Source organism: Moschus berezovskii, chromosome 5 (genome assembly GCF_049115385.1).
Source record: "Moschus berezovskii isolate FMDL1 chromosome 5, NW_MosBer_1.0, whole genome shotgun sequence".
Classification (NCBI taxonomy): Eukaryota; Metazoa; Chordata; class Mammalia; order Artiodactyla; family Moschidae; genus Moschus; species Moschus berezovskii.
The window spans coordinates 81614392-81758570 of NC_142464.1; the positions used below are offsets into that span (position 1 = coordinate 81614392).

General features: G+C 40.4%; 1 protein-coding gene, 1 long non-coding RNA gene and 3 pseudogenes across 8 annotated transcripts; 2 read left to right on the forward strand and 3 right to left on the reverse strand.

Annotated features, from left to right (window-relative positions):
* Positions 1-6649: 6649 nt before the first annotated feature.
* LOC148777864 (HIG1 domain family member 1A, mitochondrial pseudogene) lies at positions 6650-7080 on the reverse strand (annotated as a pseudogene).
* A 9353-nt stretch (positions 7081-16433) lies between these two features.
* Positions 16434-42699, forward strand: REST (RE1 silencing transcription factor). Of its 4 annotated transcripts, none has more exons than XM_055434248.2 (4): positions 16434-16766; positions 22608-23511; positions 28538-28621; positions 37148-42699. In XM_055434248.2, the coding sequence occupies exons 2-4, from the start codon at positions 22617-22619 to the stop codon at positions 39142-39144; spliced, it is 2976 nt and encodes a 991-aa protein (XP_055290223.2). In that variant the 5' UTR covers positions 16434-16766; positions 22608-22616; the 3' UTR covers positions 39145-42699. The 4 variants fall into 4 exon arrangements, with proteins under 4 accessions (XP_055290223.2, XP_055290222.2, XP_088692489.1 ...); XM_055434247.2 differs by lacking the exon at positions 16434-16766 and adding an exon at positions 17290-17789; XM_088836363.1 differs by lacking the exon at positions 16434-16766 and having other exon boundaries at positions 22602-23511; positions 37148-38178; positions 38251-42699.
* Positions 42700-52236: 9537 nt separating this feature from the next.
* LOC129561575 (nitric oxide-associated protein 1 pseudogene) lies at positions 52237-60247 on the reverse strand (annotated as a pseudogene). The gene is made up of 3 exons (XR_016037454.1): positions 59092-60247; positions 55264-55384; positions 52237-54145 (listed from the first exon to the last, which is right to left on the reverse strand). The product of XR_016037454.1 is annotated as a nitric oxide-associated protein 1 pseudogene (transcript).
* Positions 60248-60578: 331 nt separating this feature from the next.
* LOC129561840 (uncharacterized) lies at positions 60579-75357 on the forward strand. Of its 3 annotated transcripts, none has more exons than XR_008687059.2 (5): positions 60579-61578; positions 68402-68514; positions 71533-71644; positions 72661-74192; positions 74910-75357. It is a non-coding gene; the product is annotated as an uncharacterized LOC129561840 (long non-coding RNA). The 3 variants fall into 3 exon arrangements; XR_016037455.1 differs by having other exon boundaries at positions 72661-72773; positions 74102-75352; XR_008687058.2 differs by having other exon boundaries at positions 72661-75353.
* Positions 75358-94836: 19479 nt separating this feature from the next.
* On the reverse strand, positions 94837-97593 carry LOC129561839 (FMR1-interacting protein NUFIP2 pseudogene; annotated as a pseudogene).
* Positions 97594-144179: the final 46586 nt, after the last annotated feature.

Consider the following 144179-nt stretch of genomic DNA (forward strand, 5'->3'; position numbering starts at 1 on the left):
CATTTCCACTATATAATTGCCAGGGATTTGATTTAGGTCATACTTGACTGGTCTGGAGAAAGCAAGAGAGTTCCAGAAAAACATCTATTTCTGCTTCATTGACTATGCCAAAGCCTTTGACTATGTGGATCACAATAAACTGTGGAACATTCTGAAAGAGATGGGAATACCAGACCACCTGACCTGCCTCTTGAGAAACCTGTATGCAGGTCATGAAGCAACAGTCAGAACTGTGCATGGAACAACAGACTGGTTCCAGATAGGAAAAGGAGTACGTCAAGGCTGTATATTGTCACCTTGCTTATTTAACTTATATGCAGAGTACATCATGAGGAACGCTGGGCTGGAAGAAGCACAAGCTGGAATCAAGATTGCTGGGAGAAATATTAATAACCTCAGATATGCAGATGACACTACCCTTATGGCAGAAAGTGAAGAGGAACTCAAAAGCCTCTTGATGAAAGTGAAAGAGGAGAGTGAAAATGTTGGCTTGAAGCTCAACATTCAGAAAACAAAGATCATGGCATCTGGTCCCATCATTTCATGGGAAATAGATGGAAAAACAGTGGAAACAATGTCAGACTTTATTTTTGGGGGCTCCAAAATCACTGCAGATGCTGATTGCAGCCATGAAATTAAAAGACGCTTACTCCTTGGAAGGAAAGTTATGACCAACCTTGATAGTATATTAAAAAGCAGAGACATCACTTTGCCAACCAAGGTCCGTCTAGTCAAGGCTATGGTTTTTCCCGTGGTCATGTATGGATGTGAGAGTTGGACTGTGAAGAAAGCTGATCGCCGAAGAATCGATGCTTTTGAACTGTGGTGTTGGAGAAGACTCTTGAGAGTCCCTTGGACTGCAAGGAGATCCAACCAGTCCATTCTAAAGGAGATCAGTCCTGGGTGTTCATTGGAAGGACTGATGGCTAAAGCTGAAAATGCAATACTTTGGCCACCTCATGCGACGAGTTGACTCACTGGAAAAGACTCTCATGCTGGGAAAGGTTGGGGGCAGGAGGAGAAGGGGACGACAGAGAATGAGATGGCTGGATGGCATCACCGACTCTGTGGACATGAGTTTGAGTGAACTCTGGGGGTTGGTGATGGACAGGCAGGCCTGGCGTGCTGTGATTCATGGGGTCGCGGAGAGTCGGACAGGACTGAGCGACTGAACTGAACTGAACTGAACCGACTGGTCTAGTGGTTTTCCCTACTTTCTTCAATTTAAGTCTGAATTTGGCAATAAGGAGTTCATGGTCTGTGCCACAGTCAGCTCCTAGTCTTATTTTTGCTGACTGTATAGAACTTCTCCATCTTTGGCTGCAAAGAACCTATAATCAGTCTGATTTCAGTGTTGACCATCTGGTGATGTCCATGTGTAGAGTCTTCTCTTGTGTTGTTGAAAGAGTGTGTTTGCTAGGACCAATGTTTCCTTTTGGCAAAACTCTATTAGACTTTGCCCTGCTTCATTCTGTACTCCAATGCCAAATTTGTCTGTTACTCCAGGTGTTTCTTGACTTCCTACTTTTGCATTCCAGCCCCCTATAATGAAAAGGACATCTTTTTTGGGTGTTAGCTTTATAGCCTTTCCCAAAATGCTGTATGAATGGAATCATAAGGAAAGTGACCTTTTGTATCTGGCTTCTTTCACTTAGCATAATGCTTTTGAGATTCATCTATGTAGTTGCCTGTATTAGTAGCTAGTTCCTTTTCATCGTTATTAAAAATTATTTTTAGCAGAAGACATTTGAATTCCTGAAATTACTCATCTTCCTAAAAGCAGAAGTATGAAGAATTCAACGATCACAAATCCCTTCCCCTAGAGGCCATCTGTGGGATCCATCAAGGATGACTGAGGCTTATCATGGGAAATGAGAAGTCTCCACACTACATGTAAACATACTTTGTCCCAGAACTATCATATCTCCCATCTATTCTTCTCAGGTCCAAATATCTTTCCAAAAAGTCAATTTGTTTCTCCTTTCTTCCTCCCTTTCCCTCATTGAGAACTCACTTGTTTCCCCTTAAGTATCTGTCTTTCCCTCCCCTTCCCCTATTAAGATGATATAAAGAAAGTGTTAGTTGCTCAGTCATGTTCTACTCTTTGTGACCCCATGGACTATAGGCCCCCAGGCTCTTCTGTCCAAGGAATTCTCCAGGCAAGAATACTGGAGTGGGTAGCCTTTCCCTGCTCCTGGGGATCTTCCCTACTTGGGCACTGAACCCGGGTCTCTGACATTGCAGGCAGATTCTTTACTGCCTGAGCCACCAGGGAAACCCATTAAGATGGCATATAAACCCCAAGTTCTAATTGCCTCTTGAGTCACACATTTCTCTGCAGCCATACCTTAACAAAAATATGGCGATTAAATGTTATCTTTTGCTAATATGTCTTCTATCAGTTGAATTTGAAAGATCCCAGTCACTGAAGGGGGCTTCCTTGGTGTCTCAGTTGGTAAAGAATCTGCCTGCAATGTGGGAGCCCTGGGTTCAGTCCCTGGGTTGGGAAGATCCCCTGGAGAAGGGAAAGGCTACCCACTCCAATATTCTGGCCTGGAGAATTCCATTGACTGTATAGTCTATGGGGTTGCAAAGAGTCTGACAAGACTGAGCAACTTTCACTTTCAATCACTAAAGCAAGTACGGGAAAAGTTTTAATTTCCTGACACTTTATTTCATTGTATGGATGTATTAACATTGTTTATCTATTCACCAGTTGGACATTTGGGCTGATCCCTGTTTTTGGACACTTCCCTACCAGTTCTTTGCATAACATAAAATTTCAGTTCTGTTCTGGAACAGGATATCCAGATTATATACTTCAAGTCTCTATAGGAAACTTCAAGACTGTTTTCCAAAATGGTTGTATGGCCAGTTTGCATTGCCATCATTAATATATGAAGCTCCAGTGGCTCAGTATTTTCATCAGCACTTTATATTGCCCGCTGTTTTACTTTAAGCCATTCTGGAAGGTTAAGTGTTAATTTGAAGACAAATGAGGAAAACATACAGATTACTCATCAAAGAAATACTTATTGATAAAACTAGTGCCTGGTTTTAGCTTCAGCTGAGTTCAACATTTTGTCAGATGTTTCATTTCGTTGATTGTCAGGAGTAAGATCATGTGAAGAACATATGACACAGTACCTTATCTCACAGTCCTCAGGGTCAGGTCAAAGGAACATACAAAAGAAAAGCACGCGCCCAAGAAAATTTGCTATGGCACATCAGGAGCACACAGTAGAAGCTTTCTACCTCTTTCTCAAAGGAAGAGAAAGCCTTCAAGAAGTTTCAGTTCAGTTCAGTTCAGTCGCTCAGTCGTGTCCGACTCTCCGCGACCCCATGAATCACAGCACGCCAGGCCTCCCTGTCCATCACCAACTCCCGGAGTTCACTCAAACTCATGTCCACAGAGTCGGTGATGCCATCCAGCCATCTCATTCTCCGTCGTCCCCTTCTCCTCCCGCCCCCAACCTTTCCCAGCATCAGAGTCTTTTCCAGTGAGTCAACTCATCGCATGAGGTGGCCAAAGTATTGCAGTTTCAGCTTTAGCATCAGTCCCTCCAATGAACATCCAGGATTGATCTCCTCTAGAATGGACTGGTTGGATCTCCTTGCAGTATAAGGGACTTATTTGAGTTAAATCCCCTTTCCCCTAAACTAATGATGAGCCTTGTACTTTAAAATATCAATCCTGTATCTTCAGTATTTTAAAAGCTATAGAAGTCAACAAAGCCTCTCCTAGCCAAAAGACAAATAATTTTAGCATAAAAGTATACTGAAGAGTTAAGGAAAGGTGGTTTGAAGAGACTTACCTCAAATACCCTGTCTGTGGGGCCATTGAACAAAGTAGCTCATCAGGCCCAGAGGAATTTTTAGAAAAGGATGGTCCTGGGGCTAGGAACAAACAGAGGAAGACTGGAGAGTTTGAGACAGAAAGATTAGTGGACCAGTTGAAAATCTGTGTCCTTTGATCTCAGTTCCAGCTGTGCTCCAACTAGGTGAGCAAACGTAGGCAAGCCAAATGCTTGCAGGCCTGTCTTTCCATCTATAAAACAGAGCTTAGACCCCTGAGATCTCTTTTAGCTGTGACATTTTGTGGTTTGCATATCACATGGAGGGAGAATTCTCAAAAAAAGGACAATGGGGAGGGCCAGGGCAGAGAAATGAAATAAGGGGAGGGGTAGGGCTATGCAGGGAGAGAGGTGTGGCTTGTATCTAAACAGAGGCGAGTGGAGTCACCCCTAAGGCTCAAACAGACTCTTAAATTCCACTAAGGCAAGGTGTGGAACTAGGAGTATGCTGGGAATACAATATGCAAAAGAGCAAGAGTTGTTGTGTTTTCATTGTCATTTGTTTCTAGAAGTTTTTTGATTTCCCTTTTGATTTCTTCAGTAACCTGTGGATTATTTAGAAATGTGTTGTTTAATCTCCATGTGTTTGTGTTTCTTACACTTTTTTCCTTGTAATTGATATCTGGTCTCATAGCATTGTGGTTGAAGAATATGCTTGATACAATTTCAATTTTCTTAAATTTATTGAGGTTTGATTTGTGGCCCAAGATGTGGTCTATCCTGGAGAATGTTCCATGTGCACTTGAGAAGAAGGTGTACTCTTCTGCATTTGGATGGAATGTCTTGAAGATATCAATGAGATCCATCTCATCCAATGTATCATTTAAGACTTGTGTTTCCTTATTAATTTTCTGTTATGATGATTTGTCCATCAATGTGAGTGGGGTGTTAAAGTCGCCTACTATTATTGTGTTCATGTCAATTTCTCCTTTTATGTCTGTAAGTGTTTGTCTTATGTATTGAGGTGCTTCTACATTGGGTGCATGCTTCCCTGGTGGCTCAGATGGTAAAGTGTCTGCCTGCAATGCGGGAGACCCAGATTCAATCCCTGGGTCAGGAAGATCCCCTGGAGAAGGAGATGGCAATCTATTCCAGTACTCTTGTCTGGAAATTTCCATGGATGGAGGAACCTGGTGGGTTACAGTCCATGGGGTCACAAAGAGCCGGACATGACTGAGCAACTTCACTTTCTATGTTGGATGCATAGATATTTACAATTATTATGTCTTCCTCTTGGACTGATCCCTTGATCATTATGTAGTGTCCTTCCTGATTTATTGTAATCTTCTTTATTTTAAGGTCTATTTTGTCTGATATGAGATTGTTAATCCAACTTTCTTTTGCTTCCCATTTGCATGGAATGTATTTTTCCATCTTCTACTTTCAGTCTATATGTGTTTTGAGGTCTGAAGTGGGTTTCTTGTAGACACCACATATATGGGTCTTGTTTTTGTATCCATTTAGCCAATTTGTGTCTTTTGGTTGGAGCATTTAATCCATTTACCTTTAAAGTAATTATTGATATATATGTTACTATTGCCATTTCTTAATTGTTTGGGGTTGATTTTGTAGATCTTTTTTCTTCTGTTGTATTTCTTGACTATATAAGTCCCTTCAACATTTGTTGTAAAGCGGGTTTGGTGGTACTGAATTCTCTTAACTTTTGCTTGTCTGAAAAGCTTTTTATTTCTCCATCAATTGTGAATAAGATTTTTGTTGGATACAGCAAACTTGGCTGTAGATTTTTCCCTTTCAGTACTTTAAAGATATCCTGTCATTCCCTTCTGGCCTACAGAGTTTCTCCTGAAAGTTCAGCTGTTAAGCATATGGGCTTTCCCTTGTATGTTACTTGTTGCTTCTCCCTTGCAGCTTTTAATATTCTTTCTTTGTGTTTAGTCTTTGTTAGCTTGATTCGTGTGTGTCTTGGTGTGTTTCTCCTTGGGTTTATCCTGTATGGGACTCTTTGTTTCTCTTGGATTTCGTTGACTATTTCCTTTTCCATGTTGGGGAAATTTTCAACTATAATCTCTTTAAAAATTTTCTCATACCTTTTCCTTTTCTCTTCTTCTGGGACCCCTATAATTTGAATGTTGGTGCATTTGATATGGTGCCAGAGATCTGACTGTCCTCAGCTCTTTTCATTCTTTTTACTTTATTCTGCTCTTCAGAAGTTATTTCCATCATTTTGTCTTCCAGTTCACTGATTCATTCTTCTGCTTCAGATATTCTGCTATTGATTCCTTCTAGAGTATTTTTAATTTCAGTAATTGTGTTGCTTGTCTCTGTATGCTTATCCTTTAATTCTTCTAGGTCTTTGTTAATTGATTCTTGCATTTTCTCCATTTTGTTTTTTTTTCAAGGTTTTTGATCATCTTCACTATTATTATTCTGAATTCTTTTTCAGGTAGTCTACCTATTTCCTCTTCATTTATTTGGACTTCTGTGTTTTTAGTTTGTTCCTTCATTTGTGCAGTATTTCTCTGCCTTTTCATTATTATTTTTTTAAGTTATTGTGTTTGAGGTCTCCTTTCCCAGGCTTCAAGGAAAGTTGAATTCTTTCCTTGAAGAAGGTTGAATTCTTTCTTCCTTTTGATTTCTGCCCTCCCAAGATTAGCACAGTGGTTTGTGTGAGCTTCCTATAAGGTGAGATTTGTGCTGAGTTTTTGCTTGTTTGTTTTTCTTCTGTTGGCAAGGCTGAGTGAGGTCATAATCCTGTCTGCTGATGATTTGGTTTGTATTTTTGCTATGTTGTTTATTTATTTATTTATTTATTATTATTTTTTTACCATGTTCTTGTCTGACCCAAACAATTTATTTTCACCATAAACATATAACCTCAATATGAGATGTCTAACTAAAGCAAGCACCACCAACACGACCAAGACAGCATCTCCTCTTCTAATGTTTAGGTCTTCCCCAGAATTCTTGATAGAGGGAATAGCCCATACCAAGAGTCATTGTTCCCACAACAAAGCCTTGGGCTGCCACACGCATGTGGATCAGGTGAACAGACATTTTAGTATTTCCCCTGCTCTTCAATCTATATAACCCATAGGCAACAATTGCTGCAAAACCTGCCATTCCAATGGGGACAAATGGTGCCTCTCTAGCTTTTCGGATAAGTTTAGATCCCTGATCTTCATCATATGAAGAAAGAGAAATATCTGTGTCGCTTGACATAGTGATTGAATAATCTTCAACTTCAAGACGTTTCAGGTTCCTACCAGATTCTCTGCTATGTTGTTTAGATGAGGTGTCCTGCACAGGGTGCTACTGGTGGTTAGGTGATGCAGGGTCTTGTATTCAAGTGGTTTCCTTTGTGTGAGTTCTCATTATTTGATACTCCTTAGGGTTAGTTCTCTGGTAGTCTAGGGTCTTGGAGTCAGTGCTCCTACTCCAAAGGCCCAGGGCTTGATCTCATTTTTTAGGCTTTGATAATGGTTTGTACTTGATGCATTTTACACTCCATTCAAGAACTTCTTTACAACACTGACATACTCCATCATGAAGTTTTGCATTAATTTTTCACATGACTCCTCACAGAGGTCAAAGGACATCCTCAGGCCCCTCAGTGCCAGCAAGGCTCTTTTAAAGAGGCCAAGTCTCGATCCTTTCCCCTTCACGAAGCCTCTCAAACCCGGCACAAAAAAAAAAAAATTTTTTTTTTAGCTAACAGAATTCAGCAACACATCAAAAAGCTCATAAACTATGATCAAGTTTGGTTTATTCCAGGAATGCAAGGACTCTTCAACATACGGAAATCAATCAATGTGATACACCAATATTAACAAACTGAAAGATAAAAATCACATGATAATATCAATCAGTTCAGTTCAGTTCAGTCGCTCAGTCGTGTCCAACTCTCCGCGACCCCATGAATCACAGCGCACCAGGCCTCCCTGTCCATCACCAACTCCCGGAATCCACTCAAACTCATGTCCACAGAGTCGGTGATGCCATCCAGCCATCTCATTCTGTCGTCCCCTTCTCCTCCCACGCCCAACCTTTCCCAGCATCACAGTCTTTTCCAGTGAGTCAACTCGTCGCATGAGGTGGCCAAAGTATTGCAGCTTCAGCTTTAGCATCAGTCCTTCCAATGAACACCCAGGATTGATCTCCTCTAGAATGGACTGGTTGGATCTCCTTGCAGTCCAAGGGACTCTCAAGAGTCTTCTCCAACACCACAGTTCAAAAGCATCAATTCTTCGGCGATCAGCTTTCTTCACAGTCCAACTCTCACATCCATACATGACCACGGGAAAAACCATTGCCTTGACTAGACGGACCTTGGTTGGCAAAGTAATGTCTCTGCTTTTTAATATACTATCAAGGTTGGTCATAACTTTCCTTCCAAGGAGCAAGCGTCTTTTAATTTCATGGCTGCAATCAGCAATAGATGCAGAAAAAGCCTCTGACAAAATTCAGCACCCATTTATGATTAAAACTCTTCAAAAAATGGGCATAGAAGGAACCTACCTCAACATAGTAAAGGCCATGTGTGATAAGCCTACAGCAAACATTATTCTCAATGGTGAAAAACTGAAAGCATTCCTCCTAAGATCAGGAACAAGAAAATGGTGTCCATTTCACCACTATTAGTCAACATAGTTCTGGAAGTTCTAGTTTCAGCAATCAGAGAAGAAAAAGAAATAAAAGGAATCCAGATCAAAAAAGAAGAAGTAAAGCTCTCATTGTTTGCAGATGACATGATACTGTACATAGAAAACCCTAAAGATAGTTTCAGAAAATTACTAGAACTAATCAAATGAATTTAGCAGTTTCAGGATACAAAATCAATACACAGAAATCACTTGCATTTCTATATACTAAGAATGAAAAATCAGAAAGAGAAATTAAGGAATCAATCCCATTCACCATTGCAACAAAAACAATTAAATGTCTAGGAATAAACCTACTTAAGGAGACAAAAGAACTGTACACGGAAAAATTACAAGACACTAGTGAAAGAAATCAAAGATGACATAAACAGATAGAGAGAGATTCCATGTTCCTGGGTAAGAAGAATCAATATTGTGAAAATGACTATAGTACCAAATTCAATCTACAGATTTAATGTGATCCTTATCAAATTACCATTTGATAGGCATTTTTCACAGAACTGGAACAAAAAATTTCACAATTCATATGGAAACACAAAAGACCCAGAATACCCAAAGCAGTTTTTGAGAAAGAAGAATGGAGCTGGAGGGATCAACCTTCCTGACTTCAGATCATACTGCAAAGCTATAGTCATCAAGACAGTATGGTACTGGCACAAAAACAGAAATATAGACCAATGGAACAAGATAGAAAGCCCAGAAATAAACCCATGCACCTATGGGTACCTTATTTTTGACAAAGGAAGCAAGAATATACAATGGGGCAAAGACAGCCTCTTCAATAAATGGTCTGGGAAAACTGGACACGTGCATGTAGAAGAATGAGCCCACTTCCTAACACCATACACAAAGGTAAACTTAAAATGGATGAAAGACCTAAATGTAAGACCAGAAACTGTAAACTCTTAGAGGAAAACACAGGCAGAACACTCGATGACATAAATCAAAGCAAGATCCTCTATGACCCATATCTTAGAGTAATGGAAATAAAAACAAAAGTAAACAAGTGGGACCTGATTAATCTTAAAATTTTGCACAGCAAAGGAAACGTTAAGCAAGGTGAAAAGACAACCCTCAGAATGGGAAAAAATAATAGCAAATGAAACAACTGACAACGGATTAATTTCTAAAATATACAAGCAGCTCATACAACTCAATGCCAGAGAAACAACCCAGTCAAAAAGTGGGAAAAAGACCTAAACAGACATTTCTCCAAAGAAGACATACAGATGGCTAATGAACACATGAAAAGATGCTCAACATTGCTCATTATTCAGTTCAGTTCAGTTCAGTCGCTCAGTCATGTCCGACTCTTTGTGACCCCATGAATCACAGCATGCCAGGCCTCCCTGTCCATCACCAACTCCCGGAGTTCACTCAAACTCATGTCCATCAAGTTGGTGATGCCATCCAGCCATCTCATTCTCTGCCGTCCCCTTCTCCTCCTGCCCCCAATCCCTCCCAGCATCAGAGTCTTTTCCAGTGAGTCAACTCTTCTCATGAGGTGGCCAAAGTATTGCAGTTTCAGCTTTAGCATCAGTCCTTCCAATGAACAAGAAATGCAAATCAAAACTACAATGAGATATCCCCTCAAACCGGTCAGAATGGCCCTCATCAAAAAGTCTACAAACAATAAATGCTGGAGAGGATGTGGAGAAAAGGGAATGCTCTTTCACTGTTGGTGGGAATGTAAATTGATACAGCTACTATGGAAAACAGTATGGAGATTCCTTTAAAAACTAGGAATAAAACCACTATGTGACCCAGCAATCCCACTCTTAGGCATATACCCTGAGGAAACCAAAGCTTAAAGAGACACATGTATCCCATTGTTCATTGCACCAGCACTATTTACAACAGCTAGAACATGGAAGCAACCTAGATGCCCATTGACAGATGAATGGATAAAGAAGTTGTGGTACATATACACAATGGAATATTACTCAGCCATAAAAAGGAAAGCATTTGAGTCAGTTCTAATGAGGGGGAGGAACCTAGAATCTATTATACAGAGTGAAGTGAGTTAGAAAGAGAAAAACAAATACCATATTCTAACATATATATCCCCTGGAGAAGGAAATGGCAACCCACTCCAGTACTCTTGCCTGGAGAATCCCACGGAGGGAGGAGCCTGGTAGGCTATAGTCCATGGGGTCGCAAAGAGTTGGACATGACTGAGCAACTTAAAAAAAGAAAAAAACACACACATACATATACGGAATCTAGAAAAACGATACTGAAGAATTTATTTACAGGGCAACAATGGAGAAACAGACATAGAAAATAGACTTATGGACACGGGGAGAGGGGAGGAGAGGGTGAGATGTATGGAAAGAGTAACATGGAAACTTACATTACCATATGTAAAATAGATAGCCAACGGGAATTTGCTGTATGGCTCAGGAAACTCAAACAGGGACTCTGTATCAACCTAGAGGGGTGGGATGGGGAGGGAGATGAGAGGGAGTTAAAAAAATTTTTTTTTCTCTGCTCTTCTGGACTTTGGTCCTAGTAAGGAAAGATAAACAATAAAATGGTAAATAAAATTTAAAAATAACATACAAGGTCTGTTTGTTAGTGATAAATGCTAATAGCAGAGAAGGACAATAGGATTGGGTGCAAAGGGGAGGGGCTGTAATTCTAAAGAGTGCAGCCACTGAGAAGATGTCATCTGACTCAGGAGTAGAAGGAGTGAGCTTGCATGGACAGAGAGGTACTGGACAGTCTTTCAGAAAAAGAACAGCAATTTCAAGTAGCCAGGATTCAAGGAAGCCAGGGATTTGAGTGGAAGAGGAACAGGGAAGAGTAATGCAAAATGGGATCTGGGCTCCCTGAGGAGCAGGAGGAGCTCGGCTCCTTCTGGAGCTCCCTGGCTCACCTCCTTCCCTCTCTCAGCATTTAGGGAATACCTCTGTGACTGCAGATACTATCATGGATGAGACCCTGTGTTCTGGTTACCAGAACCAGAATAAGACGTTAGGGCCCAACTGGCAACAAGGGTACATGAAGGTACTGTTAACAATACTTGAGCAGGACTTAAATCTCTGTCTTCAGTTCTGAAGGCCTAATGGTGGGTCTCCTTACAGAGGACAAGTGAATCTACAGAGAAGAAACTAGGGTATATTGAACTAAAAAAAAAATATATATATATAGTTTTTCTAGAAAATACCTGCAGGAGATTCAAAATTTAGCAAAATAAAAAGCACCTTAGATTTCTAAATTGTGAGAATTTTAGATACCACCAGTGCAACTTCTTCCTTTTATGGACAAAACTCAAGAGAAATGATTTCTTTTTTAAAAAATGTTATTGAAGTATAGTTGATTTACAATTTCTACTGAACAACACTGACTCATTTACACATATATATGTATTCTTTTTCATGTTCTTTTATATTATATTATTTATCTCAGATATTGAATATAGCTGCCTGTGCTATACAGTAGGACTTTACTGATTATCCATCCTAAGAGAAGTGATTTCTCAAAGTAACAGAGGGAAGGAGAAACAGTTCTCTAGACTATTTGGCCAGTGCAGTGTTTAATTTATCACAACTTTTTTTTAAACCTTCACCAAAGTTTCAGAATAAGGTTGTAGAGAACAAAAAAAAATTTTTTTAATGATTTTATTTATTTTATTTTGGCTGTGCTGGGTCTTTGTTGCTGTGCGGGCTGTTCTCTAATTGCGATGAGCAGGGGCTACTCCGCAGTTGTGGTGTGCAGGCTTCTCATTGCACTGGCTAGTCTTGTTGAGGAACATAGGCTCTAGGCACACGGGGATTACTTGTGGAATCTTCCGCATACAACCAGCACATGGAATCTTCCCGAACCAGGGATCTAACCCGTGTCTCCTGCATTGGTAGGCATGTTATTTACCACTGACCCACCAGGGAAGCCCTAGAGCAATATTTTAAGTTATGTTGTAAGTTCACTGTGAACTAAATGAGAAATAGAAATTGTGCTGACTCAGAGAGAAAAATTTCAGTGTCAGAGTTTTGATCCCTACAGGATCAGTTATATCAGGAGGAGATTCCTGGAGGTGCAAGCAGTGACAGGTACTATTGGAAATGTAGGGAAAATGGGAGAAAAAACCCCCAAACAAAATTCCCTGACAGACCAAAGCCATCTCTTTGGCTGTCTCTTTGGCTGGTGACATCAAGAATAGACTTGAAACCCAGTAATATCAGGATGGAGATGTTACACCCAAATTTTTAAACAATGACAACTTTAAGTAAAATGCACATTTAAAACAGATTATTGTAACTGTGTAACATTAAATGTAAGTTCAGTCAAATTAATCTCTTTTCTAAAGTAAAAAATGAAACATGGTTAGGAATAAAAAGCACATGGAAACTAAAAAACAATATTAAATCAAGCTTGTGAAATAAATCTCTAGAGAAAAACATTACTCAGAACATAGAATCTTTGTAAAGCAACTATACTCTAATTGAAATTAATTTTTAAAAGACAATGATAATTAAAATTTTTAAAAGATGAATTAAATATATGGTAAAGAATCCATAGTCTCAAAATGAGAAAACCAGAACTCATTCACCTTTCAAGTTCTTTATTTTGCAAAAGATCTTAAATTTTGGCTGCAGCAAAGTAAAATACAGCCTCTTGGAAAAGAATTCCAGTTCACAGCACAGTTTCTCCTAAGGAGAGTTCCTATTGATTTGTAACTTGGCCTTGAATTTGACCTGTGGCCTTCATGTCATGATGATTTGGGTCACTCTGATTATGACATCTATGGAACAAGGGCCTCTGCTAATTTTAAATGAGTGCAGCTGTTGATTGCCATTCATTTATTTGCATCACAATATATGGGAATAATTTGCAATTAAAAAACATTTCCAGCAAGCAGTCAGATTGAGGAAATGAAGGACATTTATCTAGTAAGTTTAAAAAGAGAGGTTTCATTTTTGCCCTTTTGGACATGAAAAAAGGAAAGAAAGTTTATGTCTTTGAAGTGTTGATTGAGGCCAGATTTAGTCCCTGGGCTACAGCATCAAAAAAAGCCATGCAGTCCAAGTTAGATTTTAGTTTAAATAAGAAAAAAGAATAAATGTTGAAAATTTCATACCACGCTTACGAAAGTTTTTCTTCCCTTTTTCCTCCTTCTTTGCTTCCTTTCTTCCTCTCTGTCTTTAATTTTTCTTTCTCTTTTTCTATTCTTTCCACATTTCTTTCTTTTTTCTCTTTGAGTCAATGAAAATGAATACTTCTTAAGTCTGATTTATAGAGAGGGTTTGTATTTAATATTAAAAATCAAAACCTTTGATAATCACATTAGAGCTTTCATGCCATCTTACATCTGACACTGCAAAAATAATAACATATTGTCCAGATTTAGGGAAACAGGTCTATGAGGAGAAGACCAGGAGAGAAAGGAGTCTGGAGGCTTTCTCATAAGCTAGACAAGTGAAGGGACTTGAAAGAGAAGGAATTGAGGGAGCTCTACAAAGACTTAGGAGGCCTCAATATATAGGTTTTGAGGCTTGCTGTTTTCACTGTGTATAATGTTCCTTCCATTATCTTCCACTTGTTGAAATTCTAATTCTCCAAAACGCAACTGTATAATCACCTACTGTGAGAAGTTCTAGATATTCTTGACTGTGTGGATAACAACAAACTGTGGAAAATTCTTAAAGACATGGGAGTACCAGACCACCTTACTTATCTCCTGAGAAACCTGAATGTGAGTCAAGAAGCAACAGTTAGAATTGGACTAGAGCAACTGACTGGGTCCAAATTGGGAAAGGAGTACAACAAGGCTGCATATTGTCACCTTGCTTATTTAACTTATATACAGAGTATATCATGTGAAATGCTGGCCTGAATGACTCACAAGCTGGAATCAAAATTGTTGGGAGAAATATCAATAACTTCAGATATGCAGATGATGCCACTCTGATGGCAGAAAGTGGAGAGGAACTAAAGAATCTCTTCATGAGGGTGAAAGAGGAGAGTGAAAAAGCTGACTTGAAACTCAATATTCAAAAAACTAACCTCATGGCAACTGGTCCCACACTTCATGGTAAATAGAGTGGGGAAAAGTGGAAGTAGTCACCGACTTTGTTTTCTTGGGCTCCAAAATCACTGTGGATGGTGACTGCAGCCATGAAATTAAAAGATGCTTGCTTCTTAGAAGGAAAGCTATGACAAAGCTAGACATGAACTTCCCTGTAGTTCATACAATAAAGAATCTGCTTGCAATTCAGGAGACCCAAGTTCGATCCCTGGGTTGGAAAGATTCTCTGGAGAAGGGAATGACAACCCAACTCCAGTATTCTTGCCTGGAGAATCCGATGGACAGAGGAGCCTGGCTGACTACAGTTCATGGGTTTGCAAAGAGCTAGACATGACTGAGTGACTAAGCACACACACAGACAGCATATTAAAAAGCAGAGACATCACTTTGCCAACAAAGGTCCATATAGTCCAGACTATGATTTTTCCAGTAGTCATGTATGGATGTGAGAGCTGGACCATAAAGAAGGCTGAGCACTGAAGAACTGATTCTTTCGAATTGTGGTCCTAGAGAAGACTCGTCATAGTCCCTTAGACTGCAAGGGGATCAAACCCGTCAAGCCTAAAAGAGATCAACCCTGAATATTCAGAATGGACTGTTGCTGAAGTTGAAGCTCTGATACTTTGGCCACCTGATGTGAAGAGCCAACTCATTGGAAAAGACTCCGATGCTGGGAAAGATTGAAGGCAAAAAGAGAAGGCGGTGGTAGAGAATAAGATGGTTAGATAGCATTACTTACTCAGTGAACAGGAATTTGAGCAAACTATGGGAGATAGTGGAGGACAGAGGAGTCTGGTGTGCTCCAGTCCATGGGGTTGCAAAGAATCATATAGGACTCAGTGACTGAACGACTACTCTGAAGCTTCGGAGCACTTACTGCTCTCTTCATTGTAATACTCGTGATAGTCCAACTTACCTAGATCTGGTTAAGTGTTAGTGTTAGTCGCTCAGTCATGCCCGACTCTTTGCGACCCCATGGACTGCAGCCCACCAGGCTCCTCTGTCCATGAGATTTTCCAGGCAAGGATACTGGAGTGGGTTGCCATTTCCTTCTCCATGATCTGGTTAACCAGGGCCTTAAATTCCATATTAAAGGGCTTAAAGAGGGCCACCTAGGTTTCAAGGCAAACTAATAAGGCATTTCTGGTGAAAACAAAAAAGAAGGGGGTGCAGGAACTGTTCTCTTTCTCTAGCATATTGCTATGTGTCAGGTATCATGCATGGCTACCCTAGTTTAAAGAAGTGGAAGCAGGTTACTCTCCAGAACTTGCTAAGCAGCCTCCACATCCTCACCACCTTCTCTACCCTCTGTAATGTTATACCGAAATAGTACTTTGAAGGTTCAGCAATGACCTGCTAACTTTCCATTTCTAGGGATTTGTCCCCACTGTCCTCATTCTCATAATTTAAGTCTATGATCTTTCAGAAACATTTTCTTCTTACAACTCACTAACAGATCGAGGTTTTTGTGTGTTTTTTTTTCTGTTTATATATATATGTAATTATTTTCCCCCAAAGAAGCTTAATACGAAGCTTAATTGGTTAAGGGAGGCTATGGGTGGAGTCTTCAAGAAATTCTGAAAGGTAATTTTGAGCGTTTTAGACTTGAAAGGGCGGGTGACAATGCTTCTAAAGTGAAGGGTCAAAGTCTGTAGACTTTTAACAGCGCTCCAGGGCTGGGAGATAACTTTCTGTTGTTTATGAAGGAAATCAACAAATGAAGAGGGGCTAGCGTCTTTTTTTAACCTAAGAGCCCAAGTGAGAGACTGGGAGAACTAGGCGCGGTTAACCCTGGGCGCGCCCTCAGCGAAGCCGGGGCTCACAACCTCCTTCGCCCAGGGGCGGGGCGCGCCGGGCGGCTACGCGCCAGGGCAGCGGAGGGGGCGTGCCCGGCGGGCGCGCGCGGGCGGTGAGGGGGCGTGTCCCGGGAGTGGCGGCGGCGGCGCGGGTCGGGTGCGCGGCGCAGCCTCCTGTGCTGGAATGTGCGGCTCCCGCGAGCTCAGGGCGCAGGAGCAGAGGAAGCGCCGCCGAGGCCTGGGGCCCCAGAGCCCGCTGTGGGTGGCGGCGGCGGCCGGGACCGCAGGGCGAGGGCCGGCGGCCTGAACACTCTCTGCAGCCCCACTGGGTCTTCGCGGGCCTCGACGGGCTCAGCGTCCAACTTTTGCACCGTCTCCCTCCCCTCCCCCGAAACTCCTGCAACAAAGAAAAGTAGTCCGTGAAGGAGCGGCGACGCGGGTCGTCGGCCCTCCTCGCCCAGGAAGGCCGGTAAGCGCGGCGCGGTCTGAGACGCGGTCGGGCGGGGGCGGCGGGCCGGCAGGGCGGCCGTGGCCGCGGGAAGGGGAGGGCGCGGAAGGACGCGGAGCGAGGCGCTGTCCAGGGCTGATTTGCAGATACTGTGGCTCGGGCGGCGGCGGCGACCGCCGCGTCGGGCGGGGGCGGGCGGCCGGGCGGGATCGGGTTACATGGTCGCTGCCGGGGGGCTGGGCCGGGGGCGTCGGTGAGGGGCGGCGCGGCGCCGGGACCCCCTCCCCAGTCGAGGCCGGGCCGCCGCGTCCGCGCGGGCGCAGGCGCCGGGGATGTCTTGTCCAGAGGCCAGGAGCGGAGCTGCTTGGGGCCCTAGTCCTGAAACGAACTTCCTCCCGTGTTCCTCCTGCCCCGGGTCCCGCCGCAGCCCCTCGCCTGCCGGCGGCCCTCGCGCCCTCCTCCCTCCCCGGCCTCTCCCTTTCGCCGGAAGGCGCCGTTGAGTGTGGCCGGGCGGGTTGAGTCAGCCCGGGACCCGGGCGGTTCCGCCAATGGGGCTGGACAGCGATTTCTGCGCTCGGGCCGCCGGGCCGCCGCGGCCCTGCGTGCGGGGTCGTCTGGCCGCGGGAGTCGGCGGGGCCGGGGCGCGCGTCCCGCGGGGCGCCGTGGGGGAGTGAGCCGCAGACTTCCGGGGCGCAGGGGGCCCCCTCAGGCGCTCGGGGCCCGGCGCCTCGGGAGGGCGCCCGCGGAGGCTCCCGGCCCCTGCGAGCAGGCGAGCGCTGGGCGGGCGAGGAGCCGGGACGACGACGACGCGGCAACTTTCCTCCCTCTTCCCGGACTGGGGCGCGCGGGCCGGGAGGGGGCGGCTTGGACTGGGAAGACTCGGTCTGGCCCAACGGCGCCCAGAGTTTGCCCGTCTCGCCGTCTTCAGAGGTGGGGAGCCCAGGAAGCGCTTCAGGACGACTTGGTGTGTCGGTGGTGCAGGGAGCGGGCCGAGGCGAGGGGAAGCGAGGGCGCCGGAGTTTGCGAAGAGCTGCTTTGTGTTTGGTACGTATTTTGAGAAAATGGCCGAATGCCTATTTCAGTCAGGAATGCCGCGGCCGAGGCCGGCGCTGGTGAAGGCAGCACGTAGGATCCGAGCGGCACGTTGGGCTTTCGGGCTGTGTGCGCGCGGACGGCCTTCCTGAGTTTTGTGGAAATGCCTGTGGGGATGGTAGTTAGGGTTTGTGGAGGCTTAGGAATTACGAGTCGCCTGGGCTGTTTCGTTAAGGCCTTGGACAGGCTTTGCTTTGTGTGATGGCATTTGGTTCCAACTTTCGTTGGTACCTATGACTCAACGAGTTCGTGTTTATGCACTTGGGTGAAACGGATTACTGTTTGTATTTTGGGTTTAGCATTCTTTATTTTTAGTCTTGGCCACCTGTTTTGCTTTTTCTGATTTGTAAGAGAACACCTGATTCGTGAATAACACCTTTTAGATTGGAAACTAAAGTGTGAAGATGGTGTATAAAAACCCCAAGGTTTCAAGGTGATCTTGTAATGGCTCCGCTTTGCAAGTGGGCCAAGTCAAGCACAGTGCAAGAAAGTTGCTGATTGTGAAGATGAGTTACTTTATTTTATATGGGAATTTGAAAGTTTCTTAACTTTGATTTGTGGAGTCTTAAATACACCAAACATCTCACAGGAGAGAAGGTGATTATTTTTTTTGTTTGTTTTTACTTTTTAACAGGTCAAATAATCAAAAAAAGAACTAAGTAATACTTTTTCACAATATAGTTGATCCTTGAATAATACATGTTTGAATTGTGGGGGTCCACTTATATATGGATTTTTTTTCCCAAGGAATAAATTGTAAAGTTTTTGAGCTTTGCAGTATTTTGAAAAAAATTAACAAATCAACCATGCAGCCTAGTAATATCAAAAATTTAGGGAAAAGATGTTATGAAAATGTAAAATGTATGTAAATACTAGTCTGCTATTATTTACTACTGACAAATCTAATAGAAGGTTGATACTTATCAAGACTTCTGCACTCAACCGCATAAGCCACCGCACTACTGCCATTCATAGAAATGTAAATTGAGATCCATTGTTTAATCAAAATTGTGTAAAAGTAACTCTAGTACATACAGTACTAATGTAATAATTTCGTGGCCACCTCTTTTTAATTTTGTTGAGCTCGAGTGTTGCAAGTGTCTGCTGAAAATGCTAGATGAGGCTAATCAGCACCCTGTCCAGTAAATTGTGTTTTCAGTAAAAAGTCACCACTTGCAGTTCTAGCATATTTTTCATCCTGTTTATTGCAATACCAGAAACCTTGAAAGACGTCATGGACCCATACATAGTACCACTTGTGATACTGGAAGTGCTCCCCAGAAGCAAAGTTGTTACAAGAAAAAATTGAATTGCTTGATGTGTACTGGTGTAGATTGGTGTAGATTGATGTCTGCGCTTGACGTTGTCTACCATCTCAAAATAAATGAATCCATACTAATTTTTTTTAATTAAAGAAAAAGGAAATTCGTGAAATCATTACTGCAGCTACACCAGCAGGCCTGAAAACCTTGTATGTTATGGGAAATACCTTTTTATATCAAATTGAAAATTCACTTGAAAATTGTTTACTTATTTATTTTTGGCTGTGCTGGGTCTTTGTTGCTGTGAGGGCTTTTCTCTAGTTGTAGAGAGCAGGGGCTGTTGTCACTAAGTCTTGTCCTACTCTTTTGTGACCCTGTGGACTGTAGCCCGCCAGCTACGTGAGATTTCCCAGGCAAGAATACTGGAGTGCTCTTTAGTGTTGCTGTGGACAGTGCTCCTGGCCACCCAGAACCCCACAAATTCAACATTAATTATGCTGAAGTGGTCTACTTTATCCCTGAGAAAGAATCATCTCTAATTCTGCCTCTAGATCAGGGAGTCTTTAAGCTTATTAGGTATGATACTGTATGAAAAAGATGGGAAAGGTGGTCAATCCTATAGGAGGAGAACCCTGATAGAACATCATGAAAGTCTGAAAGGATTACACCATTGAAGATGCTGTTTTTATAGGAAAAGCTGTGAAGACCATCAAGCACCAGACAGTAAATTCCTGTTGGAGAAAACTGTCCAGATGTTGTGCATGACTTCACAGGATTTACAACAGAGCCAATCAAGGAAATTATGAAAGATTCTGGATCTCACAGCAAAAAAAAAAAAAAAAAAAGTAGGATGAAGAGTTTTAAGACAGGGGTCTTGGAGAAATTCAAATCAGAAGAATTAAGATAATTTGATGGAGATGAATGCTTTTTTACAACATGGAGCATTCTATGATACAGACTGAAACTAAAGCAAACCGTGTAAGGATTGATACCATATAGGAACATTTTGGGAGAAATGAAAAAGGAAAAAAGTCAAACAAAATTTGGGATGCATTTCCATCAAGCTGCATGAGTCTGACTCTCCCGCCTTCTCTAACTCCTCCTCTACCTCTTTCACTCCTTAGCGAGACCAACCCTTCGTCCTCTCAGACTGCTCAGTGTGAATGAAGACTAATAGGTTGAAAACCTTTGTGATGCTCCACTTCCACTTAATGAACAGTAAATAATCATCATGTTGTACAGTTAATAAACTTATCAGTTATGTGTGTCTTGTGAAAAATCTAGTAACTTTATGGCAAGAGTCCTGAGACGTTACTGTGTCATCATCTTTATCACCTAAGTGTTCATTCTGTAGGACATAGTGTGCCAGACTCGTATTGAAGTGGATAGCCTACCCTTACATTAATATAAGGTGATTGATATTTAATATAAAATTAACTGTTTTCCTGCTGTTTTTTTAACTGTGCTTTCAAAAAATTACACCACCATATAGTATGCCTTTCTCCTAATTTTTAAAACTGTGTATCGGCCTGTTGTCACAGGTAAGTAGTTTTTTTTTTTTTTTTTAAATTTCCAAAACTGTGGAACAAATATGACTGTATGCCATGACATTTTTATAAAGATTCATTCATTTGCACGTGTGCTAGACTATCAGAATGCAGTCATATTGATCACATTAAGTTATAAAGCAGTCATATTGTTGCTTCTTTGTTATCAGTGCATACATGTTATACCCATAAATAAGTATGAATTTCTTTTTCATACTGTTTTCATTTTTGATGTCTAGCATTAGTAATGTTTAGCAAGAACATTTTTAATTGTATAAGACAATATTGGTATCTTACATACGTGTACATAAACATGGTATCAGTAAACACATTACTGTAAATATTTTTTCTTACAATTTCCCTTTTTTTGATGCTGGAAAATTTTTACTGTCATCTCACAAAACATCTTTTGTTGACGTTCTACAAGTGATAACATTCAATAATATCCCAAGAAAGTATCTTTTTGATTTCTGTAATATTTGTTATTTCAAGGAGATTTTTTTAGAGAAACTTGATGACTTTCTGTCTGAGATATTACATCTTCCTGGTTTATATGTTTTTTCCCTCTTTGATAAAAGCAGTTAGAATTGAAGTGTCATTTGCTGTGATAACAAAATTTTTCAAGGCCTGTAAAATACTGTTATTTGGGGAAAGATTGAAAATAATTTCAGTAGGTAAAGTTCTTATCTTCATTTTTCCCATTTTGGAGAGGTGAACGGCTTTGTTTGCAGCCACAAGTATCTGAAATGGATTGACAGTCACTGTAGTGTTTATTAACTAGCCATCAGTGGCACCTTCGAGGGCCTTTTTTCCTCAAGTCTCTAGCACTTTTTACATATGTAAATAACAGAAGGGTCATACTGTATTCGGGGAAATAGATCCTGCTGAGGTGTTAACTGCATTTCATAGATAAGCAGGATTCAGTACTCCCAGAACCTCAGGACTAGCTCCCTTTCTTGCCAGCTCCTTTGTCACAATTTTGGTGAGTTGGGGCTTACCAGGATGATGTATAGCCACTAGACTGTCAGCCTACAAAGGCAGAGACTGAGCTGATCATTGCGGGGCTGCATCCCAAGGCCAGGAAGGTGCTCCATAAATGAAGGTGGAGAGAATCTCAAGCATCACCTGGAAGATCACGATCATAGGTATCGGGGTTGGGTCTCCTGTTCTTGCCCAGCCCCACCTGGCCTGGCCCTCCTTATGATTTTATTAACATCTTTTCTCTAGCTTACTAAATTGTAATAATACAGTATGTAATATATATAACATACTAAGTATACGTTAATCAACTGTCATCAGTAGGCTTCTGGTCAACATTAGGCCATTGGTAAAGTTTTTGTGAAGTCAGAAATTTCACTCAGATTTTAGATTCCACCAGGGTGTTAGTGCTTCTAGCCCCTTGTTGTTCAAGGGCCAGTGGTAGTTTATTCTTTTGAAGATAGTTGAGTTCATATGAGATTTAATTCTCGGACCAACTATTACAGGCTTCTACTTTGCAGACCATACTTTAATCTATGCACAGTTGGCTTTTGGATTTTTTTCCCCTTTCTGATTTAGACCAGTAAACTGTTGAAGGGGGAGTCAAGAGGATAGCAGTTGACTATTCATGTGTAGGATTTAAAATATAATTTTAAGTAGCTCTAAAAATGAAGGTTACTTAATTTTTCCACCAGAAAGTAAAAGTGCTTGAGGGAAGACATGCCATGTGTCAAACACTTGATAGAATTTCCTGTAAGGGTCATAGAAATTTTTTTGATGACTGCAATAAAGAGAATTTGGAATTACAAAGCTATTTTAAGGGCTTATTTTCAATAGCTAATGAAGCTGATTGAGTTTAAAGATTATGTGGGGAAATGTATTTTTTTAAGTTACAAAGAATTACAGTGATATTTTGTTTTAGACCAGTCAAAGTTGTACTTAAAATGGTGCTTTTCTGTTTTTTTGTTTTGTTTTGAATGCAGAGCACAGATATGGCCACCCAGGTAATGGGTCAGTCTTCCGGAGGCGGAGGGCTGTTCACCAGCAGTGGCACCATGGGCATGGCCTTGCCAAATGACATGTATGACTTGCCTGATCTCTCTCGAGCTGAACTGGCTGCGCCTCAGCTCATCATGTTGGCAAATGTGGCCTTAACTGGGGAGGTAAATGGCGGCTGCTGTGATTATGTGGTTGGCGAAGAAAGACAGATGGCAGAATTGATGCCTGTTGGAGATAGCAACTTCTCAGATAGTGACGGAGAAGGACTTGAGGAGTCTGCTGAGGTGAAAGGCGAACCCAATGGGCTGGAGAACATGGAACTGGAAAGTTTGGAACTCAATGTTGTCCAGCCACGGCCTGTGTTTGAGGTATCAGCTGCCTCAGAAACATACAGCTCAAATAAAGACCTTCCTGAGGAAACACCCGTAGCAGAGGACAAGAGCAAGAACTTGAAGACCAAACCCTTCCGCTGTAAACCATGCCAGTATGAAGCAGAATCTGAAGAGCAGTTTGTGCATCACATCCGAGTTCATAGCGCCAAGAAATTTTTTGTGGAAGAAAGTGCAGAGAAGCAAGCAAAAGCCAGGGAATCTGGCTCTTCTCCTGGGGAAGAGGGCGATTTCTCCAAGGGCCCCATCCGCTGTGACCGCTGTGGCTACAATACCAATCGCTATGATCACTATACTGCTCACCTGAAACATCACTCCCGAGCCGGGGACAATGAGCGAGTCTACAAGTGTATCATATGCACGTACACCACAGTGAGTGAATATCACTGGAGAAAACACCTGAGAAACCATTTTCCAAGGAAAGTTTACACATGTGGAAAATGCAACTATTTTTCAGACAGAAAAAACAATTATGTTCAGCATGTTCGAACTCATACAGGTAAGAGGACCTTTCTCACTTATTAAGTGTACTGTATCCCCAAAATGGAAAATGTGAAAAATTTCAAACATCTCAGAAATAAAGAGAATGCCTCATTGCACCCACAGGTACCCATCACCTATACACAACAGTTAGAAATTATTATTTTATTACATTTGGCAATCATACCTCATATATCAACTCATACCTCAAATAACAGCTTTATTGAGATGTACTCCACTTCGATGCAATTCATCCATTTACTGTTAAAACGCATTGGCTTTATATGTTCACAGAATTGTGCAGCCAACACCACAATCAGTTTTAGCACATCTTCACCCCAAAAGGAAGCCCTTCTCAGTGGTTGCTGGCCATTTCTCCCCAATACCCCTTATGTATTCACTTTTAAATTGACTTTCAAATCTGTGTAATTAAGGGGTCTTATTTTTTAAAAGCAATGTTTGTAACTGTTGATAATTGCATTATATTTTCTTGGTGTGAATTGGTACCTTTGAGGACTGATTACTGGTCTGAACAACATAGACAAGGTAACCTAGTACTCTGCTCCTCCCATCAACAGAGAAAAGGGCTGTGGGATGCTGTTTGCATCAGATCCCATTTGCAGTAGTTATCACTCTGTAGGACTGAACCCCGTGCTAAAAGTGAGTCTTAGTGAGGAGAGGAATTGATGTTGAAGTGGTAGGCATAAACAAGAAAGCTTGCAGATGAAATTCCATTACAAGAAATACATTTGCAGCAAGATTTCTAAGCTCCAACAGATGGCTTCTGTGTAATTTAAAGCTTTAAAATCTGGTCAAGTAAAATACTTTGCAGTCTCCTTGGAATTTGTTTTAACCTGTAATTAATTGTCTCCAGGCTTCTAAACCATTTTGTTTCAAAAGTAAAAAAAAAAAGTACAAACATTTCAAAATTACATGGCATAGGAAAGGAGAGTTTCTTGGGAATCCTACACCATTAATCACTTAACTGTTTTTAATTAAACTATTAGACTAAACTAACCTCACCAACAGTATCATAAAACAAGTTCCAGATATCAAATATACTTATGCCATAAATACTTCATGTTCCTTTAATAGTTTTGTGAAACCTTGGGGCCTAATTTAGGATTGGCTTTAATCTGTAGAGCTTTCAGGTAGTAACTGACATATGGTAAAATGCATGAGTTTTATATGTACACATTTATGAATTTTTTTAAAAAGGTATTATTGACAGTGGTGAATATTTACAAATCTATACTCATAACCAGGCTTCCCAGGTGGTGCTAGTGGTAAAGAACCCACCTGCCAGCACAGGAGACATAAGAGACCCAGGTTCAATCCCTGAGTCAGGAAGATCCTTTGGAGGAGGGTGTGGTAACCCACTCCAACATTCTTGACTGGAGAATCCTATGGACAGAGTAAAGTGATTTAGTACTTACATAACTACCATACAAGTCATCATAAAGAATATTACCAGTGTCTTTGTCGTACTAAATTTTGATTTTATTAGTGTCAGTTATATTTTAATACTTTCAAAATTGTTGAGTCACTGAACAATTGAAAAAATTTCCCCCAAATCTAAAAATGTTTTCAGTGATAAATCTAAGTTGGTTGATAACACTTATAAATGTTCTTAACATTTAAAAAATGAGAAAGATGCAGAGATCTGGAAAAATTTTACTTTTAGTATGAATTTCCAATTTTTTATGTGAATTTTTGAGACTTAAAAAATATATTTATTTCATTTATTTTTAGCTGCATTGGGTTCTTGCTGTGCTGGAGCTTTCTCTAGTTGCGGAGAGTAGGGGCTACTCTATAGTTGCAAATTTCTCATAGTAGTGGCTTCTCTGTTGGCAGAGCACAGGCTCTTGGTTCATGGGCTTCAGTGGTTGTGGTGCGGGGGCTTAATTGCCTCGTGATATGTGGAATCTTCCAAACCAGGGATCAGACCTGTGTCCCCTGCGTTGACAGGTGGCTTCTTAACCACTGGACCACCAGAAGAGTTCAAACCTTTTTTGTTACAGTGGTTTTTTTGTCATTTAATTATAGTCTAGGTGCCTAATTTTTTTTAATGTTTTGAAATTTTATTTTTATTGAGTTGTAATTAGCATACAGCATTAGTTTCAGGTATACAGCATAGTGATTTAACATTGTTGCATATCATGAAATGATTAGGTGACTAATTTTAATGGCTGAATTTTATATACTTCATCATCTATTGAATAACTTTCCCTCACCTTAAGGTAAGGTTGATATTTCCACAATAATATTATGACTTCCATAGGTACACATCTCATTTTGCATTTTTAGTGTTAAACTTAGTGTGTCTTAATACTTTGAAAAAGCTTCCTTCCCCACCACCCCCCATTGTGTTTATTTGTGGTGTTTAAAAAAAAATTCAAAATAATTTATTGGTGTATAAATAGAAGGGTACTGTTTTGATTATGTAAATTCTGAGAGTACCTTTAAATGCATGCATGAAAATCATATTTATGGAAAAATTAATTTATCTAGTGCTGATGAGCAGAAATATAGAAATGATCCATAAGAATCACTTGTTTCTTACTCCTCACTTAGGGAACCTTTTCAGGTTCACTTAGTGGGTCTCTTAAGTTCCTTTACTGAGTGCTAAGGGTTAGGTGCTTTTACTCTGCTAATCTTCAGAAGAATTTGCTGAGGAAGCAGGGTGTTTATTTACCAAAGGCCTGAAGTGATATTCCCAGGGTCACATGCAGCTAAGATTCAAAGTTTTGAATCTCTTTTTATAGGTAATTATCATGGTAAGTGGTTGAGGATTTTTATTTGAATCTTCATTCAAAAGATTTTTCATTTTGTGGGTTTGATATTTAGCTAGTTCACAAATTCTACTTTTTTAAAAATTAATTTTTATTGAAGTACACAAATTCAGCTTTAAAAGATTACATTTTTGCCTTTTGTATGACTGAAATATTACTAGCATTTCTAGAGTGTTTATGCCTGGTTTAGTGAGTTACACAGATGGAAGCAATCTATTTGTTATGAAGAATTTTAAAAGTAAATTATCCTTAGTTGATCCTTCATGTTAATCTGAAAGGGTATTAAATTTTTCTTCCATTCACTTTTTTTTGGTAACAGGTTCACTAATACACAATTGATAAACCATACAAATCACTGTGGATTGAACTCTTCTGAGTATTTAATATAAATGGAATCATGTGTGATCTTTGGTGGCTACCTTCCTTCACTTAGTGTATTTTCAAGGTTTATTCATGTCATATGTACAGTACTTGTTTTCCTTTTATTGCCAAATAATACTATGTTGTATGGATAAGTAATATTTTATTCATCCATCCATCAGTTAATGTATATTTAGATTATTTCCAGGTTTTGGCTCTTACGAGTAATGCTGTTATGAATATGTATATGTTTTTGTGTAGATGTAATATTTTTATTTCTCTTGGGTAAGTATACACCTAGGAATGAAATCGCTAGACCATATGATAATTATGTTTAATCATTTGAGTAACTGACAAATTGTTTTCCAAAGTGGCTGCACTGTTTTACAGTCCCACCCATAGTGTACCGAGGTTCTGAATTCTCCACAAATAATTCTCCTAACAAATACATTTTAACATTTGTCATTTTGATTGTAGCCATCCTTTGGGTGTGATGTCTTCATGTCTGTGGTTTTGATCTGAATTTTTCTTATGGCTAATGAGATTGTTCATCTTTTCATGTTTTTATTGGCCATTAATGTGTTTTCTTTACAGGAATATATCCAACATTTTTTAAGCTGTCTTAAAATTCTTCCATGTCGAAGTATGCATTTTGTTGCTAAGATATATTTACAACTAATCTATAGCTACTGGCTAATAACAACTGAATAGTTATTAAAGATAACATTTCACACTCATCAGTGCTTTCTATTTTTTTGTACTCGTCTTTTCCTTATCCCATTTTTTTAGACACATCTATTACTGTAACTTACAAAATAATAACTGATGTTTATTGAGGGCTTTGTGTGTCAGGCACTGAATTAAATGCTCTGCATATATTTTCTTGATTTAAATTCTTACAATTCTAGAAAGTAAAGATACTTTTACAGAAAAAGAAGCTTGTCCAGAGTTATAATTATTATCTTGTGGCCAAAGAACAGATGAAAACAAATTATCAAGCCTTTTTTTTTTTTAATGTAATGTTCCATTGCATCCTGAGAGACAGCTGCTTTTATTTTTAATTTTTCTGGCTGCACCCTGTGGCCTGTAGGATCTTTATTCCCCATCCAGGGATCCAAACTGTGCCCTCTGCATTGGAGAGGGCAATGCAGAGTCCTAACCACTCGACTGCCAGGGAAGTCCCTGTCAAGCTTTTTAAAAAAAATATGTTTTGTGTGTCCAAAAAATATGTATTTCCTGCCTTTGAGTCTTTTAATTCTTTAGTAAATTACTGGCCTGTCATCTTCAGTTACTCTCAGTCCCTGTCGCTTAATGATTATAATTTACTTTAACACTGACCTATTTTATAAAAGTCCAGGCTACCACTTGAAAATTTTAGCTTGAAACAATAGCTTCCTCACTCAAAAATGTTATTGCTTAAAACTAACAATTTCAAATAGTAGTTTTGTCGTTTATAAAGACCAAAAAAATTACTCATCAGAAAATTTGGGTAGATTTTTAAAAGAATATCATTGAAATATAGTTGATTTACAATGTTGTGAATTATTTTAAGGATAATTCTATTTTTAAAATGTTGCTGATAACCTGATCCAAGATAGTTTTTCAGTTCTTGATATTTAACGTTATAACATGTAGAATTACTGTGAAAGTTACAAGGGCTATGAGAATTCATAAAGCCAATGATACTTTTTACTAGCAAAGCTGAAATAATGTAGTTTTGTGTATTTTAAATGATCTTTCTAATACATGATAAAATTGATCATTTTGCCAGGAACAGGGGAAAAAAATCCTTGTTAAAAAAATCCTCAATACTGCATAATGTGTATATGGTTGATAAGAATGATATTTGCATTATTTTATCATATTTGAACACTAATCATTATATTTTTGTAGGTGAACGTCCGTATAAATGTGAACTTTGTCCTTACTCAAGTTCTCAGAAGACTCATTTAACCAGACATATGCGTACTCATTCAGGTTGGTAAGAAATGGGAACTTAAAAAAATTTTTTTTTTTTACTGTAGTTGCTTTACAATGTTGTGTTAGTTTCCACTGTACAGCAAAGTGAATCAGTTACACAGTATACATATACACTCTTTTTAGACTTCTTTCCCATCTAGGTCACCACAGATCATTGAGGAGAGTTCCCTGTACTATAAACAGTAGGTCCTCATTAGTTATTTGTTTTATCATAGTAATTCATATATGTCAGTTCCAATCTTTCATCTGTCGTTTTTAACAAACTGCCATTATAAGAAAGTTCTTCTAGACTTGGAACTGGATCCTAAATGTTTATTTATAGCATAATTCTGAAATTAGAATTAAAAATTAGGGGTCTACTAGGGTAGAGCTGTATTAAATGGAGATCCTAACAAAGGAGTCCATAGGTGGAATGTCTAAAATTGAATGGAGATGTATGTGTGTACTTTGTCCAGGCAGAGGGTCCTTCAGTTTGGTTCAGTCGCTCAGTCGTGTCCAACTCTTTGCGACCCCATGAAACAAAGCATGCCAGGCCTCCCTGTCCATCACCAACTCCCGGAGTGCACTCAAACTCATGTCCATCGAGTCGGTGATGCCATCCAACCATCTCATTCTCTGTCATCCCCTTCTCCTGCCCCCAATCCCTCCCAGCATCAGAGTCTTTTCCAGTAAGTCAACTCTTCGCATGAGGTGGCCAAAGTATTGGAGCTTCAGCTTTAGCATCAGTCCTTCCAATGAACACCCAGGATTGATCTCCTTTAGAATGGACTGGTTGGATCTCCTTGCAGTCCAAGGGACTCTCAAGAGTCTTCTCCAACACCACAGTTCAAAAGCATCAATTCTTTGGTGATAGGCTTTCTTCACAGTCCAACTCTCACACCCATACACGACCACTGGAAAAACTATAGCCTTGACTAGACGGACCTTTGTTGGCAAAGTAATGTCTCTGCTTTTAATATGCTATCTAGGTTGGTCATAACCTTCCTTCCAAGGAGTAAGCGTCTTCTAATTTCATGGCTGCAATCAGCATCCGCAGTGATTTTGGAGCCCAAAAAATAAAGTCTGACACTGTTTCCATTGTTTCCCCATCTATTTCCCATGAAGTGATGGGACCAGATGCCATGATCTTTGTTTTCTGAATGTTGAGCTTCAAGCCAACCTTTTCACTCTCCTCTTTCACTTTCATCAAGAGGCTTTTGAGTTCCTCCTTACTTTCTGCCATAAGGGTGGTGTCATCTGCATATGTGAGGTTATTGATATTTCTCCCGGCAATCTTGATTCCAGCCTGTGCTTCTTCCAGCCCAGCGTTCCTCGGTGATGTACTACTCTGCATATAAATTAAATAAGCAGGGTGACAGTATACAACCTTGACGTACTCCTTTTCCTTTGGAACCAGTCTGTTGTTCCATGTCCAGTTCTAACGGTTGCTTCCTGACCTGCATACAGGTTTCTCAAGAGGCAGGTCAGGTGGTCTGGTATTCCCATCTCTTTCAGAATTTTCTACAGTTTGTTGTGATCCACACAGTTAAAGGCTTTGGCATAGTCAATGAAGCAGAAATACATGTTTCTCTGGATCTCTCTTGCTTTTTCCATGATCCAGCGATGTTGGCAATTTGATCTCTGGTTCCTCTGCCTTTTCTAAAACCAGCTTGAACATCTGGAAGTTCGTGGTTCACATATTGCTGAAACCTGGCTTGGAGGACTTTACTAGCATGTGAGATGAGTGCAATTGTGCGGTAGTTTGAGCATTCTTTGACATTGCCTTTCTTTGGGATTGGAATGAAGACTGACCTTTTCCAGTCCTGTGGCCACTGCTGAGTTTTCCAAATTTGCTGGCATATTGAGTGCAGCACTTTCACAGCATCATCTTTCTGGATTTGAAATAGTTCAACTGGAATTCCATCACCTCCACTAGGTTCATTCCTAGTGATGCTTTCTGAGGCCAACTTGACTTCACATTTCAAGATGTCTGGCTCTAGGTGAGTGATCACACCATCGTGATTATCTGGGTCGTGAAGATCTTTTTTGTACAGTTCTGTGTATTCTTGCCACCTCCTCTTAATATCTTCTGCTTCTGTTAGGTCCATACCATTTCTGTCTTATATCGAGCCCATCTTTGCATGAAATGTTCCCTTGGGATCTCTAATTTTCTTGAAGAGATCTATTGTTTTTCCTATTCTGTTGTTTTCGTCTATTTCTTTGCCTTGATCGCTGAGGAAGGCTTTCTTATCTCTCCTTGCTATTCTTTGGAACTCTGCATTCAGATGCTTATATCTTCCTTGGAGGGTCCTTAGTTGTTATCAAAACTTAAGTTCCATGATGTAATAAAAGTTGAACATAGACCAAAAAGGTTAATCCTTTTTGAACTGCCTCTGCTTTCTCATACTCCCACCCAGCTGCCCTTGCCTCCCTTACCCTTCAACAGAGCATAACACCAAGTTTCATAGTATGTTGTTACCAGGTTCCAGGGATTCCTTCTTAGCTGCGCAGTTTCTGAAATTTGGATTTATTCTGTTGGGAGTTGACAGGGCTTCTGAGGGCTGATTTATAAAAAGCCAAACTTTAAAGAATGGTAGGAGAAGGCAGTGACAAGCCACTCCAGTACTCTTGTCTGGAAAATCCCATGGACAGAGGAGCCTGGTAGGCTGCAGTCCATGGGGTCGCTACTAGTCAGACACGACTGAGCAATTTCACTTTCACTTTTCACTTTCACACATTGGAGAAGGAAATGGCAACCCACTCCAGTGTTCTTGCCTGGGGAATCCCAGGGACGGCGGAGCCTGGTCGGCTGCCATCTATGGGGTCGCACAGAGTTGGACACGACTGAAGCGACTTAGCAGCAGCGGCAGATAACCAGGACCCCAATTTATTAACTTATAATAGATAAAATATAGGACTATAGCAAGTTGAAAATTTATATCCCCTCAGTGACTGAAATTATCAAGAGCACCAACCAGAATTGGTCCCCATTATTAAAATACATAGATAGATGGCAAAGTTAGGTCAATATTAGCATAGTGGTCTTGAGTGGATAATTCGTTTTAGTCACACTGACCCTGGGTGAATAAGTATATCTGATCAGCGTATTCTCCTAAATTTAGAATATGTAGTCCCCTGGGGGAATTCTACTGTGTACCAAAGTGTATATAGACCCAATTCACTTACCTTAGGATAATAGTTTGTGCTGTCTAATTGGATAGCCACTCTCCATATGTGGTTACTGAGCTTGTGAAATGTGGCTGGTTTGAATTGAGATGCATACCTGAATTTAAACAGTATGAAGAAAATTATATAAAATAATCTTTTTAAAATATTGATTACATTTTGGCATAATGCTGAATATAGTGGGTTAAGTAAGTAAAATGATTGTTACTTGGTTGTTTTGTGTTTTTTTTTAGGCTTTGTAATGTGACTGCTAGACAACTTAAAGTTACATCTGTTGCTTGCATTTTATTTCTGTTGGGTATTGCAGTTTTAAGTCAGTGATTAAGACTCGATTACAGTATGAATTCTAATTTGAGCAGCTGTGAGCGCCAGCATGCTTACTGGCCCTTCTTGACCTTACATGCTTGTCAAGTTTTATACTTTGAATGCTCCTTCTCAATCTTCTTAACTATTGAGTTGAGTCACTTAACCAAAAACCTGTTTTTAATATTACTTTTGGGTGCTTCGTGTTTCACTTTCTGTGGGTAACATGGATGCTTTGTTGAGGATAGGCCATCATATCCTACTAATATTTGTGCTGTAGCCTTTAAATAAAAGTTTTTCAAGACTTAGACAATTTCCATTTTTATAACTGTCTTGTGATAATGTGTGTGTGTGTGTTAGTTGCTTAGTCGGGTCCGACTCTTTGCAACCCCATAGACTGCTGCCCACCAGACCCCTCCATCCATGGGATTCTCCAGGCAGGAAAACTGGAGTAGGTTGCCATTTCCTTCTCCAGAAGGAACTATGGAAAGAAAGAAAGGGAAGTTGCTCAGTCGTGTCCAACTCTTTGCAACCCCATGGACTGTATAGCCCACCAGGCTCCTCCATCCATGGAATTCTCCAGGCAAGAGTACTGGAGTGGGTTGCCATTTCCTTCTCCACTTGTGATAATAAGTTCTGTTATTGTCCCCATTAAAGCCTCGAAGAACTACAACCATTTTTTCTGTGGAATGTCTTCTCTTCTGGATTTGTCTTGTCTTAGCTTTCTCATGGTATCTTTAGTTTTTCCTCTTTCCCTGTGCCTTGTATAACATGTACACTGGTAATTAAGTCTAAATGCTTGAATTCTAAGTGTCTCACTTGAAATATCTGGTTGACCTTATATTAGTGTCACTGGATCAGAATGACAACACACTTGTATGTTTTTCATTGAATCAGTAATGCTGTTGTCACTGTATAAATGTTTATCTCTGTTTTACACCAAACAATGATTGCCTGAATAATTTTGCATTGACTACTGTTATCTTTTGCTATACTTTAAAGTTGATTTTTACTAGTTGCCATTGTAATATAGCAACTATTTTTAAAGTGTTAATAATGAGTAGCAGTTACTATTTATTGTATGCATGCTCAGTACTGAAAAATTGAAATTTGTTATCTCAAATCTTAGTACCTCTAGAATACTGAAATCCCAGTTTATAGATTAGGACACTGATTTTGAGAAGATAAACGTTTTATCTAAGGTTAATTTGTCATTCCTCCAATATCGAAGAGCTAGGGTTTGGCTTCAGATTTTTGCACCCTCATTTTTAGTCATCAGCAGTGTTTACAGAATATTATGGCTCAGCAAATGGCCACGAAGCTACAGAATAATGAAATTGGAAACACAAAGTATGGAGAGGGCAAAGCCACAGTCTTTTATTAGATGCCAATAATTTGTGAGTCACTAACAGGAAATAAACATGGCTAGTTTGTTTTGTGTATGAGTGTGCCGAATTATTTCCAGTGGATCCTATATTTCAAATCATTGACGCTAAATGTGGTCAAATTGGGAAGGTAGCCTTCCTAACTGGGTTGCATGGAGTGAACATCTTGGGTGCTTTCTCTGTCGTCTGGAGTCTGATCTTTACAGGTCAGCTTGGGCATTCATTTCCCTGTTCATCTTTTAGGGAAGAGAAGTGTGTGCTTAGATTCATTTCTGGAAGAGATTAGGCTCTGTTAGGTTGGTACATTTTAGCTAAAATGACAAATTAGTTAATGAAACAAAACCACATTGGTTATTTCCTTGGAGCACTTCCATTCAGGTAGGTCTTCTGAGGCCAAAGTAAGAAGGGATCAGAGTAATGGTGTGGTGAAATATATAGACGCACTAACCTAATCAGTTATTCTGTGTTTTATTTGTGTTTATAAGTAATGGTTTTGAAGCATTCTCACTTAAATAGTTTAGAGATCCTGATACATTCAATTTATGTTTGCCATTATCTTTTTGTATGTATCATCCAGGGTAGTTCCCCCATTCTCCTAGCATAGGAGTTCATTTTGAAAATTTTTAAACAGTATTTTATTAAGTCTAATTTACACACATGAAAATGCACACATCTTAGGTTTACAGGTCGGTGACTTTATATGTGTTTTCTCTTATTTGATTGCCATCGAGGTGAAGACACCAAATGTTTCTACTACCCTTAGAAAAGTTCCCTCTTTACTCTTTCCTGTCAGTACTCCCCTAATTTCCCTCAACTGATAACTGATTTCTATTAATTTTTTTTTACTTCTGTAAAATGTTCTTGAGATTCATTCCATCCTGCATTATCAGAACTTTTTGTTTATTGCTGAGTAGTATGCCCCTATTACTGTTTAATTAGAAATTCCCTTTATACTCTTCCTGGGCTCTTTTTGATAAGAATGTGCCTTACATCTGTAATTTAGGAAGAATAAAATAGACATATGACACATTCATAAATGAGTAAATGTTCCTACAACTGGAAAAGGGAATTAAGTTAAAACTGTTGGTACAGGGCAAAAGAATGTTCATTCAGCTGCTGCTGCTAAGTCGCTTCAGTCGTGTCTGACTCTGTGCGACCCCATAGACGGCAGCCCACCAGGCTCTGCTGTCCCTGGGATTCTCCAGGCAAGAACACTGGAGTGGGTTGCCATTTCCTTCTCCAATGCATGAAAGTGAAAAGTGAAAGTGAAGTCGCGCAGTCATGTCTGACTCTTAGCGACCCCATGGACTGCAGCATACCAGGCTCCTCCGTCCATGGTATTTTCCAGGCAAGAGTACTGGAGTGGGGTGCCAGTGCCTTCTCCGGTTCATTCAGCTAGGTATTAATAAATTGAGCTTGATGAATTGATTTTTCAATACAATAAAGATGTAATGACAATAAAGCAAAAATGGGGGTGGAGTGAAGGAAGCAGTTAAATGATATTATCATAGTTTTAAACAGAATCCTAGGAACTGACTGTTTCACACTGGAGACTTACATCCTACTTGATGCAGGCTGTGTAAATACCCTCATTCATTAGGGCTTATAAAATGACATTTATTTATTTATGACTGTGCTGGGTCTTCATTGCTGTGCAGGCTTTTCTCAAGTTGCGGTGAGCTGGGGCTTCTCTTGGGCTGCTCACTGTCATGGTGTCTCTTGTTGGGGAGCACAGGTTCTTGGGTGCACAAGCTTCAATAGTTGTGGCACATAGACTCAGTAGTTGAGCCTCTCAGGCCCTAGAGCACAGGCTCAGTAGTTGTGGCACACGAGCTTAATTACTTCTTAGCATGTGGAATCTTCCTTGATCAGGGATCAAACCTGTGTCTCCTGCATTGGCAGGCAGATTCTTTACCACTGAGCCACCATGGAAATTCATAAAATGACATTTTCATTATAATTCTTTTATGAGCTCAAATATTTTCTTAGAGGGATCGACTTCATTCATCAACTCTCTGTATACTCAAAGGCAGGGTTTATATAGTAAGGCAAGATAAGCACATGAAATTTTCCCTTTTGTTTAGGCATTCTGTAACTTAGACCAGTTCATTCCAAAAGTCATGAATTACAGGTAATGTGTATTGACTGTTTGGCCATCTGTCCTATACTAAGTGCTCGAAATGGATTGGATTATTTATAGCTTACAACACTTAAGAGTACTTTAAAAACGAGGAAACTGAGCCTTAGAGAGTTTATAGTACCTTGTTGAAGACCTCACGGTAAGTTGCAGAGCCCCATATTTGATCCCCCCAGGTATTCTTATTGTAGAACAAGTTCTTAACAATTATGTCACGTTTCTTTTCCCCATTCTGTGTCTGTATATGTTAAGTAGATGTTTATCTCCATTTAAGTCATTTAATGGAAAGGACAAGATAGGACCAAGTAGAGAGTAATGCATCATGTTGTTAGAAATCTGTTGGTAGACTAATGTATGGTCTCTAACAATGGGAATGTAGTCGTAAACTGCGTTTTCAGTCTGCCATACCTGAACAAGTTTTTGTGATCTGTCGTCAAGACATCTTTTTAATCAGGTAAAGCTTACCATCTATGTGGTTTTCTTAATGTCGGAATACTTTTGCTTTATGAAAAAAGATTTAGTGTGAATTTGAGAATGTTCAGAGATGAATTTTCATAAATGTCAATTTCCATTTTTCTGTTATGCATTCCAATGGACCAGTGGGGTTTGGATACCGTTTGGTAATATTTGCTAGACTGTGATCTAGATGGGTATGTATTCAGGTAGAATGAGTTAAATCTTATGCCTTTAATTTGGGGGTGGGTGGGAGGCTTCTGGTCTTGTATGTGCCTGTGGTTATGACTTCTTGTTCTTATTTTATATGCCATATCTATTTGTATGCCCCTTTTCATTTACCTAGTTCCTTTGCCTAGTCTAGAAGAAGGTGGGAGAAAATCAAGAAAAGATGTTTAGCTTGTTACACTTTTTCTGTAGAATAGCAACTCTGGCACTGGAAAAGTTTGACTCAGCTCTTGCCATAAAGGACAGAGGGTTAAATCGAAAGAAAATACCTTTTGCTCCCTGAGGCCAAGGCATTGTTTTAAAACTTTCACATGGAAAGTCTGAGAGTACGGCAGAGAGTGTAAAATACTTGAAATTCCAAGATTTATCTTAAATGAAGTATGGGAATTTTGTGTTCTATTTCATTATATGTTTAACTAAAGATAAAAACTTTAAAATTACCTTATCTCTTTGAGTGCCCTTGTCCTAGAATTAACATTAAGAAACCAAGCCCCACGGGGTAGCCAAAAAAAAAAAGCCCAGATCAGTTTGCCAGTAATTGTTGTGTACTTCTTGATGAATCTGTGTTCTTTACTAGTGACTGAGAGTGTTAGCTTAATGAATTTTTGAAAGAAGATTATTTGAGATAATTATTCTTCCATTTGGTATGAGAATCAGTCAAAGGGTAGAGCAAAGATATACAAATAAATATGGTAAATATAAGTTGCATGATAAAGTTCATGAAATAGTTTCAGTGATTATGTTTTATTTATATATCTATATCTATCTCCACTTCTTGATGAGCATATTTGAATAAATCTTGAATTCATTTCTTAATGTGTGCCTTCTGTAACATCTCTTGTCTACCTTCAGGTGAGAAGCCATTTAAGTGTGACCAGTGCAGTTATGTGGCCTCTAATCAACATGAAGTAACCCGCCACGCAAGACAGGTTCACAATGGGCCTAAACCTCTTAACTGCCCACACTGTGACTACAAAACAGCAGACAGAAGTAACTTCAAAAAACACGTGGAGCTCCATGTTAATCCACGGCAGTTCAACTGCCCTGTATGTGACTATGCAGCTTCCAAGAAGTGTAATCTGCAGTATCATTTCAAATCTAAGCATCCTACTTGTCCTAATAAAACCATGGATGTCTCAAAGGTGAAACTAAAGAAAACCAAGAAGCGAGAGGCTGCCTTGCCTGATAACAAAATCACCAGTGAGAAAACAGAAACGGAGCAGACAAAAGTAAAGGGGGATGTGACTGGGAAGAAAAACGAGAGGTCTGTCAAAGTGGAGAAGAAAGATAATGTTTCAAAAGAGAAAAAGCCTTGTAGTAAGGCCTCAAGCCAGGTGACCACCAGAACTCGCAAATCAGCCATGGAAGCTAAAGAAGTAGATGTGTCCCCAGGGAACAATTCAGAAAAAAGCTGCAAAAGCAAGAAAAACAAAAGGAAGGTGGAAGCTGAAGCCCATGCCTTACAAGAGCCTGTTAATGATGAGGAACCTGTGACAAAAAAGAAAAAAAAGGCAGAAAGCAAATCCAAAAATAGTCAGGAAGTGCCAAAGGGTGACAGCAAAGTAGAGGAGAATAAAAAACAAAACACTTGCATGAAAACCAGTACAAAGAAGAAAACTGTGAGAAGTAAATCATGTAAGAAAAGCAGCGAGCCTGCTCAGAGGAGGCCCACTCAGATGGAGTCTGCTCAGGTGGGGTGTGTTCAGATGGAGCCGCTGCCTCCTCCTTCTCCTCCCCCTACCGTCGGGTGTGTTGAGATCGAGGTTGTCCAGAAGGGGCCTGTTCACGTGGAGCCATCTCCTCCCATGGAGCCTGTTCAGGTGACCCCTGTTCAGATGGAGCCTTCTCCTCCTCTTCCTCCTCCTCCCCCAGAACCTGCTCAGGTGGGGTCTGTTCAGATAGAGCCTCCTCCTCCCCCTCCCCCTGTGGGGGATGTTGAGATCGAGGTTGTTCAGAAGGGGCCTGTTCAGACAGAGCCTCCTCCGCCCATGGAGCCGATCCCCAGAAGGTCTCCTCGAAAAGATAATAGAAAGGAACAGTCCAGCATGCTGAGTGAAATGGCACGGAAGGAGCAAGTCCTTATTGAGGTTGGCTTAGTGCCTGTTAAAGACAAGCAGCTTCTAAAAGAAAGTGCCAGTGCACAGGATCTCTTCCCACCATCACCACCCCTGCCAAAGGAAAACTTAAAAGGGGAAGAATCGAAAGACCAAAATTTTATTCCTACAGGCAAAGGAAATAAAGAAGCCCCTCTTCAAAAAGTGGAAGCAAAAGAGACAGATAAGAGTCTGGCTGGTCTTGCTGCTGTTATCAAGGAATCTGCCAACACTTCATACTCTGAACAAAACTTGAATATGCCAGAGGGTGAAACTTCAGAGGTTAAACATCAAGCCGAAGCTATGCTCTGTGAAATGGAGATGGACATTGATGAGAAGAAAGCAGAGAATTTCCCCAACAGAGACTCGGCAATTGAAGAACCAGTTTCTCTACCACTAGATAAACATGAAGCCGTGTCCACAACTGCTGTGGCATCACCTCCTGTCACCGTGGCAGTAAATGAGTCTCAGGAAATGGATGAAGATGAAGGCATCCACAGTCATGATGGAAGTGACCTAAGTGACAACACATCAGAGGATAGTGATGATTCTGGATTGAACGGGGCTCGGCCAGTTCCACAAGAGACCAGTGGGAAAAATGGAAAGGATGCCTTGGCTGTCAAAGTGGCTGAGGGAGATTTCGTTTGTATCTTCTGTGATCGTTCTTTTAGAATGGAAAAAGATTACAGCAAACACCTCAATCGCCATTTGGTTAATGTATACTTCCTTGAAAAGGCAGCTCAAGGGCAGGAGTAATGAAACTCTGGTCAAGGCTTCAGTTCTTAGTGTATAAGATCTCTGACATTTTATATTCATTTGTAGTAGTAGACAGCCTTTTGTTTTTAAAATTAATTATTGTCCAATCTTGATTTTTAAGTGGCACTCTTTTTCTTGGACTCCTTGTACCTATTGATGTACACATTTTAGCAAATCCAAGGGAGTTAGTATACTAAACCAGCAGTCATCTAAACCTGTTAGCTTTTTAAAAATATTTTTATCTTTTGCCTTTAACTGAACCAAGGATGCCAAGGTGGTATTAGAGCATTCTCTCAATTTGTTCAGCAATACTTGTCAGATTTTTCCTCATGTCTGTCTTCCTGTTTCACTTTAGTTTATTCTTCATTCCTTGTTTAGCCCTATAAAAATTGGCTTACTTAAATAGTAAATTACTTGAAGAATTTGCCTGCTTTATATAAAGTTAGCACTTTAAAATTGTGTTAAAGATGAGAAAATACATTGAATTTGAAGAGAAATTCTGCCAATAGTAGATGTTCTATCAGTTCAGGTATTTACTTCCTGAGTTTTGATCAATAGGTATTTCTTATTTGTGTATATGTTAATTGTCATAAAAAAAACACTGATTTTGGTGTGTTTTTTTGTTTTGGTGCTTTAATGGCTTAAGATATTGCACTTTTTTAATCTATGCAGTTACATTTTTTTTCCTACTAGCATTTGTGTTGAACAGTAACACTTTATACATATATTGCATTTTATTTTTTCCTCTTCGGAGGGATGCTTTTAATCTTATTTGCAAAAGGGCAGGTTTTTTTTTTTGTTTTCCCCCTTTGCTGCAGTTGTCTTGCAGAATATTATTGTGTGCAAATTTCTGAGCAAATGAAATATGTAGGTTCAATTCATATATATGCCAGAGTCTGCGTTTCATATGTTATTTATTTTAAATGGATGTAGTGAAATCATAGCTCTCAGTTTGAACTTTACGATAAATAAACCACTAGGTCTATACTGAATGGATATTTATCTCAAATATCAACCATAAGTAAACTTTTGACGTGTCTTAGTACATCTACTTCCTAAAAGTGCAGTGTTAAATCGTATCTTAGAGGAAAACCTCATTCATAGATGGTTGTTGTTTATGTCTACTCCGCTGAATAAAGGGCTGTAATTTTTATTTGGGAACTGCAAATCTGGAACTAGGAGGGATAATTACTCCTTCAAGTTACACACAATATCAGTTTGTGAGATTCCAAAGCCATAGCAATTATACAGAAAACCTAGGATGAGAAAGGTAGTATGAGTGCTGGTAGACCAGCTGCTGCTTCCTGTGAATACAGTGGAAAAGGCTGGTGAAACTGAAGTTCAGCCCAGATTTAAAAAATCACACTTTCTCAGGGATCTCCACCAACTAATGGGTGTCCTGGCTATTCCTGTGACTGCCTTTTTCAATAGGTGAGGTCTCAAATGAGTTGTAGCTATTCTGGTGTTCCTATGAGGGTACTTTGTATGGAAGAGTATACTCCCAAACTTTGTTGGTAGATTCTTTGGCCAGTCACCAAAGAGTATGAAAGAATCCAGCAAAGGATTTTTCTTACTGATAGTAGTTACTCATTGTAGTCCAGTAAAGTATGATCCCAATAGGGAGCCTTGAATCATTTCAACCCTCCCATATTCTGAAATTACCACTTTATATTTTATTTTTTTGTCTGCTGATGTCTGAGAAAGGTTTTAAGAGTTTGGCAATGCAACGTGAAAGATTAGGAAAAGTATTGAAGTATTGGTGGGAAACTTGATAAAAAATCATAGATTGAAGTTTGTTCAAAGACATTTGAACTTGGAATTGACTGGGAGGCCAAAGATATAAAGAAGCAGAAGACTCTCAAGACATGAGTAAGTTGTGTGTTACTGGTGTGTGTTTTGTGTGCATGGTGGGGATTTGTAAATGATGTTGAATTCTAAGCTCTGACAATCATTGTCAACAGAAGATCAAGCTGCAAATATTTATGTTTTAAAACTTAAATTATGAGGCTAGTTAAACCTTTCTGACAACTGTTTTTAATGTTCATGGGTACATTTTGTATGTTACCTTTTAACAGTATATGTGAAAAAATTCATGTTAAATAACAAATTGCCAACTGGGAATCAGTTTGGGAAAGAGGTTTTGTGGATTCTTTGATACTTAAAAAATTTTTTGACTTATGGGGAATTTGGTTAATTTTCTTATCTAGATTTTAAGGCTAGAATGCCAAAAGCGAACATATGAAGGAAATTAAAACCCTTTATTAAAGTGATCTGTGAAAACATTGTTACTGGAAATTGAGTGGACTTGAGGCCTTTCTTCCAGAAAACAAGGACTTGTCAGGCCTATATTAGGTTCTGAAACTTAATGCCATGTATTTGTACTTATTAAAAATTGTTTCAATGAAAAGTGTATTAGTAATAAGAACTTCCGGTCTAGTTGGGAGTTCTTCCATTTAAAAAATGTGATATTTATGTGGAACTGTTTTGAGTCTGTTTTCTCAGTTTCCCCTCCACTGGATAGAATTGAAGCTAGAATTTTCCCTTTTGATAAAGGAATAAAAGGTGAACATGTTATTTGTAAATTGATATTTAGTCCTAGAGCAAAAGTTGAAAGACTAGAATATGTTATAAACCTAATCCTAGGTAGCTTATAAAAATATCTCTTTTAACTATCTTCTGAACCTATATTCACATTGGTTTTTAAGGTATATTAAGTTATGTATTTTTCCAGAGCTGCTTCTGTGGGGCTGCCCCCCCCCCTCTTTTTTTAATAAATTGAGGTGTCATTCACAAAGGGCTGCATTTTTGGAAAGATTTCTTACAACTATGGCTGGGTGTTCTGCTCTAGTCTTCCAAGAAGGGCCATTATAACTTTATTGTTCTGAAGTCAAGTGGTCTTTAACTTTGGGGACTATTTTGCATGTAAGTGCTAATTCAGATTTAAGTAAGCTTGAGTCATCGCATATCATCCCATGAATATTGACAATGAACGGAATACCTTTCCTGTGGTTTCAGTTCTAGACTGAAAAGCTTGGGAAGAAACTTCATTTTCTTTTTTGCACAAATCAGAAAAATAGCTACTGTGCAGTTTCCTTGTTGACCTCAGCAGATGAACTGGACTGCTAGTTTTAATTCAGACTAGATTGGATGGCTTTTATATTTTCACATGTATACATAGACTCTCCCCATTTTCATCAACATCCATTAGTTATTGAACTTTATGAACTGACATTGAGACATTAAAACAATGTTTTGTTGCACCAACTTTATTAATTTTTACAGTGCAATACGTGTTATTTTTCAGAGACAAACCAAAGTTTAATTTCTCAAGGTTCATGCTGTTTACTTCAGCAGCATTAAATGGAAGATCTTTTATATACATTTGTAATAGATAAAAAATAAGCCAGACTGCAAATCCTTTTTCTTTTTTAAAGCAAACCATGTACCAAGTTTTTTGGTTCAAATTGTGTAGGATAAGTTAAATTGAATTCTATTAACCAATATGCGTATTTCTGTAAGTATAGTTATGTTGAAATAAAGTTTTAAAACATTTTATGGCTGTGTTTATTATTGGTGTATCAAGTAAGTCAAATTTATTTGGCTGAAATTACAAGTGTATTAATACTTTTCAAAATCTTTTACCCAAGGTAACAACAGTAACTCACGGTAAGTAGAAAGATAAAGATTGTGGCAGACATTGTCCTTTGGGCTAACAGTCCCAGTGGGTAGTAGTTTCAAGCCTTTCTTTCTATAATTTGTTTTCTGGGAGGTGGAGATGAAGGTCAGAGAGAAAACAAACCTGCAAGCGATATATAGGAGGCATTCCATAGTAATTTATTTCCAACTGCAGATCCCTTTTATAGTTTTAATGTACATGCCCCATCACATTTGCAAGCCTGATACTAATTTTGATTCATAATTGGGAAAAGATGTACTGAAGAGAAAATTAGAAGTTACATTGAATGTTCACTAGTTTAAGGATTTTACTGTATTCAGTGGAAATCTGAGAAGAATATGAAACCCATGAAAAACTGATAAGCCATATTCTAGTAAGATTCTGTTTCCTTTGTTAGTGGGAATATACAATTGTGCTGTATGTTGAAGGCTTAATATTTCTGTAGCCTTTAGAGAAGAGGGAAAACAAGTTGGAGAAACATCAGAACAACTAGATTGCATTTTGTCTTGATGCATGAAGTGACCTGTAAGATCGTGAATCAGAAAAGAATGGATTTTTCTTGCTGAATTGATGAGCAATTCACCTTTATCCTCCTGTAAGACTCTTTATCAGCAAAAAGAAAAATGAATTTTCAAGCATTTATTTTATTGGCATGGTTGAAGCAATAACAGGAAGTAAAGTTTTCTGTGTGATGCAAGGATATGTGGGGAATTATCATGAATATATAAATGTTATTGATGTGGGACTTAGTTTGTTACCTTTAAGTTATCAGTGTATTTGGTTACAAGTGTGTTTCTCCTGTCCTTTGCTACTCCTGTTTCAGAGGTTCACCCTGTTATAATTTTTTACTTGTATCATTTGTTTATCCTTAACCTCTTGCCATTCTTGGATTCTGCCCATGGTCTCACTAAGGGCTTGACCCTAGTTTGTATGTAGAATTAGTGGTACAATATCATGAGCTCCCCTCCAATGTTACCTCACAGCTCTAATCTTCAGCTCCATAAAGGCAGGTTGGCAAAAATGCTATTAATAATAGAAGTAAGAACAATGTACTGATCTTTAGTAATTAGGGGAAGTTTCAGAGTTATGAAATTGCCCTTTTTTTTTTTGCCCTTTTTTTAAAATCAGAGGATAATTGCTTTCTAATGTTAGTTTCTGCTGTGCAACCATATGAATCAGCTGTATGTATACACACATCCTCTCCTTGAGCCTCCTTCCCATGCTCCCCATCCCACCCCTCTAGCTGAGCTCCCTATGCTGTACAGCACCTCCCCACTAGTTATCCAAAATTGCCTTTTAAAAGGATTTTGATATTCACTGTATTAAGTGCTCTGTGGCCCTTGTTAGAGTTGTGTTCACAATAGGCCTCTTCCTTCTGATTGTAATTGGGCAGATAATTTTTAACTTTATTAAACCTGTTTCTTCACCTGAAAATGGGGTAATATGGTCCTTGTATCCATAGTGAGTGTTGAATACTTACTGAGCACTTAAGTCTAGTGCTTGGCATGTAGTTTTAGTGTTAAGACTTTTCCCACTAGATAAGAGAGTAAATATCCTTACATATCTAAAGTCCTTCCTCTATTTGACATGAGTAAGTCGTATAATCCACCTACTTGTCTTATGTGTCTTGTAAAATAGTAGAATTTTAATGTTAAAAGTGGTATGTGGGCTTTTGTGTCCACTACTTTACTCAGTGACTGAACAACCATAGCCACAACTTCACTCATCTATATTGTAGTGTCCATAAGAATGCTTTTGTGTTCTTTGCTTTGCTCAAGCACCTAAAATAGTATCTGGCCCTTAGAAGGGCAAATAGTTGTTAATTGCCCAGGCCAAGAATAATTGTGTTGGTGGTGTTTTGTGGTGTGTATGTGTACGTTTCCTTGATTTCATCTAATTAATATTCAGTAGTAGTTGTAATTCCAAGGTTTTGATAATGCAGAAATCTCTGTTCATAGAGTAGGATATTTTTCTGAATGCATTAAAAAGTCAATATAACAGGAAATAGCAAGTCTTGAGAAAGAGATTTCGTTAAGAAACTGTATCTTGAGAAAGGTTCAGACTTACAAAGAAATTGCAAGAAAGGAATACCGTGAAATCTTGTGTACCCCTTTGGGATCCACCACTCATACTTCCTTTCTAGTATGTACACATTATGTAGTGGAACCCCAGAAATTGAGTTGGAAGCATACCTCTTCATCTCTGAATAATTCAATTTGTATCTCTTAAAGATTAGGGCATTCTCTTATACACTTACATTATAATGATGAAATTCAGGACTTTAAACATTGTGAAGTCACTCAGTCATGTCCAACTTTTTGTGACCCGTGGACTTAAGCCTGCCAGACTCTTCCGTCCATGGGAATTTCCATGTAAGAATCCTGGAGTGGTTTGTCATTTCCTTCTCTAGGGATCAAACCCAGGTTTCCCACATTGCACGTAGGCTACCATTTAGACTACCAGGTAATCCCTTCTTTTAAGATTAGTATAGTCTATAATCCGCAGTCTATGTTCAAAGTGTGCCACGTGAAATACTAACCTTTAACAGCCTCCCTGAGTTTGAGGAGTGCATGCCAGCTGTTTAAAGAATGTTCCTTATTTGGAGTATTGTAATTGTTTCCTCATGCTTCAGACCAGGTCATGCATCTTGGCAGGAATAGTAAGTTCTGGTACATTACATGATGCTGTTATCTGTATTTTAACTTCTATTATTTGATTAAGGTGTTGTCCATGTTTCTCCACTGCAAAGTTATTTTATCCCTTTATAATTCTGTGGGATGATACAGTGAAACTATCTTATTCTTCATCACACCCATTGATTTTAGCATCTCAGTTACATAACTTGCGTGGTAACTGGTATTCTCTATCAAGAACAGCTTTTTCCCCCCATAGACCTAGGTTCTTGTTTCATGTGCTGAGTTACTCACTTTACCCTATTCAGTAGTGGGGGATACCCTTCTAAGCTAAGTGAATTCTCCAGGCCAGAATACTGGACTGGGTAGCCTTTCCCTTCTCCAGGGAGTCTTCCCAACCCAGGGATGGAACCCAGGTTTTCCACATTGCAGGTGGATTCTTTATCAGCTGAGCCATGAGGAAAGCCTAGGAATACGGGAGTGGGTAGCCTGTCCCTTCTCCAGCTGATCTTCCCAACCCAGGAATTGAACCGGGGTTTCCTGCATTGCAGGCAGATTCTTGACCAACTGAGCTATCAGCTGCAAATTAAGATAGAGGTCCCTGCTGGAGCATGAGCTACAATGGTAGCTGGAATTTTGCCGTTTCTAGTGAACTAGTGTGGGGGTGCCAGCAGGATTTTTATCTGCATAGAAGAACAAGGGTTTTTCTGATGTGATACAGCGCATCTTAGATACATGGAGAGTAAGGCAGCCAAGTTTACCTAGCAGCAAGCATGGGCCTTGCAATTAACAGGAGCAGAGGCAGCTATAGTGATTGCATTACCCAGGGACTGGAGGGAGCCAAGGGCAGGAATCTGCACTGCTGTGTTAGTACTGAGATAGCCTCTTTGGTAGAGGTAGTAACGAACATGATTTTTCTGCAGGTTAGTCGTGGCAGCAGTGGAGTGGGGAGACTTGCATGTTTCTGCTCTGTGGCCTGTGTGCTGCTGCTGCTGCTGCTAAGTCACTTCAGTCGTGTCCGACTCTGTGTGACCCCATAGACAGAAGCCCACCAGGCTCCCCCGTCCCTGGGATTCTCCAGGCAAGGACACTGGAGTGGGTTGCCATTTCCTTCTCCAGTGTGTGAGAGTGAAAAGTGAAAGTGAAGTTGCTCAGTCGTGTCCAACCCTCAGCGACCCCATGGTCCGCAGCCCACCAGGCTCCTCCATCCATGGGATTTTCTAGGCAAGAGTACTGGAGTGGCTTGGCATTGCCTTCTCCGGGCCTGTGTGCAGAGTATGAAATTACACTAAAGGGAGCTGTTGTTGGAGAGGAAGAGACTGGCTGACTTCACATATCAGTAGGCTAGCCTTATTCATGATCCATGTGAGCCACCCTTGGGGATACCCGAAATAATTGGGAAACATTTTGCATGGAACTGGAGATCTCACATGAACATGCAGGAGTAATCCTTTTCTAAATATCAAGCACTCTTCTGGGCACATTGCATTAACTCAATCCTCTCAACATCCCCAAGAAGTAGGTTGGTATTCCCATTTTGCTTCCTGCAGACAAGCAGATTGCCTAGTGTCACACAGTGTGCTTTTCTGATTAAGTGAAGAAGAGTACATGGGGAGATGGATGCTGTGGTAAATGGAGCAACTAGGAGTGGTGGTGAAAATAATTTCAGCCTAATCTGAAGGTTCTCAATTTATAATAATGTGTTATTTATATTAACATGATAAAGAGGGTACTCTTTAAGCAGCCTTCTCTCTATCATAATATCTTACCAGTTCATAATAGCTAACCAGAAGCTAAACAGCTTTTATATGCCCAGCAGGCTTTCTCTCCTGTTCTACGTTTCTATTTTTGTGCCAGTACCGTACAGTTTTGATTACTGTAGCATGGACATAGAAGAGACTGGTTCCAAATAGGAAAAGGAGTACGTCAAGGCTCTATATTGTCACTCTGCTTATTTAACTTTATACAGAGTTCAGTTCAGCTCAGTCATGTCCGACTCTTTGCGACCCCATGAATCACAGCACGCCAGGCCTCCCTGTCCATCACCAACTCCCGGAGTTCACTCAAACTCATGTCCATCGAGTTGGTGATGCCATCCAACCATCTCATTCTCTGTCGTCCCCTTCTCCTCCCGCCCCTAGTCCTTCCCAGCATCAGTCTTTTCCAGTGAGTCAACTCGTCGCATGAGGTGGCCAAAGTATTGGAGTTTCAGCTTTAGCATCAGTCCTTCCAGTGAACACCCAGGATTGATCTCCTTTAAAATGGACTGGTTGGATCTCCTTGCAGTCCAAGGGACTCTCAAGAGTCTTCTCCAGCACCACAGTTCAAAAGCATCAATTCTTCGGCAATCAGCTTTCTTCACAGTCCAACTCTCACATCCATACATGACCACGGGAAAAACCATAGCCTTGACTAGACGGACGTTTGTTGGCAAAGTAATGTCTCTGCTTTTTAATATACTATCTAGGTTGGTCATAACTTTCCTTCCAAGGAGCAAGCGTCTTTTAATTTCATGGCTGCAATCAGCATCTGCAGTGATTTTGGAGCCCAAAAAAATACAGTCTGACACTGTTTCCACTGTTTCCCCATCTATTTCCCATGAAGTGATGGGACCAGATGCCATGATCTTTGTTTTCTGAATGTTGAGCTTCAAGCCAACCTTTTCACTCTCCTCTTTCACTTTCATCAAGAGGCTTTTGAGTTCCTCTTCACTTTCTGCCATAAGGGTGGTGTCATCTGCATATCTGAGATTATTGATATTTCTCCCAGCAATCTTGATTCCAGCTTGTGCCTCTTCCAGCCCAGCGTTCCTCATGATATACTCTGCATATAAGTTAAATATGCAGCTACATCATGAGAAATGCTGGACTAGATGAGGCACAAGCTGGGATCAAGATTGCTGGGAGAAATATCAATAACCTCATATATTCAGATGACACCACCCTTATGGCAGAAAGTGAAGAAGTAAAAACCCTCTTGATGAAAGTGAAAGGGGAGTGAAAAAGTTGGCTTAATACTCAACATTCAGAAAACAGAGATCATGGCATCCATTCCCATCACTTCATGGCAAATAGATGGGGAAACAATGGAAACAGTGGCAGACTTTATTTTTTGGGCTCCAAGATCACTGCAGATGGTGACTGCAGCCGTGAAATTAAAAGATGCAAGACACATTGTTATATTCACTAAGACAAAGCAATGTGGAAAAAAAAAGTATGTCCTCTCTTTGAGAGCCCCAGACTCCTTTCTCCTCCTTAGGGACCCTGACTTCTTATCAACCTACCTAGTAATTGACTCAGCATGTTATACTGCATTTTCTTCAAGGTGATGAACATGCTGAAATCTTGTGGTGAATGAAAATGGCTACAGATTCTTGGCAGCCCTTCCCGTCAACTTGAGTCTCTGCTGCCACTGCAGCTTGCTTTGACCAATAGAATACAGCAGCGTAACATTGTGTGATTGTGAGCTTCAGCCAGCAGAGGCCTTGCAGCTTCTGCTCATGCTGTTTTTGAACACCTGTGAACAAGCCTGAACTGGCCTACTTCAGGGTGAGATCCTAGGTAGAGTGAGCCATGGCAAAAGACCCAGGTTTCCCAGCTGCTAACAGCCATCCCAGCTGAAGTTGCTGACGTGGAGTGAGGTCTGCAAATGCATGACCCGTAGAGCATAAGAACCACTGATCTGATCCTGATTAAACTGCCAGACCAAAGAATTGGAACAAAGCTTGTTTCAAGTCACTAAATTTTGGGGTGGTTAGTCACTCAGCAAAGGATGTGGATGAGATGGTTGGATGGCATCACCGACTCAATGGACAGTCATTTGAGCAAACTCCAGGAGATAGTGAAGAACAGGGAAGCCTGGCAGGCTGCAGTTCATGGAGTTGCAAAGAGACACAACTTAGTGACTGAACAACGACAAAGAATCAGAGCAAACTTGTTTAAAGTAATTGTTTTGGGGTGGTTAGTTACTCAGCAACAAATGTAGCTACAAACCTAATTATGCCCTCGGTGTAGTTTAAAAAGCATTTCCAATTGACAAATGAGCAACTGTACCTAGAACTTTCTGAACCCATGCTGAATTAGTTAATGAGTAAATGGGACTGTTAAGTATTGTTTTCCTTTGTTGAGCAATCTCATCCAAGTTCCCATGCTATAAATTTTGTGCTTATTTCTTGGAATTTACATAATCCAGTGAAAAAGACATTTTCCTTAAGCAAGTATTTCAATAAAATATATGGTATTTAAAGGAAAGTAGTCACAGTTTCTCTAATTTTTCTTCCTGTTGAGTATTTAACCTTAAAGTGAATGATAGAAAGTGATAAATCTCTTCCAGCTAGATGTTAAATGTTGAGAAAACTGGAGATAATAAAAAACTTCTAGTTGTGCAACTAAGATCCCCTTTTAGTGGAAGTCAGATATGAAAAGGAATAGAAAACAGGATGAGTGCTCAAGAAGAAGGGTAAGGCCATTTTTAAACAATTTTAAGGCCAAATTAATTTTTAAAATAATTGTTTTTGAAGCTATTTGATATGTGAATAAATAAAGACCACTAGTTTTTTAAAATCAGTTTCTTTTTTAGGATAGTTTACTGGTGTATTTGTGTATTTGCATTCCAAATTTCCTGTTGTGTAATTTCCTGTTAATCAGAATTGTGGGTCAGGATCTCCAGTCATGCTGTGATCTGTCCGTGGTACTTGGCAAAGCTCACTAGCAATGTGTAAAGATTCCCAGCCAGCCATGAAAGCACTTTTCGATTTAAAACTATCTGAGATGGTAAGACAGCACAGAATTCACAGTGGGACACAGTTTGGACAACACTGCTGAAGTTAGCAAGGGTGCAGCCCATCTCATATGCTATCTCTGAGGAATATTCTTAGGCTGGAATTGTATATGGGAGGATTCAAAGGAAGCTAGAGAGAGAACTAAGTGGCAGTAACAGAATTTCCAAGGAAATTGTGTCACTACCTTTGAGATCTTCAAAATGGGTTGCTTTTCTGAGATGTGTCCCTTTTAAGGTTGAAAAGTTCTCGCCTTTAGATTTGAGATGGATTCTAGTATATACAGGGACTGTTGTGTGATGATTATAAAACTGGGTACTGTTAGAACTGTTATGTATTTTTGATTATGGTGGTTAATGAGCTTATTCATACATTAAAATACAGAGAACTGTACATCAAAAGGGGAAAAAGTGAAGTTTTACTGTATAATTAAACCCACAAGGTGCTGGAGCACAACTGCTTGGGTTTGTTTGGAATCACAGATCCATCACTCCTTAATTCTGGGCTAATTACATGAACCTTAGCTTGCAATCTCTAAATGCAGGTAATAACAATGCCTCCAGCATGGGGTTGTTGTAAGGATTCAGTTAATGTAAAGTGCTTAAAAGTGTCAGGCTCATTGTACATGTTTAAATAAGATCTGTTAGTAGTATTAAAAGACTATAAAGAAATAGGTGCTCTATGGGGTATCATATGATCATAGTAACTGTGAATAACCTCACATACAACTGTCCTGAGATTCTGTCTTTAGGCAGGATAGGAAGAAACAGGAGAGACGTGTCAGTGCTACTAAGCAAATTTAACTCTGCTGTCTTGCTATTTTTTAGGGAAGGCAAAACCAACTGCCAAAACAAAAAAGTTATCTCTTTTTCCTAATTCATTCATTCATGGTGGCTGTTTTCCAGGGATTTAACTGAAAACTTAGGAAGGATTTTGGCAATCTCTCATGTTCAAAATCACCTGATGATATGGTCTCTAGCACATGTGTTTTTTTTTTTGTGTGTGTGTGTGTCTGGCCTCAGTTTTCTCAGCTCTACCAATGTTCCTGGCCAGAGGTACTGACAGTATCTGTGATTAAGCATCATCTTATACCTACCAGTGAGAATACTACAGCCAAATGCTTCCATCAGGTTAAATAGCCAGAAGGTAAATTCTGAGAATTGTTTGAGAAGCAAAAGGAAGCTTCTGAAAAACAGGAACCTGCAGCTCCAAGACATGGGTTTTTTAAGGATGGTCTAGACCTAAAAATATTCAGATCATGAAACTTCTGTTCTAAAATGAGAAAATATTGATGGTCTTTGACATGAAGGGACAAAGTGAAGCATTGTTCCTATATGATGTTAAAATACTAATCTCGAGCCATTGCCACCCACTACCAGGCATCAGTGGGACAGACAACATGACAGAGACATTAAGAGCAGGCAGAGGTGCTATCTGTTGGGTTCACATGAGCCCGAAGTCTTGTTTTTATTCTTTAAGCGTCACTCTTTGACGTTTGAGAGAAAACAATCCCTCAGGGAGGAGAGCAGCCAAGAGAAAATGGAGCAGTCTGAGAAAGAATGGAAATGATTCTGTTGCTCCACAAGACACAGCCAGGTGGGAGGGAAGCCAGGGTAAATGATCAGAGGCCGTCTACAAAACAGCTTGCCTCAGCTGGAGCACAGGGTGCCTACTCTGTGAAGCAATTAGAGGTCTGCCATGTCTGGCGCCACTGGAGCTCCAAGTTAGTCATCTGCAGGAAACTAGTCTTGATTTCCATTTAGCAGAGAGCGTCTGAATGATCAAAAAGCACAAGCACACAGGACTGCATCTGTGCTGCACTTCTCGGTTGTCATGGGAAGTGTTGCAGGTAACAGAGACAAGTTAGACACGGGAACTACACAGTAAAGCCCCATTGATTGGTAGGGCTTGCTGGTCATGGTGATAGAAAACACAAAACGTGTTAAACATCACTTTGTCTCAGAAACTGAAGAAAATGCTGCATTTTACAGAACGGAGGAAAGATATGGAACTTTAAAAAGAAAACTGCATTTAATATCACAGAAGTCAAAAAGCTCTTTGATGGCACATTTTTTACTTCTAAGGTGTCATGAATACAAAAGAGGTGACATGCTGAACACAAATCTGCAGAACCAAGTAAACGAACTAGTATAAAATTTGCTTAATCATTTTCTAGTCCCTCAAAACAACCCCTGTTCTGTGGACATGAGGGGCTGTCCCGACACCTTGCCATTGATGTATACTCTCCTGATTCCTGGGTGCTGCCACAGTATAAATGATTAGAGATAGGAAATCAGTCTTCATCCTGAGATCAGTGGATTAGGAAGTATCAGTAAGCTGGCTGATGCTCAGAAGCCAACACAGTAAGAGAACTTTCTTAAAGCAAATCCACACTGGATCAATTGGATACAGCAACTGGGCTATCGTTCTGGGCTGTACTAGGTTGACTGAATGTGTTATAAATTAATAGCAAATCTTAGCACCGTCTCCACTGTCTATGCTCAAGGGGCCTTTTTCACCTGAGGTCTTGTAACCAACCTTTCTTGGCTTTCCTGTCTGCTTTTGCTGAGAATCATAAAAAGGATTGAGAAATATTTAGTGTCATTCCCTGATTTTATAGATGAGACAATGAAGACCCAAAGAAATTAACTAATACAACCAGTGAAACTGAAATTTACCTAGTAAATTTTACTGTTTGAAACTTAGTAAGATACCTTGGAACACTTTTAGATATGCTTCAATCTAACCATAACCATTAAATATTAGAAGTAAGAGAAACCTGAGGATATAAACTCTGAACATTTAAAAATGAAATCTTTGTCAAGATGTCTAAAAGCCTGTGAGTTTTCAGGTAAATAACAGCATCAGTTTTTGGGTTCTGTATTTTCCTAAAATGCACATTTACTATATTATCTTCTTGTCTAGATTCAGGACTAAGCTACAAACAATGAACAGTACATAGAAATATAATGGTCACAATTTTAACTTGTAAAGTTAACAGTATTTCATTCTCTCCAAAATAAAATAGAAATAAACTACCAATCATTTTCTCAACTTGGGAAGCTACCACCCTCTAGAGGGTGGGTCTGGAAATGCCAGGGGGTTCCCCAATGTCACAGTGAGTAATGGGGCAGGGCATTTATGCTACATGCTAGTGGCATTTAGTATCTAGGGATGAAGGATACACATATAGTACCACCTTCCCCAATATGCCAATAGTATTCACTTTGAAACATGATGAAAGTGAGATCTATGAAGTTTTTTTTTTTTTTTTTACCAGTTTCATTTTAAAATACCATTTATCCAACAATGAATTAGTGAGAAGGGGGCTAGAGTGTACCTGTTGACAGAGAACCTGGACTATTAAGTTCATGGTAAACCTGAGTCTACAGGAAGTTCACGGATCTACATTTCAGGCCAGCCTACACCACGAGCATTTATCTCAACACTGGGACCTGGGACTTGACTCACCAATTAATTGTCCACAGCTATAGTGCCACTTACTCAATTAAGAATACATAAAGGTACAGACTTCTGATTGGTGTAATGTTTTATGTACAGTGTTTACAGGCAAATGCTGAGAAAATAGTTGAAGTGCTCTTATTCTTGCAGAATAGATCTCAGATACCAAAAAGATACAAATCATTTTCTAAGATCTTCGGGTACTTTTAGATTCTATAAGGAAAACTTCTACTTGTTTTCCAGATTTCTTCCACTGTTTCTTACCTTAAGTAATAAAAATCTGACCCCGCATTTCCGTCTACGTCCTCCAGCTTCCCAGTGGGGGCGTGTGGCCATAGAACTGTTGCCCACCAGACACTGACGTGGGCAACTTCCAGCTTTTCTCTTCTTTTCAGTGCAGTAGCTGCGTGCTCTTCACTCTCTTCTTCTCATTGCTGAGCAACCACCTTAGACCTAGAGATGGAAGCCATGGTGTGTTCCCCAGCTGGGTGCTTGGCTGACTGCTTGAAGCACAGCCACTTACTCATTTCTCTTTCATTTAAGCCAGTGTATTTTGGAGACATTGACTTGCTGCCATTTTCTCTTACACCAACTGCTAAGCTACTCTTTAGATTCTAAATAAGACATGCCATCTGGTCTCAATAACAAATAATGGTGGGAAAATCCTGAATGTAACAGAACTCCTTTTTAGGTATGTTTGAATCACAGATAACGCACATGTACATACTCTACTAAAAAAAAATGTGTTTACAAACTCAATTCATTAAAAAGAGGCATGGTCCATGGTAGTTTAAAAAGGGTGAGAGGGCTTTATTATAGCGATATTTAATAAAATGCAATGTGATGTACACTGTATATATAGTTCATCTTCAATGTGAACAGGTCAGCTTCATACAGCTATCTTTTTTTCTTTTTCTGCAGATTGTACAATGTCAGAACTGTCCCTTGAGGTGTATAGCATCGAAGGTGCAGTTCTTAAACTTTGGCCTTACTGCTACCCAACCTATGTAGGCACACTACAGAATACAGATGGTGTTAGCAACCATCCTGTTAAAAACACCAAACACAGCTCCAGATGGCAACCCAAGGGAAGCTACTGCTGTCTCACTCTTTTTTTAAAGTATACAATGCATTTGTGAAAATGTACAGATTCATTTTCAGTGTAGGTTACATCTTGTGAATAATCTAGCATGTATTTCTTAAAATTTTCAGTTAATGTTGGTTAAGGCAACATATACATGCATATTTTTATGCCTAAAATAGATATTTTTATACATGACTATAAAAATATGCTAAACATCAGTGTGTATGTGTTAGTTGCTCAGTCATGTCCAACTCTTTGGGACCACATAGATTGTAACCCACCAGGCTCCTTTGTCCATGGGATTCTCCGGGCAAGAATACTGGAGTGGGTTGCCAGTTCCTTCTCCAGGGGATCTTCCTGACCCAGGGATGAACCCAGGTCTCCCACACTGCATGCAGTTTCTTTACCATCTGAGCCACCAGGGAAGCCCAAAACATCAGGAAGGCTACATTATTCCCCTTTTGAAAAGTGCTTGGTGTAAAATTACCTGCAGAGGAGAACTTGATGTCAGCCACTGCTTCAGATTCCTCAAATCCTTCATCTAATGTGATGTCTTAAGCAACAAGAGAAGGAAATCCCACCATTCTTTCTTCTCCATCCATTGGAACCTTCCATTGGGAGGAGATGAAGTTATTTGGAAATTCAAATGAAACCCCTGATAACTCTAATATTAAGTAAGGCACTGATAAGATAATACTGTGCAGGTATCAAGAATAAAACCCTTTTAAACATTAAACTATTGAAAAAGACCCTCAATCATTTCTAGATCAAATGAAAAGCCCAGGAGCTCTGTGACAGGATGAAGCCTATGGATCCCAGTAACGGGCCCCATGGCATCCATCTGGTGGTCACTTCCAGACAGCAGAATCTTGTTTTATTAGCTTACACTGTTTTGACAGCGCTCCATAAAGCTTTAGACATAGTAACTGGGCAATTAAGGTAACAATCTTCCAAACACCTTAGTTCTTGCAGGCTTAGCTGGACAGAAGTTACTCCCTGCCTCATTAGAATTGAAGGGTACATGGCAAATGGGTAAGATTCAGCTCTGTGTTTACAAGTGTTTCCATGTATTGGAAGTATTAATATATCTCTCTGTGTTTAGCACTAAGGACACAAAGATGTTACAATATGGTCCCTGATCCCCCAGGAAATCAGAAGGTGGAAGTAGCAATAAATAATTTATAGGGTAAGAAAAGTGATTAGAGTCATCTATTAAGTACCATGATTGTGAAGAGAGTAATGAATGTGATTTGGTCAAGGAAAACATGAAGAGCAGAATTTTGAAAAATAGATTACTCAGTGCAAAGGTATTGTGGGTTAGAATCATGTACAGATACAAAAACTGGAAAAAGGATGATGAATCCAGAGAACTGCAGTTCAACTGTACAGTATGTTAGGTGTATATGTGTGTGTGTGTGTGTAATAGTGATGAGGCTATCAGTTGAGACTTCTCTCAGAATTATATGCAGGAAAGAGAAAAGAATAAAAAATAATACTTGACTTGCTTTGTATTTTGGAAAAATTGTGTAGTGCAGGGTTTGTCAACCTCAGCACTATTGACCTTTTAGGCTGAATAATTTTTTCTCGGAGGAGGCTGTCCTGTGTACTGCATGACTTTTAGCAGCCTCTACTCAGTGTCCATCAGGTTGTGAAAACCAAAACTGTCTCCAGGCTTTGCCAAATGTTGCCTTGTGGTAAGAGTCAAGCCTTGTTGAGAACTACAGCTGTAGTGGAGTGGGGGTGGGAGGAAGACAATAAAACTGGAATCTAGGAAATACCTCATAATCTCAGAAAGCAGGCTAAAGTTTGGACTGTGAGGCTGGTCTCAGTGATGATTAGGAGGCAGGATTGACTTTGACTTGGGAGATGAGTGAAAACCAGAAAGCAAGGAGGAGGCACAGAGCAGCCCAAAAAACTGTATTACGAGGGGAGAGAAGCCTGGGTGTCGCTTTGAGAAGTATCAGTGAGTCCACCCTGAAGACTACACAGACGCATGAAGGTGGAGCCCTCCCCTCAAATCCTAATGTGTCTGGAGCAACAACTTTAGCCCAGTTATTTCAGTGGAATCTTAATTTCACTCTGGCGTTTTTAGGAAGTCCAGAGAGAAAGAAGCATTTGCTTCTGAAGTCAGGTTGGTTTTATCCTGGTTGAAAGGCAGGTGTGCATTTTGACTTATTTTTAGTTGTATGAGCATTCATTAATGTAAATCACATCTGCATTGGATGCACCTAGTATTTTTGCAGGAGCTATGTCCCAACCCCCTCCTCATCACCACAAACACTTACACAGCAGTGACAATGGTGCCCTGGCCCTGGATCTTCTCCACAACCTCATGGTGTGGTCACAACAGACAGAAGTAAAGGAAACTTGCCTAAAGTCACACAGCTTCACTAAGTGGTGGAGCAGAGTAAGATTTGAACCCAGCCTAGCTCTGGTGATCTTAACCATCATACACTACAGGCTAGCCAACAGTGTGTATGCAGGTCTGGTTAAAGAACTATAAACAGGCCCCAGTCTCTGGTGAACAGGGAACAATTTCAGTGGCACAGAAAGGGCACAGCAGGGACTACAGAGGATGGGAGGTGAGGAGCAGGAGTCAGCTTGATGAAGAGGAAGGAGCGGGACACTGAGTTTTGTTTTGTTTCTGAAAGATCAGAGAAATTTTCACACACTGCTTAAGAAGGATCAAGTAAGCAGGAGAGAAGCCATACAATACTCTCTAAGTGTCTGTGATTAAGAACCTGGGAGGAGAGCTTTTCCACCCAGACAAGGGCTTCTAAGCTCAGCACTACTCACATGGGGACCACATAATTCAGTGTTGTGAGGGGCTGTCCTGTGCATGCATTATGTTTAGCATCATCTCTGGCCTCCACTCACTACATGCCAGTAGCATCACCCAGTTGTGAGAAAATCCAGCGTCTCCTCACTCACATTATCCAGAGCAACTTTTTGAAATGATGTGACCACTTGGTAGTTGAAAAGTGGCTAGTGCAAGTAAAGAACTAAATTTTTAAGTTTATTTAATTTTAATTAACTTATTGAAATAGCTTCATGTTGGCTATTTAGCCACATAAGATTACCATATTGGACAGTGTCACCTAGAGAAAACCCGGCTCTGTCAGTGTCCTGGGATCAGTCCAATCCAACATCCCTTTTCTTATCAGAGCCCATCTCACTTTATAGCCAAAATCCTCAAGGTGAACAAGGTCAGGGAGAGCTAGCTGATGGTGTAACAAAGATGGTTCTGTCCAACAAAGGCTTTTTATCAGGGCTGTCGGACTACCAGGTGTTATTAACCTAACTATGCGTGTTGCTTCACCTTCAGTAGCGTATGACCCATGTGCTTCTTCTGATATATAGTATCTGCCTTGTCCAACGAAACAGGAAGAAAGTTGGAAGCCACAACTGTAAACCAAGCTGATTGATTTCCCTTAAGAAAGAAAGAAGGAACTTATTTTAAACAACAAAAATCTACCAACCAATATAAAACTGGTAAATACAAACAGGGTCTTAGAAGCACCTATTTTGCAATTATTACAGATGTTTCTTAAAGGCACATATTTGACGTTTCTTCTCAACAAAGCCACAAATCATATTGCATTAGTGAAGAATTCAAATGTTAAATCTGTATAGTAGGAACTTCCCTGGTGGTACAATGGATAAAATCCACCTGCCAATTCAGGGGACATGGATTCCATCCCCCATCCAGGGAAGAATTCACATGCTGTGGAGCAACTAAGCCCGTGTGCCACAACTACTGAGCCAGTACTCTGGACCCCTGGGAGGGGTAACTACTGAAGTCCACGTACCCTAGAGCCTGTGATCAACAAGAGAAGCCCCCTGCACTGCAATGAAGAGTAGTCCTCATTGGCTGCAACTAGAGAAAGCCCACACACAGCAATAAAGACCCGGCACAACCCAAAATAAGTAAATAATAATAATAAAAATCTGTATAGTGTTCTCATGAGTAAACTCAAGATATAAAGAGGAAGACAGGAGTGGAAGAGGTGTAGAAAGTAAAGAAAGAATTTTCTGGAGAAACAAAGGACTAAAGCTACGAGGGAGACCTCCAAGAGAGCAGACACTGCTTTGTCCCCCGGTTCAGTGTTTAGAACAGTGACTTGAACATCAGAATACTAATTATTTCTACTGAAAAGTTACTACAACTTATACTGAATTTACAAGCACTAAGCTGATATGGAAGAGAAATGTGACCAAACTAGACAGAGAATTTTTTTAAAGGGAAGCATCCCACCAGCCCCGGCTGGACATTGAAAGATACAGAATTAGGTGCCTGAAACATGATCAGACTTACAACTTTTCCGAAAACGAAGGAGATGGGCACCCCAAGGCTAACCAGGCCAAGGGGAGATGGTGGCCCTGTCGATAGCTTCAGAGCCCTTGGCGATGCAGTAATCGGACTCCAGAAGCGTATTGAAAAAAGTGGACTTGCCGGTGTTGGTGGCACCAACCAGGTAGACGTCGCCGCGGTAGTGCCAGGAGCGCTAGAGCGTGGAGATCCACTGCTCAACTCCATAGCCAGTCTTGGCGCTGATGGGCCGCACGTCTCTGAGCACCGTGCGGATCTTGGACGGAAGATTCACATTTTCCTCCCCATCCGGTGGCCGGTCCCCGTTGAGATGTTGTGGTCTTCGGTAGCCACGGGGCGGCAGGACCCCGGCGCCGATAGTCAACCCACAGTCGCTCCTGGAATCGCTGCTGGTAGTCGGGAGTGTCCTGGGGCATAAGGTCCACCTTGCTTCCCAGCACGATCAGCTGCTTGGGGCCCACCAGGGCGGGCAGGTGGAGCAGCAGGACGTCGGGCAGATCCAGCAGGTCCACCTTGTACAGCACCAGGGCGGGCTCGGGCCGCCGCAGCGCGGTGCTCACCAGCTCCAGGAACTGTTCCTGGCTCACCTGAAGGCGCAGGGCGCGCCGGTGACGCACCAGCACTAAGCGTACGGTCCGGGAGCACCTGCTGGCTGGCCCGTATCTTCTGCGGCCGCCTCTCCTCCAGTCGCCGCTGCCGACGTCGCTCCGCCCCCTCCCGCCGCTGCTGCAGCTCCCACAGCTAGTCTTGGAGGGTCCGTTCCGGCTCCGAATCCGGGACGCATTCGGGGAACAGAAAACGCTCCTTTAGGTCAGCCCCTCCTGGATTACCCGGCGTCGCCTCGCGCCACGACGAAGGCCACGTCCCAGACCAGCTGGGTGCCGGGAGGAGGAGTCGGCCGCGCATCTCCTCTCGAGCAGCCTCTCCCGGACGTCGTGGCGCACTCCAGCGGGAGTGGGTCCCCGCAGGAAGCTGCAGAGCAGTCCGCAAGCGAGGCGCGCGGGCAGCATAATTAATGCTGGGGAAGACAAAGGGGCGGAGCCACCTGGGGCAGGAGCGCTCTGGCTGGTGAAACAACAGGGACCGGTCGGGAATACCTGAGAATTGTCCTTCGTCAGCGTGGCACTGAAGCTACTTCTCCCGCGTCTAATCGCGTGTGTTCTCTCGATGAAGGCTCTATGTCTCAAGAACCCATTTGAAGCGGAGATAAAGACATCGCGGACTTAAGACTAGAGAGGGTTGGTGGAATAGGCTTGCGAGTCTGTCCATTTTCAGGCTTCTTCAGCGCGCCGCCGCTGGCACTACACGCTAGTAGAAAATCTTATTTTTAAAATCTTCGTGTTTTTTTTTGTCTTTGGAAATAGGAGGGGGAAAAAAGTTGAAAATTGAATGCCACAGACTTATAGCCACAATAGAAACCTTTTATTAATACATTTTCTTGGCTTTTCCCCCCATGTGTCATTATTCGTGCGTACTCAGTCACTTCAGTCGTGTCCGACTCTTTGCGACCCCAAGCTTCACTGTCCATGGGATTCTCCAGGCAAGAATACTGGAGTGGGTAGTCATTTCCTTCTCCACGGGATCTTCCCGACCCAGGGATCAAACCAGCGTCTCCTGCATGGCAGGCGTATTCTGTATGGCTGAGCCACCAAGGAACCCTTGTGTCATTATGTAACAGCACTAAAATGCAAAAACTTTCCATTGGCTATATCCGAGGCCGAGAGTGTAGGAGTGGTCCTCCCCATATATAAACCGCTTGAAGCGCCCGCCTACAATTTGCGCATGTGCAGAATTTCTATCCGTTAGAATGTCTAACCTACGCTTTGCGCAGGCGCGGAATTTATATTCCCTCCCGCCCCCAGCGTAAGGCGCAGAGTATTCTGGGAATGCCGGAGGCTGAGGTGCTTTCGTCTGACGCCGCATGTGTGTGTGGTTGCTCGGCCATTCTGTCCTTGATTTTAAGAGTGTCGTGAACCGTTAATCAGTATGTGTGACACACATAAGGGTACGTGAACATTCAGAACACTCCGCGGCGAGCCATCTAAGCGGGGGAAACATGGGGATCGGAACGAATGAAAAGATTTGTGGCCTCCTTCCCGACCCAGGGTACCTTTTGGGCTTCCCTGGTGGCTCAGGCCATAAAGAATCTACCTTCAATGCAGGAGACTCGGGTTGGAGTCCTGGGTGAGGAAGATCCTCTGGAGGAGGACATGAATACTCACTCCAGTATTCCGGAGAATTGCCTGGAGAATTCCATGGACAGAGGAGCCTGGCATGCTACAGTCCTTGCGGTCGGAGGCGACTGAGCGACCAACATTCTTTCACTTCATCGGGCCGGTCGGACCACGTCCCTAGTCGTTTACCCACATTCTCCAGGCTGGAAGGAGTCCAGGATTTTGAGAGGTGGAGGGTTCGGAAAACGAAGTCTTTATGATCTCGGTCGGAGATCTTCTTTCTGTTGTCTGCTTCTCGGTAAATCTGACACTTCCTTCGCGTATTGAAAATAGCGTACAAATTCCGTTGTTCTGACTTTGATGCAAAGGGCTGCTTTCTTGATTTCCCTTAAGGCGAAAGTTAATGGATTTTTTGAATTGTTGAATTTTTGAGCGTCAGCCTGTGCCAGGCACTGTGCTCGGCTCTGGAAATACACCGGGGACAAAGAATGGGGCGGGCGGTGGGGAGCAGTGATTGATCTGGTTTGGCGTTTCTTCATGATGTCATGTGCCTATGTAAATTATCCTAAAAGATGACTTTTACATATCCTCTTTCCACAAGATGATACAGTTCTAGGTGGCACATATTTTACTGAACACGGTCAACGTATCTTTTTTTTTCTTTTAATATGTAGAATTCTTGGTCATGTCTAGTGTATTTTCAAAGCTCCCAATTCCATTCTCTACAGCTTCTGTTTCAAATGTCTGTTTCTAGCTCTTTATACCGTTTTCAACCCTTTCATGTCTCCTTATTCTCTCAGTTGCTTCATGGAGAAAATAGATGAAGAAGCTTAAACTCTACAATTTATTTCTGTCACCTTTTAATCTTGAGTCTAGAAATCATTACATTCAAAATTGAAACCATTTTTTAGATCAGTTTTCGAGTAGGTCATATATTCTCGTGGTTCATAAACCATGAAAATGTCAACTGTGAGGTCTTATTCTTTTCCACCATCTTGTCCTGTCCACCATCGCTCCTCTGTAGGTAACCACTGTTCTAGAGTCTTAGCTCTCCAGATGCTTCATTTATATTCAAGGAAATACAAATGGTATTCTATTTTTCCTGCTTTTACAGACCAAAAGTAGCTTCACACTTTCCTGTACTTTTATTTTTTGCTTTATATATCTATATCCAAAAGATTTTCATATCAGTACATAGAGAACATCCTAATTTTTTTCACAGATATGTAGTTTGTATGGATATACTATAAAGTTGTGTCTTGATGTATAGTTGGGTTATTTCCAGTCTTTTTCCGCTTCAGACAGTGCTGTAATGAGTAATCTTGTACATATTATTTTGTTCAATACAAATATATTCTGCAGGATAAATTTTTAGGTGTAGAATTTCAGGTTAGAAAGTGGACACTTGTCGCACAAATTATTAACATTTTGCTAAATGATTCCAAGTGACCACTGTAGTTGATTGTGTTAATTAATATTCTCATTAGCAATGTATAATCATCCTGTGGAAAAAGAGTTAACGTTAGATCGGTGATCACATTTGCTCTAGCATTGAGTCTTCATTAAATTCCTGCTTGTGTCCTTTGATATCATTATTAGATATGCTGTCATCAGGTTTTAGACGCTTGTTTTTCAGCTGGCTTCTTTTTATGTGAAATATTATCTCTCTCTTGTCTTTGGGAAAACATGTCCTTTTTCTTTCAGTATTTTAAGAAAATGAGTGACATCTCAATTGATAAATCGAATGGACGTTTTTAAAACCTTATGTAAACCCTTGGGTAGTCAACACTGTTGATGACTTTTCCATGAAAACTCCTTCCTCCCATCTGCTACATCCCTCTCACTTAATTCTCACCTGTGTGACTTATTTTCTTATTCTCTTCTGCTGTTCACATTATTCCTGGATGATTTCATTCATTCTCCGTAGCTTCAGTTACCATATATTAGTGGATGACTTCTAAGTAGAGTAGGCCCTCCATATGGGTGGGTTCAGCATCTGGGGATTTAACTAACTTCGGCTGGAGAATATTTGGGAAGAAAGTTCCAGAAAGGAAAGTTCCAGGAAGGAAAATTTGAATTTACCTCATGCTGACAAGTATTTATAAGCATGCTTTTTAAAATTTTGCTCCTCTTTATGTGCTTCACAATATTACATTCTTTATAGATTTAGCTTTATGACAATCCTGCATTGAGCAAGTCTGTTGATGCAATTTTTTAAACTACATTTGTTCACTTCATGTCTCTGTCACATTTTGGCAATTCTTGCAATATTTCAGACTTTTTCATTATTATGTTTTTTATGGTGATCTCTGACCAGTGAGTCACATCAAGTCAAGTCAAGGCTGTGGTTTTTCCAGTGATCATGTATGGATGTGAGAGTTGGGCTGTGAAGAAAGCTGATCGCTGAAGAATTGATGCTTTTGAACTGTGGTGTTGGAGAAGACTCTTGAGAGTCCCTTGGACTGCAAGGAGATCCAACCAGTCCATTCTAAAGGAGCTTAGTCCTGGGTGTTCATTGGAAGGACTGATGCTAAAGCTGAAACTCCAGTACTTTGGCCATGCGAAGAGTTGACTCATTGGAAAAGACCCTGATGCTGAGAGGGATTGGGGGCAGGAGGAGAAGGGGACGACAGAAGATGATATGGCTGGATGGCATCACCGACTCGATGGACATGAGTTTGGGTAAACTCCAGGAGTTGGTGATGGACAGGGAGGCCTGGTGTGCTGTGATTCATGGGGTCGCAAAGAGTCAGACACAACTGAGCGACTGAACTGAACTGATCAGTGATCTTTGATTTTATTGCTGTGAGTGGCTGAAGCTTCAGATGATGCTTAGCATTTCTTCACAAAAAAATGTATTTTTAAATTAAGTGCATTGATTTTTATTTTTAAATTTTTATTTATTTTATTTATTTTTGGCTGTGCTGGGTCTTCATTGCTGTATAGGCTTTTCTGTAGTTGCATAGAACAAGGACTACTTTCTAGTGGTATGTGGGCTTCTCATTGTAGTGGCTTCTGTTGTTACAGAGTATGGGCTCTAGGGTGTGTGAGTTGCATCATGTGGGCTCAGTAGTTGCAGCTCCTGGGCTCTAGAACACAGGCTCTGTAGTTGTGGTGCACAGATTTAGTTGCTTCATGTCATGTGGGATCTTCCCAGATCAGGAATTGAACCCATATCTCCTTCATTGGCAGGCAGATTTTTTACCACTAAGCCACCAGGGAAGCCCCTACATTTTTTTTAGACGTAATGCTTAGTAGACTATGGTGTAGTGTGAGCATAGCTTTTATATGCCCAGCAGGCTTTCTCTCCTGTTCTGTGTTTCTATTTTTGTGCCAATACCATGCTGTTTTGATCATTGTAGCTTTGTAGTATAGTCTGAATCAGGGAACCAGACTCCTCCAGCTCCGTTTTTTCTTTCTCATGATTGCTTTGACTCATCTGGTTTTGTGTGTGTGTGTACAAATTTAAAATTTTTTTCTGATTTTCTGAAAAATGATATTGGTAATGTGATAGAGATTTCATTGAATCTGTAAATATCCTTGGGAAGTATAGTCATTTTGACAAATTGATTCTTCCAACCCAAGAACAAGGATTTTCTTGGATTGGAAATGTTTGTGGCATCTTCCATTTCTTTTGTCACGTTTTATAGTTTTTGGGATACAAATCTTTTGCCTTCTTAGGTATGTTTATTCCTTTGTGTTTTACTCTTTTTGATGTGATGGTAAATGGGATTGTTTCTTGAATTTCTGTTTCTGATCTTTTGTTGTTAGTGTATACAAAAGCAAGAGATTTCTGTGTATGAATTTTGTATCCTACAATGTTACCAGATTCATTGATGAGCTCTAGTAATTTTCTGGTAGCATCTGTAGGATTTTCTTTTTTTTTTAGGATTTTCTATGTATAGAATCATCTGCAAACAGTGACAGTTTTTCTTTTCCAATTTGGATTGCTTTTGTTTCTTTCTCTACTCTGATTGCTGTGGCTAGGACTTCTAAAACTGTGTTCAATAAAAGTGCCAAGAGTGGACATCCTTGTCTTGTTTTTGACCATAGAAGAAATGCTTTCAGTTTTTCACTGTTCAGTATGATGTTAGCTATAGGTTTGTCATTTACAGCCTTTGTTATGTTGAGGTAGGTTCCCTCTAAGCCCACTTCTGTGGGTTTATTATCATAAATGGGTGTTGAATTTTGTCAAAAGCTTTTTCTGCATCTATTGAGATGATCATTTGGTTGTTAATCTTCTTCAATTTATAATGTGGTGAATCACACTGATTGATTTATGGATATTAAAAAATCCTTACATCCCTGGGATAAATCCCACTTAATCGTGGTGTATGATCCTTTTAATATATTGTTGGATTTGGTTTATTAGTATTTTGTTTAGGATTTTCTATGTTCATTAGCTATATTGGTTTGTAATTTTCTTTCTTTTTTTTGTGGTATCTTTCTCTGATTTTGGTATCAAGTAGATGGTGGCCTCATAGAATGAGTTTGGATTGGTCCTTCCTCTGAAATATTTTGGAGTAGTTTCAGAAGGATAGGTATTAACTATTCTCTAAATGTTTGGTATGATTCACCTATGAAGCCGTATGTTCCTGGACTTTTGTTTGTTGGAAGTTTTTAAATTACAGCTTCAATTTCAATACTTGTGATTGGTGTATTCATATTTTTTATCTCTTCCTGGTTCAGTCTTAGAGGATTGTACCTTTCTAAGAAATTGCTCATGTATTCAACGTTGACCATTTTATTGGCTTATAGATGCTTGTAGTAATTTTTTATGATCCTTTATATTTCTGTGGTGTCCCTTGTAACCTCTCCTTTTTCATTTCTAATTTTATTGATTTGAGTCCTCTTCCTTTTTTCTTGATGAATCTGGCAATAAGTTTATCAGTTTCCTTTATCCTTTCAAAAAACTGGATTTTAGTTTCATTGATTTTTGCTATTTTTTGTCTCTATTTCATTTATTTCTGCTCTGATCTTTTAAAAAGAAACTTTTTATTTTGTATTAGAGTATAGCATATTTACAATGTTGTGATAGATTCAGGTGAACATTGAAGGGACTCAGCCACACATATACATGTATCCATTTCCCCCAAACTCCATTCCCATCCAGCCTGTGACATAACATTGAGTTTCTGCTCTGATCTTTGTGATTTCTTTCGTTCTACTAAGTTTGGGTATTGTTTGTTCTTCTTTCTCTAGTGACTTTAGGTGTAAGGTTAGGTTCCTTATTTGAAATTTTCCTTATATCCTGAAGTTAAGATTGTATTAAAAGCAGAGACATTACTTTGCTGACAAAGGCCCATATAGTCGAAGCTGTGGTTTTTCCAGTAGTCATTAATGGGATGTGAGAGTTGGACCATAAAGAAGGCTGAACACCGAAGAATTGATGCTTTTGAGCTGTGGTGTTAGAGAAGACTCTTGAGATTCCCTTGGACTGCAAGAAGATCAAACCAGTCAATCCTAAAGGAAATCAATCCTGAATATTCATTTGAAGGATTGATGCTGGAACTGAAGCTTTAATACTTTGGCCACCTGATGCGAAGAACTGACTCATTGGAAAAGACCCTAATGCTGGGAAAGATTGAAGGTAATAGGGGAAGGGGATGACAGAGATGAGATAGTTGGATGGCATCACTGACTCAATGAATATGGGTTTGGGCAAGCTCTGGGAGATGATGAAGGACAGCGAAGCCTGGCACACTGCAGTCCATGGGGTTGCAAAGAGTCAGACACAACTGAGTGACTGAATGACAACACCACGATTGTGTACGACAACAACAAGATTGTGTTACTATGAACTTCCCTTTTAGAACTGTCTTTGCTGTATCCCATGGGTTTTGGATCCTTGTGTTTTCATTTTCATTCATATTTATTTTATTTCTTTTTTTGATTTGTTCAGTGATACATTAATTGTTTAGTAACATGGTTTGGTCTCCATAAGTTTGTGTTTTTTACAGTTTTTTTCTTGTAGTTGATTTTTAATCTTATAGCATTGTGGTCAGAGAAGATGGTTGATATTATTTCAGTTTTCTTAAATATACTTAGGCTTTCTTAGTGGCCCAGTTTGTGATCTATCCTGGAGAATGTTCCATGTGCACTTGAGAAGAATGTGTATTCTGCTGCTTTCAGATGTAATGTACTATAAATATCAACCAAGCCCAATGGTCTAATATGTCTATTAAGACCTTTATTTCCTTATTGACTTTCTGTCCAATGATGTAAAGCGATTGTTAAAAGTCCCCCACTATTATTGTATTACTGTTGATTTCAGCTTTTATGACTGTTAGGATTTGCTTTCTATATAGAGGTGCTTTTATGTTGGGTGCATATATATTTAGAAAGCTGAGACCTAGTGACTTAGTCAGTAAAGAATCCTCCAGCAATGCAGGAAACCTGGGTTCAATCCCTGGATTGGGAAGATCCCCTGGAGAAGGAAATGGCAACACACTTCAATATTCTTGCCTGGGAAATCCCATGGACAAAGGAGCCTGGCAGGCTATCGTCCATGGGGTCCATATTTACAATTGTAATGTCTCCTTGGATTGATCCCTTGATTATTATGTAGTATCCATCATTGTCTCTTATCACAGTCTTTATTTTATTTATTTTAAAAACTATTTATTTATTTGACTGCATCGAGTCCTAGTTGCAGCACTTGGGATTTTCGTTTCATCATGCAGTATCTTTTGCTGTGGTGCATGGACTCTCTAGTTGCAGCATATGGGCTCAGTAGTTGCAGTGTGTGGGCTTAGTTGCTCTGTAGCATGTGGGGTCCTAGTTCCCCAGCCAGAGTTTGAACCCACATCCCCTGGATTGCAGATGGATTCTTAAACACTGGACCACCAGCAAAGTACTGGCATATGTATAGTTTTTATTTACTTGTGATATATTAATTCTATTTTTGCCTCTGTTTTAAGAAATTGATGAAGTATAAAACTTAATGTCTATGGAATATGGCTGTTAACTCTGAAGAGTATCCATATTAGTAAAGTAGATTAATTTAGCCAATTTATATACCATCTTCTACTTAAAATGTCAATTTTGGTTTAAATGGAATTATTAAAACTTTTATGAAAAAATATTATTTGCCTTTTTTATGTTCTCTGGTTTCATTTTAGCCAAGATATTTGCTGAAGTTTGAATAAATTTACCTCTCCAAACCTACCCATCGGGAAGGAGATGGTGCTACTTCACCAGTGATGCCTCATGAAGCCAAGTTAAGAAATCTCATGTAAGAAAGAGTTATTTCAGCAGCTGATACTGAAATAAAATAGAAAATGTAATTTTAATCAGTTGAGAGTTTTAGCAATTACCTTACTATTAGTTTGTGATCTACTTTTATTTTCTGGTCCTCTTTATGTTGATATTATAGAAATAGTCATTAAGGAAGGTAAAGAACAACTTCAGGTGCAGCATCAGAAAACTTTCATGGTAAAACTCCAGTTATGTTGCATTCAATAAACTGCCTATTCAGTGGCTTAACAGATCATGATCTTTGTGAATTAAATGGATGCCTCTTGGATCCTGATGGCTCTTTCATTCTTAATGGATCAGAAAAGTATAGTAGCCTTATGTCAAAAAAAAATTACACAATTAGCATTAGATTTGTATTATGAAAGTTAAAATGTAAGCCTTTATACAGAATAATCTGAAAGTGGTATTTGAATTATTTAGGAGGGTGACAGCTGAATTTACATACTAAGATTTTATTCAACTGCATATACTATGCACTAGAAATTTGGTTAGTTGTATGTTTCTATGGAGCAGTTTTGCAAAATGGAGTTTATAAAGTTCAAGAGTTGATGTTTCAGCGAACCTATGTGATGACATTAAATTAAGATGCAGCTTTCACTGTTCTTTCTACTTCAAGGTCCTTGTGGATTTTATGGCTGTAACTTTTATTGTCCGTGTAGGTTGTGATTGCTCAAGAGAAAATGGCAACACAGTCTATGTGTTTGCCAAAAAGGATTCTAAATGTATCTATACAGTAGAGTGTGGATCATGTCTGGAGATGTGGAAGTATCTCCGCAGAGGAGTGGGCCTGATTCCCTAGGGCCACATTACCACACCTGTTTGTTCATTAAGCTGTTCAAGGAGTCTTACTGGATTGTCTGGTTTCCCTTAGAGGCCCACCTACCCATGAATGCTCTCACCAAGGCCTTACAACTCATCTTGGTCTTCCTCAACTCCTTGCCTTTTTTCTGTAAGGCATAGTCCTTTTACTTCCTTGTGGACTGTGACACTAGTTTATAATAAACTCTTAAGAGAATATTATAAATGCAAAAGGACTTCCCAGGTATCACAGTAGAATCTGCCTGCCAATGCAGGAGATGGGATTGGACCTCTGGGTCAGGAAGATCCCCTGGAGTAGAAAATGGCAACCCACTGCAGTATTCTTGCCTTGGAAATTCCATGGACAGGGGAGCCTGGTGGGCTACATGGGGTTCCAAATAGTCCTAAGACGACTGAGCAACACACATATATGCAAAAAAAAAAAAAAAAAAAAACTTCCCTTGTTTTTATCTTGAATATTTTAAAACACTGAAATTTTTGGAAAGGATAGACTTATTTTTTTTGTAGACTATCCTTCAATTTGGATTTTTCTAAAATTTCCTCATGATTATATTAAATTTATGCCATTTCTTGGCAGAACAAATCTAGAGGTCATATTGTGTGTTTCCCAGGACATCATATCAGGAGTCATATGATGTCATTATGTCCCATCATTGGTAACGTTAACTTCACAGTGGCAGCTATTAGGTTCCTCTGCTGTAAAGTGACTATTTTTGTGGAAAGTTTTATTGAGTCTAGATAAATATGCATTTCCTTATCAGTCTTTTCCATTGATGATCTTTGTCTAAGATGTAATTGATATTCACCAATGGAAAAGATTGATGGGAAAATGCATATTTATCTAGACTCAAAACTGGGCTGGAGGAAGCACAAGCTGGAATCAAGATTGCTGGGAGAAATATCAATAACCTCAGATATTCAGATGACATCACCCTTATGGCAGAAAGTGAAGAACTAAAGAGAGTCTTGATGAAAGTGAAAGAGGAGAGTGAAAAAGTTGGCTTAAAGCTCAACATTCAGAAAACTAAGATCATGGCATCCGGTCCCATCACTTCATGCAACTAGATGGGGAAACAATGGAAACAGTGACGGCCTTTATTTTCTTGGACTCCAAAATCGCTGCAGATGGTGACTGCAGCCATGAAATTAAAAGACGCTTTCTCCTTGGAAGAAAAGCTATGACCAAACTAGACAGTATATTAAAAAGCAGAGACATTACTTTACAGAAAGGTTCATATAGTCAAAGCTGTGGTTTTTCCAGTAGTCATGTATGGATGTGAGAGTTGGACCATAAAGAAAGCTGATCGTCGAAGAATTGATGCTTTTGAACTGTGGTGTTGGAGAAGACTCTTGAGAGTCCGTTGGACTGCAAGGAGATCCGACCAGTCCATCCTAAAGGAGATCAGTCCTGGGTGTTCATTGGAAGGACTGATGTTCAAGTTGAAACTCCAATACTTCGGGCATCTGATGCGAAGAGCTGACCTCATTTGAAAAGACCCTGATGCTGGGAAAGATTGAGGGCAGGAGGAGAAGGGGACAACAGAGGATGAGATGGTTGGATGCCATCACTGACTCAATGGACATGAGTTTGGGTAAACTCCAGGAGTTGTGGATGTACAGGGAGGCCTAGCATGTTGTGGTCCATGGGGTCACAATGAGTTTGACACAATTGAGCGACTGAACCGAACTGAATAAAACTTTGCACAAAAGTAGTAACTTTATTTTACAGTGGAGGAACCTAACAGCTGCCACTGTGAAGAAATTTCTCCTCTCGCTGTGACTGAGTATGTATAGATGCAAAAACTATTTATTGTTAATCTTTAGTTATAGCTTATTATAAGGTTCAGTTCAGTTCAGTTCAGTTCAGTCACTCAGTTGTGTCCGACTCTTTGCGACCTCATGAATCACAGCACGCCAGGCCTCCCTGTCCATCACCAACTCCTGGAGTTCACTCAAACTCATGTCCATAGAGTCGGTGATGCCATCCAGCCATCTCATTCTCTGTTGTCCCCTTCTCCTCCCGTCCCCAATCCTTCCCAGCATCAGAGTCTTTTCCAGTGAGTCAACTCATCACATGAGGTGGCCAAAGTATTGGAGTTTCAGCTTTAGCATCAGTCCATGCAATGAACACCCAGGATTGATCTAAGTGCAAAATGCTTTTGGTTTTACATTTTAGTGCAATCAAGATTTTTGTTAATGGCTGCTGAATTGGAAAACATAAACATCTTGAATAGCATATGAACACTCTGTGGAAACTGTGGTATTGGATGGACATCACTGTGTCTCAAGTAAGAGTCTTTAATTAACTAAGATCTGTGGGATTACCAAACAAGGTATAAGACTAGTGAAAGTTGTCTTTGTATCTTTCTTGAACTGGTTTCTTTTGAGTTGTAAAATATAGTCAAAAGTTTAAGTGATATTTTGAGCTAAATTTAATTATAAGATATTGCTTGCTTTGTTGCTTGAGGTATATGCATCTAAAATTTTGACATGCAATTTATTAAATTGTATTTTAGAACTCAAATTATATTTTAAAGTAAAAAATTCTTTTGAGAATCTTTTTGTAAAGCTGACAACAATATTTTTAAAAAAGGAATGAGGAATTTCCCTGGTGATCCAGTGGTTAAGAATCTGCAGAGGGCGCAGGTTTGATCGCTGGTCAAGGAACTAAGATCCTGCATGCAGCACAGCTTAGCCAAAAACTTTTTTAAAAAAGAGAGAAACAGAAAAATGGATGAGCATTCTATGATTTCCCCTTTGTTTTATTCCAGAGATTCATTCATGAAATGTGATAGATTTTCTCATGTTTAGATAGCTGTTAAAGTACCCTGGGATTAGGGTGATTTTTTTTTAATCGTTAAAATAGAGTATGAGTTCTATTCCTCCCCAAAATAGGGCTTTTGCTTTTAGCGTACTGTATTGAGGGATAGGGCTCAGGCTTTTGATTCTCTCAAATATGTATCTTGGAGTCTGTTTTGGTGAAAATGGGTTTAGAGAGAAACTGTAACACACTTTAGCCAGAGCTGGTCATCTGTCTATGTAACAAAGCAGAGAACTGAGATTTGGCTGCTCCACGTCTTGCTCCAGTGGATGATAGACCCTGAGTTTTGACCTGAGTGTTTTCATAGCTTGAAGCTCAGGAACAGCATGCTTCACTTGCAGGGATAAGAGAAAACCTGATAAAGAACATTGGCTGTGTTTTTATGACTGAGAACTTACTGTTAATGTGTGTATTTCTGAAGAGAACTGCCTTCAGCTTTTCTGTGTTCTCTAGGGTAAAATTAAGTTCTTCATGTTGTTTTAGGCCTCTACCTTTCCATGGGCAAATTCCCTCAACCTGGAATGCTTGTGCAACCTATTTCCCATGCCTCCTCAAAAATGGGTAATAAGAAGAGGGGTGCTTATTACATTTTTCAGGTAAATCTCACTTATTCTGCAAAACTTTAGTCTTGACTCTTGTCTTCAGTATACTTTACCTGACCCCCCAGTTTGATTTAGATCAGAGATTGGTAAACATTTTCTGTGAAGGGTCAGATATTAAATATTTTAGTCTTTGTTTACCTTACAGTGTCTGTTGTGTATTCAACCCTGCCGTTGTAGTGAAAAGCAGCCCTAGACAGCACATAAACCAATTAAACTTTATTTACAAAAGTAGTTGGCAAATGAAGGCAGATTTGGCCTGCAGACTATTCTCTGAGCCCCTGATTTAGACCTATCTCTGTGACTGTATATGGCATATTTTCCTTAAATAAATTCTGACAGAATGTGTACACCAGATGGTAATTATTGGTATATATGCCTACTTCACTCACTATACTATTCACTTCTCGGAGGCAGGGAATGTGTCTTAATAGGACTTTGTATTTTCAACTCTGAGCATGGTGCCTGACTCGTAGTGTCTGACAGTGAGTGTTTGTTGACCCTATAAATGGACCCTGTGTCCTTGGACTGGGCTCTTTAATCTCCTGTTGAAGAGGGTTAGGAGCCTCTAAGTAGGAATATTGTGTTTATTTTTCATGAGTCTAGTACTTTTCTCTTCCTTCATATTTTCTGATAACCAGAGGTCCTCATTTTGCTGGTTTCTAATGGACTTTCCTGTCAATAGTCTTTTCTAGACCTACTGAAACTCATATATTTCCTTTGGAGCACATGATACTGTTTAGTCTTCAAGGAGAACACAGCTCACATTATTTCTTCCTGTTAAGACAACAGTTATATTCTATTAGCTCTATTGTAATATAATATTCTATGTTCTATTCTGAGTTCTCTAAGGATTCAAAGCAGGCATTTGAGAATGCCACTCATGCTGTTTTGGTTCCCAGTGTTTCATCTCAGGTTGTTTTCTATAGACAGGAAGTGGGCTAAGAATGTAGCACATTTTCTGTTTCTTGACTTTGGACTCTTTGAGAGAACTTGATGTTTTTGATAAAGCTTTTATGATTTACTGTTGTTTTTAAACTTACTAATCCAAGTCTTTTCCTAATAAACCTGATCTGTTTAAAATAAAAGTATCCAGATGTGGTTTTACTTTTTTAAAGTACTATTGTGGAAAAATGCTATTTTTTCATTTTCCAACTAACCGGCAGTTCATTTCTTAGTTGACTTCCAAGATTATATATTAGATATAAATAATTCACTGGAAATTCTTATTTGTTTACTTTTTGACTTATATCTTTATATATGCATGCATTTGTGTTAAGTTGCTTCAGTCATGTCTGACTCTTTGCGACCCTATGGACTTTTAGCCCTCCAGGCTCCTCTATCCATGGAATTCTTCTGGCAAGTGGATTGCCATGCTCTCCTCCAGGGGATCTTCCCGATCCAGGGATCGAACCGGTATCTCTTAAGTCTCCTGCATTGGCAGGCAGGTTCTTTACCACTAGTGCCGCCTGGGAAGCCCATCTTTATTTATATTCAGATACTTCAAAATCTGAAATGCTCTTAATAATTATTATATCCTCTATTGCATACTTTCATGGAATATATTTTCTAGTGCTTCTCAGAATAAATAAAATGTATGTTACATAAGCAATTAAATTTTTTCTAGTTAGCCATATTAAACCAAAAAAGGGATAGATGAAAATAATTTAAATATTTTTATTTGACATGATAATCCAAAATATTTTAATTTCAACATATAATCAATGTAAAAATTATTAATGAGATTTTATATATTTTGTGTGTGTGTGATATGTCTTTGAAGTCCCGTGTGTAGTTTATACCAACAACATAATTCATTTCAGAATGGCCATATTTCAGGTGCCCAGTGATGACCTGTGGCTAGTGACTGCTCTGTTAGACAGCTTGACTGTAGACTATTTGTCTGATAGGCGATTGTGAGAAGTCAGGCTTACAACTGGGAAAGCCTGATCAAGACAGAGTGATATAGGGCTGGATATTGAAAGATTACAGAGTGAAGTATGTAATATTATGAAAGAGGCAAAATAAGAAATTGTCATATACAGTTGACCCTTAAGCAACACAGGTTTAAATTACATGGTTTCACTTATATGTGGATTTTTCTTTTTTTTCCCACACCACATGGCATACAAGATCTGACCAGGGATTGAACCTGTGCCCCCTGCAGTGGCAGTGTGGAGTCTTAATCACTGGACTACCAGGGAAGTCCCATGTGTGGATTATTTTCAATAAACACATTAGAAAATTATTTGGAGATTTGGAACCATTTGAAAAACATCTCAGACTAGCCATGTAACCTAGAAATATTGAAAAAAAATAAGAAAGATATGTCATGAATATATAAAATATATTTAGATGCTAGTTTTTTTAATCATTTTCTACCATAAAATATATAGTAATCTATTATAAGAAGTTAAAATTTACCAAAATGGGTGCAACGACTTATAGATAATACATGATCCATTTGCCATCAAGCAAAATGTAAACATGTAAAGATGCAGTATTGAATCATAACTGCATAAAATTAAATGTCGTGTACTATTATAATTAATCTTTTAATATTGTGTGTTTTGTTGTTTGTTGCTGTTTAGTTGCTAAGTCATGTTCAACTCTTTTGCACCCCATGGACTGCACCTCAGGAGGCTCCTCTGTCCGTGGGATTCTTCAGGCAAGAATATTGGAGTGGGTTGCGATTTCTTCCTCTGGGGATATCCACTTAAAGTGCCTTGAGACACTAATCATTTCCACATGAGCACTTCATCTTTCCCGTAAATTGCATATCATGGTAAAAAGTGATCTCTTGCAGTTCTTGTATATTTTTCTTTGTGTTTAATGCAATACTGTAAACCTTGAATAACACCATGAGACCAATATGAAGTACCACTAGTGATTCTAGAAATGCTCCCATGAAGCAAAGTCATGACATTTCAAGTAAGAGTTGAATTGCTTGATGTATACTGTAGACTGAGGTCTGCAGTTGCAGTTGCCAGCCATTTCAAGCTAAATGAATCCAGCATAAAGACCATTGTAAAAAAAAAAATGAAAGGAAATATGTGAAAACATCATTATACCTATGCCAGCATGCATGAAAATGTACCATTTGAGAAATAACTTTTTATCTTGTATCAAAAATGTAGCTTTTATGTGGGTGTAGAATTACTATAAGAAAAGCATACCTACTAATATGATTTGGGAAAAAGCAGTCATTATTATATGATGACTTAAATGGAAAGTGAAGGATCTTAATGCCACCAAGGGTTGATTTGATCATTTTAGAAAGCGGTTTGACTTAAAACATGTCAAGATAACAGGAGCAGCAGCTTCTGCTGACCAAGAAGCAGCAGATCAGTTCCCAGGCACCATTAAGAAAATCATTGAGGAGGAACAATAACAGGCTAAACAGGTTTTTAATGTAGACAAAAAGAGCCTTATTCTGGGTGGAGCGGGGTCGGGGGGTGGGGGAGAAGTGCCACAAAGGACATTTACTAGTAAGGAAGGGAAGTGAGTACTAGTTTTAATTCAGGAAGGGAAGGCTAACTCTCCTGTTATGCACAAATGCAGTGGGGTTTAGGATAAGGACTGCTCTTATCTATAAGATACCTGGGTCAGGAAGATCCTCTGGAGAAGGAAATGGCAACCCACTCCAGTACTTTGGAAAGTACCATGGAAAATCCCATGGACGGAGGAGCATGATAGGCTACCATCCATGGGGTCGCAGAGTCGGACACAACTGAGCGACTTCACTTTATCTATAAAGCTGCTGACCCACAAGCCTTGAAGGGAAAAGATAAAACACCAGCTGCCAGTGTTTTGGTTGTACTGCAACAAGGAAGCCTGGATAATGAGAACTCTTTTCTTAGATTGGTTCCACTGATGCTTTGTCCTTGAAGTCAGTAATTACATTGCAAGTAAAGAACTTCCTTTTAAAGGTTTCTTTTTATTGGACAGTACCCCTGGCCACCCAGAACCCCATGAATTCAACACTGAAAGTGTTAAAATGGTCTTGCTGCCTCCAAATACAACATCTCTAATTCATCCTCTAAATCAGGGAGTCATAGGGACCATTATGGCTCATTACACATAGTACTCTATGTAAAGTGCTATGGGAGAGAACTCCATGGAAAGATCATGGAAGTCTGGAAGGATTACACGATTGAAGATTCCATCATCATACGAAAAGCTGTAAAGACCATCAAGCCCAAAGCAATAAAGTCTTGCTGGAGAAAACTATGTCCAGATGTTGTGTATGACTTCACAGGATATACAACAGAACCAATCAAGGAAATCATGAAGGACATTTTGGATAATGGCAAAAAAGGTGAGGGTGAAGGGTTTCAAGATAAGGATCTCAGAGAAATTCAAGAGCTAATAGCCATGATACAAGAGGTATTAGCAAGAGATGACTTGGACAGAGTGCTTCCGAACCAGTTCCACATGATGAGGAAAAAGACATAGAAGAAGGAAGAAGCAGTGCCAGGAAACAAACTGACATTAGACTAACCCGGAAGAGAGTTCTGATAATTAAAAACTGCTTTTGACTTCTTTTACAGCATGGACCTTTCTATGCTGCTGGTGCTGGAACTAAAGCACACAGTGGAGGAAGGATTCATACTTTATAGAAACATTTATAGAAAAATAAAAAAGCAAAAAAGTCAGAAATTAGGGTGTATTTCCATCAAGTTACACCTGGTGTGCCTGCCTCTCCTGCCTCCCCTCCCATACCTACCTGGGACAGCAAAACCAATCCCTCCTCTTCCTCCTCCTCAGCCTAGTCAGTATGAATCAAAGACACCTAGGATAAAGACCTTTGTGATGATCCACTTCCACCTAATGAATAGTAGATAATCAACATGTCCTACAGTTAATCAACCTATCTGTTATGTATGTTTGTGAGTTCTTGTATGAAAGTCTAATAACTAATAGAAGAACTGTATGAGATGTGTCATCATCATCGTTGCCTAAGGATTCACCATATAGAACATCATGTGCAAGACTTGTGTTGAAGTGGATAGCCTACCTTATATAGGAATAAGGTAAGTGGCATTTAATATTAAAAATGTGTTAGTTTTCCTACTGCTTTATAAATTTGCTTTCAAAGAATTACATTATCACACAGTATGTATTTCTCTCCCTTCCAATTGGAGAACTTGTGTATCTGCTTGTTGTCATAAGTAGGTGGATTTTTTTTTTTTTAATGTAACAGAGTTTCCAGCACTGTATTAGGAGTATGACTGTAATACTGTATACCATAAAAGTTTTATAAGGATTCATTTACTGTGTCTAAGCTAGGCCACTGTGAAACAACTGTATCAGTTACACTAAGCTTACCATAAAGTAATCATATTGGTGCTGCTTCATTATCAGTGCATGAGTCTTTATATCTGTGAATATATAATATATAAATGTGAATTTGTTTTTCATGTTGTCTTTTCATTTGTAATGTCTAGAATTAGTAATTCATATTGTATCTACAGTGTTTTATCTCATATGCATAGTATGGATATAGGTGCTGATAGATAATTAATCTTGTAAACAGATGACATTAACTTGTGGTATCAGTACTGATAGTCTCTAGTTTATTTAAAGAGTACAATCAGTCAGTTCAGTTGCTCAGTTGTGTCCAACTCTTTGCAACCCCATGGACTGCAGCATGCCATCACCAACTTCCAGAGTTTGCCCAAACTCATGTCCATCGAGTTGGTGATGCCATCCAACCATCTCATCTTCTGTTGTCCCCTTCTCCTCCTGCCTTAAATCTTTCCCAGCATCAGAGTCTTTTCCAATGAGATAGTTCTTTGCATCAGGTGGCCAAAGCATTGGAACTTCAGCTTCAGCATTAGTCCTTCCAATGAATATTCAGTACCGATTTCCTTTTAGGATTGACTAGTTAGATCCCCTTAAAAAAAAAAAAAAAAGATCTCCTTGAAGTCCACGGAACTCTCAAGAGTCTTCTCCAGCACCACAGTTCAAAAGCATCAGTTCTTCAGCGCTGAGCTTTATGGTCCAACTCTCACATTCATACATGACTACTGGAAAAACCTCATCTTTGACTATATGGACCTTTCTGTAAGGTAATGTCTCTGCCTTTTAATATGCTGTCTAGGTTGGTCATAGCTTTTCTTCCAAGGAACAAGCGTCTTTTAATTTATGGCTGCAGTCATCATCTGCAGTGATTTTGGAGTCCAAGAAAATAAAGTCTGTCACTGTCATTGTTTCCTCATCAATTTGCCATGAAGTGTTGGGATTGGATACCATGATCTCAGTTTTTTGCATGCTGAGTTTTAAGCCAGTTTTTTCACTCTCCTCTTTCACTTTCATCTAGAGGCTCTTTAGTTCCTCTTTGCTTTCTGCCATAAGGGTGGTGTCATCTGCATACCTAAGGTTATTGATATTTCTTCCGCAATCTTGATTCCAGCTATTTTTCATCCAGTCCAGTATTTTGCATAATACACTTTGCATATAAATTAAATAAGCAGGGTGACAATATACAGCCTTGACATACTCCTTTCCCAATTTGGAACCACTCAGTTGTTCCATGTCTGGTTCTGTTGCTTCTTGACCTGCATACAGATTTCTCAGGAGGCAGAAAAGATGGTCTGGTATTCCCGTCTCTTGAAGAATTTTCCACAGTTTCTTGTGAACCACACAGTCAAAGGCTTTAGTGTAGTCAGTGAAACAGAAGTAGATGTTTTTCTGGAATTCTCTTGTTTTTTCTAGGATCCAACACATATTGGCAATTAGATTGCTGATTCCTCTGCCTTTTCTAAATCCAGCTTGAACATCTGGAAGTTCTCAGTTCACGTACTGTTGAAGCCTAGCTTGGAGAATTTTGAGCGTTACTTTGCTAGCGTGTGAGATGAGTGCAATTGTGTGGTAATTTGAACATTCTTTGGCATTGCCTTTCTTTGGGATTGGAATGAAAATTGACCTTTTCCAATCCTTTAGCCACTGCTGAGTTTTCCAAATTTGCTGGCATATTGAGTGCAGCAGTTTCACAGCATCATCTTTTAGGATTTGAAATAGCTCAACTGGAATTCCATAACCTCCACTAGCTTCATTTGTAGTGATTCTTCCTAAGGCCCACCTGACTTCGCACTCCAGGATGTCTGGCTCTAGGTGAGTGATCACACCACTGTGGTTATCTGGGTCATTAAGATCTTTTCTTATAGTTCTTCTGTGTATTCTTGCCACCTCTTCTTAATATATTCTGCTTCTGTTAGGGTCATACCATTTCTGTCCTTTATCGAGCCCATCTTTGCATGAAATGTTCCCTTGGTATCTCTAATTTTCTTGAAGAAATCTCTAGTCTTTCCCATTCTATTGTTTTCCTCTATTTTTTTGCATCACTCACTTAGGAAAGCTTTCTTGTCTCTCCTTGCTTTTCTTTGGAACTCTATTCAGATGGATATATCTTTCCTTTTTTCCTTTGCCTTTCACTTCTCTTGTTTTCTCAAATATTTGTAAGGCCTCCTCAGACAACTATTTTGCCTTTTTGCATTTCTTCTTCTTGGGGATGGTTTTGATCACTGCCTCCTATACAGTGTTACAAACCTCTATCCATAGTTCTTCAGGCACTCTATCAGATCTAATCCCTTGAATCTATTGGTCACTTCCACTGCATAATCGTAAGGGATTTGATTTAGATCATACCTGAATGGTCTAGTGGTTTCCCCTACTTTCTTCAATTTAAGTGTGAATTTTGCAATAAGGAATTCATGGTCTGACCAGAAACTATAAAACTCCTAGAGGAAAACATAGGCAAAACACTCTCTGACATAAATCACAGCAGGATCCTCTACCACCCACCTCCCAGAATAATGGAAATAAAAGCAAAAATAAACAAATGGGACCTAATTAAACTTAAAAGCTTCTGTACAATGAAGGAAACTATAAGCAAGGTGAAAGGACACCCTTCAGAATGGGAGAAAATAATAGCAAACGAAGCAACTGACAAAGAATCTCAAAAATATACAAGCAGCTCATGCAACTCAATTCCAGAAAAATACATGACCCAATAAAAAATGGGCCTAAGAACTAAACAGATAGTTCTCCAGAGAATATGTACAGATGGCTAACAAACACATGAAAAGATGCTCAACATCACTCATTACCAGAGAAATGCAAATCAAAACCACAATGAGGTACCATCTCATGCCAGTCAGAATGGCTGCTATCAAAAAGTCTACAAACAATAAATGCTGGAGAAGGTGTGGGGAAAAAGAAACCCTCTTACACTGTTGGTGGGAATGCAAACTAGTACAGCCACTATGGAGAACAGTGTGGAGATTCCTTAAAAAACTGGAAATAGCACTACCATATGACCCAGCAATCCCACTGCTGGGCATACACACTAAGGAAACCAGAATTGAGAGACATGTATACCCCAATGTTCATCGCAGCACTGTTTATAATAGCCAGGACATGGAAGCAACCTAGATGTCCATCAGCAGACAAATGGATAAGAAAGCAGTGGTACATATACATGATGGAATATTACTCAAACATTAAAAAGAATGCATTTGAATCAGTTATAATGAGGTGGATGAAACTGGAGCCTATTATACAGAGTGAAGTAAGCCAGAAAGAAAAATACCAATACAGTATACTAACTCATATATATGAAATTTAGAAAAGATGGTAACGATGACCCTATAAACAAGACAGCAAAAGAGACACAGATGTAAAGAACAGTCTTTTGGACTCTGTGGAAGAAGGCGAGGTTGGGATGATTTGAGAGGGTAGCATTGAAATGTGTATATTATCATATGTGAAGCGGATCGCCAGTCCAATTTCAATGCATGAGACAGGGTGCTGAGGGCTGGTGCACTGGGATGACCCTGGGGGATGTGATGGGGAGGGAAGTGGGAGGGGGGTTCAGAATGGGGAACACATGTGCACCTGTGGCTGATTCATGTCGATGTTTGGCAAAAACCACTACAATATTGTAAAGTAACTAGCCTCCAATGAAATAAATAAATTAAAAAAAAAAGAATTCATGGTCTGAGCCACAGTCAGCTCCTGGTTTCCTGATGGTATAGAGCTTCTCCATCTTTGGTTGCAAAGAATATATCGATCTAATTTCAAGAGTACAATAATATAGTGTATATATAGTTTACATGTATTTTGTGTAATAATACGATTATTATCATATAATAGTACTATATTTTTATATAATATTAATAGTATATATGTAGTATATAATACATATAACATAAAATATGTCTTAGTTGACTGTATATATTATTTGTATGTCTTCTGGTCTGCAGTAGCCTATTGGTTGTTAAGTTTTGGAGGAGTCAAAAATTACATGTGAATTTTTGACTCCATTGGTGTTGGCGCCCTTAACCCCGGGCTACCTATACAAGCATCTTTGAAAAGGTAGTCTGGATCAAAGCCAGTCACTGCCTTTATTTACAATATATGCAAAACCATAAGATTCATGGAGAATTGTCTCCCAACATTCAGTTGTTATTTGTAACAAGTAATATGCATACATTGAAGGATAAATATTTTACTTTAACAACTGCAGTCACTTGGTGATAGAATATGTATACCTGCAGGGCACTGCACAACTCCTCAAACCTTCAAATCAGATTGGACAGCACTACCCCATTCCCTCTTGCATATTGATTTTCTCAGAGTTCCAGCTTTTTATCATGACACCGAAAACCTAGATTCAGAGAGAGCTCATGTTATCAAGAGGAGGCAGTGCTCTCTGATGTTGAAATTGTGAACCTTGAGCTAGTAGTTTATATGGTGTATATTAGATGCTGAGGGTCATTTTCCTCAAAATGTTGACACATCCTGTGAGCTCACTGAGGCTCTTTGGAACAACTTGGGAACTGTAGTCCTAAGCAGTGGTAGAAGAAGCATTGATTCTGAATGACCTCACAGACTACTGCTGTCTTGGTAGTGTAGACTAAATGGTTGTTTTATCAGGGAGAAATAAACTTCTATCTTCTTTCAGCCAGATTTGTGGAAGTCCTGGTTGCAGTGGCAGTCTTTATCCTAACTAGTATAATCTCCTAATAAATGTGACTGTGTCTCATAGTGTGGTATTTGATGACGTGTTCTTACATGGTGAGAAACAGTATTCACTGTGTGTTTCTTTTTTGTCTTTCCAACCTCAGTCATCACTTCAGTCCACATGTATTGAGCCCCTACTGTGCCCTTGCACTGGGCCAAGCATCCTCTCAAGTTCAAGTCCACTTCTATGTTCTTCAGTCCCCTCAGCTACAGACCAACTGCTCTTGACAATTTAGCCACATCTAAGCAAGTCCATCCCCATTTAGCAGGTAGGGTCCATAAGGTACATTGATGCTTTACTCCCAGGAGTAGCTCATATGCCTTCATTGCTGGCTGAGCTTTGGCCGGGAACTCAATGAGAAGAACTGGAGTGACCTGAACTGAAACACATGGATCAGCCCTTTTTGGCCTGTCTGGGTAGGACTAGGAAACATCAGACCAAAAGCCAATCTGACACATCCAGCAAGACAGAATGTGTCCAGGAAGAAGCCTTGAGGGAGCAAGATAGAAGGTTCTTGTTTTCACTGCCTAGTGCTGAGCTGGATTGCTGCCAGTGTAATGAGTACTGTGTGTATCTATAAAAAGGAAGCAGGAAGGAGAACATACTCTGGCCCATCAGTGATTGAAAGGAGAGAAGAGATGAGGGATGACTGGGCTGGCCTTGAGTGTTGGTAGAAGCAGACCCTATGTCTACTCACGTAGGTTTAGACTTGTTGCTATTTATCAAAATACATAGTTTAGGAGACATGTTTTCCTAATAACTCAACCTTATGGCAAACAAAGGATTTCTTCACTCCTCCAAAGACTAACATACCACATTGCAAGTTAGGGTCATCTGTCTCACAAATATTCATTGCCAATTTCATATGCATGGGTACCTCTGAAAGTCTTTGAGTAGCAAATACTTCTGCAGAGCTGCCCTACCCTTCCCTTTCTCTTCGGAAAGAAATTTGTCCCTGAACATCATAATCCAGATTCTGACACTTCCATTCTGCCCACATCACACCCTTTACCCTGCAGCTTGGTTTGTGTTGCCAAACCAATGCAATGTCCTTGGCACTGGGTCCCAAACCTCTCATTGGTTTTTATTATTATTATTAATTTATTTATTTGACTGTGATGAATCTTAGTTGCAGCCAAGGAATCTTCAATCTTGGCTGCGGCATGTGGATTCCAATTCCCCAACCAGTCTGGTCCCCCTGCATTGAGAGCAGTCTAGTCCTTAACTGATTTTTTTATATTAGCTTTGGTCAGTATGATGGAATCTATTTCCAGTTAAAAAAAAAAAAGTCAAAAGTCAAAGTGTTACAAATGGGGAGTGAAAAACATACATGAAAATGCTATACAGAGATTTCCCTGGTAGTCCAGTAGTTAAGACTTTGCCTTCCAGTGAAGGGGACGCAGGTTCAACCCCTGGTCGGAAAACTGAGATCCTACGTGCCTTGCAACCAAAAGACTAAAAAAAATATTTTAAGAAAGCATAAGTTTGAAAGAGTTTGGAAACTGTAAATGGCCAGGCTAATATTTGATATTATGGATTTTCTGAATTAATGAATATGTTCACCCGGCAGATTTTTAGTTATGATGAAAATCATTGAACCAGAGGGGGAAAGGGAGGCAGAAAACCTAGAAAAGAAAAGTTGGTGGCTTTTTTATAACCCTGCCCACCACAGAAAAGCAGTCTCCTCTTAGGTCTGTCAGGTCAGAGCTTTCTGCTCAAGTCAGACAAGCTAGTAGCCTCCTCCTCCGGCAGCTTTGCAAATTTCAGCTTTTCCAGCCATGATCTGAAAGCGTGTGCTTAACTCCTACTCCAGATGGTAAAATTGTTTTTGTCATTTAATTCACCTAGATCCTTGACCCCAATTAGCTCCAACTGGACCATTCATTCAGTGTTTGTTAGTCACAGAAATAGTGTCTTCAAAGAGTCAAAGCATTATTGTAAAGCAATTATCCTCCAATTAAAAATAAATTTAAAAAAAAAATCAAAGCTTGAGTCTTTAAGAGCAGTTTGCAAGTCAAGTGTGACTCTCCCAGGCCAGTGGCAATGCTCTAGAGAGACATCACTCAGCTGGTTTCAGGCTGAGCAGCAGGATTTGCTGGAAGTGGCAGTTTCCAGGGAGCCACTGCCCCCTTGTGTCTCAGTGCTGGCCAGGAATTATTCCATGACAGGGAGAACACTTCGCAAAAGTCTGTAAAAGATGGGCTATTTCTGGCTCTTAACTTGTTGCTTCAATTAAGATTTCCTATCATCTTATGGCTTTTTAAATTGTAATTGTCATTCTCTTAAAACAGCAAATTTTTGAAAGGCATATTTATTATAATTAAGGACTGCCCAGGTGGTCCTAGTGGTAAAGAATCTGCCTGCCAAATGTAGGAGACATAAGAGATGCGGGTTCAATCCGTGGGTCAGAAAGATCCCTTGGAGAAGGAAATAGCAACCCACTCTAGTATTCTTGCCTGGAAAATCCAATAGACAGAGGAGTTTGGTGGGCTAGTCCATGGTCGCAAAGAGTTGGACACGACTGAAGTGACTTAGCATAGCACATTATAATTATAAATATTCTCTTTGAAGAAAAATTTGTGTAAATATTTTTTGCTAAATTTTAATGTATTTCCTCTGTACTTTTCTCCTCCATGTAAAAAAACCTAATTTTACTTGGAGACAGGAAAAAAAAAAAAGCCACAGAACCACTGAATCGAATTTTATCATAACTTTATATAAATATGATCTTATCCACAATAAGAAAGTCAGCTTTTGACTATGCCAGAGTATTAAGAGTTGCCTCATTTTTTTCTTACAAAATTTAAAATGTAAAAGATAAGCATTTTTTTTCAAGTTCTTTTTTTTTTGGTCACACTCGGCATGTGAGATCTTAGTTCCCTGACCAAGGATTAAACCTGTGCCCCTGGCAATGGAAGCACAGTCTTAACCACTGGGACTGCCAGGAAGTCCCAGGGGTATGCAGTTTATATTTGGGCTTCACAGACAAAGTGTTTGGTTTAGTGAAGAAGAAGGAAAAGAAAAGTATGTCAAAGTAACTGTATACCTTAAAAAAAATGATGAATAAAACAAAATACTTCCTTAATATTCTTGGGATTTCCATGGTGGTCCAGTGGTTAAGAATCTGCCTTGCAATGCAGGGTACGTGAGTTTGATCCCTGGTTTGGGAACTAAGATCCCACATGCTGCGGAGCTACTAAGCATGCTTGCTGCAATTACTGAAGCCTCACGCTCCAGAGCCCTCACCCCACAGCTAGAGAACCTGCATGCTCCAACTAGAGAGAATCTGTGCAACGTATGCCACACCTAAGATCACTAGAAGCCAATTAATTAAAAGTAAATACTGTTGATTAACTATTCTGATAAACTAGGATGTCTACATCAAGGCTTATGGCCAGGTGAGTTACCTCCAGCGCATGGTGAGGAAGTGGCTGTCCCTGAAGGTTGAATGGGGGTGATTTGTGTCTGACCTGCTTTAATACCTTGAATTTCAGATTCTGCTGCTGTTCAAGATACTCTACCTTCCTAAATCTGGCCACAGAATAGAGAAGCCAACAGAATGGAACTGATGTAAAGTAGCCAGCCCACAAGTATGTACCAAAGATTTACTGTGTGCCAAGTTAGGAATATAGTAAAGAACATGACAAGTAAGGGTACTAGCCTCATGGAATTTACAGTCTATAGCAGATACCAGGTTTTCAGTTTTCAGAAGTGAGAGTTGTTTACTTTTCAGAGAAACTTAAGAGTATAATCCTGTTGGCTCTGCATGAACAGGGCAGTGCTTCATTCATCACTGTATGCTCAGTGCTCGACACATGTAATAGGTATCTGCAAATATGAATGGCATAATTGAGAGAATGATCAGATGTAAACTGGATACTTAACAAAAAACCTAAATCAAGTTTGAGGTATGTCCTAGGAATTGTTCAAGATCATCTGGACATTCAGTCTCATTCCCCTTTTCAGGGTAATGAAAGAAAAAATTGAAATTTGTTGTTAGCCAAGAATCAAGACTTTGTTTCCTTTGTGGCATGTGGGTTGTGTATTTGCCTGTTTGGGTGGAAGGAAGGAATTCAGGGAGGTTAGTGATTTTGTTGTCATTATTTTGTGAGGCCTTCTGGGCTGTTTTTTTTTCTTCCTTTAATCAATAAAAATGGACTATGGGCTTCCCTGGTGGCTCAGCTGGGAAAGAATCTGCCTGCCAATGCAGAAGACACAGATTCAATCCCTGGTCTAGGAAGATCCCACATACCGTGAAGCAGTTGGGACTGTGAGCCACACCTATTAAGCCTGTACTCTGCTGGGGGAAATATCAATAACCTCAGATATGCAGATGACACTACCCTTATGGCAGAAAGTGAAGAGGAACTCAAAAGCCTCTTGATGAAAGTGAAAGAGGAGAGTGAACAGGTTGGTTTGAAGCTCAACATTCAGAAAACAAAGATCATGGCATCTGGTCCCATCACTTCATGGGAAATAGATGGAAAAACAGTGGAAACAGTGTCAGACTTTATTTTTTTGGGCTCCAAAATCACTGCAGATGCTGATTGCAGCCATGAAATTAAAAGACGCTTGCTCCTTGGAAGGAAAGTTATGACCAACCTTGATAGTATATTAAAAAGCAGAGACATTACTTTGCCAACCAAGGTCCGTCTAGTCAAGGCAATGGTTTTTCCTGTGGTCATGTATGGATGTGAGAGTTGGACTGTGAAGAAGGCTGATCGCCGAAGAATCGATGTTTTTGAACTGTGGTGTTGGAGAAGACTCTTGAGAGTCCCTTATACTGCAAGGAGATCCAACCAGTCCATTCTAAAGGAGATCAATCCTGGATGTTCATTGGAGGGACTAATGCTAAAGCTGAAAATGCAATACTTTGGCCACCTCATGCAACGAGTTGACTCACTGGAAAAGACTCTGATGCTGGGAAAGGTTGGGGGCGGGAGGAGAAGGGGACGACGGAGAATGAGATGGCTGGATGGCATCACCGACTCTGTGGACATGAGTTTGAGTGTACTCCGGGAGTTGGTGATGGACAGGGAGGCCTGGCATGCTGATTCATGGGGTCGCGGAGAGTCAGACACGACTGAGCGACTGAACTGAACTGAACTGAACTAGAGCCGGGGAGCCGCAACCACTGAGTCCACGTGCCACAACTACTGAAGCCTGCCACACCCTAGAGCCTGTTTCCGCAACAAGAGAAGCCACTGCAATGAGAAGCCCGAGCACCACAACTAGATACTAGCCCCCACTCCCCACAGTTAGAGAAAAGCCTGCACAGCAGTGAAGACCCAGAACAGCCAAAAATATGGAAATAAAATAAATAAATACACACTGTGCTAGGTATTGTCCCAAGCACTGAAGATAACACGATTAATAAGACTGGCAAGATCTTTGTACCCCAGCAACTTCTATTTCAGAACTTTCCATGGATTGGTTGATGGGTTATTTTTTTCTACACTTACTTTGGTGATTATAATCACTACATATCACTTTTATAATGAGAACATTTTTAAGAAGGTATAAAAAGAGACTTAACAGGATGGATACAAATCTGAGTTTCCAGTACAACTCTGAGCGTATTTTGGGGAGTACTGCTTCCACTGCACAAAATGAAAAGACCAGGCACAAATTTACCACAGAGAATATGTAAATAAGCACACCTTTTCAGTCCCTTTCAACAATTTAAATTTGTATTTTCTAACCAAGTGATTCCGTCTTTTTTAATTTATCCTACTGAGTGCTTGCATAAATAAAAAAGGACATATATATGTGTACACCATTATCTGTGATAGGAGAAAATGAAAAGTAATTGAAATGTTCATCACTCGAGAATTGCATAAATAGGTCATTGTATGTTCATATAATAGAATATAATACTGTTCTCTTTAAAATGAAGTAGATCTAAATGTACTGACTTGGGAAAACGTCCATAATATATTGTTACAGGATCAGGGATAGGGCCAAAAACCAGGTTACTGGTTTTACTCTTTCCTTAAAGGTATGCTGCTGCTGCTGCTGCTAGGTCACTTCAGTCGTGTCCAACTCTGTGCGACCCCATAGACGGCAGCCCACCAGGCTGCCCCGTCCCTGGGATTCTCCAGGCAAGAGTACTGGAGTGGGTGCCATTGCCTTCTCCGCCTTAAAGGTATCAGTTCAGTTCAGTTCAGTTCAGTCGCTCAGTCGTGTCCGACTCTCCGCGACCCCAAGAATCACAGCACGCCAGGCCTCCCTGTCCATCACCAACTCCTGGAGTTCACTCAAACTCATGTCCACAGAGTCGGTGATGCCATCCAGCCATCTCATTCTCTGTCGTCCCCTTCTCTTCCCGCCCCCAATCCTTCCCAGCATCAGACTCTTTTCCAGTGAGTCAACTCGTTGCATGAGGTGGCCAAAGTATTGCAGTTTCAGCTTCAGCATCAGTCCTTCCAATGAACACTCAGGATTGATCTCCTTTAGAATGGACTGGTTGGATCTCCTTGCAGTCCAAGGGAGTCTCAAGAGTCTTCTCCAGCATCACAGTTCAAAAGCATCAATTCTTCGGCAATCAGCTTTTTTCACAGTCCAACTCTCACATCCATACATGACCATGGGAAAAACCATAGCCTTGACTAGACGGACCTTTGTTGGCAAAGTAATGTCTCTGCTTTTTAATATACTATCAAGGTTGGTCATAACTTTCCTTCCAAGGAGTAAGTGTCTTTAAATTTCATGGCTGCATTCAGCATCTGCAGTGATTTTGGAGCCCAAAAAAATAAAGTCTGACACTGTTTCCACTGTTTTTCCATCTATTTCCCATGAAGTGATGGGACCAGATGCCATGATCTTTGTTTTCTGAATGTTGAGTTTCAAGCCAACCTTTTCACTCTCCTCTTTCACTTTCATCAAGAGGCTTTTGAGTTCCTCTTCACTTTCTGCTATAAGGGTGGTGTCATCTGCATATCTGAGGTTATTGATATTTCTCCCAGCAATCTTGATTCCAGCTTGTGCTTCTTCCAGCCCAGCATTCCTCATGATGTACTCTGCATATAAGTTAAATAAACAAGGTGACAATATACAGCCTTGATGTACTCCTTTTCCTATTTGGAACCAGTCTGTTGTTCCATGTACAGTTCTGACTGTCACTTCCTGACCTGCATATAGGTTTCTCAAGAAGCAGGTCAGGTGGTCTGGTATTCCCATCTCTTTCAGAATTTTCCACAGTTTATTGTGATCCACACAGTCAAAGGCTTTGGCATAGTCAATGAAGCAGAAATAGATGTCTTTCTGGAACTCTCTTGCTTTCTCCATGATCCAGCGGATGTTGGCAATTTGATCTCTGGTGCCTCTGCCTTTTCTAAAACCTGCTTGAACATCTGGGAGTTCACGGTTCACATATTGCTGAAGCCTGGCTTGGAGAATTTGGAGCATGACTTTACTAGCGTGTGAGATGAGTGCAATTGTGTGGTAGTTTGAGCATTCTTTGGCATTGCCTCTCTTTGGGATTGGAATGAAGACTGACCTTTTCCAGTCCAGTGGCCACTGCTGAGTATTCCAAATTTGCTGGCATATTGAGTGCAACACTTTCACAGCATCATCTTTCAAGATTTGAAATAGCTCAACTTAAAGGTATAGTTTTGTATAATGGCCAACATTTTCAAGTGTTCTGAGCTCCTTATGTGTTTGATCTTATTTACTCTTCACAGCAGCCCTGTGAAGTAAGTACTGTTACTATTCTCACTTTACAGATGAGGAAAGTGACTTAAATTTGTAACTTGCTTAATGAACACAGATACCTGACTTTGCACTAATGTGCTAAGTCCCTCTGCTATATCCAGGAAACAATTACATAATTCTATCTAGCTAGACTAGTTTCAGTTGGAATTTTCAACTTTCAATCAAGAGAATTCTCAGAAACAATCCAAATAGAGATCAACATAGACTGGATAAATTATGAGACAACAATATAATGGAATACTATGCAGCTCTTAAAAAGAAGGAACTACATATATTGACATGAAAACAAACAGGAGAAAAGTAACTTTATAGAATACGTGTGTTTTACAACAATGGAAGTTTGTACAGAAAAGCACAGAAGTAGTGATAGTTCAGTGTCATAAAAACAATACTTTGACAAAACCCTTATAACACATATTTACACATTTGAGTTTCTTTTTGAAATACCATTATTATCAGTTTTTTTCCTGAATATAAAAGTCTTCCATGGTCATTGTGGGAAATAATTGTTTAGTTTACTCAGGAGAGGAGAATGGGACTTAAACATGGAAACTCTTTCGCTTCACACACTTCTGAATTGTTTTAATTTATTAGCTGAGATTATATGATGACAACCCAACTCAAACTGCTATAAGCAAAAAGAAAAAAAAAGTGTTGGAGGTAGTATTGAATGGACAGCAGGCCAGCTCACAGAATCAAAGGAAAAGCTGACCAACTAAGTATAAGCCATGGCAAAGTAGACAACCGAGGTGCCCCAGGGACCCTAAGACCCAAACCAGAATGCTGAGCTCCACTAAGACTCTGTGAGCCTTTGGTCTCTGTTCCCCATGGCATGTTGGCCTTGTGCTCTCCTACCACAGTCTGTCTTTGTACTGAGGGATCACGGCTTCCAGCAGCTTCCAGTGACACAGACTGTCAATCCCACCAAAAAAGGAAAAGGCTGTTCTCTGAGAAAGGACTCTAAAAGGTCAAAAACATACTGCAGACCAACCTCTGTGCCCAGGGTAGTGGGAATTACTACTGGTTATGATTGGTTTGATTTGAACTAGTTGCTCACCCTTCAACCTATCACCAGGGACAGGATATGGGATTGACTAAGAAACTCCAATACTTTGGCCACCTCATGCGACGAGTTGACTCACTGGAAAAGACTCTGATGCTGGGAAAGGTTGGGGGCGGGAGGAGAAGGGGACAACCGAGAATGAGATGGCTGGATGGCATCACCGACTCTGTGGACCTGAGTTTGAGTGAACTCCGGGAGTTGGTGATGGACAGGGAGGCCTGGCGTGCTGTGATTCATGGGGTCGCGGAGAGTCGGACACGACTGAGCGACTGAACTGAACTGAACTGAACTGAACTGAAGAAGGCAGTGGTTCCATTCAACCAGAAGTCGGGAGTGGACTGGAGAAGGACAGTTGAAGCTCGGAAAAAATGCTTTTTTGGAGCAGAAGGGAGAATTGCTGGGCAAACCAAATGATTACTGTATGCTGCTGCTGCTGCTGCTAAGTCACTTCAGTCGTGTCCGACTCTGTGTGACCCCATAGACGGCAGCCCACCAGGCTCCCCTGTCCCTGGGATTCTCCAGGCAAGAACCCTGGAGTGGGTTGTCATTTCCTTCTCCAATGTGTGAAAGTGAAAAGTGAAAGTGAAGTCGCTCAGTCATGTCTGACTCGTAGCGACCCCATGGACTGCAGCCTACCAGGATCCTCCGTCCATGGGATTTTCTAGGCAAGAGGACTGGAGTGGCTTGCCATTGCCTTCTCCGTTACTGTATGCTACATGAGCACAAATGTCCACTAAACATTTTTTAAAGCTATTTTCATCGTGTGTATGTGTATTCATGTGCCAAGAATGTGTTAAGAAGGATATTTTCTGAACCAGTTTTATTATCATTAAAAATTGTAATAGTACAGGTAAGCAATTATAGTTAACATCTACTGATTTTTTTTCTTCTTGAATTTTCCCCTGTTTTTCCTCTGGGAACGTTGCACCCAGTCTCTTATCTCAGCTGAACCAATCATATATCAGCTTATTTCCTGTGCCCACAATTGGGCCTAAATGGTGGGTGTGTGATCAACATGAACCAATCAGGGTCTTGGCCCAGAAAAGGCTTTTTTTTTTTCTTTGAGTAATAAGGCTGTGGGGCTGTGACTCCAGCAGCCTTTTTCACCTGGAGTTATTACAAAAGACTCATTTCCTGTCAGGTTAGGAAGTTGCTAGGATAGGATCTAGAGCTGCCAATTTTGCCTCCAACTTGGGGGTAAAGCTAGTCTATGAATGAAGTTGTTTATGCTGAAATAATAAAAGATGAACATGAAGAGACAAGGAGTCTGAATGCATTAGAGTCCCTGGTCCTAGGCACCCTCTGAGGTTAATGCCACCCCTACCCTCCATTTCTTCTGCAAATATGGCTAAACGGGACAATTTCCTCTTTATCTAAGGCTAGCTTGAATTGGGATTCCTCCAATTTCAGCCACAAGACTCCTAATAATTTACGTACAGATCAATAGAGCTGGGTAATTTATGGTACAATAATAAAATTCTAAGTAGCTTTTAAAAGAACAAACTACATATATTGATGTTAAAAACCCAAATATAAGGAGAAAAGTAAGTTAACAGACAGGGTGTATTTCTGTATGTGTGTGATTTTCTATATACCCACATATGTAGGGAGACTGTGTTCCGAAAGGTTATTGGTCACCTCTGGAGGCTGGTATGGGCAAGACTTTCATCTTTTTTTTTTAATAACCTTTTGAAAATTTTTATTTAAAAAAAAAACACAAAACACAGACTTCCTTCACTTCAGTATGTGGTATGATGCATTTTCCAGTTTGCTCAATGCTTTAAAGCTCAAGGATGACTCTGCTTTCAATTGTACATGGACCTTACGCATCCTAGCTTTTGGCAAGCAGGCAGGAGACTCAACAAAAATCAAAATAGAACAAGGCAGACTAAATGCAGGGCACATCTGTAAATATATTATACATTTGAAAATTACAATATCCGTAAAAGTGATACAGTTTACAGGTGAAATGAAACTATCTGGAACTGGCCTACCACAAGTTTCTGAACCTGGACTGATACAATAAGTTATCTTATATATATATATATATGTTATGTATAAAAGTTTTGTTTACATCAAGTGGAATTGGCAATCCATGCTTATACTTTTAAAATCTAAGCAGGGCAGAAATCCAGACTATAAAGATATTTTCTCTACTCTATGCTGAGTCCAACAGCTTCTTTCACAAACTACTTGTTAAAAGCCTCAAATAAACAAACAAAACAAGAAAACTCATCCATACTACAGTCGCTCAAAACTGGACATTTCTTAAGCAAAAGGGCTGAGCAAAAGTAGCTACTTCCTCCCCAAATAACCCTGGGGATCCAGTCTACTTTTATTAGAAGACTACATCTCTCTGTGTAAATACCCTGCTATTTTAACCTGTATTTGACATACATGGATATACTAATTTCTGTGTTTGTGTGTGTGTGTGAGACACGATGCTATGTCTGACCAGAGAACTTGTTTTTATGCCACTAACATCACCCAACCTTAAACTGGACCCTTAGTTTCTGCACACACAAAAAATTTTATTTTAGCATGCTATATACAAGCTGCAGTGCAACAGGATGGTAATGTGATAGGACAGGGCTGATGCTCTTTTCTGCCCAAAAGAAAATTTCCAGAATTTCACATTATTTTCCTTAAAAAAAAAACCCATTTGCTCTAGTAATAAAATATATTTATTAAGATATAATTAGAAACTAATAAGCTCAGAAGTATAGTTTGCATGAAAACACACCTTCTATAGGCAAGGTTTATTACCTCCTCACTGGCTAAAAACATGAAGTTTTAGTTTTCATGGACTTTTTTCTTCCCCTTTTAGATTTCTGAGAAATTAAAGAGAATTTACCGAAAGGTACAGAAGTTTCTCTTCAGATGTTTGATGAAAAACAAGAAAAAGAGCACATTTAGTGTTAGTGACAGAAAGCACGTCTGGAGCATCTACTGTTGAAAAGCAGAATGCATTTTTGCTCCCACTTACACAGTTACATTAAAACATGGGCACAGGAGGATTTTTCCACATTAAATATCTAAAGCCAATTGTTTGTTGTGTAACTTTTGTTTAAATGACACTCATGACATTTTTACTTATTAAAGTCCAATATGTAACCAAAGCCAAGTGAAACTATGTACCACCAACTATTTCAGAACTGTAGAACTTCAATGCCCTCCCTTATCCCCCCACCCCACAAAAAAATAAAAGGAAACAAAGAAAATATTTCCCAACACCCCACAGAGGCTGCTTACTCCTGGCAAGACATGCAAATCATATTCGCTAAAAAAAAAAAGAAAAAAAATAGACCCCTGCAAACTTCAAGGCATTTTATCCAGCATTCTCGCAGGGTTCAAAGTATAACCAAAAGATCAAGGGAGGAGTTGGGGAAAATGTTGAATCATTCTGGGTTCCCCGTGATTAGTGTATCACTTTAGTCACAGAACAAGATACAGAGATCTTTTAAAGTGGATTTGCCTTTCCAGTGGGTCATTTGTTGCCCAAGTTGGTGACAGCAGGAACTTTAGAACCACGCTTGTTATTAAGTCCATATTCATTAATCATTTGCATTCACACTTAAAAACAAAAACTAAAAAAAAAACAAAACAAAACTATTCAGTACCGGAGATTAAATAACCATGTGTAGTCTCTTGAAATAAATTTGTTTCCTTAAGAAGTCTAATTACTTTCAGTTGCCTTTTTTAAAATAACTATATATATATAATGTATATATATATTTGTATATATTATCCTGTGATTCTACTTATGGTTCCTCTGCTGCGTTGAAGATCTAGGAGCATAAAAGCTTTGTGTCCCCTATGAACGGTGGCTCTAATGATGCAGAAAGGTTACAAATCGGCAGTCTGGTCCTTCATTGATCTGGACTATCCATGGCTTCATTGTAAGTGATTATCCTTTTGGGATCTTGCTTCTGCAAATTCCAAACAGATTCCATTTCTTTAGTGTGATATACAATAGCAGCCCTCAGGTCAAAAGAACCCCAGCTATCATTCCTTTCTAGGCCTCTCTGGTATCTCTGTTCTTTGGCGGAGCCTAACAAAGTGTTCGTAGGAGACGCCAGAGGATTTTTATTTTCTATCTCATAGTCCCTTGAGAGAAACACTAAAGCACCTTGACTACTGGTGCCTGCTTTTTGCAGGTCACCTATATGACTGGGTTCCAAGGATAAGGCTCCACTCTCACTAGTAGTTCCAGATTTTGGAATGCTACCCAGAACTTGAGGACTAGTCCGTTTTTCCAGCTCATATGGCTTGGGAAACACAGGATGCTCAGTTCCTGAGGGGATTATTTCAGCACCCTGTGAAACCAAAGTGGCAGGATATTCCCCTTGAAATGTCACCTCTATCACTTTATGATCTGATGACTTCCCAGTAACAGTTTCAGGGCCAGTACTGGGTTCATTGAAAAATTATAAACCCCACTGATTCTGGAAGATATCCCCCAGGTTTGGCTGATCTGTCTGAGATGGTAGATCCACTTGTGCTGTGCTCAACAGCACAGTTTGCATATTTGAAGGGTAGATAAAAAGGCTGGACTTAATTTGTTCAACAGCTGCTGAAGTCAGACTCATGTCTTGGACAACTGAATCAGTCCCAGAAGAGATGGGTGTTAGAGTATTGGCGGCAGTAGTTAGCAGTGGCTGACCCCCTGGAGAATATACACTTGCATCAGTCCCTGCTAAAACTGGCCCATTAGAAAAGCTGGCTGAAGTAACAGATTTCAGCGTTGACATAGGGACCTGGGATAATCGACTTGAAGATTGGGTCTGAGTTTCCCCCAGTAGATGATGAGGAGGATGAAGATGAAGATGGTGACACAGAAGAGTTCTGTACAGTTTTGTTGAGGTTTTCCTTAACTTTGCTTGCATAACTTATTTTAGGAATGATTTTAGCACTGCTATTGTCCACTGGAAAACCTGGGGGTGGTTTAAACAGGGTCCACGAGTTCTCTTTGGAAGCAGCAGCAGAAGTATGCTTTCCTTTGGGCCGATCATCAAACTTTTTGCTGCTCACACCAGGCTTAATATCAGAGCTTTTCCACAGCATATCACCCACAGCAGGTTTTCCTCGACTTGTTCCTCCAGGCCCAGTTTCATACTTCCAAATAGGCTTTGAACCATCCACTTGATTTCCCTTTTGTTCACTGTAGTCAGGCTTGAAAGTTTCAAGTCCCTGTTTTAAGGTTGGGACATTGGTCTCTTGTTGCATTACTTTGTCCTGCACTAAATTAAGGTTTTCACAACTCTTGGCGCTATTGCGCCTAGCTTTCCTTTTTTTAGGAGTGGTATATCCGCTCTCAGATCCACTACCATCATTATCTGCTCCTTTGCCCATATAACCATTAGTAATATAGCCAGAATTATTTGTTACAACACCATTTGGAATTGCTACAGTATCAGTCTTGTCTATAGATTAGTTTTCTCCAGATTTATTTTCGTAAGACTTCCCATTCTTTTTGTCCATACTGTTTTTCTGAATAAAATTCCTGGTTTTAATTCCTGATTTCCCAAAGGTGCTGGACTTTACAGTCTGCTTCAGATTAGTGTCTATAACTTGTTGGTTGCCATTGAGGACCCTGGAAATAGGGTTGGTAGCTTCCTCAGAACTCAGGTTCTTTAAAGATATTTCTCTTTCTCCAGCATTACCGTTTAGTTCACCGTAGCCTGTTTTCTTCTTTGGTGTTTCCTGGTGCTGCTGGAGGGCGTGTTTCTGCTCATGTTTCAATGGCTTTGGCTGGGCCTTGGGGCTGCCCTTGGCTCCATGCTGCAGGTATTGGTGAGGCTGCTGGTGATGGTGGTGGTGATGGTGGTTGTGGCTGTGGTTGTAGAAATACTAATGGTGATGGTGGTGCGGCTGCTGCGGCTGCTGCTGCTGGGGGTGATGGTGCGGATGGTGGTGGCTGTGATGGTGCTGAGACTGTGGCTGGCCGGGCTTCTCCTCCATTGAAAGCGGCTGGGACTCTCTGGCTGAGGCTGCGGGCTGCTGCACCGTCAGGATCTGAGCAAGACTTTCATCTTTAATATACTTCTGTGTATTTTTAGCTTTCCTAAAATTTCATACTTTTTTTTCTATTATACTTTTATAAAACTTTTAAGCCAAAAATAACTACAGGCATAATGTAGTTGTGGAACATTTATGTTATACAACTTCCTGCTTTATTGCCTCTATTTCATTTAGAACAGAGGTCTGGGTATTTGGAGACCAGGCTTCTAGGCCACACTGTTTTGCATGTATTCTATAACCTTTGGCTGTAGTTGGCTTGCCTCTGCGGGCCTCAGTTTTTTACTTCCTAAGAGAGGTACTTGAAGTAACAGTAGCTACTATTTCAGTAGTTTCCATGGACCAAGTGCTGTGCTAAGCAGTTTCCTCACAGCAACTCCATGAGTTGAGCATGATCCCTCTTTTCCAGATAAGAAACCAGAAGCCCAAGTAAGTATTGGAATCAGAATTCAAATTCATGTTAAGTCCACTCCCCAAAGCAATGTTCTTTTTACTACATACTCTCCCAGCCACCTCCTGCCTCACGTCTCAATTTCCTGGCCCAAGAATTCAGTTAAACCCAAGACTCGACTCAAAATCCTCTACCTGGACAACACTATCTTTCTAAATTAACTTTTGGTCACTTTTATTGTTGCTACATCTGTATATATGTTGCATCATACTTGAAGACAGGATGTCTCTACCTCAGCACTATTGTACAGGAGCCAGTGACCAGAACCATCCCAAACAAAAATGCAAGAGGGCAAAGTGGTTGTCTGAGGAGACCTTACAAATAGTTGAGAAAAGAAGAGGAGTGAAAGACAAAGAAGAAAGGGAAAGATATACCCAACTCAATGCAGAGTTCCAGAGAACAGCAAGAGAGATAAGAAAGCCTCCTTATGTGAAAAATGCAAAGAAATAGAGGAAAACAATAGAATGGGAAAGACTAGAGATTTCTTCAAGAAAATTGGAGCTACCAAGGGAACATGTTATGCAAAGATGGGCACAATAAAGGACAGAAATGGCAAGGACCTAACAGAAGCAGAAGAGATTAAGAAGAGGTGGCAAGAATATACAGAAGACCTGTACAAAAAAAGGTCTTAATGACGTGGATAACCACGATAGTGTGATCACTCACCTACAGCCAGACATCCTGGAGTGTCGAAATCAAGTGGGCCTTAGGAAGCATCAATACGAACAAAGCTAGTGGAGGTGATAGAATCCCAGTTGAGCTATTTCAAATCCTAAAAGATGATGCTGTAAAATTGCTACACTCAATATGCCAGCAAATTTGGAAAATTCAGCAGTCACCACAGGACTGGGAAAGGTCAACCCCAAAAAAGGGCAATGCCAAAGAATGTTCAAATTACCACACAATTGCACTCATTTCACATGCTAGTAAGATCATTCTCAAAATCCTTCAAGCTAGGCTTCAACAGTATGTTAGCCAAGAACTTCAGATATTCAAGCTATATTTAGAAAAGGCAGAGGAACCAGAGATCAAATCACCAACACCCGCTGGATCATGGAAAAAGCAAGAGAATTTCAGAAAAACATCTACTTCTGCTCATTGACTACACTAAAGTCTTTGACTGTGTGGATCACGACAAACTGTCGAAAATTCAAGAGATGGAATACTGGACCACCTTACCTGCCTCCTGAGAAATCTGTATGCAGGTCAAGATGCAACAGGTAGAACTGGATATGGAACAACTGAGTGATTCCAAATTGGGAAAGGAGTATGACAAGGCTGTATACCGTCACCCTGCTTATTTAACTTATATGCAAAGTACATCATGCAAAATACTGGACTTGATGAAGCACAAGCTGGAATCAATACTGCAGGGAGAAATACCAATAACCTCAGATATGCAGATGACACCACCCTTATGGCAGAAAGTGAAGAGGAACTAAAGAGCCTCTTAATAAAGGTGAAAGAGAGCGAAAAAGCTGGCTTAAATCTCAGCATCAAAAAAACTAAGATGATGGCATCTGGTCCCATCAGTTCAGTTCAGTTCAGTTCAGTCACTCAGTCGTGTCCGACTCTTTGCAACCCCATGAATCACAGCACGCCAGGCCTCCCTGTCCATCACCAAAACCCGGAGTTCACTCAGACTCATGTCCACAGAGTCGGTGATGCCATCCAGCCATCTCATTCTCTGTCGTCCCCTTCTCCTCCTGCTCACAATCCCTCCCAGCATCAGTCTTTTCCAGTGAGTCAACTCTTTGCATGAAGTGGCCAAAGTATTGGAGCTTCAGCTTTAGCATCAGTCCTTCCAATGAACACCCAGGATTGATCTCCTTTAGAATGGACTGGTTGGATCTCCTTGCAGTCCAAGGTACTCTCAGGAGTCTTCTCCAACACCACAGTTCAAAAGCATCAATTCTTCGGCGATCAGCTTTCTTCACAGTCCAACTGTCACATCCATACATGACTACTGGAAAAACCACAGTCTTGACTAGATGGACCTTGGTTGCCAAAGTAATGTCTCTGCTTTTTAATATGCTATCTAGGTTGGTCATAACTTTCCTTCCAATGAGTAAGCATCTTTTAATTTCATGACTGCAGTCAGCATCTGCAGTAATTTTGGAGCCCAAAAAAATAAAGTCTGACACTGTTTCTACTTCATGGCAAATAGATGGGGAAACAATGGAAACAGACAGACTTTATCTTCTTGGGCTCCAAAATCACTTCAGATAGTGACTGCAGCCATGAAATTAAATGACACTTGCTCCTTGGAAGAAAAGCTATGACAAACCTAGACAACATATTGAAAAGCAGAGATATTATTTTACCAACAAAGATCCCTCTAACCAGAGCTATGGTTTTCCCAGTAGTCATGTATGGATGTGAGAATTGGACCATAAAGAAAGCTTAGTGCCAAAGAATTGATGCTTTCGAACTGTGGTACTGGAGAAGACTCTTGAGAGTCCCTTGGACAACAAGGAGTTCAAACCAGTCAATCCTAAAGGAAGTCAACTGTGAATACTCACTGGAAGGACTAATGCTAAAGCTGAAATTCCAATACTTTGGTCACCTGACACAAAGAGCCAAATCATTAGAAAGGCTCTGATGCTGGGAAAGATTGAAGGCCAGAGAAGGGGATGACAAAGGATGAGATGGTTGGATGGCATCACTGACTCAATGGGCATGAGTTTGAGCAAACTCTGGGAGATAAGGACAGGGAAGCCTGGTGTGCTGCAGTCCATGGGGTTGCAAAGAGTCAGCCATAAGTTAGTGACTGAACAACTGACATTTTGGACTGAAAATTTCTTTGTTGTGGGAGCTGGATGTGTTTGGCAGCATCCCTGGCTTCTGCCCACTAGATGTCAGGATCATCTACCATTCAAGTTGTGACACCCAAAATGCCTGTATAGTTACAAAGGTCCTCTGGGGAAAATTCATCCAGGGTTGAGAATCACTGCTCTCAAAGAAGGGAAAAAGCAATTTCCTGCATTAACCCTGAAGGAAAATTGTACTGAAAGGAGATTATCTTTTTGTATTTTGTATTTTTACCTTTATGATTCTTTGACTTTACCAACTCTGGCTAAAGTCAGCTCCAGTATATCATTTGCTCTGTGCAGAATGCTGTACCAGCTACACATACACTGTACTTTCAAGATTTAAAAGAATGAGGTAGAATAAACCTTACCCTCTCGAAAATGACTCCACTTCTCCCTTAGTGAAATTCACCCTTGCTTGAGAGGAAAAGATCTACGTGAGGCTGCTGAGAATGGATAGTTGATAGCAAACAGTGGTGATTAAATACAGTGCTGATTTTATTCCAACTAAATAAAGCAATGCATAAGTCATCTGGGCAATAAGCTTAACTAAAAGGACAAAAGCCAAAAACGAGGATTTTGTAGTTGTTTTATCAGTCACTGCCCTCTTACACAACTCATCTCAGAAAATCTCATGCAAAGAAATACAGGAAAAGAGAAAAGCGGGAAATGAAGTTCATTTAGTGTGCAGTGGAAGGTGGTTTCTCCAGTTCCTCTTCGGTGAACTGCTCCGTCAGCATGGTCCACTTCGGATTATTTTAATATCATGACCATCATCCCTGCAAATTGAACAACCATAAAAACACACTTACTATTAAATCCCTCCCCGCAACTGTCCTGAGTTCTTGTGGCTGGACTAAAAATAAAATGAACCCAAGACAGATTCCCAGGAAGAAAAGCAATTTTAATTTTTATGCATGGAGGTCTCATAGAAATGAGATTTGATAAGTGACCAAAGCAGACAAACAATACATTTGTGAAGAATTAAAGAGGACAAAGAGGCCTTGGCTGCTTAAAACTAGTAAAGAATCTATAATAGTTTCTGCTTATGGTAGTAAATAACAAAAAGCTCAAAGACCATGAACAGAACTAAAATCTGTTTTCTCGTGTGTATTATAGTTTCTGCTGAAAGATAATTTTCTTTCTACAATTATTACCAAAGATGGCCAAATCAGACTAATTTTTTCATAAAATAAGTCTAGATTCAACAAACTTGGCCTGGTTGTTTACATAAGTACAGCAAGAATAGTGATTGACCACATAGACTCTCTTAAATCTGCTTTGCTGGAACTTTTTATGAGAAACTTCAGATTGAATTTTTAATAGCCTCTCAATGTTAAGAAGCCAAGCCAAGCATTCACCAACAGACTTTGTCTGCAATAGATATAGATTTGGGTGAATTCCTCTCTTCACACAAGATTCCAAAGTACACTTGTTTCCTAAAGGTCCCAGGAAATGACCTTCCTTACTTATCTGGTAAGGCTGCTGGGAAACCTGAAAGTAAGAGTCTAGGCTGTTTTTCCAAAGGGCTTTATTGGCTCCATAAAGTCAACCTTAGTTCCTCAAAGCTATATGGTCATTTCTGAGTTTATGCATGTCTCTCACCAATATGACATTCCAGTCAAAGCTCTGATACTATAATCAATGTTTCCAATTGTGTTCTAAGAAAAGCAGATTCTTTCTGAACTTATGCAAATAACTATATTGCCAAGAAAATAAGAATACTCACTGAGAGTTTCTGACTTCTGAAGGGATCCAGTAAAGAGAAAAAGAAATGTTTCAGTGCTGCTTACAAATGTATAGTGGACCAAATTGCTCTAAGTCATAGTTAGTTTAAGAGAAAAGACAAAAAGTTTTCCTTAAATCTGGGGAAAACATTTTTAAAACTCAACAATGTTTCAGATTTTAATAAATAATAAAAAATTACAATTATCTTCCTCAGTTTATTTAGACTCATAGTGAAATCTTATTCCACTTGATCTTCTGTTAAAATTTTTTTGAAGCCATCAATTTCTCCATTAGGGTTCTGTAAATTCTTATCCAGGTATGATTTGAAAGTCATCAGACACCTATATTCTAGAATATTTGTTAGATTTCTTTCTAACATGAATTTCCCTGAAAATAAAACACATTTGCAGAAAGCCTTGGTAGAGCATCTGCGTAAAAGAGTAACTGTGTGTAAATGATAAATGACTTTAAAATGTCCACTATTGAAGATCTGATTCATTATAATAGAATTGATAAGAAAATTCGGTTATCTCTAAGACATCGTTTTAAGATAATAACTAGAATTATGGCTAACATATAATGACATATCCAAAGTTTAGGGATTTCATTTATTTTCTAGAACATTTAGGTTAATAATATTTATCCATACAATACAACCTAAGAAGGTTTATCATTTACTTGATAAATGCTTCCTATGTAATTTAACATAAAAAAGAAGCCTAATTAGTTTAATAGCTCTTTTATAAGTACAGAAAATAAAATTTTGAGGTATCTAGGGGCCCTGTGGAAAACCCCAAAGTCATTTCCAGTTCAATAAGAGTTCATTTGGAATTTTGCAGAGTTTGTCAAAAATATCAAACATTTTTGAAACACTTGGTCAAATAGGATCATTGGTCACTGTGAAACAATATTAAGCTATCCATATAATCAGTGACAAACATGTCCCTGGCAAATATAGAAAGCTAAATAGTTGTAAAAAGCTTTAGTTCTTTTAATATTGAAAAGACTTAGGAGCTTTGTGGGTGTCTTCTAAGTGATCAAAAACTTGATAAAGACAAAATATAGAATCTGGTTCTCTAGATAGATATATTAAAGGTAAAGAAAACTTTTTTTCTTTTACAACTTCTTATTAAGAGTAGACCAACAATCTAAGAGAACTTTGTACTTTTTGAACAAGAAAACTTTTTAACAGCGATAAACACCAAATTTTAATTTTGTACTAGTTTACTTTTGATATTCCTTTACTTAATTAAACTCATTCCAGTCTTAGTACTGATCACACATAAAATTCCTTAAGATTATTTTTTCATAAACCTTTTGCAATTTTCTATGTTCATTTTATTTGTCCCTTGTTTTCCCGTTTAGAAATAGCCAGCTTTAGGACAAAATCTCTTTCCTTTTCCTTAACAAAGGCACCTCTTAACCTTTTCTTAGCCCAAAACACTTAATACTTTTTTTTCATTTCTGGAAACTTTAACTGCATATATTAATTAGAATTATTAATCCTTTGAAATCTAAATTTTTTGGGGGAATAAAGAAGTAAACAACTGTGAACCATATTTTGTTACTTGGCAAACTTATAAATACATTTCATAATTTCTAGAACTAAACACCACTTCATAGCACAATTTGTCAATAAAGCACAAAAGGGACCTCCCTGGGTGTCCATGGTTAAGAATCCTCCTTGCAATGCAGGGGACATGGTTTCAACCCCTGGTTGGGGAACTAAAATCCCACAGGCCACAGAGTAACTAAGCCCACAGCTACTGAGCCTGCGTGCTCTGGAGTCCAAATACCACAACTAGAGAGCTGTGTGCCGCAACTAGAGAGTTTGTGCACTGCAACGAAAGATCGCATGGTACAACAAAGATCCCATGCGCTCCAACATTTCTTTTTTGGAAATGATACAGATATCCGATAACCTCCCATCATTTAACATACCAAACTCTAAGGGTGTGAATTAAATTACCGAAGAATTTAGAAAATTAAGTTTACTCATGGAGATGGCTAACATCTTTTATTATATGTGGGAAAGACTTAAGCTCTGTATTTGCCCTTGACAAGCAGTTGTAGAGGGGTGTGATTTACTTGAATTTGGGCAAGAGATCCTTTCAGCAGTTTGTGTTTTAAAAGGCATCTTTCCTTCTTTTTCTTTTTTGGTTTCAGGTTCCACCTATTCAGCCAATCGAGGCTTAGTCTCAGGCAAGGCAGGCTGTGTTTACATTTCAAAGATATGACAATACTTATAACCTTTAAGGCCAAAGAAAAGCCTTTTAAGGTCAGTTTTCTCATAGGAGTTTTGGATTATATTTATCTATTATTATAAGCTTTAGGGTAATTATTATTTTAAAATAATGTTTAAAGTACAGGACAATTTTGCTCCAATATTGTGATCTATAATATCTAGAAGGCATTTTAAGAGGAACAGGTAAGCTTTTGTGAATGGTAAAAACAAGTGGGTCTTGATTTGTTTCTAGTTGCATTTCTAATCTTGTAGTTTTGCAAGACAAAAAAAAATTGTTTCTATTAGTCCTTGATAATTGTTTGTATTAAGCTTCCAGCTAATCTACTTCCTGGTTATTCCTAGGAGGGCCTGAGGAATTGTAGAGGAGGTGGGCGATTTTTTTAAAAGGGGAATTTATGTTCGATCTTACTTTTAAGTCTAACATCTGTTTTTTCATCTTAATAAGGGACTCTCTAAGGCTCACCATTACAGTTTATTTTTCCTTTCAATTTGTTCCTCCCATAAGTACCAAGTAACAGTTATTTATGATGAGAGCTTTCAAATTTTTTTCCTCTTAAATACAACCTACTTAAAGGATCTTTTGACCTATGGCTGATTAATGTTGATGTATGGCAAAGACCAACACAATACTGTAAAGCAATTATCCTCCAATTAAAAATAATTTTTTCAAAAAAAGGATCCTTTGTCCATTGATGAGTAGTATTTTATATTAATTTCAAATACAGACTCAAACCAGTAAGCCTTTTTTATGGCTTAACAAAAGATAAAAAGGTGTTTCCAAGGATATAGCTCTCACATGATTAGCAAGTTCACTCCCATTGTTAGTCTGAGAAAATAAGGCAATGAAAGTTGAGACAGCAACAGCCATTATGGATAGGGACCCCATGACAAACTCCCTTGAGAGCTGGTATGGCTGGACAGAGAGTGCTGACTTTGTGTCTCAGAATTTAAGTCTAGTCAACCGGCCACCAGATACACCTTTCAGATGGCAGAGCTCTCAGAACATAAAACAAGATGGAAGAACACATCTCATCTGGTTTCATATGGAAGACCCACAGGAAGGTCTGTTTAAGTAGATGCAGGTCTGGTGAGAACCACTAACTCACCACTCTCTGCTGCTGCTGCTGCTAAGTCACTTCAGTTGTGTCTGACTCTGTGCGACCCCAAAGACAGCAGCCCACTAGGCTCCTCTGTCCCTGGGATTCTCCAGGCAAGAACACTGGAGTGGGTTGCCATTTCCTTCTCCAATGCATGAAAGTGAAAAGTGAAAGTGAAGTCACTCAGTCGTGCCCGACTCTTAGCGACCCCATGGACTGCAGCCTACCAGGCTCCTCCGTCCATGGGGTTTTCCAGGCAAGAGTAATGGAGTGAGTTGCCATTGCCTTCTCCGCACCAGTCTGTGAGGCCAGCTCAAACAACAGGCTTATAGGGCCTGTGCCTGCATGCTGCACTATGGTTCTTCCTTCTTATGGCAAGCAACACAACAGATAAGAGATAAAAAGCAGTGACCATCTCTGAGAAGGAAAGAATTTCCAAGAGTTACTAAATACAAGGAGCTAACTCGACAAATATTTTCTCCTGCTAATCTAAATTTAGAGAGGAAATAAGGAACTCTCGACAACTTCCCCTTCCACCAGACCTTGCAGGGAGAGATCCAGGAAGCTGAGGTGGTAAGAAATCTTACCTTCTGCTGGTCTTTATCAGAGGGCCCAGGATCTCTCAGCTGCAGTAGCCTCAAGGCGGGAAGCGGTTTCCAACCAGGCTCCTCCTGGCTCACCAGCTGTCAGGGTAGAAGAAATTTCTCCCTCTACCCTCTTGAGTTCTTGTGGCTGGACTAATAATAAAATGGACACAAGACAGATTAACAGGAGAAAAAGAAAAATTTTTATTCAGGGTGCACAGAGGTCTCATGGAAATGGGACCTAATAAGTGACCAAAACAGGTAGCTTTTATTCTTTTTAGACAAAGAAGCAATACATTTGTGAGGAATTGATGAGACAAAGAAACTTAGGCTTTGGGTACTTAATAGGTGAAGAATCTGTACAGAGTTTTGGCTTGGGGTAGTAAATTTAAAAAGTAACAAAATTTGTTTATACAGGCTTTTTAGCTTTAAATTCCCAATCTCTGATATAAGAGTGTCCTTCTACCTTCAGAGGCAGGAAGTGCATCTTTCGCATGACATTAATTTCCTGCTTTCAGGGAGAGAGACAGAAGGGTCAAAGCATCTCTCATGCATTGGCTCTTTCTTAAGCAACTTTAATATACAATACTTAATATGCCATTGTGGCACATTTTGGGGTAGCCTGCCCTGGGCCACCATATTGAAACATTATCTGTCATACTGAAACTGCCCCAGTATTTCTGTTAAAAAGACCCTTATACATTATATTCTCTCCAGGGTGACAATCATTTTTAAAGCTAAATCTAGGAAACAATGAGGGCGAAAACCCAGCTCTGCTATTTTTCTCTTAACCCTAGGGCACAGGGAACTGTTAACATTTCCAAGGAATCACTCTTGAGAAGACCTAAGTAACTCACTTAAGACTGAGGTCAGAGAATGGACCCCTGAAGTACAAACCAGCATATCTGGAGGAGAAGTCATGGTCACATGAGCTGGTCAGGTGTTTTACAATAAGGGAATCAGATGTAATATATTTATTACTAAGTATTCTACCAGATAGAGTTATTAGGACCTATTTTCCAGCTAATAGTCCAGGGTGTGTAGGTTGCCTGTACATACCTTCTGACTCTAAAAAAACACAATATTCTGCCACAGAGTTTAACTACTTAAATATATTCTTATTTTATTTAATTTTTATTTTATATTGGAGTATAATTGATTTACAATGTTGTTTTAGTCTCAGGTGTACAGCAAAGTGATTCTTTTTCCTTTTAGGTTATTACAAAATCATACATATACATATATCCATTCTTTTTCAGATTATTTCTCCCATATAGATTATTACAGAATATTGAGTGAAGTTCCCTGTGCTGTACAGTTGGTCTTCTTAATTATCTATTTTATATATAGTGGTGTACATATGTTAATCCCAAACTCCTAATTTATTCCTCCCCCCACCTTTCCCTTTTGGTAACCATAAGTTTGTTTTTGAAGTCCCTGAGTCTGCTGTTTCCTAGATAAGTTCATTTGTATCATTTTTAAGATTAATTACATAAGTGATATCATGATATTTGTTTTTCTGTGTCTCTCGGTCCATCCATGTTGCTACAAATGGCATTATTTCATTCTTTTTTATGGATGAGCAGTATTGAATATATACCACATCTTCTTTATCCATTCCTCTGTTGATGGGCTATTTGGGCTTCCCTTGTGGCTCAGTTGGTAAAAAAGCTGCCCGCAATGCAGGAGACCTGGGCTCGATTCCTGGGTTGGGAAGATCCCCTGGAGAAGGGAAAGGCTACCCACTCCAGTATCCTAGCCTGGAGAATTCCACGGACTGTATAGTCCCTGGGGTCACAAAGAGTCGGACACTGACTGACTTTCACTTTCACTTTCCATGTCTTGACTATTGCTGCTGTGAACATAGGGGTACATGTATCTTTTCAACTGATGGTTGATATATGCCCAGGAATGGGATTACTGGATCATCTGGTAGTTCTATTTCTAGTTTTTTGAGGACACTCCATAGTGGCTGTACCAATTTACATTTCCACCAACAGTGTAGGTGGAACTTTTATCCAACTCCCTTTTCTCCTTTTATGGCTGTAAGCATTTGCTTTATATATTGAGGTGCTCCTATGCTGGATATATATATATTTACAGTTGTTATATCTTCTTGGATTGATCCCTTGATCATTATGTAGTGTCCTTGTCTCTTTTAACAGTCTTTATTTTACAGTCTATTTTGTCTTACATAAGTACTGCTACGCTAGCTTTCCTTTGCTTTCCATTTGTATGAAATACCTTTTTCCATACCCTCCCTTACAGTCTGTATGTATTCTTGTATCTGAAATGAGTCTCAAGGAGACAGAATGTATATGTCACTTTTTTTTTAATCCATTCAACCATTCTGTGTCTTATGGCTGGAGCATTTAATGCATTTACATTTAAGCTAATTATCTATTAGTTCAGTTCAGTCACTCAGTCATGTCCAACTCTTTGCGATACCATGGACTGCAGCATGCTAGGCCTCCTTGTCCATCATCAACTCCCAGAGCTTACTCAAACTCATGTCCATCAAGTCGGTGATGCCATCCAACCAGCTCATCCTCTGTTGTTTCCTTCTCCTCCCACCTTCAATCTTTCCCACTATCAGGGTCTTTTCCAATGAGTCAGTTCTTTGCATCAGGTGGCCAGTTATCTATATGTATGGTCTTATTGTCATTTTGTTAATTGTTTTGGGTTTGTTTTTGTTGGTCTTTTTTCTTCCCTTCCTCTTTTGTTCTCTTTAGAGTTGTATTTGGATTGCTTTTTTCTGTGTGTGTATCTATTGTAGATTTTTGGTTTGTGCTTATATGAGGTTTTACATATCAGTCTATATAGATGGATAGATAGAGATATATACAAGATTGTTTTAAGGTGCTAGTCTCTCAATTTCAAATGCATTTCCAGTATCCTGCATTTGTACTCTCCTCTTCTCACAGTTGCTGTTTTGACTTCACGTTTATGTGTAGATGATTTCCTACCTTTACTGTGTGTTTGCCTTTATCAGTGAGCTTTGCATTGGTAATTTTCTTGTTTCTAGTTGTGGCCTTTTCTTTCTCATCTAGAGAAGTTCTTTTAGTATTTGTTGTAAAACCGGTTTGGTGGCACTGAATTATCTTAGCCTTTGCTTACCTATAAAGCTTTTGGTCTCTCTGTCAGATCTGAATAAGAGCCTTGCTGGGTAGAATATTATTGGTCCTAGGTTTTCCCCTTTCATCACTTTAAATACACACTCCCTTCTGGCCTGCATAGTTTTTGCTGAAAAAAATCAACTGATAATCTTATAGGGATACCCTTGTATGTCATTTGTTGCTTTTCTCGTTTTGTTTATTCTCTTTATTCCTCTATTTCCTCTGTCTTTAATTTTTATCAGTTTGATTTACATGTGTCTTGGCATATTGCCCCTTGTGTTTATCCAGTATGGGACTCTCTGCACTTCCTGGACTTAAATGAATGTTTCCTTTCCCATGTTAGGGAAATTTCTGGTTATTATCTCTTCAAGTATTTTCTCAGGCCCTTTCTCTCTCTCTTCTCCTTCTAGGACCCCTATAATGCAAAATATTGTATTGGTGCATTTAATATTGTCACAGAGGTGTCTTAGACTGTCTCATTTCTTTTCATTCTTTTTTATTCTGTTCTGCGGCAGTGTTTCCACCAGTATGTCTTCCAGCTCATTTATTTGTTCTTCTGCTTCATTTATTCTGCTATTGATTCCTTCTAGTGTATTTTTCATTTCACTCAGTGTATCGTTCATCTCTCTGTTTGTTCTTTAAATCTTCTAGCTCTCTGTTAAACATTTCTTATGTCTTCTCATCTATGCTTCCATTCTTTTTCTGAGATCTTGGATCATCTTTACTATCATTATTCTGAATCCTTTTGCAGGCAGATTGCCTCTGTCTACCTTTCACTTAGTTTTTCTCTGGGGTTTCATCTGGTTTCTGCATCTGAAACCTATTCCTCTCCTATTTTATTTTGTCTAATTACCTGTATTTGTGGTCTCTATTCCTCAGGTTGCAGAACTGGAGTTCTTCTTGCTTCTGATGTCTGTCCCCTGGTAGATGAGGTTGATCCAGGCGCTTGTGCAGGCTTTCTAGTGGGAGGAACTGGTACCTGCCCACTGGTGGGTGGAGTTGGGTGTTGTCCCTCTGGTAGACAGGCCATGTTAAGGGGTGTATTTATAGGCAGATGGGCAGGACAACTTTAAGCACCTTGTCTGCTGATGGATGGGGCTGCCAGCTATTGGGTGGGGCCAGGAATCTTTGCCAAAATGGTGATTTCTAGGAGAGCTCATGCAAATGAATGTTCCACGAAGTCTCTGCCACCAGTGTCCTTGTCCCCCAGTGAGCCACAGCTGATCTCTGCCTCCCCAGGAGACCATCCCAGACCCACAGGTATGTCAGGCTCAGGCTCCTATGGAGTCATTGGTTTGCCCCAAGACTCAATATATGTGAAACCTCGTGTGTTCCCTCCAACTGTGGAGTCTCTGTTCCTCCAGTCCTGTGGAGCTCCTCCACGCAAGCCTTGCTGACCTTCAAAGCCAGATGCTCTTGAATCTCCTCATCTTGATGCTGGACTCCCCAGGCTACAGAGCCTGACATGAGGCTCATAACTCTCACTCCTGTGGGAGAACTTCTGCAATATAACTATTTTCCAGTTTGTGGGTCACCCATTTGGAGGGTATGAGATTTGATTATATCATGAAAGCATGCCTACTACTATCTTGTTGTGGCTTCTTCTTTATCTTTGAATGAAGAGTATCTTTTTTGGTAGGCTCCGGTTTTTTCTGTCAGTGGTTGTTCAGCAGTTAGTTTTGATTTTGGTGTTTTCATGAGAGGACATGCACTTAAGTCCTACCACTTTGCCATCCTGTCTCCTGAGGGACAAAGCATTCTTGATGGCCTGGGACATCCCTGCTCCCCTTCCTGCTATGCCAGGATGGGTGGACTTGATAATGGGCTAGGGTTTTTTACATAGCAGTGCCTCAGTTCCATGATCTGCCTCAAAACCCAGAAATAGCTATCATTCCTTCCCTTGTCTTCTTTCATTCCTCTGAAAACACACTGAATCATAACCCTGGAACTGTCCATAGACACTGCATGACAGACCCAGATCTTCTTTCTTGGTGCTCAGCACAGACTTGAATGATGGGGCTGCAAGCAGCACCACTGCTACAATCCTAAATAAATTTGGGGAAACTAACCATCCCTGGATAGTACATGACTTAATTATCTCCTCTATAATTGATTAATCACACGCTTCTTTTTCTAACCTTGACCTAGAAAATACACTGAAGGATTCTGGGTCTTTTTAAGTGTCAGTCTTAAAACAGAGCTACTTATGTCACATTTGATTCTTATGTCCAAGAAGAGTCACAATTTGCTAAGTAATCAAAATTCAAGAGAAGAACTAAAGGAAGTGCGTGTAGTTTATATTATAAAATTGTTACCTGATTTTCATGCACAGAATACACTCATTGGGATAAGTGGACATGTCGCTTCCACACACAGGGCTAAAGTCCCTGGGACATCCTGGTAATTTATATTGATCACAGTTTGGCTAGAAAAGAGAAAGGAAGACAGAAATTGGAGAATAACTTGAGATATTCTCATCATACAACAGTTTAGAGGAGGACAAAGCCCTAAGTTTCCCTAGATTTCCTGGAAATATCGTACAAAAAGATTTTTTTTCCACACAAAAATATGTTTTTTCTAATACAAAAATCAAATGCAGTGTTGGAGCAATGGATCAATATTTGCTATGTAAGAAAAGGACCTCAAAGGAAGGTGCAATATGGCTGATTTTTAAAATGAAAGTCCAAGACATGCCACCAAACCTATTTAACTATCTATCCTCCAGCTTCATAATTTGCTCTTTGAACTGTGGTGTTGGAGAAGACTCTTGAGAGTCCCTTGTACTGCAAGGAGATCCAACCAGTCCATTCTAAAGGAGATCAATCCTGGGTGTTCATTGGAAGGACTGATGCTAAAGCTGAAACTGCAATACTTTGGCCACCTCATGCGACGAGTTGACTCACTGGAAAAGACTCTGATGCTGGGAAAGGTTGGGGGCGGGAGGAGAAGGGGACGACAGAGAATGAGATGGCTGGATGGCATCACCGACTCTGTGGACATGAGTTTGAGTGAACTCCGGGAGTTGGTGATGGACAGGGAGGCCTGGCGTGCTGTGATTCATGGGGTCGCAGAGTCGGACATGACTGAGCGACTGAACTGAACTGAACTGAACTGAACCACCTACATGAAAATGGCCTGTTCCATTCCACCTAATCCCTTGGCATAACAACCAGACATGCTCAGGAATCTAATCTTTTTCTCTGGACTTTTAATATACTGGCATTTGAACAACATCATTAAAGAAAGTAGTAGGTTCAGAATTAGACCTTCGGAGTTGTTACAGGTTTAACTGTGTCTACCCAGAGAAATGTGTTAAAGTCCTAACCCCCAGCACCTCAGAATGTGACCTTATGTGGAATTAGGGTCTTTATATAGGAAATTATGTTAAAATAAGTTTAGGAGAGTGGGTCCTAATATGACTGGTGTTCTTATAAAAGGGAAAGTTTGGAAACAGAGTCACACACAGAGGGAAAATCATGTGAAGACACCAAGAGAATGCCATTTACAAGCCAAGGAATGCCTGAGACTACCAGATACTAGAAGAGAGGAATGGAACAGGGCTCCTTCACAGCCCTTAGAAGGAACAAACCCTGCTGACACCTTGAGTTTGGACATTCAGCCTTGAGAACTGTGAGACAACCCATTTCTGTTGTTCAAGTTACTCAGTTTGTGACTTTATTACGGCAGCCCTAACAAACTGATATTGGATCACGGAACTCAACCCTCAGATTCAATGGAATTGAGGCCAGAGAGGTAATACGTCTTGCTCATAACCTCTAGTCTTCAGCAGGACCAAGACTAGAACTGGTCACAGTGGTCACACCATAGTGTGCAGAGGCTCACTCTGACCTGCTGTATTTGTTTTGTTTTAGTAATAGTGATTGTCTTTCCTCACTTCAGAATAAGTGTTTAGTGTTCTGAATAAATGAAATATACCTTTTCCTTCATATCATATGGATTCATAGAGACCTGAGTAGGACAGGGCATTGGCCAAACTCTGAACTAAAGAAAAACTTTTAACCCTTTCCATCCTCTGTTCAGCCTTCTGTCTCCTTCTAGGAGCCTGATGTGTTCTTCCTGCTCTAGGCTCACTAAGATGATGGCATCCAGGACAGCTTCCACAGGAGACTAGATACCCTTTTTCCAATAAGATTGGGACAACTGGTAATTGGTCATTTTATTGAAAAAGTCAATTAAAGCAGGTAAACAATAACAAAAAATACACACCCTAAGCATTTTCTCTTAAAACATAAAAGAAAATAGGACTGCCAATCTTTGTGATGTAAGACAATGACAAAGCACATGGCCAGGGGTAATACTGCTTACACTAAGAGAACCTCCCTTGCAGCTAGGTATGACCACATGATCAAGATGGCCGGATACAAATGGGATTATTGTGTAGTAGCTTCCAAGGACCTCCTTTAAAGGAAAATTGAACCCGTCCTCTGCTTCCCCTAATTTTTAGTCTCCTTTGTCCATTCCTCTATCCTGTTCCTGGGTGCATGAAACCCTCCCCTTTACAGACCAGGATGACAAAGGCCACATCCTAAGATGGCAGCTCTGTGAGCTGTTATTTTGAATCCGTGTTACTTGAAGCTGAATCTAATCCTACCTGACACCAGACATAAGTCTTTTCCTATTAATGTTTCAACTAATTGAGTTCTGTGTGCTATCACTGCAAAAATCATTCACCATTTCTTGTTTTGTTTTGTTTTGTTTAGAAGGGATTTCTCAACTGCACTCATATTTTGGACCAGATAATTCTTTGCTGTGTGAGGTTGTCCTGTGCACTGTAGGATGTTTAGTATTGTCTTTGTTCTTTATCTACTAGATGCCAGCAACAACTCTCTGGTCATGACAATCAAAATGACAGTCTACATGTCTCCTGGGGTAAAACTGCTGCTGCTGCTGCTAAATCACTTCACTACCCACTTTTAAATATGGCAAGAATTAAGAGACACTGTTACAACAAGGTAATGTACAATTAAAAAACAATTCCCTGATTATTTACTACTGTTTTCAGTTCAGTTCAGTTCAGGTCAGTCGCTCAGTTGTGTCCGACTCTCCGTGACCCCATGAATCACAGCACGCCAGGCCACTACTGTTTTACCTACACCTAATTCAAGAGCAATTATTTTGTTTTAGAATTTGTCTTTTAGCAAGTCTCAAAAGCATTTGACACAGTTCTCATATAAATGGCTTTATTTCTTAAATCATGTTTTATAAATTTATAAATCATGTTTAATACTGTCTTTACATTTTTAATTAAAATAAGACTGGAAACTCTCATAATAGGCTTGTGAACACAGCCACTTGAGTCTTGGTGAAAATATAACTCCACTGATGGGAAACAGTCCACTTATACTTATAAGAGAGGAGTCATACAAGATAGTAATCTACAACCAGTCAGTGATCGGTCTCCTGTGGAAATTATTCAGAGAGAAAGGACAGGGTCATTTGCGAGTTGCTTAAATGGAGGATGACAGAGGGAATTTTCACTATTATTATCCCCATTTTCTGAAAGAAATTCAAACCCAAGAAAAACTGAGTCATCTGAGCAAACATATTATTCAGTTCAGTTCAGTTCAGTCACTCAGTCGTGTCCGACTCTTTGCGACCCCATGAATCACAGCACGCCAGGCCTCCCTGTCCATCACCAACTCCCGGAGTTCACTCAAACTCATGTCCATCAAGTCGGTGATGCCATCCAGCCATCTCATTCTCTGTCGTCCTCTTCTCCTCCAAGCCCCCAGTCCTTCCCAGCATCAGGCTCTTTTCCAGTGAGTCAGCCTGTCGCATGAGGTGGCCAAAGTATTGGAGTTTCAGCTTTAGCATCAGTCCTTCCAATGAACACCCAGGATTGATCTCCTTCAGAATGGACTGGTTGGATCTCCTTGCAGTCCAAGGAACTCTCAAGAGTCTTCTCCAGCACCACAGTTCAAAAGCATCAATTCTTCGGCGATCAGTTTTCTTCACAGTCCAACTCTCATATCCATACATGACCACTGGAAAAACCATAGCCTTGACTAGACGGACCTTTGTTGGCAAAGTAATGCCTCTGCTTTTTAATATACTCTCAAGGTTGGTCATAACTTTCCTTCCAAGGAGTAAGCGTCTTTTAATTTCATGGCTGCAATCAGCATCTGCAGTGATTTTGGAGCCCCTCAAAATAAAGTATGACACTGTTTCCACTGTTTCCCCAACTATTTCCCATGAAGTGATAGGACCAGATGCCATAATCTATGTTTTCTGAATGTTGAGCTTCAAGCCAACCTTTTCACTCTCCTCTTTCACTTTCATCAAGAGGCTTTTGAGTTCCTCTTCACTTTCTGCCATAAGGGCGGTGTCATCTGCATATCTGAGGTTATCGATATTTCTCCCAGCAATCTTGATTCCAGCTTGTGCTTCTTCCAGCCCAGCGTTCCTCATGATGTACTCTGCATATAAGTTAAATAAGCAGGGTGACAATATACAACCTTGACGTACCCCTTTTCCTATTTGGAACCAGTCTGTTGTTCCATGTATAGTTCTGACTGTTGCTTCCTGACCTGCATACAGGTTTCTCAAGAGGCAGGTCAGGTGGTCTGGTATTCCCATTTCTTTCAGAATTTTCCACAGTTTATTGTGATCCACACAGTCAAAGGTTTTGGCATAGTCAATGAAGCAGAAATAGATGTTTTTCTGGAACTCTCTTGCTTTCTCCATGATCCAGCGGATGTTGGCAATTTGATCTCTGGTGCCTCTGCCTTTTCTAAAACCTGCTTGAACATCTGGGAGTTCATGAACTCCTTATTGCCAAATTCAGACTGAAATTGAAGAAAGTAGGGAAAACCACTAGACCATTCAGATATGACCTAAATCAAATCCCTTATGATTATACAGTGGAAGGGAGAAATAGATTTAAGTGACTAGATCTGATAGATAGAGTGCCTGAGGAACTCTGGACGGAGGTTCGTGACATTGTACAGGAGACAGGGACCAAGACCATCCCCATGGAAAAGAAATGCAAAAAAGCAAAATGGCTGTCTGAGGAGGCCTTACAAATAGCTGTGAAAAGAAGAGAAGCAAAAAGCAAAGGAGAAAAGGAAAGATATAAGCATCTGAATGCAGAATTCCAAAGAATAGCAAGGAGAGAGAAGAAAGCCTTCCTCAGCGATCAATGCAAAGAAATAGAGGAAAACAACAGAATAGCAAAAACAAGAGATCTCTTCAAGAAAATTAGAGATTCCAAGGGAACATTTCATGCAAAGATGGGCTCGATAAAGGACAGAAATGGTATGGACCTAACAGAAGCAGAAGATATTAAGAAGAGGTGGCAAGAATACATGGAAGAACTATACAAAAAAGATCTTCACGACCAAGATAATCACGATAACGTGATCACTGACCTAGAGCCAGACATCTTGGAATGTGAAGTCAAGTGGGCCTTAAAAAGCATCACTACGAACAAAGCTAGTGGAGGTGATAGAATTCCAGTTGAGCTATTTCAAATCTTGAAAGATGATGCTGTGAAAGTGCTGCACTCAATATGCCAGCAAATTTGGAAAACTCAGCAGTGGCCACAGGACTGGAAAAGGTCAGTCTTCATTCCAATTCCAAAGAAAGGCAATGCCAAAGAATGCTCAAACTACCGCACAATTGCACTCATCTCACATGCTAGTAAAGTCATGCTCAAAATTCTCCAAGCCAGGCTTCAGCAATATGTGAACATATTATTGGGTACCCATTAAGAGCTGAAAATTGGGCACCAAACAAGGCATCACAAAATATACAGTTTACTAGGGGGAGACAGACAATTACAATTCATTGCTATGATGGGGTAATTAAAAGCACTGGATCTGGAGTCAGATGCTATAACTATAGTTCCACCATTTCCAGTGACCTTGGCTAGAGAGATAATAATGGTACCCACTGTTAGCACTGTAAAAGATTAAGTGAGTGATTCTATATAAAGAATTTAGAACACTGATTGGTATCCTCTACTGTTGAAAGAAACCCAGGCTATGTCACCCCAAAATATGGCTCCTTGATATAAACATTCAGTTCAGTTCAGTCGCTCAGTCGTGTCTGACTCTCTGTGACCCCATGAATCACAGCACGCCAGGCCTCCCTGTCCATCACCAACTCCCGGAGTTCACTCAAACTCATGTCCACAGAGTCGGTGATGCCATCCAGCCATCTCATTCTCTGTCGTCCCCTTCTCCTCCCGCCCCCAACCTTTCCCAGCATCAGAGTCTTTTCCAGTGAGTCAACTCGTTGCATGAGGTGGCCAAAGTATTGCAGTTTCAGCTTTAGCATCAGTCCTTCCAATGAACACCCAGGATTGATCTCCTTTGGAAGTCAACATGGTTTTGACTTCCCCTTTTCTGCCTAAAGGCAGAATATAAATTCTCATTTACTGGAAATGATTCTGGTTTCTTATCAGCTCAGAAATGGCACCTAAGGAATTTGCAAACAAACTTTATTCCATTAGTTTCCTCCCATTATTTATCTTCCTACTGTTTGCCACTCTTGGAAACCTAAACCCATTTTCCTTTGTCCTATCATTTATCTACAAACGTTGTTGTTATTCAGTCCCTAAGTTATGTCCAACTCTTTGCAGCCTCATGGACTAGAGCATGCCAGTCTCCTCCGTCCTTCACTGTCTCCCAGAGCTTGCTTAAATTCATGTCCACTGAGTTGAAGATGCTATCTAACCATCTCATCCTCTGCCGCTTCCTTCTCCTTTTGCCTTTAATCTTTCCCAGCATCAAGGTCTTTTGCAATAAGTCAGCTCTTTGCATCAGGTGGCCAAAATATTGGAACTTCAGGTTCAGCAACAGTCCTTCCAATGAATATTCAGAGTTGATTTCCTTTAGGATTTACTGGTTTGATGTCCTTGCTGTCCAAAGGACTCTCAAGAGTCTTCTCCAGCACCACAATTTGAAAGCATCAATTCTTTGGCACTCAGCTTTCTTTATGATCCAACTCTTATATCTGTACACGACTACTGGAAAAAACATAGGTTTGACTATATGGACCTTTGTTGGCAAAGTGATGTCTCTGCTTTTAACATGCTGGCTAGATTTGTCATAGTTTTCCTTCTAAGGAACAAGCATCTTTTGATTTCATGGCTGCAGCCCCCAGCCACAGTGATTTTGGAGCCCAAGAAAATAAAATCTGTCACTGCTTCCACTTTTTCCCCTTCTATTTGTCATGAAGAGATGGGACCAGATGCCATGATCTTAGTTTTTTGAATGTTGAGTTTTAAGCTAGCATTTTTACCTTCCTCTTTCACCCTCATCAAAAGGCTCTTTAGTTTCTCTTCACATTGGAGTGGTATCATCTCATATCTGAGGTTGCTGATATTTTCCCAGCAATCTTGATTACAGTTTGTGAGTCATCCAGCCTGGCATTCCACATGATATAATCTGCATATAAGTTAAATAAGCAGGGTAACAATATACAGCCTTTACATACTCCTTTCCCAATTTGGAACCAGTCAGTTGTTCCATTTCCAGTTCTAACTGTTGCTTCTTGACCCATATACAGGTTTCTCAGGAAACAGGTAAGGTGGTCTGGAACTCCCATATCTTTAAGAATTTTCCTTGGTTTGTTGTGATCCACACAGTCAAAGGCTTGAGTGTAGTCAATGAGGCAGAAGTTTTTTGAAACTCCCTTGCTTTCTCCATGAGCCAACGAATGTTGGCAATTTGAATTCTGGTTCCTCTACCTTTTCTAAACCCAACTTGTACATCTGGAATTTCTTGGTTCATGTACTGCTGAAGCCAATCTTGAAGGATTTTGAGCATTACCTTGTTAGCATCTGAAATGAGCACAATTGTACAGCAGTTGGAATATTCTTCGGTATTGGCCTTCTTTGGGATTCAAATGAAAACTGACCTTTTCCAGTCCTGTGGAAACACTGTGGCCAAGACTGGGTATTCCAAATTTGCTGACCTATTGAGTGCAGCATTTTAACAGATTAGATTCAAATTTAAATGATATCACATGATATTTGACTTTCTCTGACTTACTTCACTTAATATAATAATCTCTATGTCTATCCATATTGCTGCAAATGGCATTATTCTTTTTTATGGCTGAGCAGTATTCCTCTGTGTGTGTGTGTAATCTTATTTTTTCATTCATCTGTCAATGGACATTTAGGTTGCTTCCATGTTTTAGCTATTGTAAACAGTGCTGCAATGAACATTGGGGTACATGTTCAATAACTCCTTTTTCTTGTTCTCATTTGGTTGCTCTTCCTTTCAGTTCAGTTCAGTTCAGTCGCTCAGTCGTGTCCAACTCTTTGCAACCCCATGAATCACAGCACGCCAGGCCTCCCTGTCCATCACCAACTCCCGGAGTTCACTCAAACTCATGTCCATCGAGTCGGTGATGCCATCCAGCCATCTCATTCTCTGTCGTCCCCGTCTCCTCCTGCCCTCAACCCCTCCCAGCATCAGAGTCTTTTCCAGTGAGTCAACTCTTCCCATGAGGTGGCCAAAGTATTGGAGCTTCAGCTTTAGCATCAGTCCTTCCAATGAACACCCAGGATTGATCTCCTTTAGAATGGACTGGTTGGATCTCCTTGCAGTCCAAGGTACTCTCAAGAGTCTTCTCCAACACCACAGTTCAAAAGCATCAATTCTTCGGCGATCAGCTTTCTTCACAGTCCAACTCTCACATCCATACATGACCACGGGAAAAACCACAGCCTTGGCTAGACGGACCTTGGTTGGCAAAGTAATGTCTCTGCTTTTTAATATACTATCTACGTTAATCATAACTTTCCTTCCAAGGAGCAAGCGTCTTTTAATTTCATGGCTGCAATCAGCATCTGCAGTGATTTTGGAGCCCAAAAAAATAAAGTCTGACACTGTTTCCACTGTTTCCCCATCTATTTCCCATGAAGTGATGGGACCAGATGCCATGATCTTTGTTTTCTGAATGTTGAGCTTCAAGCCAAACTTTTCACTCTCCTCTTTCACTTTCATCAAGACTCCTTTGAGTTCCTTTTCACTTTCTGCCATAAGGGTGGTGTCATCTGCATATCTGAGGTTATTGATATTTCTCCCAGCAATCTTGATTCCAGCTTGTGCTTCTTCCAGCCCAGCGTTCCTCATGATGTACTCTGCATATAAGTTAAATAAGCAGGGTGACAACATACAACTTTGACGTACTCCTTTGTCTATTTGGAACCAGTCTGTTGTTCCATGTCCAGTTCTAACTGTTGCTTCCTGACCTGCAAACAGGTTTCTCACGAGGCAGGTCAGGTGGTCTGGTATTCACATTTCTTTCAGAATTTTCCACAGTTTATTGTGATCCACACAGTCTTCACACAATCTAATTTGTTAATATACATAAAATGTTTAGTATAATGTATAATTATTAGGCCCAGGACCTTTTGAATCATCAAAGGAAACAAAGCCCTGAGGCTCCCAAGGTCTGAGTTGTTTCCTTTCTTTTTAAAAATTATGTATTTATTTGGTTGTGCCAGGTTGTGGCATGTGGGATCTTTAGTTCGTGGCATGCAACCTCTTAGTTATAGCATGTGTTTCCCTGACCAGGAATCAAACCCTGGCCCCCTGCATTGGGAGCTCTAAGTCTTAGCTACTGGACCACCAGTGAAGTCCCAAGGACTGAGCCTTTTTCAACCAAAATATACATTGTATCAAAAAGCCTGCCTGATAATCTGGTTGCTTTGCCAACAAAGGTCCATCTAGTCAAGGCTATGGTTTTTCCAGTGGTCATGTATGGATGTGAGAGTTGGACTGTGAAGAAAACTGATCGCCAAAGAATTGATGCCTTTGAACTGTGGTGCTGGAGAAGACTCTTGAGAGTCCCTTGGACTGCAAGGAGATCCAACCAGTCCATTCTAAAGGAGATCAATCCTGGGTGTTCATTGGAAGGACTGATGCTAAAGCTGAAGCTCCAATACTTTGGCCACTTCATGCGACAAGTTGACTCACTGGAAAAGACTCTGATGCTGGGAAGGATTGGGGGCGGGAGGAGAAGGGGACGACAGAGAATGAGACGGCTGAATGGCATCACCGACTCGATGGACATGAGTTTGAGTGAACTCTGGGAGTTGGTGATGGACAGGGAGGCCTGGCGTGCTGTGATTCATGGGGTCGCAAGGAGTCGGACACAACTGAGCGACTGAACTGAACTGAAAGATTCAGTCAAGTGTTTCCAAAGTGGCAGGTCAGACCTGAAAACCAGTCTCCAACCCCAACCTTTGTGGGCTTCATTGTATCAGTAGAAACAGTAAAAGTGGTTTCTTACTTACTGTTCTTTGTTCTGAACGTTGAGTAAATTGAGCATTCAAAGAGGCTGCAAGGAGAAAACAGACATTTAAAAGGATATGATTAAGGTCAATTCTTCATAAGGGGTTTTTTAAATCCAGCTTGTAATTTATACAAGCTGTACCTTCTCCCTTTCTCTCCCATATCCAGCTTTGAAGAACTTCTAGAAAGTATATTCAGTTGTATTCTGGCACCTCTCTTAGCAGGCACACAGAAAATGTTTGGTACCAGTTCTATAACTGACCACTCTAATAGGTCTGCTTGAGAGAGGACTTTGGAGCTACATAACAAGTCAGAGAAGAGGCTCTCATGCCTTCCTCAGATATATATATATATGCACAGGGTTGGTGATCCTCTTGCCTCACCCCCACCAGCCGCTTCCTGAGGAGCCAGTGGAAGTTTAGAGATCAGAGAGAACCTCCCCTGAGCCTCAGTGGGAGAATGCTTACCCAACCCTTGGAACAACAGCAGAAGAGCCCATGTCCCATGGTCCACCTACTGTTCCTTGAGGGGGGCTTCCAAGAGGAACAGGATGGAGCTTCGGCTGTGACAGAACTTAGTGCAGCTTTAGTCCCCGCAGAATGGGTCCCTGTATCCAGCAGGGAGCCAGTGGAAGGTGAACCTACAGCCCGTACTGACTGACACCTACCTCAGAGGTATGCCAGCCAAGAGATGTGAGCACCGGCTAACTCACAAAACAGGAAGACCCTGACTACTGCCCCCAGGGTTTCCCTAATGCCTCAGGGTCCCTAGCTCTTTGCTCCACAGCCCTCCGTCATCAGGCGACCATTTCCCCTCTCTTCCTTCACAGTATCTAAGAAATAAAAAATCAATTTTCCTGGCTAAAAGAACCCAAAAGTCAGAAAAAAAAACTCAAAAATTCACGATATTCTTTTCCTTTGTTGCTCAGGATAATAAATACAAAGCTTACCACTTCAGTTCAGTTCAGTTCAGTTCAGTCGCTCAGTCGTGTCCGACTCTCCGCGACCCCATGAATCACAGCACGCCAGGCCTCCCTGTCCATCACCAACTCCCGGAGTACACTCAAACTCATGTCCACAGAGTCGGTGATGCCATCCAGCCATCTCATTCTCCGTCGTCCCCTTCTCCTCCCGCCCCCAACCTTTCCCAGCATCAGAGTCTTTTCCAGTGAGTCAACTCGTCTCATGAGGTGGCCAAAGTATTGGAGTTTCAGCTTTAGCATCAGTCCCTCCAATGAACATCCAGGATTGATCTCCTTTAGAATGGACTGGTTGGATCTCCTTGCAGTATAAGGGACTCTCAAGAGTCTTCTCCAACACCACAGTTCAAAAGCATCGATTCTTCGGCGATCAGCTTTCTTCACAGTCCAACTCTCACATCCATACATGACCACGGGAAAAACCATTGCCTTGACTAGACGGACCTTGGTCGGCAAAGTAATGTCTCTGCTTTTTAATATACTATCAAGGTTGGTCATAACTTTCCTTCCAAGGAGCAAGCGTCTTTTAATTTCATGGCTGCAATCAGCATCTGCAGTGATTTTGGAGCCCAAAAAAACAAAGTCTGACACTGTTTCCATTGTTTTTCCATCTATTTCCCATCCCCATGGAAAAGAAATGCAAAAGAGCGAAATGGCTGTCTGAGGAGGCCTTACAAATAGCTGGGAAAAGAAGAGAGGCGAAAAGCAAAGGAGAAAAGGAAAGATATAAGCATCTGAATGCAGAGTTCCAAAGAATAGCAAGGAGAGATAAGAAAGCCTTCCTCAGTGATCAATGCAAAGAAATAGAGGAAAACAACAGAATAGGAAAAACAAGAGACCTCTTCAAGAAAATTAGAGATTCCAAGGGAACTTTTCATGCAAAGATGGGCTCGATAAAGGACAGAAATGGTATGGACCTAACAGAAGCAGAAGATATTAAGAAGAGGTGGCAGGAATACACAGAAGAACTGTACAAAAAAGATCTTCACGACCAAGATAGTCATGATAATGTGATCACTGACCTAGAGCCAGACATCTTGGAATGTGAAGTCAAGTGGGCCTTAGAAAGCATCACTACGAACAAAGCTAGTGGAGGTGATGGAATTCCAGTTGAGCTATTTCAAGTCTTGAAAGATGATGCTGTGAAAGTGCTGCACTCAATATGCCAGCAGATTTGGAAAACTCAGCAGTGGCCACAGGACTGGAAGAGGTCAGTCTTCATTCCAATCCCAAAGAAAGGCAATGCCAAAGAATGCTCAAACTACCGGACAATTGCACTCATCTCACACGCTAGTAAAGTCATGCTCAAAATTCTCCAAGCCAGGCTTCAGCAGTATGTAAACCGTGAACTCCCAGATGTTCAAGCAGGTTTTAGAAAAGGCAGAGGCACCAGAGATCAAATTGCCAACATCCGCTGGATCATGGAGAAAGCAAGAGAGTTTCAGAAAAACATCTATTTCTGCTTCATTGACTATGCCAAAGCCTTTGACTGTGTGGATCACAATAAACTGTGGAACATTCTGAAAGCTTACCACTAGATGTTACCATTTTAACTTCATTTTAAAGTGGGTGTCAAGTCTGGCTGGCCTGAGGCCCTTTTCTCATGAGCCCCAGAGTGCCTGGCACACTTGGCATTCACAATTCCTGATTCCTGTACATCTCCTGCCAAGGTTCTGTAGGGCCCCGGGTACATAAAAACCCGACTCCTGATCCTGGACTCCAGAAAATCTGCTTTAAGGGAGAAAGCGCAGGCAGCTGGGTCACTAGAAAAGCCCAAGCAACAACACTGTGGCTCCAAAATGTCACCCGCGCACACCCCCAAGTTCGTGTCCTTAGACAACCGCGAGGCGGGCCTGGAACCGCCAGTAACGGGTGCGTGGAGGGGCAGTCGTTAGCGAGACCCCCTCTACACTTGATCTCAGTCAAAAGGCGGAGAAGGGATGAGACCCCCCGCCCCAGGTAACTCTTCCGCTTTCCTTGGCTGCCAAGCCCACTGGTGACCATCACCTGCCGAGTCCCCAACCAAGAATAAGAGCAGCAAGCGCAGCCCCACGAGCTCCATCCTCCCGCCTGGCCGGCGGTCGGGTCCCTCTGCGCTCCCGCGCCTGCGCGCGCGACACTGCGCCCGCGGCTGGACACGTGACAGAGGGCTGTGAAGGAAGGGCAGGTAGGAGGAGGGACGGCGGGCAGGGGAAGAGGAGGGAACAGAGCAGGTTGGAGGAGAGAGGAGGGCCAGGAAAGGATGGACGCGAGGAGAGGGTATGGAGGAAGTGGGGAAAGTAAGGTAGAGGAGGGTGGTTACTAGTTTCCCACTTCCCTACCCCCGCCCCCAACCCTTCTGTAGGAGAAAGCGAGCAAGGCAACCTTGTCCTTGCAGCAAACAAGAACGTTGTAAGAGCCCTGGATAACCTTGTGAGTGTCAGTCAACCCCAGGTTCTTCAGCATCGTCTATGTCCCAGAAACTGTTTGGGGGCCGAACTTAACAAAGGAGGTCAGGGCTTTCTAGAAGCTTTTCTAGTGTAGGTGTTGGGGATGGGGCTACACAGGAACTCCACAACAAGTAAATACAGTAATTTCTAAAATTAAGCTGGAGACTGGGACCAGCTGCCACTGCTAGTGAAGGGCCAAAGCTGGGGCACCACTAAAAGAAACAGTGAGTCCCTCCTCTGTCACCCTGACTTGCGGTGTCCCCCATACACATCCTCTTGGCACAAAAAGCCAGCTAACAAAGCAGATGGGAGGTCTGCAGAATTCTGTCATAACAGAGTCTAAAAGGCTGGGTGTAGAGCTTGTGGTGATTATTCAGTCGCTCAGTCATGTCTGACTCTTTGTGACCCCGTGGACTGCAGCATGCCAGGCTTTTCTGTCCTTCACCATCTCCTGGAGCTTGCTCAAACTCATGTCCACTGAGTCAGTGATGCCATCCGCTGTCGTCCCCTTCTCCTCCTTCAAACTTTCCCAGCATCAGGGTCTTTCTAATGAGTCAGTTCTTCAAATCAGGTGGCCAAAGTACTGGAGCTTCAGCTTCAGCCTCAGTCATTCTAGAGGTGACATACCACAACCTAATGATTGGTGCCATCACATGCCCACCCCTTGATGTCAGCAACCTCAGGTACAGGGACAAGAAGATGGTGTGCACCAGGCACCGTGCTTGGCTAAAGTTCTGGCTAGTGTCCTTTTGAGGCCAGAGCGTAAATTTGAAATGTGTTTATACTTTTCTGAGATATATAATGTAAATTCTTTGGACAATGGTCTTAAAATGACTTATTTTGGTCATAAATATGTTTTTTTGCTTTCATACCAAAATATTTTCTCAACTTTGTGGGATTTCTATTACCAAATTTTAATAACATAGACACTTGCTTATAAACATCTTCATCTTTGACGTTCAGGAACACAAACTGATATCTGAGCACAGACTCACGGACAATGCTTAGAGTTGTGTTAGGAGGAATTTCAGCTTCAAAAAGAAAACCGCTTACCCCTCAAGGTAGATTTCTTATAAATTGATGCTGCTGCCTTTTTGTTATTTTGTTCCAAACAGTTGATATCACACCTTAGAAATATTTCATACCAGGGTGCTTTTCACATAACTGTATCAGCATTTGTCAGCCAAGAATAAGAATAACAAAAATTTTTCTGTAAAGGGCCTGAGAATAAGTACTTTAGACTTTGTGGGTCATGCAGTCTGTCACAGCTGATCACCTCTACCATTGTAGTGCAAAAGCAGGCAGATTATGAGTGAGTCAGCAAATGGACATGGCTGTGTTCCAGCAGAACTTTATAAAAACAGGCAGCAAGCCATGTTTAGACTGTGGGCTGTAGTTTACTGACCCCTGGACAAACATGCCAAATAAAAATGGTCAATGCAGCCACTGGTGTGTTAGTAACACTAAGAACAAGCTAGGAAATGTGTTCTAGTTTACTGACCCCTGGACATACATGCCAAATAAAAATGGTCAATGCAGCCATTGGCGTGTTAGTAACACTAAGAGCAAGCTAGGAAATGTGTTCTAGTTTACTGACCCCTGGACAAACATGCCAAATAAAAATGGTCAGTGCAGCCATTGGCATGTTAGTAACACCAAGAGCAAGCTAGGAAATGTGTTCTGAGGTTAATCCTTGTGGCTTTGTTTTTAGTCCTCCTTTAGTTACTCACTACTACTTAGATCTCCACAGCTCCAAATGAATGAACATTTGATAAAGTGTCTAGGCAATTTTGGCAAAATAAAAATTTTTTCTAGTCCTATTATATGGTCACTTCATTTAAATACATTTTTCTTTTATTCTGAATCACCTGGTTGATTATGCCTCTAGGAAGTCTGACTTTTAACTTCAGTGTTCTGTTACTTACTGCTGGTCTGTAAGTACAGGTACTGGTGAATCTTCTGAAATTATGCAGTATGAAGGTACTTTTACTGTTTCTCATGCTACAACCAAACAAGAGATCTTATATAGAAACCCTATCATAGAAAATTATCCAGTCCATATTTAATTATTGATACGAGGCTTTTAAAAGGCATCCATAAGCTTAGAAAAAGGAAGTCTTGTTACACTAAAATTAACTCAAAATGGAATGTGAATTTAAGTGTAAAAGTGAAACTTTAAAATTTTAGAGATACATAGAAAATCTTCAGAATGTAAGCAAGGAGTTCATAGGCTTGACACAAAGGTATAGTTCATGAAAAGACAAACATAAATTGGACTTCATCAAAGGTAAAAAATTTTGCTCTGCGAAAACCTTGTAAAGAGAATGAAAAGACAAACTACAGATTGGCCAAAAATATTTGCAAACCACATATCCAACAAAGGACTTGTATCTAGACTATGTAAAGAGATCTCAGAAATCACAGATGCTTCTAGTTAGCTGGAAAACAGAGAGATATAGGGGTCAAAACTGAGAATTTATTGAAAACATTTTTGCTAGCTTATTACATGCATGGTTCTCAGAATTTTAAAAAACTATCAGTAAATGTAAATTTTACATCTTTGAAAAGATTTCTCAAGCACTTGTGACTCTTACCACAAAGGTGTTTTTAGAGTTCCTCCCTCCACCTTTTTTAAAAGTAGATACACTGCATAATCACATTTGGAAATTACAAAAAAGAAAAATTTAAGATAAATAATTACTTTTGAATGAAACCATCCCTACTATCCAGAAGGAAGTACAGTCCTAGAAATATGACATTCATTTTGTTCATTCATTCATTCCACAAATGTTTACATGTGTACTGTCCTAGGAACTAGATTTAGCGATGAATAAAACATACATCAGAATCAAAACCCCTACCCTTGAGGAGCTTACATTATAATGATTTTACTGTGATAAAAAGCCCAGTTAAAACAGCAACAAACCGTTCAAATAATATTCACAATCAATGTGTACCTACTCTTAATTGATTACACAAGACCTATTGATCAGAGAACTCTTTTTTTTTTTTGGACATTTCCTGTGGCATGCAGGATCCTAGTTCCCTGACCAGGGATTGAACCTGCACCCTCTGAATTGGAAGGTGGAGCCTTAATCATGGGACTTCAGGGGAAGTCCCCTAGAGAATTAAAAAAATTTTTTTAGTTTAATGAGGGACTTCTCTGGTGGTCTAGTGCCTAGGATTCTGCACTACCAATTCATGGGGCCCAGGTTAAAGCCCTTGTCGGGTAACTAGATCCCACTTACTGCAACTGGAAATCATGTAGGCTACCGATAAGAGCCGGCACAGACAAATAAATAAACAAATATTTTTTTAAAAAATAAAAAATAAAAATTTTAATCAGTGTAGTAAATCAGGCTATATAAATACCAAAATGTATATGATCACTCCTAGGCCCATCTTGGACCACCATGTTATCAAATCTCATCTAAACAGAAGTTGCAGAAGCACCAAAGGCACTGTGGAAAACTTTAACTGGCTCCCCCTGAATCAAATCCAAACCTTTGTGGGGTTTTCGAATATGTAGTTCCTTTTCACAAAAATTTTGTTGTTTATATTAAGTAATGATTATTATTATTTTAAATGAGTTAATATTTTCTAAATTTCTTAATTTAATTCTAATAACATTAAATATTGATAGGAATAATAGGAAACACTCTTTAGGATCTTCAATAATTTTTTAAAATGTTAAAAATGTATTTGGACTCCAAGACCAAATTTTGAAGATCAATTGCCAAATGAAATAAATCCTATTCCCAATTTATATTTAGTGTAAGTAGTGCCAAAATGGTCAGGAAGATGTAAAGGACAAGGCTAATTTTATCTCGTTTTCCTTTCTGTTCAGCTCTAGAATGTAATAGATATTCAATTCATACTCTGAAACTAACATAAGTAGAATTCTACTGTATTAAGTGAACTTTGGCAACCTAGCATGTGTATTCCTATTGCCTCTGTTGTTGTTCAGTCACTAAGTTGTGTCTGACTCTTTGGGACCCTGTGGACTGCAGCACGCCAGGCTTCCCTGTCCTTCACTATCTCCTAGAGTTTGCTCAAACTCATGTCCATTGAGTTGGTGATGCCATCCAACCATTTAATCCTCAGTCGCCCCCTTCTCCTGCCTTCAATCTTTCCCAGCATCAGGGTCTTTCTTAATAACTTGGCTCTTTGCATAAAGTGGCCAAAGTATTGGAGCTTCGGCATCAGTCCTTCCAAAGAATATTCACTGTTGGTTTCCTTTAGGATTGACTAGTTTGATCTCCTTGGATTCAAGGAACTTAAGAGTTTTCTCCAGCACCATCAAATTTAAACTTTTAAGAAAAATTATCCTGAATTTGGAAATAAAGCAAAATATTAGTATCTGCTTTTGTCAAGTCATACTAGAGCATTCTCTAAGAAGCCTGAAGGGGATCATCAAATCCTAGTGGCTGTCATCTTATATGGCTTATTATTTACCCAGTAGAGCCTAGAGTCTGTAAAATTAGATCTTAACTTGTTCAGTTCAGTTCAGTCGCTCAGTCGTGTCCGACTCTTTGCGACCCCATGAATCACAGCACGCCAGGCCTCCCTGTCCATCACCAACTCCCGGAGTTCACTCAAACTCATGTCCATCGAGTCGGTGATGCCATCCAACCATCTCATTCTCTGTCGTCCCCTTCTCCTCCCACCCCCAACCTTTCCCAGCATCAGAGTCTTTTCCAGTGAGTCAACTTGTCGCATGAGGTGGCCAAAGTATTGGAGTTTCAGCTTTAGCATCAGTCCTTCCAGTGAACACCCAGGATTGATCTCCTTTAGAATGGACTGGTTGGATCTCCTTGCAGTCCAAGGGACTCTCAAGATCAGTTATAAATGACTTTGTCAGGTAGAAAAGATTACACTAAATGTTACTGTTTTCCTAATGTGTCAACAGTAGTAGTAATAGTAGTGTCAATAGGGATTCCCTGGTAGCTCAGCTGGTAAAGAATCTGTCTGCAATGCAGGAGACCCTGGTTCAACTCCTAGGTCAGGCAGATCCCCTGGAGAAGGGATAGGCTACCCACTCCAGTATTCTTGGGCTTCTCTGGTGGCTCAAATGGTCAAGAATCTGTCTGCAATGCAGAAGACCTGTGTTTGATCCCTGGACTTGGGAAATCCCCTGGAGGAGGGCATGACAACTCATTCCAGTATTCTTGCCTGGAGAATCCCCATGGACAGAGGAGCCTGGTGGGCTACAGTCCATGGGGTCACAAAGGGCTGGACACGACTGAGTGACTAAGCACAATGTGTCAATAAAAAGCAGTGTTGTATTTAATTTTCAGTCTTATTCCAGTAATCTTTTTTCCATAGACTATGTGTTTACCAGTCTCCTCTATCCTCCTTGAACTGGACTTACCATCTTGCTGGTTCCCTAACTAACTAATTAAATAAGAAGACTAAATAAGAAGCCAATTTTCCTAGCATATGGGGAAGAGGGTCTTTCTCATAGCATATGGGGAAGAGGGTCTTTCCCATTTGGGAAGACCAGCATGTGCAAAGGCTTCGTGACTCCTTTAGAGAATTTTAAGAAGTTCAATGTGGCTAGAACTGTGCTTCTCAGACTTTGATATGCATGCAAATCACTTAGATATAATAAGTCAAGCTGATGCCTAGGAGTCTGCATTTCTACAGGCTTCCAGCTGAAGCTTTGCTGCTGATGCACTAACCACACTTTTAGTAACAAGGGAAACTGAAGATGAATGTGGATCTAGAATAGGTGCTCTAATAAAAAGTAATCTTTTTTCTTATAATCTACATCAAACAAAAGATTCCTAAGGCCAAGTAGGAAGTTCACTCATTTGAAATAATATATGTGCTCCAGCCCCATTTCAGTATAATTACAGAAGTGGGACTAGGTCTAGTGAGTAACTGCATGAAAACTGTCCTATTTTTTTGTTTTTTGCTTTGGCCACTCAACTTGTGGGCTCTCATCCTACTCCTGATCAAGAGCTGAACCCAGCCTGTGGCAGTGAAGTGAAGTGAAAATCACTCAGTCGCTCAGTCGTGTCCAACTCTTTGCGACCCCATGGACTAGGATCGAACCCTGATCTCCCGCATTTCAGGTGGATTCTTTACCAGCTGAGCCACAAGGGAAGCCCAACTACTTGACCACAAGGAATTCATAACTCCCTCAGCTCTTTGTTTAGTTGAGCTCAGCTGTATTTGATGATGTCTACTGCCATCTAGGGATTCCCTGGTAGCTCAGCTGGTAAAGAATCTGCCTGCAGTGCAGGAAACCCCAGTTTGATTCCTGGGTTGGGAAGATCCCCTCGAGAAGGGAAGGGCTACCCACTCCAGTATTCTGGCCTCTGGGTTGCAGAGTCAGACACGACTGAGTGACTTTCTTTAAGCAACTGCCATCTAGTGGAAATGAATTGACATTTTAACTATGCTGTGCTGTGCTCAGCTGTGTCCCACTCTGCCACTCCATGAATGCAGCCCGTCAGGCTCCTCTGTCCATGGGGATTCTCCAGGCAAGAATACTGGAGTGGACAGCTGTTCCGTTTTCTAGGGGATCTTCCCAACCCAGGGATTGAACCCAGGTCTCCTGCATTGCAGGTGGATTCTTTACTGACTGAGCCACCAGGGAAGCCAGACTTTTTTTTTTTTTTTTTGGCTGTTTACATAGGGTGCTTTTCGGAGAAGGCAATGGCAAGCCACTCCAGTACTCTTGCCTAGAAAATCCCATGGATGGAGGAGCCTGGTAGGCTGCAGTCCGTGGGGTCGCTAAGGGTCGGACACGACTGAGCGACTTCACTTTCACTTTTCACTTTCACACATTGGAGAAGGAAATGGCAACCCACTCCAGTGTTCTTGCCTGGAGAATCCCAGGGACGGGGGAGCCTGGTGGGCTTCCATCTACGGGGTCACACAGAGTCGGACACGACTGAAGTGACTTAGCGGTAGCAGCACATAGGGTGCTTTACTCTCCTCAGAGTGATACATGCTAAGGTGGGTTGGGTTTGGGCTGATATTCCCATATGTACAGAACTGAATAAAGTGAGTCTCTGAGAAGTCTGATTTGCCTTGATGTGGAGGGGAGCCAGGGAGGATGAAGATGGATGTGACCACAAGAATGTATTCAGTCCTGTGCTGTTTGGTCTCTGCCTGGAATGCAGGGAGGTAAGGCAGCTGTCAGGGTAGTCACTTCTAGGCAGGGGCGGCCAGCCGGGCTTGGAGGGCCTTCTGTACCACATCTTCCCACTGGGCATCTGATATCTCATGAGCCCGGGCCGGAACCCCTGGTACAGACAGGTGTAAGCCAGCCATCGTCCTTTTCACCAGCTCTACGTGTTCTGGGTCCATGGGAATAGAACTATGGTTGTTCAGTGCTGTAGCTCCCTCCTCATCTTCATACTCACTTTCTAATGGTGGGTCTGGCAAATGAAGCCCCAAGGCCTGGGTTTGATCCCAGGTGAGGAAACTAGATCCCACATGCCACAGCTAAAGACCCAGCACGGCCAAATGAATAAATATTTTTTAAAAAAGAGAAGAATTCAAACCCAGGAGAGGCAGTCATCATTGACACAAACTTTCTCCTCCTTCTTCTCACCCTCCCCTTCCTCCTCCCTCGCCATCATCCTCATTATCACAAACCATTATGATTATATGCCAGGCATTTTCCTAAACCCTTTACAGGTATTGTATAATTTAATTCTCACAACTGCTGTGAGTTAAGTATAATTGTGATTCCTGTTTCATAGATGAAGAAATCAAGGCCCAGAGCAGTTAAGCAAGTTATCCAAGATCATTAACTAGGGAAAGCATAGCCAGGATTGGGACTTGGAGAATTTTGGGTTTTGTTTTAATTCTTTTTTTAATTTAAATAAAATTTGTGTCTTTGAAGTCTATGGAGTGAATTTTTTTTCTCATTTCTTATTTTGTTCTCCAGATTTATTGAGATATTGTTGACATATAACATTGTTAAAATTTAAGTATACTCTATGATGATTTGATACATAAAATGTATGTAAAATGATTACCACAATAAGGCTAGTTAACATATTCATCACCTCACGTAATCATAAATTGTGTATGTGTATGATGAAAACATTTAAAATCTACTCTCTCAGCAATTTAAAAATACATAATACAGCATTATAGTCACCATGCTGTTCCCCAGAACTTGCTGGTGCAGCTAAAAAAAAAAAAGGTTTGGTACATGTATATAATGGACTACTACTCAGCCCTAAAAAGAATGAAATAATGCCATTTGCAGCAACATGGATAGATTTAGAGATTATCAATACTAACAGAAGTAAGTCAGAAAGAAAGATACAAGTACCATATGATATCACTTATGTGTGAAATCTAAAATACGACACAAATGAACTTATTTACAAAACAGAAACAGACTCAGAGACATAGAAAACAAACTTTGGTTACCAAAAGGGAAAGGGGATGGGGGAGGGATAAATTAGAATTTGGGATTAGCAGATACAAGCTGCTATATATAAAATAGATAAGCAACAGGGTCCTACTGTATAGTGCAGGGAACTATATTCGATGTCCTGTAATAATCAGTGATGGAAAAATAAGAAAAAGAATATATATATGTATATAACTGAATCACTTTGCTGTACACCAGAAACTACACAACATTGTAAATCAACTATAACTTTAATGTTTTTAAAGGTGTACAATTCTTTTCATGTATTGTTGAATTTGGTTAGCTAATATTTTGTTGAGGATTTTTGCACTTATATTCATCAGTGATATTAGCCTGTTATTTTCTTTTTTTGTTGTCTTTGTCTGGTTTTGGTATCAGGGTCATGCTGGCCTTGTAGGATGATTTCAAGAGGTTTTTTGGGTTTCTTTTTCTGCCTTCATTTTTTGGAATAGTTTGAGAAGGATAGGTGTTAACTGTTCTTTAGACAATTGGTAGAATATACCTATGAAGCTGTCTGGCACTGGACTTTTGCTTGTTGGGAGTTTTTAAAATTACTGATTCAGTTTCATTAGAGGTGATGAGTCAGTTCACATTTTGAATTTCTGACTGAATCTTAGACAATTGTACATTTCTAGGAATTTATTCATTTCTTCTAGGTTATCCATTTGATTGATTCTAATTGTTCATTGTAACCATTTATGTATCTGTAATGTTGATTATAACTTCTTTCATTTGTGATTTTATTTGGGCCCTCTCTTTTTTGCTTAATGAACAATTGCTAAAAAGCTTTATCAATTTTGTCTAGTCTTCCAAGAACCCGCATCTCCTGCATTGGCAGGCAGATTCTTTACCACTGAGCTGCCAGGGAAGCCCTATAATAAGGCATAGGGATCTCAATTTTAGGCATATGTAGGAGTACTACCAAAAAAAGGAAGTTGAGAAGTATATACAAGAAAATATAAGCATATAAAATGCTAAAAAAATTTGGGATCTATTCCCCAATATTAAGATAAGGAAAATAAGGGGAGCTGAATTTTCTGGGTATCTTCAAAACGTTAGATCTATCAGATTTTATTGCCACCTGGAGAGGAAGTTTTCCTGGTGGCCTGAAGCCATTATTGGCAAAAATAATTGACAGGGTGATAATTTGTGTAAGATCTCTGGTTTGAATTAATGTGCCCATCTGCCCACCTCTATGGTCAAATTGTCATTTACCTGAAGCAATGCCTTGCACAGAGTAGGTACTGCATAACTATTTCCTGTAGCAAGAGAGGAGTATAAGAACTCACTGTGGAATGGAAAACAGATGTCACTACCTTGGAAATCTAATCAAACAGTTTTTGAGGTATAGGGAGGCATGCATTTGCAAATCAGGAAATAGTCAACCCCAGGAAGCAAATGTGGTCAAAACTCCAGGGTCATATTTTTACTCTATTGACTATCAAAACATTTAATCTGCCCAGGGAATTTATTTCCAAATGACATTCTGAGTGACTGCTTCCATTCACTACAAGCTGGGTTTTGCGATAATTGCCTTTGATGTCTGTTTTGTAGTCTTCCTTCCTCTCCTAACCCCTGCCACTGTCGATTACTCTGGGAGGCTGCCCACAACAATGGAGACTATTGCCTCAGTAAAGGTAGTGTCCATCGTGCCAGAGGTTACAGGCTCTGCTGAAAGCTATACTGAGAGCAAAGGGAACTTCTAAGGTTTTGTTTTTACTGATATATATTATTTTCCTTTCTAAAATGTATGCCCATCATCACATGGGCAAAACATGCCATTTGTGGCAGCAATTTCATCTCAGATCGTCACTGGATTTACTGCCTCTGCTGTGGGCAAAGTGATTCTTAACATTGCAAGAGTGTAGCTGGGGAATTCCGAGGGCAGGTAGAGAAAAGAGGAGATGCTTTCTAGACGAATAATAGTACCTTAGTGCCCTAAGGGCTTCTATAAACTATTTCTACCTTCTATACCCAGCAATCTTTCTTGAAGGATTAAGACATTTTAGGCAGTGCCAGAGAAAGGAACTAACACTTATTGATTCATGATTATAGGTGAAAGGTTGTACAGATCCATCTTAGTCCTAGAATATTATCAGACCCAATTTACAGATGAGGAAAAATGAAGCTACCTTGGGATCTAAACTCAGATCCCTAGACTCTAAAATCATGTTCTTTCTCATACAGGGAGTGAGGGGAATGGGAGTGGGAGTCAAGATTACTGGCTTGTTTGGGACAGTATCTCAGTAAATACACCAGGACAGTGGCATTCACAGGAATGGGCATAAAATAGTCTCATCCAATATATTACTTTAGTTATAGTAGAATAAAATGCTCACCTTTAATTCATCCTGATTAGGGGGAAATAACTGAAAATTTAAGACTATTTAAAGTACCTGATTATACAGTATACTAACGCATATGTATGGAATTTAGAAAGATGCAAATGATAACCCTGAATACGAGACAGCAAAAGAGACACAGATGTATAGAACAGTCTTTGGGACTCTGTGGGAGAGGGTGAGGGTGGGATGATTTGGGAGAATGGCATTGAAACATGTATGTAGTCATATGTGAAATGAATCACCAGTTCAGGGTCGATGCATGTTACAGGACGCTCGGGGCTGGCGTGCGGGGATGACCCAGAGGGAGGATAAAGGGAGGAGGGAGGTGGGAGGGGGGTTCAGGAGGGGGAACTCATGTACACCCGGGCCGGATTCATGTCAATGTATGGCAAAACCAACCAATATAATATTGTAAAATAATTAGCCTCCAATAAAAAAAAATTGGCAAATGTTAAAAAAAATAAAATAAAATTAAGCATTAGTTAAACAAACAAACAAAAAAGTACCTGATTATAAATTTGTTTTGTTTTGTTTTTATTATAAATTTTTTAAAGTTTGGAGAAGGAAATGGCAACCCACTCCAGTGTTCTTGCCTGGAGAATCCCAGGGACGGGGGAGCCTGGTGGGCTGCCATCTATGGGGTCACACAGAGTCGGACACGACTGAAGTGACTTAGCAGTAGCAGCAGGTCTTGATCCCCAGCCCATCATACCACAACAACTAATCAAGGACCAAAGGCTCCTTTTTCAGATCCTAACTCTCCAGGTTTCCGTTGTTGGCCGTTTCCCAGTAAGATAAACACTAGATGCCTGTCATACTGGATAAAGTTGTACTTTGGGTTCTCACTGCCTTCCACAATTCATTATATTTCTAATATGCCCAGGTAATATAAACTACACTCATCATAAAATTCTTAATGTCTTTTTGAGCTCACTCCTAACATTATCTAAAATTGACAATCTATACTTGAAAACATGGTGACTAGAGTTGCAAGTAGATGTGTTTACAAAAAATCTTTGAAACTAAGACGTTCACAGAAAGGAAATTATCAAATTCAAATTTTAAAATTATCGATACAAGAAACAAATTGTCATAGAGAACACTGGGTTGTCTACAAGCAGTAAAAGTTGAGTCCTTTAGAAATAGGAAAAGAAGATTTTTTAAAGTGGCTACCATTGACTCTGGAAGGGGAAAATAAAAAAGAAGCTATGGCAAAGAAAGCCATTTGACCTCTTCTATTTGACTTATGTTCTTAGAGATGACTTTGTCACCGGGCTAAGTCTAAAATACTGTGTCCTTTCTGTTGTCATTATTTAAGTCCTACCTATCAATAAGAAAGGCCAACTCTCAAAAACAGTTGAATACTTAACTTAAAAAGGAGTTTAAACATTCAGCTGTGGCAAGTCACTGGAATGAGTAGACAAAATGTCACAAGTTTTATTTTGAAATTGTACACCTGATTTTGGAAAACATTTACATGGTAGGTTTAGTTTTAATTTGTCCTACTTCAGTGCAAAAATTCTTGGGTCCTGGAAGTCTTCCTAAGTTCCTTTTACCTCCTTTGTAACAGTGCCTCTTAAACTTTAATGTGCACAGACAGCTTGTCAAAATGCAATTCTGATTCACTAGATCTGGGTTGGGCTTCAGATTCTGCATTTTTACTAAGTTCTCAGGTGTTTCTGATTGATGGACTACACTCTGTGAACCAAGACTTTAGATCAGAGAATTCTTAAAACTCAGTGGAATGATATCTCAAAAGCAGGAACTAAATGGATTAATTGTTGTTGCCTAGTCATTAAGTCTTGTCTGACTCTTTTGTGACTGCATGGACTGTAGCCCACGAGGCTCCTCTGTCCATGGGATTTCCCAGGCAAGAATACTGGAGTGGGTTGCTGCATTGGATCTTCTGGACCCAGGGATCAAACCCAAGTCTCCTGCATTGGCCATTGGGTTCTTTACCACAGAGCCACCAGTTCAGTTCAGTTCAGTCGCTTAGACGTGTCCGACTCTTTGCGACCCCATGAATCACAGCACGCCAGGCCTCCTTGTCCATCACCAACTCCCGGAGTTCACTCAAACTCATGTCCATAGAGTCGGTGATGCCATCCAGCCGTCTCATTCTCTGTCGTCCCCGTCTCCTCCTACCCCCAATCCCTCCTAGCATCAGACTCTTTTCCAGCGAGTCAACTCGTCGCATGAGGTGGCCAAAGTATTGGAGCTTCAGCTTTAGCATCAGTCCTTCCAATGAACACCCAGGATTGATCTCCTTTAGAACGGACTGGTTGGATTTCCTTGCAGTCCAAGGGACTCTCAAGAGCCTTCTCCAGGGCCACAGTTCAAAAGCATCAATTCTTCGGCGATCAGCTTTCTTCACAGTCCAACTCTCACATCTGTACACGACCATGGGAAAAACCATAGCCTTGACTAGGCGGACCTTGGTTGGCAAAGTAATGTCTCTGCTTTTTAAAATGCTATCTAGGCTGGTCATAACTCTCCTTCCAAGGAGTAAGCGTCTTTTAATTTCATGGCTGCAATCAGCATCCGCAGTGATTTTGGAGCCCAAAAAAATAAAGTCTGACACTGTTTCCACTGTTTCCCCATCTATTTCCCATGAAGTGATGGGACCAGATGCCATGATCTTCGTTTTCTGAATGTTGAGCTTCAAGCCAAACTTTTCACTCTCCTCTTTCACTTTCATCAAGACTCCTTTGAGTTCCTCTTCACTTTCTGCCATAAGGGTGGTGTCATCTGCATATCTGAGGTTATTGATATTTCTCCCAGCAATCTTGATTCCAGCTTGTGCTTCTTCCAGCCCAGCGTTCCTCATGATGTACTCTGCATATAAGTTAAATAAGCAGGGTGACAATATACAACCTTGACGTACTCCTTTTCCTATTTGGAACCAGTCTGTTGTTCCATGTATAGTATAGTTCTGACTGTTGCTTCCTGACCTGCATACAGGTTTCTCAAGAGGCAGGTCAGGTGGTCTGGTATTACCATCTCTTTCAGAATTTTCCACAGTTTATTGTGATCCACACAGTCAAAGGTTTTGGCATAGTCAATGAAGCAGAAATAGATGTTTTTCTGGAACTCTCTTGCTTTCTCCATGATCCAGCGGATGTTGGCAATTTGATCTCTGGTGCCTCTGCCTTTTCTAAAACCAGGGAAGCCCAAATGGATTAACAGAGGAAGACTTTTTCTAAAGGGACATTTAAGAGTGAAAAGAATATGAATAGGACTTCCCTGGTGACCCAGTGGTTAAGAATCCACCTGCCAGTGTAGGGGACACCAGGGTTCAATCCCTGGTCCGGGAAGATTCTACATGCCACAGGGCAACTAAACCCATGTGCCGCAACCACTAAGCCTGCATGCCTAGAGCCTGTACTCTGCAACAAGAGAAGACATCAGAATGAGTAGCCCTGAGTTCACTGCAACTGGCGAAAGCCCACAAGCAGTGATGAAGACCCAGCATAGCCAAAAATAAAATAAATTAAATTTGTAAAAAGAATATGAATAGAAACTATCTTAAATCAGACACACTTTACTATGGAGAGATACTGGTAGATTTAAAACAAGAAGGAACTTGATCAGATTATTATTAAATATCACTCCTTTCTTCTTAAGTAGAGAACTATTAGCAAGAGATAGACAACACACAAGCCACTACTGAGGAAAGTAGCTAGATAATTGCAACAAAGCCCTAGCCAAGTCTTTATCTTATCTCAACCTCCCTCTGTCCCTCGTGGCAGTTACGTGCAAGTTGAGAGATTTCAAGCATAGGATGACAGACATGGTCTTTATTCAAGATATTATGTCTACAACGTAGTCATGAACCAGAGTCTACTAACTACCCTTTTTTACAGTTGAGGAAACGAAGACTCAGAGTTGTGGTAATTGCGGAACGTCATTGAGCTAGTTAGTGAAATAGCTGGAATTGGAGCCCAGGTGGTCAGGAACTAGAATCCACATTCGAAACTTCCTCAAATATTGCTCTCAGTATTTCAATATTGTAGCGCGGTAGGGTATGTACTAGGCATCCAAACTTGTAGGTGAAATCATCAGGATTCCTCTAGGAATGTAATTAATGTTTGTAGAGTCTAACTCTCTGCCAGAAGTCTCAGGTACATCTGCATTATAAGTTTTCTTTTACTATTTCCACATCTTTAACTTTCATTTACTCTTCAACCCATTCAGATTCAACCAGGCATCTGACTTCATCACTCACACGAAGTGACTTTTTTTTATTGGCTGCAACATGCGGCATGCAGAATCTTACTTGCTGGGCCAGGGATCCAACCCATGTTCCCTGCAGTGGAAACACCGATTCCTAACCATTGGATCACCAAGTAAGTCCCCTAAATGACCTTTTTAAAGCCCTGGCTGTCTCCTATGTTGCCAAATCCAATATATTCATTCTACTCCTAATCTGACACAGCCTCTCAACAGCATTTGACCCAGCCCTCTGGTTTCTCTGACACTGTACCATTTTGTTCTCTGATATCTCTGTTCCCTCTCCAGTCTCTTTTTGCTATCTCTTCATCCTCCATTCCAGCTTGATATTGTATCACAACAAACTGTGGAAAATTCTTAAAGAGCTAGGAATACCAGACTACCTTACCTGTCTCCAAAGAAACCTGTATGCAGGTCAAGAAGCAACAGAACCGGACATGAAACAATGAACTGGTTTAAAATTGGAAAAGGAGTACATCAAGGCTATATATTGTCACCCTGCTTATTTAACTTCTGTGCAGAGTATATCATGTGAAAAGCCAGGCTGAATGAATCACAAGCTGGAATCAAGATTGCTGGGAGAAATATCAATAACCTCAGATATGCAAATGATACCACTCTAATAGAAGAAAGTGAAGAGGAACCAAGAACCATCCTTCTTGATGAGGATGAAAGAGCAGAGTGAAAAAGCTGGCTTAAAACTCAACATTCAAGAAACTAAGATCATGGCACCCAGTCCCATCACTTCATGGCAAATAGATAGGGAAAACACTGAAACAGTGACAGACTTTATTTTCCTGGGCTCCAAAATCACTGTGGACAGGGACTGCAGCCATGAAATTAAAAGACGCTTGCTCCTTGAAAGAAAAGCTATGACAAACCCAGACAGAGTAAGAAAAAAGCAGAGACACTGCTTTGCAGACAAAGGTCCATATGTCAAAGTAATGCTTTTGCCTATAGTCATGTCCGGATGTGAAGAAGGCAATGGCAACCCACTCCAGTACTCTTGTGTAAAATCCCATGGATGGAGGAGCCTGGTAGGCTGCAGTCCATGGGATCACAAAGAGTTGGTCATGACTGAGTGACTTCACTTTCGCTTTTTGCTTTCATGCATTGGAGAAGGAAATGGCAACCCACTCCAGTGTTCTTGCCTGGAGAATCCCAGGGACGGAGGAGCCTGGTGGGCTGCCGTCTATGGGATCGCACAGAGTCAGACACGACTGAAGCGGCTTAGCAGCAGCAGCAGCAGCAACATGTCCAGATGTGAGAGTTGGCCATAAAGAAGGCTGAGGGCTGAAGAATTGATATTTTCGAACTGAGGTACTAGAGAAGACTCTTGAGAGCCCCTTGGACTGCAAGGAGATCAAACCAGTCAATCCTAAAGGAAATCAACCCTAAATATTCATTGGAAGGACTGATGTTGAAGCTGAAACTCCAATACTTTGGCCACCTGATGCGAAGAGCCAACTCATTGGAAAAAACCCTGATGCTGGGAAAGATTGAGAGCAGGGGAAGGAGGCGAAAGAAGATGAGATGGTTGGATGGCATCACTGATTCAATGGACATGAGTTTGAGCAAACTCCGGGATACAGTGAAGGACAGGAAAGCCTGGCGTGCTGCAGTCCATTGGGGTCACAAAGAATCAGACATGACTTAGGGAATGAACAACAACAAGTCAATTAATCTCTGTTGGTCTTTATTTCTTCTCTCATCTTTTCCCTTCCTTCATCTGTCCCTGTTTATCCTCATGACTTTAAATATCTTCTTAATGATGCAAATGACTCCCAAATTTACGTTGTCAGCCCAGGCCTCTTCCCTGAACTCTAAACACAAAACTTTTACTTTGACTTCTACACTGGCTTGTTTTATGGGCATTTAAACTTGCATTCAAAACTGTTTAGCAGAGCTTCACATAGGCATGATGATCATACTGGTTATTGAGTACATGGTTCTTTGGTTTCAGGATAAATTAAAAAATTCTTAACCTGGTATCCAAGGCCAATTTGGGGCAGTCTTTTCCCAGGGATCTTTCTGTGGTCATCCTAGGATTTCCCTGTTGATCTAGTGGTTAAGACTCCATGATTCCAGTGCAGGGGGTACAGGTTTGATTCCCGGTCAAGCAACTAAGATTCCACATGCTGCATGATTCAGTCAAACAAACAAAAAAAAGGCGTACCCAGTTCCTACTCGTTTGCTAACTCAGCCTAACTTGGTACTGACCAATAGTTGCTCTGCTTACCACTCATTCTATGAGTGAGAAAAATGGATGGTACCTGACCACAGGGTAAGTTAGTCTGGCAGGCTATCAATGTCAGTATCTGAATATTCCTGAAAGGTCATTGAGACAGTTCCCCTCTCTCAGTGAACCCCTTCCCACATACAAAACTGTGTGAGGCTTGCTGGATGGATTTCCTCCACAAAGTTGTTACCCAAAAACTGGGTTTGCCTTTTGGTGGATGTCAATTCAAAAGATGCAAGCAAGCTAAAGGTTGGAAGAAATAAGGATTTGTGAAATGAAAGTCATATTTTTGTGGTAAAACAGGAGAAGTTTAAACAAGAAATCTTCTCAGCACTTTGGACTCCTCTCTCCCTGCACTGTGCATTGTGTATCTGCATTATGCATCACCAAACCTCCTCTCCTCCCTGCCCCTGTAAAGGGGGGAGGAGTACCTGCTTAACCTTAAAGAGCAACTTCTTCTAGCATCACAAAGAAGACTCCTTAAACGATAACATTCTTTCTTGATGTTGTAAGGGGTCAGATGACCTACCACAGTGACTCATTCGATATCTAGCCTTCTGTCTCAAAAAAGCTTATATAACTGTGCCTTTACTTCTAAAGGATGTAATAGTTCTTGGAGCTGAGATACTCTTCCCAGGTTGTAATCCTCCAATTTGGCTCAGATAACATTTTCCATTTCTTTCTTAGATCAACTGATTAGTTTTCCATCAACAGATTTATTACTTGTAGCAAGTAAGGAGAACACCAGAGAGCTTTCCCAAAGCAGTGTCTCCCCAAACAGCAAAATGTGGAAGTTTTACGTGAAGGGTACATGCATACTCATGAAAGGGCTTGGGCGGTATGTGTATATTCATGAAGGAAGAATTGAGTAAGAGAGATTTCAGCCTAGAATTGGTGTGACAGAGTCCAAACTTTAGTGGAAAGAAGTTGGAAAAGGTTGACATCATCATTTGATCCTCCACCGGGGTGGTGGCCTTAGTTCCTGCAGAACTCAAAGGTATGGATCAGATTGCTATGTATACTCCCTGAGGAGGAACTAGAGTTCTGTTTTATTGCAGAACTGTTGTTTCCTGACTGCTTTTCCTTTGTTCATTCACTCACCTCCCTTAAGACCATTAATTACTGAGACCTATTCAAGGGCAGTTATTGTGGCCAGGCTTAGATCACAAAATGGCTTATACCAAAAATGACTTCTCTTATGACAAGAAAACCATGCCTTGTTCTCTTTGGGGATCCCCTCCCTTATCTGTTTACAGAGTCACTGTCTCCTTCAGTTAGCCTGTCCTGGTCCAGACTAGGTTAAGCGTATCATCAATGGATGTCATTGGCTGCCATGCCACGACATCCAAGTACCATGTGCTAACAGAGCTCATAGAGGCATAGTAGGACTTGTTGTAGTTCAGGTGAAGTTTTTCTGGAAGACATGACATCTAAGCAAATTCCTGAAATGAGAACAAGTCACCCAAGTCAAGTTGGGTCCCTGTTGGAGTGGGGATAGGTGCCCAGAAGTACCATCCAGGTAGTTGGAACAGCATGTGGAGATGGTCTGAGACTGGAAATGGCCAATGTGGAGGAGCTGGTGGCAGGAGAGGTAGCAGCCTAGGCCAGGCAGCTCCTTACTGAACTTGTTAAGCAGCTCAAACATTGCCCTAA

Bases quoted from the DNA above. Each gene is read 5' to 3' on its own strand.
- REST (XM_088836362.1), top strand. From the start codon at position 22,602: ATGCAGAGCACAGATATGGCCACCCAGGTAATGGGTCAGTCTTCCGGA. The intron at 23,512-28,537 runs GTAAGAGGACCT...ATATTTTTGTAG, and splicing joins GCATGTTCGAACTCATACAG to GTGAACGTCCGTATAAATGT. The intron at 28,622-37,147 runs GTTGGTAAGAAA...GTCTACCTTCAG, and splicing joins ACATATGCGTACTCATTCAG to GTGAGAAGCCATTTAAGTGT.